At 41.4% G+C, this 101,153-nt stretch overlaps 2 protein-coding genes across 2 annotated transcripts; both read left to right on the top strand.

The window, feature by feature from the left end:
* Nucleotides 1-12,632: 12,632 nt before the first annotated feature.
* Nucleotides 12,633-94,757, top strand: CAPN5 (calpain 5). Its single transcript, XM_063431587.1, has 13 exons — nt 12,633-12,760; nt 46,785-46,961; nt 61,738-61,869; nt 76,238-76,446; nt 76,882-77,074; nt 78,601-78,794; nt 79,580-79,657; nt 79,821-80,016; nt 80,723-80,845; nt 84,751-84,947; nt 91,473-91,594; nt 92,043-92,179; nt 92,696-94,757. Exons 2-13 carry the CDS (start codon nt 46,800-46,802, stop codon nt 92,876-92,878), a joined length of 1,926 nt encoding a protein of 641 aa, XP_063287657.1. The 5' UTR covers nt 12,633-12,760; nt 46,785-46,799; the 3' UTR covers nt 92,879-94,757.
* On the top strand, nt 67,893-69,832 carry OMP (olfactory marker protein). The gene has a single exon (XM_063444967.1). The coding sequence runs from the start codon at nt 68,130-68,132 to the stop codon at nt 68,592-68,594; it is 465 nt and encodes a 154-aa protein (XP_063301037.1). The 5' UTR covers nt 67,893-68,129; the 3' UTR covers nt 68,595-69,832.
* Nucleotides 94,758-101,153: the final 6,396 nt, after the last annotated feature.

Raw genomic sequence — 101,153 nt, 5'->3', positions numbered from 1 at the left:
GAGGGGCTAGAGTTGTTCAGTGCTTTATAGGTATGGGTTAGCACTTTAAATTGACTCCTATAGGATACAGGAAGCCAATGTAAGGACTGACAGAGGGGTGAAGTGTGAGAGGACTGACTAGAGAGGAAAATCAGTCTGGCGGCGGCGGCATTCATTACAGACTGTAGCGGGGCAATACTGCTTTTGGGGAGACCAATCCTTACAATAATCCATGCGGGAAATTACTAGAGCATGGACAAGCTCCTTGGTAGCATCTTTTGTAAGAAAGGGGCGGATGCGGGCTATGTTTTTAAGGTGGAATCTTGCAAGGATGGACTTATGTGGCTAACACTGACTTGAAGGGAAAGCGAATATGTTTAATTCTGTGTGCAAAAAAACAAATCGCTATAATGTAGATATCATCAGCAATAAAACATTGTAAGAAAACAACCAAATTGAAACATGAAAACAACCCTGCTCGGTTCTAAACATCCGACTAAACAGGGGATCAAGGACCTGATAGGTGTAGGAGAAACTGCTACAAATGTGCAGCTTCTCGACGGTCCTGTGTGGTCTGGGAAATATCGGTAGGGGGGAGTCCTTCGCTGTAGGCATTGTTCGTGTTGCACTCTGAAATATGGTGCAGCCCTTTGTGTTGTTCCATCGGCAGGGCACCCTCCACTTTGGGAACTGGCTGTCAGCAAATCGGTAGTCTTTTGCTCCTACGCGTTTCGGAAGTATGTACTCACTTCCTCAGGGAGCACGAAAGAAAAACTAGCAGTGTTCTATTATATACCCTAAGGGTAATAGTGATTAATTGTCTTAAAGAAATATTTGTCTTTTTGAATATAGACAACCTAAAACCTTTGCATATTTTAAGATAAGGCTAAACCTCCTATACTCCATAAGGAAATAGTATTTTAGTAGATATAAAGATTCCAAATAATAAATATTATTAATAGACGTAGTGATTCCTACACAGAGAAACAAAACATACAGTGGATAATACAATATACACACTAGAACATTGTGATCCATTGTATACTATTACTGAATATGAACATGCAACATTGTATCAAAACTCTATTATCTTAGCTGAAATAACATGAACTGCAAAACCACCAGTACATATCAATAGACTAAGGAATACGTTCCTAAAACAAGCTGCCCAATGAGATCTGAGTAAGTGGGAGGAAAATCGAATAAGGGGGAGCGTGAGAATAAAAAAATAAATTTAAAAAAAAAAGATATATAAATAACATTTTTTAAAATCTTACAAATCACTCTCACTTATCACTTACAAATCACCCTTTCTTTAAAAAAAATATATTAATATATATAGTTAAAAAGCTGCTAGGTCACGATCTTTATTAAAACCACCATTATAGAGGGTACCTAACTTAATCCAATATGATTCACTTTGAATTCTCACATTCGTAAATAAACATGTTTGTTCAACATTTAACCATTAGAGGGAGCCAGAGTTGTTCTAATGTCAAGTAGCGTGTGACTATTGGTTATTTAAAGGATCAATTTAGCGTTATGTTAGGAATATAAATCTGTACTCCGAACACTAAAGGGGTTATAAAACGTTCCTCTGCCCCTCCACTCTCTCGCTTCACCCCCTCCACCCCCCCCCCTCCACAGCACTCAAAGGGTTAACTAAATTTTAAAAAGTTGGAAATCCATTACTGTCAGGGCAGTTTAGAGTATAAACCTCTTGGCTATTTTGAGCTAAATGTTGTGCTTTGATGAGCACAATACACCGTATATATAGATAAACTCCAAAATATTAAAAGGGAACTTTTCTGTTATTTACCCCATTGAATAAAAACATGAAAATCACTTAGAACTTGTGTAAACTTTTTTATGAAATGCTCAAATTTCTTTTAAAATTTTATTAAAGATTTAGCAAATGGCATTATGGTCCCTCAGTCAAGGCACAGCCAGGGCATACAATGCAAATGAAGAGGAGAACTAGAAACATTGTTTCATTTCTCCTCTTCTCTGTATTATTATTACTATTATTATTGGTATTTATATAGCGCCAACTTACTCCACAGCAAATTAACAATATTATAAAGGGCGGAATTTAGCAATAAATGAGACAATTACAACATTTTACAGGAACAATACATTGAAGACCCTGCTCAAACAAGCTTACAGTCTAGTGGGCTCTCTTGATGCTGACAGCCAGGTGCAGAGGACAGAGCTTGTAACAATGACTGACGATGGATGCGTCCATTCGCAGGATATATAAAAAAAAAAAATGTGGATTACTACATGTGATTTTATTTTTCACACCTCGTCAATACATATATGTTAAATATAAATAAGTAGAGAATAATAAACATCCTGGGAAAAGACAGTTCTCCTTTCAGTTGTGAGGGAGCTGAGAATTGAATTAGTAAAATATTGCCCACATGACAGAATAGTTTGAAAATTGAACTGTTCCAAATTCACTAATAAACGGTGAATTGGAAATTGATTTGTAGAACGGAATGTGAACTTAGCGGAGCCAAAAATAATTTCTCAAGCTTCTCTATTTTATCCTCTGCTTTTCAATTCAGGTTTCATTTTATTATGCAATGTTTAGTTAATAAAACAAAAAGCAATAAACAGTGCGCACAAACGAATGGAGAGAGGAGACCGCAAATCTTACCATTTCAGGCACACCGCCTACAAGGGAGAGGCTCATTACATCTGTCGCCAGTGTAATTCTTGCATAAACTAATATTAGGCAGTCCGGTACACGTGTTCTATATGTGCATTTGAAGCAGAAAAACTGCCCATAGAGACTCCTACCACCATGACCACTTTAAATCGCTGATGGTCAAGGTGGTTGGAGTAAACCTTGTCCTCCCCCCAACAAAAGGTAAGAAGAAGTGGGGGAGAACATATAACAGGTTGTTGTTTTTTTTAAATAAAATAAAAAAATTTTCCCTTATCACCATTTACAAACGCAAACTGCACCCCTCACAGCCTCTATGTGTGTGTATTCAACACTTTGTATGTATTTAGCAGTCTGTCTGTGTGTGTATTCAGCAGTCTGTGCGTATTAATGTATGTATTGTATGCATGTATTTTATTTGTTGCAGGTACTAATAAATATAATCTTAATTTTATCGATAATTGAAATTTGTATTCCTGTGAGTGGTATCTCAGTATGTTACCATGTTTTTTGCGATACTTCTACCTGTATGCCAGGTCGCTTTGTACCCATAACTGACGTATTTGATAATCTGTCTATTTCAATATTTCATACAATGGCTTAGTTGTATACCTTGTATAGAAACTCCAATAAAAACAGAAATTGGAAAAAAAACTTAACTCAGGTAATGGTGATCATCCGCTAACCTAGTTTCAATCATATGTATCGGATCGATCACAATATCTCACCTTATCAGATCTCTCTCCCCCTGTCTTGTGCCTTCCTTAACACACATCTTCAACTGCTCTCTCTTCTGGCGTTATCCCTGCTGACATTAAACATGCCACTGTAGTACCTGTCCTATAAAAAACATCCCTCGACCTGTCCTCCCCCTCTAACTATCATCCTATATCCCTGCTCCCTTTTTCCTCAAAGCTTCTGGAAAGACTTCATTTACCCATATGTCTCACTTCCTCAATTCCAACTCTCTCCTTGACCCTCTTCAATCTGGCTTCCGCCCCCTCCACTCTACTGAGACTGCGCTTATCAAAGTCACTAATGACCTAATCACAGCTATATCCAAATACTCCATACTAATTCTTCTTGACCTCTCTGCTGCCTTTGACACTGTCGATCATGCTCTCCTTCAAACTCTTCAATCCCTCGGTCTCTGTGACTCTGTCCTCTTGTGGTTTTCCTCAGGGGTCAAGTCCTGGGGAATAAAGTGTGGGAACTCACTCGAGTTCCACCCTCACCCCACCACCAGAAAAAAACAAAACTTGCATGCATATATAAACACGTACACACACACTCAGGTGCACACACACACACACAGACTCACAGACACACACACAGGCACACACACACACATACATACATACACTCAGACACACACACACACACACTCACAGACACACACGCACTCACAGACACACACGCACTCACAGACACACACACACACACTCCCAGACACATACACACACACACTCCCAGACACATACACACACACCCTCCCAGACACACACACACACTCTCCCAGACACATACACACACACACACACACTCCCAGACACATACACACACACACTCCCAGACACATACACACACACACTCCCAGACACACACACACACACTCCCAGACACATACACTCCCAGACACACACACACATACACTCACAGACACATACACACACCCACAGACACACTCACATACACACACACACACACACACACACACATCCACTCACAGACACACACACACCCTCACAGACACACACACATACACATACACACAGACATACACACATACACTCACAGACACACACACACAGACAAACACACATACAGTCACAGACACATACACACTCACAGACACATACACACACATACATACACTCACAGACACACACACACATACACACAGACACACTCCCGGACACATACACACACATACACTCACAGACACATACACACACTCCCACACACACACACACATACACTCACAGACACACACACACATACACATACATACACAAAAATTATTTGTATTTTTTTTTTTTTTATTTAAAAATGTCCACCCAGCCTCCCTACCTGGAGAGCTGGCGTGGACCTGTCCCTGGGGTCCAGTGGGGCTTCAGTGCGGCCGGCTCTTGTCTCTCTCTGTCAGACGCGGCGAGGGAGCTGTGTTCTCTCTGCTCCCTCTCGCCGCGCGGGCTGTCTGCTGATGCCGGGAGCCGGAAATGACGTCATATTCCGGCTCCCAGCATCAGCAAACAGCGCGCAGCGAGAGGGAGCAGAGAGGACACAGCTCCCTCGCCGCGTCTGACAGAGAGAGACAAGAGCCGGCCGGGGGGGTCCATCAGGTGGCCATTAGGCCACCTCTTGGGGCCCCCATGAGAGGGGGAACAAAGGGGCATTTGGGGGCGGCATTTTTTGCCGCCCCCTGAGTGCCTGCAGGACCATAAACGGGAACGGCGTTCCTGCTCTAAAAAAAGTACAGGAACGCCGTTCCCACGCGTTCCTGCAGGACTCGAGCCCTGGTTTTCCTCTTATCTCTCCCAACGCTCATTCAGTGTCTCCTTTTCTAATGATACCTCCTCTTGTCCTGTCTCAGTTGGAGTCCCCCAAGACTCTGTCGTTGGTCCGCTTCTATTTTCTTTGTATACTGCCTCTCTTGGCAAACTTATTACCTCTTTTGGATTCCACTACCACCTGTACGCTGATGACACTCAGATATACCTCTCCTCCCTGGACCTCTCCCCTGCCGTCCTGCAACGTGTCACTGCTTGCCTTTCTTCAATCTCTGACTGGTTTTAACAAACAACATTGATCTTTTGACCAACATTCAAGTAGGTGAGCACTTGGGAAATAGTGATCACAATATAGTGTCCTTTGAAATAAACTCAAAAAAACAAAAGCACATGGGGTATACTAAAACATATAATTTTAAAAAGGCCAATTTCAATAAGTTAAGGGAAGCTTTACAATATATTGACTGGCATAAACTCTTTAGTGAAAAGAACACTGAGGATAAATGGATCATCTTCCAACAAATATTAGAAAGGTACATTTCTCAGTATGTACCATTGGGAAATAAATATAAAATAAACAAATTAAAACCAATGAGGCTTACTAGAAAAGTAAAACAAGAGATTAAAAATAAGAAAAGGGCATTTAAAGCATTTAAATCGGACAAATCAGATGCATCTTATAAAAGATATAAGGAAGCAAATAATGCGTGCAAAAAGGCAATTAGACTTGCTAAACTTCAAAATGAAAAAATTATAGCTAAAGAGAGCAAATCAACCCTAAAGCATTTTTTAAGTACATAAATTCTAAAAAACCCAAAAATGAAAGTGTAGCTACACTAAAAACTGAAACAGGGGTGTTAGTCAATGAAGACCAGGAAAAGGCAGGAATTTTAAATAACTATTTCTCCTCTGTATATATTAAGGAAGAACCCATGGCAATAGATGTGCAAATGATTGCTACTAAAAACTTGCAGAATAATTGTAATTGGTTAACTCAAGACAAGGTGCTGCAGCAACTAAAGAAAGTTAATATAAACAAAGCTCCAGGGCCTGACGGTATCCATCCACGTGTACTTAAGGAACTAAGTGTAGAAATAAGTGAACCTCTGTTTTTAATCTTTCAAGATTCTTTTCTTTCAGGAATTGTTCCGGAGGATTGGAGGAAGGCAGATGTGGTTCCTATATTCAAAAAGGGTTCAAAATCCTTGCCTGGAAATTATAGACCTGTGAGCTTAACTTCTGTGGCTGGTAAAATATTTGAAAGGTTATTAAGGGATTATATTCAAGAATTCCTTGAGAAGAACATGGTTATCAGCAAAAATCAGCACGGTTTTATGAAGCACAGGTCGTGTCAAACTAACTTGATTGCATTCTACGAAGAAGTAAGTAGAAGTATAGATCAGGGTGTTGCAGTGGATGTGATCTATTTGGACTTTGCCAAGGCATTTGATACAGTTCCACACAGAAGATTAGTGTTCAAATTCAAGGAAATCGGTCTAGATGAAAATGCTTGTTCTTGGGTAGAACATTGGCTTAAAAACAGAGTACAAAGAGTTGTCGTTAATGGTAAATTTTCAAGCTGGACAGAGGTGGCAAGTGGTGTCCCTCAGGGGTCTGTTCTGGGACCCCTTCTATTTAACATGTTTATAAATGATCTTGAAGACAGCATTGAAAGTCATGTTTCAGTGTTTGCAGATAATAACTGTTTAGTAGACAAGTGAGTGCGCTGGATTTTCATTTTTACTGTACTTATTGGCCCCCAGCAGCACCCCATTTAAGCATGTTTAGGTGAGTGCAGCCAAACCCCTTTTTCTCATATATGTATATATTTAGGAGTCTAGCCAGCTCCTTGGTTTTGCACCCCTCCCTGTTACAGGTGCCTCATCTCAGGACCCTATTTAAGTCTTGTACTGCAGAGAACTCGAGATGGAAGGATTTCCCCAAGTGAGTAGCTCATTTAGCAGACAGAGTAGGACCTGCCAAAGATGGGGTACATTGACGTTTGTGGCAGGCTTATGCAATGTATGATCATATAATGTAACTAAACCCCCATTATTTTTTGCCTAGATTAGGTGTTTTTAATAAAACTAAGAAAATTGTTCAGTACTATAATAACTGTTTAGTAGACAAGTGAGTGCGCTGGATTTTCATTTTTCAGTGTTTGCAGATGACACAAAACTTTGTAAAATAATACAATGTGAGCAAGATATTACTTTGCTGCAGAGGGATTTAGATAGACTGGAGGACTGGGCACTCAAATGGCAGATGAAATTTAATGTTGAAAAATGCAAAGTTATGCACTTCGGCGTAAAGAATACACAAGCAACGTATACCCTTAATGGAAGCGAATTAGGGATAACAACACACGAAAAGGACTTGGGAATTGTTTTAGACAACAAACTATGCAACAATGTGCAATGTCAATCAGCAGTGGCCAAGGCCAGTAAGGTATTGTCATGCATGAAAAAGGGCATTCATTCTCGGGACGAGAATATCATTTTGCCTCTTTATAAATCACTGGTAAGACCACACATTGAATATGCTGTGCAATTTTGGGCACCTGTTCTAAAGAAGGATATTATGGCACTAGAAAAAGTGCAGAGGCGTGCTACAAAATTAATAAAAGGAATGGAACATATCAGCTATGAAGAAAGGTTAACAAATTTAAACCTATTTAGTTTAGAAAAACGTCGCCTGAGAGGGGATATGATAACATTATACAAATACATTCGAGGCCAATACAAACCATTGTGTGGAAATCTATTCACAAACCGGACTTTACATAGGACACGAGGTCATGCGTTTAGACTAGAAGAAAGAAGATTTCGTCTAAGGCAAAGGAAAGGTTTTTTTACTGTAAGAACAATCAGGATGTGGAATTCTCTGCCTGAAGAAGTGGTTTTATCAGAGTCCATACAGATGTTCAAACAGCTACTAGATGCATACTTGCAAAAACAGAATATTCAAGGATATAATCTTTCAATGTAGGGTAATAACTGCTTGATCCAAGGATAAATCTGACTGCCATTCTGGGGTCAAGAAGGAATTTTTTTCCTAGCTTGTTGCAAAATTGGAAGTGCTTCAAACTGGGTTTTTTTTTTGCCTTCTTTTGGATCAACAGCAAAAAACATATGTGAGGAAGGCTGAACTTGATGGACACAAATCTCTTTTCAGCTATGTAACTATGTAACTATGTAACTATGACTGTGTGTCCTTCCACTTTCTGAAACTCAATCTCTCTAAAACTGAGCTCCTTGTCGTTCCTCCTCCTAATACTGATCCTCCTCTTTTGCTCTCCCTTCAAGTTTGTGGTACCCACATCAGTCCATCCTTGCAAGCACGCTGTCTTGGCGTCATACTTGATTCTGGCCTCATCTTTGAGCCTCACATCCAGTATGTTGCCAAATCCTGTAGATTCCATCTTAAAAACATATCCCGCATCCGCCCCTTTCTTACACAAAATGCTACCAAGGATGCTGTAGTAATTTCCCGCATGGATTATTGTAACCCTCTCCTACCTAATTTGTCTTCCCAAAAGCCGTATTGCACCACTACAGTCTGTAATGAATGCTGCCGCCAGACTGATTTTCCTCTCTAGTCAGTCCTCTCACACCTCTCCCCTCTGCCAGTCCTTACATTGGCTTCCTGTATCCTATAGGAGTCAATTCAAAGTACTAACCCATACCTATAAAGCATGGAACAATTCTAGCCCCTCTTATATCTCTTCACAGATCCATAGGTATGCCCCTTCTCAGTCTCTCCGCTCTGCCCGTGACCTTCTCCTGTCTGCTGCTCGCACCCGTACGGCCAACTGGCATTTGCAGGACTTTTCGCGGGCGGCTCCCTTCCTATGGAATAGCCTGCTTACCGCCATGAGACTCTCCCCTAGTGTTTAATCATTTAGGAAGTGCCTTAAAACCCATCTCTTTAGGAAAGCTTACGGCCTCCCAGAGTAATCTCTACCTCACATACCTGTCTCTTGCTCTCTCCTTAAGGGCAGCACTTTACTCTCTCCTCCAGCTCTGTTTATTCCCACCTTATTTGATTGATATTTCCTGTCCTAACGTGTCTTATACCCCACCTCCTATAGACTGTAAGCTCGTTTGAGCAGGGTCCTCTTCAACCTATTGTTCCTGTAAGTTTTCTTGTAATTGTCCTATTCATAGTTAAATCCCCCCTCTCATAACATTGTAAAGCGCTACGGAATCTGTTGGCGCTATATAAATGGCAATAATAATAATAATAATAATAATAATATAATATGTGTCCATTTCTGTCCATGCCTCCCTCTCTCGGTCACATTCATAAATAATGTGTCTAATGTCTGCAAAGCCTCAAAAGTAAACATGTTCGCAGACCACACTGTAATCAATGCAAGCAAACTCAATCTACCGCAGCTTGAGGCTGTGCTCCAAGACCAGTTCACAGAGGTAGAAAAGTGGATCGCAAAAAACAAACTCTTCCTAAACACTGACAAAACTGTCACAATGATCTTTGGAACTGTACCTAAATTACACAAATTACACAATTCCCTTCTATGCATCAGAACAAAAACAAATAGCACACTGACCGCAGTATGGTTTTTTAAAATACTTAGGTATGTTGCTAGACCCCAATTAATCTTTTGGCCTCCACATTGAAAAACCTTATCCAAAACTAGGTGCCCTGTACAGAAACAAATCCTGCCTAAGCCCTATAATAAAGAAATACGATTGTACAGCAAATGCTGATGCCAGTCATTGATGATGGGGTTTTAGTGTATGCTGCACCGCAAACCCACTTCATAGACTTACTACATTGTATAACGCATTCTGACGCTTTGTTCTACAATGTAATTACATGACCCACCAGGGCTGTTTTTCCGCATTGGGCACGCTGGGCAGTTGCCTAGGGGCCCCAGCATGATGCCCAAGGGCTGAGGCCAACAGCGGAGATCCTTTCACCTCCCCTGCCGGCTATTGCAGAGCTAGCCTCACTGTGTGCCTCTTTTGGGACGGTGGGAGATCAAAGATCTTCCTCACCGGTCCACTTGCACTTCGTTAGGAGAGAAGGAGGGAAGGACCCAGGTGGCTCTGTATTCCACCCACGAGCAGGCTGCTTGGAGCATTCTCCCTTATCACTCCCTGTAGCGGAGCGGCAGGGGTTAATCCAAGGGCTCTCCGCTGGTAATCAGGATTCAGCATACAGAAGGCAGGACACACAGCATAATTCCCATTCCCAAGGACCAGACGACACATAGCCTGGGAGTCAACTGACAATTTGTATTCACGGCTCCAGGAGTTAACTGACAATTTTATTCACGGCTGTTAGCCTATGCATGCTCTCTATTCTAAAACCCATGAATACATTTTTACACCAGGTTAACACAGCTATTTCAGACAACCTTTAAATGTTCTGCAATATGACCTAAAGTGGCTAGGTTTGCCACTCTCCCCACACACAAACACTGCACCACTAACACACACAGCATCCCTCGAACACGCACTGCAACCCTCACACATATACTGTGTGTATTTAGCAGTCTAAGTATACGTTCAGCAATCTGTGTGTATTCAGCAGTATGTGTGTGTGTATTCAGCACTTTGTATGTATTCAGGTGTCTGTGTGTGTAATCAGCAGTCTGTGTGTATTCAGTAGTCTATATGTGTGTGTACTTAGCAGTCCATGTGTATGTATTCAGCAGTGAGTCTGTGTGTGTATTCAGCAGTCTGAGTGTATGTATTGTATGTATTGCAATTGTTGGAGGTACCATTAAATATAATCTTCATTTTATCTATTATTTCAATTTTTATTCCTGTGAGTGGTTGTGTGGGCAGGGCTCCAGTGCACTGCTTTGCCCCCTATAATGTTGTTAAGATGGACCTGTTCCCACCTACCGGGGTCGGTGAATGGATTTTTGGCTATACCGGTGAAGATGCATTTTTCCATCCTCCCCTTTTTCTCTTACACTCACCTTTGGCATATCTTATCCTCCATTGTTCCCTTTGTGGCTCTTTCACAATACCCTTTGTGTGTTGCTTATTTCCCTCCAGCCCCTTTGTGTGTCTCTTTCTAACCCCACCCCTTTGTGTGGCTTTTTCTCACCCCAGTCCCTATGTGTCCCTTTCTTCCTCCAGTCAGGGTAAGCAGGTGCCTGCTCTGCCATACCGTAAAACAGACAGCTTCGGGGTAACCCTGTGGTGCCAAATGCCAAGTTTGCCTAACGGTGGCGCCAGGCCAGCCCTGCTTCCTGTCAGACCGGGGAGAGGGAAGCAAACTTCTCTCCTGCGGTCCGCACTCGGCCACGTTACATGCTGATACTGGAAGGAGGGAATCGCTGTGCAGTGCGCTCTCCTCCTGTCATTTACCCGAATCCTTCGTCCCCCCTGGCCGGGGATCTCTAAGGCGCCCGCCTGTGTTATGTCATGATAGATCTGGACCTGGCAACTCCTATAACTTCCGATCCAGTACCAGCACTTTATTTAGTCTACCTCAATACAAAAGGAAAACGTCTCTAATTTTCCTACAAGGCAACACAGTTATGGAATAACTGCCCAAACCCTTCAAATCTAACCCTAACCTAAGATCCTTTAAGATATTACTCTGTACATATCTCAAAACAGAATGCTCCTGTAATCATGGTTGGTTACATTTATTACCTGTTCTTTGTTAAATTATATATGTGTTGTGTATTAATATTATCTTGTACCTTCCTGGTAAAATATTTTATATATAAATGAATAATGCTTAAATTGGATAGTACGCCTTAGTTGCAATAATGTTTCCTGATTCATGCACCATAAAACAATCATTAGCTAAATTCCCACCAAACAATTGTTTGTTTGTTTGTTTTTTTAATTTAAACAATACCCTACAAATATTACATTTCAAAATTAACCAAATAGGATATATATTTTTTAATTCTCGTTAGTGGTCGGCATTGGGGAATGAGATATAATAGTGGATAATAGGAATGAAGAAATAAAAGCAAGATAGCTTCAAAACCAATGACAAGTAACACTGGCTAAATAGTGTTGTAATATCTCAAGGCCAGGTCCTGCAATTTCCATAACAAATATATCTTTACATTTGTATTTAAATGCCACAAAACTGCTGAGCCTGAATCTCAGATGTGCCAAGTCACATGCTTTAAAAGTGCCTTGGGCCTTTTTTTTTTTTTTTAAATAAATAGTTTCAACAGGAAGAAAGAAAATCTATTTGTTTTAATCTTTTCCAGACTTTTTTTTTTTTGTCTTTTTAGGCAAAATAGAGAGTTGTATTGCATCAAATGCAACAGAGAAACCATAGATAAAAATACTTTAATTTTTTTTTTACATTTTTATCCCTCCAAAGGCAGACTCTCATCGAGAAAATGAAACAAATAAACCTTTCAGCAAACTGTTTTCCCCAAACAACAATTAGCATGCAATGACTGTGTGTCAAAGACTACATGTCCCGTGATGCTTTGCGGCAGCCACTGCCTCTCCTAGCTAGGGGCTGGTCTCCCTAATAGCCTTAGTGTGGCTGCAGCATTGGTGCTGTTACCTGTGATTGCTATTGAGCCAAAGCTGCCAGCAGCACAGCCAGTCTCTGGATACCTGCATACCCAGGGGAGAGGCAGGTAAGTGTCACTGTGGGCTGGACCTACCTGGGATCTGTGGCATGGAAACCTAAATTAAGGTCTGTGGGGATTGTGCTCAGTGTGTTTCATGTTTGTTTTGATATTATGTTTATTTGGCTAATTCACAACTACATGGAGTAGGTGTACTGGGATTTATTGCACAACCATATGCAGATCCAGCAGGAAATGCACAATTTACCAAGGTTTAATTCAATCAATAAGCAATAAACAGCCAGATATCCAATGCTTCGCCTTAAATATTTCTCATTGCAATGCATACATTGCTGGTGGTGTTATTCTTGCTTTTGTTGGGGGGTGTTTTTATTAATTTTATAGTGGGCAGGGGCGCCAACATGTGCAGTAGCGCAGTACATTCTGTGCCCAGTTGCCTGTTGCCACCCATTACATGTTGGAGTGCTGTGTGTACAGCGCAGGTTACTCTCACTCAGGCTGGGTGCCCAGTTGGTTTAGGCACTTGCTTGTATTTTTGTGTTTATTGGTAAAGCCCAAAGTGTTACTATGGTGATATTATTATACTATATATTAAAATAGGGGAGCTGTTTATTGAGCTCGGTCCTGGGTCTGTCTTAGGTTTTTTATATAAAATTAATTCCTGGTGTAATACCTGATATTGGAGATAGGGGGAGTTAAATTGGTGAGGACTCTCCAGGGTTAGGTTAACAAGTAACAACTTCCAATCCTATATTATTATTATTGTTATTATTATTATTGTTATTATTATTATTATTTATTTATATAGTGCCAGCAAAATTCCGTAGCGCTTTACAGTGGGATCTTTGGACCCCTGTTCTTGCACAAAGCATGTACTATTCAAGGGGATTATTTACTAAACAGCAATTTAATTGAAAACCAAATGCGAAGTTCAGGTTAAAATAGCCAGGCTGTAACTATAGCCAGTGGAGCGTTTTCAGAATCAATTATTTTGGCCTGAATGGCGATTATTTAATCAATGAATATATATTTTACTTTGTTTAAAAAGCTGTCTGATCTAGATGTTATCATTTTAATCTTTTTAGTCACACCTGTATGTATATTATTATTATTATTATTATTTTTTATATAGCGCCAGCAAATTCCATAGCGCTGTACAATATATATGCATGTGTGTCTGTGTAAATAAGATTCTTAAACCACAAACCTGTATTTTATGCAGTGAAACAATGGCTGGCTTAGGGTAATTAGAAAAGTAGCCCGTGTCATTGGGTGAACTCGATGCTGACTGATATGGAGAATTCACATGTTATGTCACAACTTGAGAATGGGGCTATTACAACGTTTGATACAGAAAATGCTGAGATTTGTATAGTTCAGTTTCGATTGGTGGGAGTTGACCCCAGGGGGGAGAGGGGGGGTCATACCTTGTACATGAAACAAGGTGAGGTGAATTAAGCAGGCGTTATGGTATTTACAGATCACACCTCAGGCCATAATATCAGCTTCTTCCTGCCTAACATGAAAATCCTCAGAGGTTAAAGCTGCATTGTCACTTTATTTAAACCGTAATCCCAAAACATTACAGGGACTTTTGTGGTGGATTTACCATCCTTATTAAATCCAAGAATTTAAAAAAGGAAAAATAATTCATACAGATTTTATTTTTACAGATTTTTCCAGAAATTTGATCTGTCTACTAGGTCTCTTAATGTCACGGAGGAACTAATTGGGCAATCCTGGCCAGTTACAGACATTAGACTGTGAGCCTGTTTGGGCAGGTCCCTCTCCACCTACTGCTCCTGTATGTCAATGTCATACACGTTTTGTTAAAACTAAATGTCTGTCTTGTTTACCTATTGTACAGCGCTACATAATATGTTGCCGCAATATAACTAATTGTAAAAATATGAATTTGCCGGTAATAATTTGCATGGCAGCATTAGTGGGATAGGTGTGTACATATCTGGCAACATTTCAAATGGACAAAGAGGGACACTTTTTTAATTTTTGGGTGTGAGTGGGATTGTGGACAGGGCGGGGCCGAGCTGAGACATTTTGGGTGACTTACTAATAATTCATGCAGCTGTAATGTTATTTTTACAGAAGTCCAGCGAGGCCATGTATATTTTAAATATATTTTTCTAACATATTATTTACAACAATAACAATGTATCTTATTTACACAGACTGTAAGCACTGCTTTTCCTGTGAAAAGGCATAGTTTCCATTAAAAAGCCTGCCGGGACAGACTATAGATACCAGAACAACTATGTTAAGCTGTAGTGGTTCTGGTGGCTATAGTGTCCCTTTAAGACTATGATTTTGCCCCTCAGAATGTTTTTGCAAATTCCCTTGACCCCGTTCATCTTTTTACATGGACACTGTGCATCAGCAGTGTCTGTCTGCAGTCATTTTATCCAGTGCAGCCATGATTTGTATGCGCCTGGATACGTGTACGATGTGGTGACCCTAATGGCTCTAAACTTCGTGTTGTCACATTCGATCAGTCTCAACTTTTATGAGACAGTTGGAGGCATTGGGACCTTCTTATTTTGTAGAGACCTTGCTTGCATACCAAGTAATAGTGGATGTGTTCCAGACAACCGCCATGCATTTAAATGAAATAAATGCTAAGAAAATGTGCTTCTTGAATTCAGTATGGACTGGACAGGTTTGGAAGAGGCATTGGAGTGACCTGGATGGGGTTAGAATTCCTGTATGTCACATGATGCACAGAAAGAGTAGTAGGTACCTGGAATATCCTTCCAGTGGAAGTAGCAATATTAATTGAATATTCAGGATGCAAATAATGTTCTTTTTAAGCAAACATTAACAAAAACATTATGTTTAGAAATGCAACAATATCAAGTATTTCAGTTCAAAGAAATCCTTTTATTGTACCACACCAGGTAGACAACATTTCAGACTTGAGAAATATCTCTTTGAAATGTTGCCGGTCTTGTTTTGTGAATGAATAGAATTGTTGTGGAATGTTCGGAGTGCTGGATTTTGCGTTTCCGGTTATTCATTACATATATCTCCATCTCCTGTGCCCTCCATACATCATTCAGTTTGGTGAATACCTGTTCCATATTATCCATGGAGCTTGATGGACCAACTGACTCTTAGTTTCTACTATACTGGAACCGTTTTTAACTTCTCTGTACACATGATCTCAAAACCTTCTTATCTTCGACTGTTAATATTTAATTCCAAAAATGTCTTAATGAGCCTTCAGACAGTGAGCCAAGCCTCCGTGCTGTACTCCGGGATCTCCCAGTACTTTATCGGTTTCGCGACAACCTACCCCACCCCATAAGACTAAGATAGTTTCTAGAAAAATAGTCACTTAACATGCCCTCCCCCTAAAAAGTGTGTTTTAAAAAAAACATATTAACAGTCCCCCTGACACACGGTGGACAACACCTATCTCCAGATCTTGTCATCCGAACAACTTCTACAAACCTATACCATCGTCTGAATCTACAGGGATTATATCTGACAATATGTCATAATAATCACTGTGTACCTAGGAACCTGTCCCCATTCTGGATAAACATAAATGTATTTATTAGTACAATGAAGACATTAGCGTGCCTTTCTCATACATAAAGATTTTGCATTCACTGAAACCATATTCAGACAGTGTTTTGGGAGACACAGCCAAAAAACAAGCTGTATCCCTCAAACAATATGGTTTGTTTAATGAGAAGGCCCCTCCTGAAGAGCAAACACCAGTCTCCTACCTCAGTGGTAAACTGTTTGTTCTTATATTATTTTCTCCTCCTTCACCCTTAATCTGCTCATTGTTTAATGACCAGGTCAGCTAACAACCTTCACCATCCTCCCTCTGAGTCAGAACTTGCCAAGTTCCATGTGCCACAGGCATGGTTTGGTTTGGTTTCAAAGTAATATAAAACTATTAATACTAGGCTTCCTGCAATGACAAGAGCCTTTTGTAGCAGTGACAAAGATAAAAGAAAACATTTTAGTATTGTTGTAAATTGCAAAGTAACTTGGAATTCCGAAGGTTAGATTTTAAGTTTTAGGGCGATCTCTCACATTGGGGGAGTAAAACCGAAACAGGATAGAGAGTATCTCTCCAAATTTGGGGCCGTTGGGACGTATTGAGTGTTTAGGCCCTTTTTGAGGGGAATGGACTGGGTTTTTGGGGATAATTGACCTTGCCATATCCTGTACTGATTGGGTCATAGTTCCTGTAAATCCATAGGCAAATGTACCGGATTGAATTGGTAATCATTTAGTTTCATTTATATTGCAATCCCTATACAAAAAGAGAAATCCTGCGCTCACTCCCATCACTACTGGGCCGGCAGCAATGACTACAGTACACATCAGCCCCAATATATAGTAAAAACCAAAGAAAAGAAAGTTACCTGCACTCTCTCCTTAATCCCTATGTATATTTAGACAAATGGAGGTAATTTAGTTACTCCAATGGCCATTGGAGGGAATGCCCGCCTGCCAACGTCAAGGCAGACCCCCCTATTGGGGCTGATGTGTTCTGTAGTCATTGCTGCTGGCCCAGTAGTGATGGGAGTGAGCGCAGGACTTCTCTTTTTGTATTTGTATTTACTTTGTATCACACAGCCTGGTTACAATGCTTCCGCCCATCCCATGTGATCCCTATTAAGGGTTAATAAGTATAGGGGTGTATATATAAAAAAAAGCTCAAGGTAGGGTTAGTGAAGGGTTAGTGTAGGACCCGCTTAGGGGGGTCTGCCTTGACGTTGGCAGGCGGGCATTCCCTCCAATGGCCATTGGAGTAACTAAATGACCTCCATTTGTCTAAATATACATAGGGATTAAGGAAAAAGCGCAAGTAACATTTTCTTTTATATTGCAATCCCTACTTCAAAGAGAAATTGGGGACTTTTTTCCCTGTATCAGACTGTGGTCTTTCTTTAAAATGAAGGAAACTTATTGAATGCATTCTAAGCACATTCCACAGTTTATTTCTCTATATGTTTAAACTTATTCCGGTGCAACGTTTCCTTTATTTTTTTTTTATTTTTTTTTATTCCAATATTTTTTCATTTTTATGGTGCATGAAAGATCACAACATTTCTTGTATGGCCACAACAGCCTTAACAAGCGCATTGGTTACAAGTGTACGAGCATATTTGTGGTAGGAAAGAAACTTGTACATAGTTTAGTGAGTTGCTTGGTTCATAGAAACATTGATGAGTTTAGCTTGGGAGTAGCGAGGATAAGGATAAGGACCAGAAGCTTATTATCTAGTGAGCTTGTAGCAATTACGTATAATGAGGAGCGCTGCCTGTTTTTGCGTAAGTTGTATATACATTAATGAAGGCTTTCATGTGCCTCCCAAGTAGCAGTAGACTTTGCAATTGCATGTTACAGTGAGTCATACAGAGGGTATTACTATGTCTGTGACATTCGGGGCTGACGCTCGTTTGAGGTTTTACAATAGTATGTCACCTCGCAGTGTATGTATAGGGTCCGACGTCTGTTTGCCACTGACTGCTTGTGGTGAGGATGTCATCTGCGTAGGAGTGGGTATTGGTGTGGTATGGTGTGTGATAGAGGTTTGTTGCGGTGGGTGATGCCCCATAAGGTGGGGTATGTGGTGTTCTGATGTTCCATGTTTGGAACACAGGGTCTGCCCTGGAGGAGGGAGGGCGGCCTGTGGACAGCAGGGAGATGTGGGTCGAGGTATCCCTTCAGTTACAGTCGCCTGTAGCGTGGGGTCATGGGTATTGGGGACCTCAGGTAGCAGGTTGGTCCGTGGTGTGTGGTAAGGGGTCTGTCGCCGGGGTTCTGTAGTGTGTGTTTGCTTTGCTTCCCTGACAGGACCCCCTTTCGTTACCTGGCGTGTGGCTTGTGTCGGCCTCAGTCAGGTGTGTGAGGGAGGAGTCTTGTGTGTCAGGTGTCACAAGTGGTTCTCGTGCTCAGCGTTGTCACTCTGGCAGGGGGTGACGTGCGGTCAGGGGTAGTAGGGGGGGAGTGAAGGGGAGGTAGTGATGGCGGGGGGTGACCAGGAATTAGTTTGGGTGTGCCTGGGTGTGAGAGGTGGGGTGTGGGCTTCGGGCTCCCGGGCCTGTGTCCGCGTCCCAGCTCCCCTGTCCCTGGGTCCGGCATCGGCGTGCTCATTTCGGATCCGTCTTTCCGTCGGGACTGCCTCCGATGTTCCGTCGCTCCTGTCTGGGCCCTCCGGCAGGGGGGGCCTCGTATTTGATCCCGGGGGTTGCGTGTCTCCTCCGGTCCCGGAGGGGGAGGCGAGCCATCTTAGCCAGTGGTACCAGGTGTCGTGGTAGCGCTGTATACGTCCGGCAGCTGAGAGGATCAGCTCCTCGATCTGTCTGATGTCCTCCACTCTGGCTAGCCACTCTCTCAGCGTCGGGGCCGTGGGTTGTTTCCAGTGTGTCGGGATAAGACTACGCGCCGCGTTTAGGAGATGTGGTATCACTGATCTCTTGAATTTAGGTGTGGGGATTGAGGTTAGTTGGAGTAGGTAGGTTTCCGGTGTGAGTTGTATGTTTGCGTCCGTTATGGTCACCATGACAGCGTGAATCGCCGACCAATAGGGTTTGATGTGTGGGCAGGTCCACCAAATATGGAAGAGGGATCCCAGTTCCCTCCCGCACCTCCAGCATTCGGGTTCGCAGGCATCTGTTATTATGGATAGTTTCTCGGGTGTCCTGTACCAGTGCGAGAGCATTTTATATCCTGTTTCCTGGAATTTGGTGGCTATGGATGCTTTATGTATGAGTGTGAACACTGTGGTCCATTGTTCCGCAGGGAGTGTGTGTCCTAGATCCCTTTCCCAGTATTTAGTGAAATAAGGGAGAGGTGCATCGGTGGATGGTGTAATCTGTGTGCGGTATAGTAACGATATTGCGTGCGGTGGGCTCGGGGGGTTCGTGCACATCATCTCAAAGGCGGTGAGTGCTCGGGTCGCTGAGTCCAGTCCCGGCGTAGTCTGCAGGAACCTCTTCAGTTGATGGTATTTGAAGAGGAGCGACCAGGTGTGCGGGTTGTTCGGGACCAGTTCTCTCAGGGTTGTGATTGCGCCCTGTTTGTACACGTCCTTCAACCTGCAGGGGGTTGGTAGTCCCAGCGCTGTAATGTAGCGGGGATCCTCCGCCGGAGGGAGTCGTGGGTTGTGCGATACAGGGCAGAGAGGTGAGAGCTCCGGAGCCATGTCCTTTTGTAGAGCCAGTCTCCTCCAGATGGTCATTGTGACGTTCAGCGTTGGATGTTGTTTTGGCAATTCGCCTTGCGTCGCTTTCGGTAGCCACGGGAGGAGAGGGAGGGGAGTTTGCGAGAGGCTCGCCTCTATCGGGATCCACAGTTTGTCTTTTGGGTTGTGTGTCCATTCAATCAGTCGTTGGAGGTGTATCGCCTGTCGGTATTTTGTCAGGTCTGGTAAGCCTAGGCCCCCATGCAGTTTGGGTTTGGTGAGAGTGGCAAAGTTCAGTCTCGCTTTTTTACGGTGCCACACGTATTCTGTCATTGTTTTTCGGACTTGTGCAAAAAAGGATTTGGGGATATGGACTGGTAGGGTCTGTAGGAGGTACAGGAGACGTGGGAGAATATTCATCTTGAGTACACTGATCCTGCCCAGCCATGTGATATGGGGGAGGTGCCAGGCATTCAGGTCTTTTGTGATTCGTTCCAGGAGGGGGGGGAAGTTGATGCGGAAGGTGTCTGTAGGGTCCGCCGATAGCCATGTCCCCAGGTATTTGATCGCCTCTGTGCACCAGCGGAAGGGGAAGTCGTTCTGCAAGCTGGTAACCAGCGCTTGGGGGCATCCCACATTGAGAATCTCAGATTTAGTGTAGTTGATTTTTAGGTTTGACAAGGTGCCATACGTGTCGAATTGCTGCAGCAGTTCTCTGAGAGAGTGCCGTGGGTTGGTGATTGTAAACAGGAGGTCATCCGCATATGCGGAGACTTTGCTGACTCCCCATCTGCCTCCAATTCCGGAGATGCCAGGTTGAGCTCTAATGGCGTTGAGGAACGGCTCCAGACTGAGGACAAAGAGCAACGGTGATAATGGACAGCCTTGTCTCGTGCCGTTTTTTATCTCAAACGGGTCTGAGAGGAGTCCGTTCACCTGTACTCTGGCTGTTGGGTTGGTGTACAGGGCCGATATCCAGGCCATCATGTGCTGTCCTAATCCGAGGTGTGCCAGTGTGGACCACAGGAAGGACCAATCGACCCTGTCGAAGGCCTTCTCCGCGTCCGTTGAGATCAGTAGGGCGGGCAAGGGACCCTGCTTTGCTGCGTGGATCAGGTTGAGTGCCTTGGTGGTGTTGTCTCTGGCCTCTCTGCCCTCCACGAATCCCACCTGGTCAGGGTGGATTAGGTCTGGCAGTAGCGGTTGGAGGCGAAGAGCCAGAATCTTGGCGAACAATTTGAGGTCGGTGTTCAGCAAAGAGATCGGGCGGTAACTGGCACAGGAGGACGGGTCCTTCCCTTCTTTTGGTATTACCACTACGTGGGCTCGGAGCGAGGCGGGGTCTAATGAGCCTCCGTTTTGAATGGAGTTGAAGAGGTTGAGCAAGTGTGGGGTAAGAACGTCCGCGAACATCTTGTAATATTTTGCCGTATAACCGTCCGGGCCAGGACTCTTTCCCTGCTTGGCTTTTTTGATGGCCAAGCATACTTCTGCGCTCGTGATGTCTTCCTCCAGGGCAGCGACGGTTTCGGGCGGGAGTTTAGTTGTCATGTGTTGTGTGATATATGCCTTCTGGCAAACCTCGAAGGTCTTCGCCGTTTCGGTCTGGCGTGAGGGGTTTGCGGGCAGGTTGTATAGTGAGGAGTAATATTGTCTGAACCCCTCCGCGATGGTTTTCGGCGTGAGCAGTGATTGTCCCCTCAGTGCGATCTGTTGGACATGGCTCTTTTGCCTCCTTGCTCTCAGCGCTCTGGCTAGCAGTTTGCCGCTCTTGTTCCCATATTCATAGAATGTTTTCTTCGTGAGCTGAAACTGGAATGTAATCTTAGATGTGAGGCGCGTGTTTAGATCTGCTTTGGCGTCCAGGAGTTGTTTGTAGGTAGCGTCGTCAAGGGAGCGTTTGTGTCGTGTTTTAAGTTGGGTCACTCGGTCGATGAGGTGTGAAATTTCTTGTGCGCGTTGTCGCTTCAGGCGGGTGCCGTGCTTGATGAGAATGCCTCTGATGACGCATTTATGCGCTTCCCAGATGATGGGTAGTGTACAGTCAGGTGGTTTGTTGGTGAGGAAGTAGTGTTCCAAAGCGGTGCGTATTTCCGTTTGGATGATTGGGTCTTCCAGGAGGGATTCGTTTAGCTTCCACGTCCATTGCGGTTTGTAGGGTCTGGGGTCATCGATGGCGAGGATTAGTGGTGCGTGATCGGACCAGGTTATGGGTGCAATGCGGGCAGATCAGCGTGTCTAGGTTCCTGTGTTGTATGAAGAAGTAGTCTAATCTCGAATAGGAGCTGTGTGGTGCTGAGTAGTATGTGTAGTCCCTTTCCGTATTGTGGAGAATGCGCCAGCAGTCCGCTAGTAGATGCTCGGAGAGAAGGGATCTCATGCCTCGGAGGACATGGTCCAGGATCGTGGAGACGCCTTTCGACGTGTCGACTCTGGGGTCCAGGGGGGCGTTGAAGTCCCCTCCAATTATGACGGTGCCCTCTCCAAATGTTTCCAGGGTTCGTAGGGCGGAGGACAGGAATTGTTTCTGGCCCTTGTTCGGGAGGTATAAATTTGCCAGAGTGATTTTGGAGTTGCCTACATTCCCTTTAATGAAAAGGTACCTGCCTTCCGCGTCCTGTATCTCCGCTTCGAATTTGAATTGGATGTCTGCTGAGAGCAGAATGGCCACTCCCTTGGATTTGTTCAGGGGGTTGTGGGCGAAGTATCCCGTGGGATAGTATCTGTTGGAGAATCTAGGGGCCTGGGGAGCGTGGAAGTGGGTTTCCTGGAAGAAAGCCAACGATATCCCCAGTGCCCTAATCTCTCGCAGGGCTCTGGCTCGTTTGTGAGGTGAGTTGAGGCCCCTTGCGTTTATCGTGTAGAGGTTGATGGAGTTGCCATCGCTTCTGCCAGGAGCGGGGGGGAGCGAACCCATGCCACCGGGTCACCGCAACGTTTCCTTTAAAATGTACTTTAAATTCGGACCTGAGTGATATTTAATGATTGCGTTACCCACGGTTTATATCAAATGGATCTCTTTCCTGTATGAATGTGGGTCTGTGTAAAAAGTATTCCCAAAATAGGGACCGGTCTCGCCAAGCCCATTCACAGTAGCCCTTTAAAGCTCTCCTGTATGCCCCGAGTTCACTTTAACAGCGCAAGTGCTGCTAGTGATGTACTCATTGCTATACTACATCTCAAGAGTTCCGCAAGTGTAGCACCAGAGCAAACCTCCAGTAACTCAAAATAAAGACTGGAGGTATGCATCACGGTCATTGGTTTTTCTAAGTGTAATTGTGTTTTTATTATACTCTCTGTATGGTTTGTTACCTTTCAAATTGTTTCCCAAACATTCTTTTAACCCTTAAAGTTAACAGTGCAGACATTTTTTGTTGTTTCCATGGAAGACCAGTTGGGATTTGAAGATGTGATTCTTCCTGGGATTTGAAGGTGTAATTTTCACATTAACAAACGGAGCTATCCCCCTGTCTCCGTTGTTGACTGTACCAGCTGTGTGAGTTTTTTGTGGATGTCCCGTTACCGCTTCCCATCTGTTCATTAGGAATAGCTGGCTGGACTCTTGGCATCACAGTCTGTCTCTACTCCAGGCCAAACACTGTAAGAGTTAATGGATCTGTTTCCCATTAGTACACCCCGCTCCCCTGTTCAGGGTTGTTAAACCACATTCCGAAAGGACAGAGACCAACATCTGATCTGCACAGGGGATGTTTTATTTTGGTTTTTCAATCTTGGCGATTGTGAAATGTGTGCAGGAGCCCAAGCGGCCTCAGGCTTTCCAATGCTATAAGGGGGACGGGCTATATTAGAAAGCAAAGCGTTTATGGTGAAACTAGACTTAATGGCACCTCCAGCAAGCTCCGTCCTGTGACCTCCATGTCACAAGGTTTTGGATTGCCTAGTCACACTGCATTTTAAATGGTCTGACCGTCTCCATGGTAATCAGATTGGTGGCCACAATGTGCAATAAGTCAGTCTGACTAGCCAGTTAGTGATCATTACACAGTTATAGGACGCTGGCTCTTTAACCCCTTAAGGACCAAACTTCTGGAATAAAAGGGAATCATGACATGTCACACATGTCGTGTCCTTAAGGGGTTAAAGAAAGTGCCTCTGATCAGTCCATTGTATAGCTTGTGCAAAACTGTCCTAGAATGCATTGCTCAGTCAAAACTTGACTTTTCAATACATTTTACATGCCTGTTCTGTGGGCGGGGGACCGGCGGTACGTCCCAGCATTAACATGCCTTAACCCGGCCTTCTATTTTATTCTCCCGGTGCTCGCTCGCCCATTACCCTCTTTGTACACAGTGATCGCTATAGATTCTGTCACTCGGTTGCTGAAAATGTTCTGAGAAAATGACTAATACTGGGTCTGTACTCCGCTCTGTATAGCTGTTGGGTATAGAGTTGTCAGATAAGTGTCACAATGGGAAGACAGAAGCAGGAAGTCTCTCGTGACATTTCATTATTTATAGTTTATTTAGAACAATTTAAACCACACACATAACTTCCTTTACTGCGTGGTTTGGTCGCTGTTATTGCTACTGCAATGAATTGTCTGTCAACAGTAAAATCAATTTCTAGTGTCGGACGTTATACAATGCTGTGCCCAAAAAACCTCTGATAGGATGTGTATTTTTATTTTTTATTTTAAAGGGGATATTGGCCAATAACCGCACATACGTGCAAATATTTTTAACATCTAGCTTTCAGTATATCTTTATTCAGTGGGTTAGTGGTTATTAACCCTTTCAAGTCCAAACACACTTCAATGAGAATAAAAAAAAACAAAAAAAAAAAACAACAAACAACCTTCCAATAAAGTGTTCATTTTACCTTGATCAGTGGCTAATAAATCTCACATTTACTTGAAGTCTTACTAGAGAGATGTGTACACGCCAGCTAAACTGACTTATTAGTTTTCATTAATTACCAGATAAAAAAAATAGATAAATAACAATTTTAATGCTGACACCTAACCAATAACACAATTTAAGCTCACATGCTAATGCTGTGTTTAGGCTGCAGGTGCCACTCCGTTTTTGAGCACTTTGATCAATATCAGGGTTTCCTTCATCCCCCTGGTCCTTATAATTGCTAATGTGGATGCGCCATATGATGTTGTGTAGTGGTTATGGTGCCTAAATTACTCTTCAAGGCATGGCTTCCCAAAAATTATATCCTCAGATGTTGTAGAACTAAAACTTCCTTGATGCTTTGCATGCCTTTAGAATGACAAAGCATCATGTAATTTGTAGTTTTGCAACATTTGCGGATACCTTTTTGACCATCCCTGTTTTAAGGCCTATTCATAGCACACTCTGAGGTGGTTTGAGGCACCCTGGTTGAAAACCTCCAGTAAGTCAAAGTTCTAAAAATATGAATTATCACCATGGAGACAAGTGTAATGGTTTAGACCAGCATTTCCAAGTTGGTGTTGCGCAAAACCCTAGGGTTCTGCAAGAACAAATTTGAGGTTCCGCTGCGATTTGTCCATTGGTTGGCCCAACCCCTTAGGGCCGCCCGATAGGTATTGCTAAACAGGAGCCCAGTCAGGCGAGCCGGCGGTTTAAGACAGCGACCGGGCCCCTACAGTATGAGATGCCGGGAGGAAGTGACAGCCTGTCACTTCCTCACACACTTGGAGCACGTCAGCTGGAGAGAGCAGCGGGGACTGAGCAGCTGGTGACCTGGCACACCAGCCTCCGCCAGCAGCCTGCAGCACTAAAGGAAGTCACCCGCCTGCAGAAGAAAGGTAAGCGAACAGGAGGATGACTGCAAATATAATCTGTGTCCAGGTCTGTATGTGTCAGTGTGTGTACATGTCACTGTGTGTATCTGTGTGTATGCCAGTGTGTATTTGTGTGTGTGTGCCAATGTGTGTATCATTGTGCCAGTGTGTGTGTCTGTGTCAGTATGTATATGTGTGCGTGTGTGTATATATATATATATTAATTTATTTATTAGTGTTGGGTTTTAAATGCGGATGTACATTTGTGTGTAGTATTGGTGTTTGTATAGAGTTATAGTTCAGAGGGGTGTGTGTGTGTGTGTGTGTGTGTGTGTGTATATGTGTATATATATGTGTGTGTGTGTATATATATATATGTGTGTGTGTGTGTGTGTGTGTGTGTGTGTGTGTGTGTGTGTGTGTGTGTGTGTGTATATACCGTATGTGTATATGTGTGTGTGTATAGATCTCAGTGCAGACATCCCAGCAATCAAACACACACTCCTGCAAACTCAAACATGACATACAAAGACACCTCTGAACTATAACTCTATACAAACACCAATACTACACACAAATGTACATCCGCATTTAAAATCCAACACTACATCCAAACACATCTCTGCATACAAACACATCCCTGCATGCAAACATTACATACAAACACATCCCTGTGTTAAAATGCTAAAATATATATAAACACCAACTCTACACACAGAAACACACCTGCTCCTAAGGGCTACAGTCTGTTTACTATCTGTAGAAATTTGTGTGTGTGTGTGTGTGGCAACATTTGCCAAAAAAGAGCACATTACGCTCTGCTAATTAATAGGTTTATGCTATGTCGTAATATTGTTTTTTGGGGGAGGAGGGGACTTGCGAAAAATGAATTGGGAACCCCTGGGTTAGACTATAAAATTTGTTTCTATATGACTGCTCAGCCGTAACTATTTATTTAACATTTTTATGGTACGGACAATCAAAACAATAGCTGCTAATGTTTTCTCCTCTAATTTCTTTGAAGCATTGAAATGGTTAAACTGATTAAAAAACATTGACTGCTTTAGCCTGGCCACAAATTGTTTTCATCCTGAATGAAGTTGCGTGCGGTAATAGGCCATTCATATACAGGGGAAAATCATTGGTGCTAAGAGGTAGAAATAGCATTAGTGGTTTTGGTGCGCAGTCTGTGTACATGCTAGTTGAAGAGCGCAGGGTTTATAGTATGCATTAATATGTGCATCATGTAGCGCGAAGACTGGACGCTTCTTAAAATTATTGTTATTCTAATCTTTTATTTATAGAGAGACCAGAGATTCTGCTGCTACGAGCAGAGCGTGTAAAAACAAAATCCAGCCAGAACAAGAACAACACAGCGGGGTTTGGGTGCCCTGTGTGCCAGTTTACAATCTAAAAGGGCCCTTTACTGGATCACAAGTAGTATATCTTATTAAATATAAAATGAAGAACATGCGGCAGGTATAAGTGGTAGTGAATTCTTGAACAATTATAAGATGAATAATCTCTTCCCCTTGTTTTCATTCTAAAATCTTATCAGATTTTGGCCTCATAAGTATATTTTGTGGTTGACTGTGGTTCCTAGTAAATATTGTGTGATGGCTTGCATTGTCACCGCCATTTTGTGAGCTTGATTTCCTGTGAAGCTCGGACAGCCTTATCATTCGTGAAATAGTCCCATAATGCATTTGTGTATCACACCATATTTTGTGGGGCACCCAAGGCAGGCATAAACACTAGTGATATAGGAAATGTCTTTAGACCACCCATCACGGTTATAAAGAGGCAGTGGGACTGATGTGATGTCATTTCATCTTGGCAGCCATATTGTTCAGCAAGTTGTTGCCGATGAGGGCGCATGGATAGGGTCTCAGTGTCAGGTCTGCTTTCTGTGCACTGGACAAACGTGTCCCAACCTTTCTAATTGCGAGAAGACTGGAGGGGGTATAATATTATATGTATATCATAATTTACAGTGTTATGTGTTTCAGGGTAATTAGGGGCATCAGGATTCAGACTAGGGGCTGGCATTATTGGATGCTTGGAGTTAAGGGCATTTTAATGTTAGGGGTAGATTGTGTGGGTGCTTTGGGGGTTTGTCTTAAGATAAGGGGGCTAGGTCACATTTGTGGATGTTTAAGGCTAAGGGGGATTTAGGATTACGAAAAGGAGTTAGGATTAGAGTTTGTACATGTTTTACGGTAAAGGGATTACGATAACGGGGTAACGTTATTAAGTTACAATTAGGGTGTTTGTTTAGGATTAGGGGGCATTATGGTTAGAGTTCCTAAACTTTGGGGATAGAGCTTGTGATTGTTTAGGATTATGGGAATTTAGGGTTAGGGAGTCAGTGTTCGGATCAGAGTTAGTACTTTTTAAAGACATCTATGATTAAAGTTAGTTATTTAAGAATAGATCAGGGAGCTCAAAATTCTGGGCCAATATACGAAAGTGAAAAGAAATGGTAAAATTGGTTATTTTGGACAAAAATTTGTTGTTTTTTTGGGGGTTACCAACCATATCCTGGTATGGACTCTTATTATTATTATTATTATTATTATTATTATTATTATTATTATTATTTATATAGCGCCAACAGATTCCGTAGCGCTTTACAATATTATGAGAGGGGGGATTTAACTATAAATAGGACAATTACAAGAAAACTTAATTTTCACCAAATCTTAGAAATTGATCAAAGTTAAATACCAACAAATAGCGTGTGCATCAGTATTGTCACGTTTGTGTGAGCTCTGCTGGTATAGTTCACTTTTAATATAGTGTGTTTGAGTACACACATATAATGTGGGATGGATCTAAGCGCTTTTTCCACTGTTTAGTCACATATTTGGAAATTCACAAAAGTCTCCAAGAAAGTATCCAAACTTTGCTACTTTGTCCTTAATAAGGGCTTCGGGGGTTTGGATTAAGATAAGTCCCAGTTTAGTGAATCGTTTCCATGGGTGAGTTAGAATTATGAAGGGATGTCTAAATGGGTGATTGCCTTTTTGGCAAAACTGCGTGCCCCAGCACAGGAGGTGCAATAGGAGGCAAGTGGGTATGTATGTCTTAGTGGGTCCCCTTCAATTTCAAAACCAAGGCTGCTATTCCTGTACCTGTAGTTTGTTAAATTATAACATTCAGCACACACCCCACTCACAAAGTTTGTTGTTTGTGGCAGTGGGGGGGGGGGCTGAGTTTTCCTGCAATAGGATTCACGATGTGTGAATTCATCTACTAAAATACAGGGGAGTTTTAAATATGTTTCCACTTTGGCCTTTTTTGTTGTAACTTTCCCTCGTCACCCCAATTCCCGGTTTAAAGGACCACTATAGTGCCAGGAAAACATACTCGTTTTCCTGGCACTAGAGTGCCCTCAGGGTGCCCCCACCCTCAAGGTCCCCCTCCCGCCCGGCTCTGGAAAGGGGAAAAGGGTTAAAACGTACCTTTTTCCAGCACTGGGCGGGGAGCTCTCTGCCTCCGATCCGCCTCCGTTCCGCCCCGTCGGCTGAATGCGCACGCGCGGCAAGAGCTGCGCGCGCATTCAGCCGGTCGCATAGGAAAGCATTTACAATGCTTTCCTATGGACGCTTGCGTGCTCTCACTGTGATTTTCACAGTGAGAATCACGCAAGCGCCTCTAGCGGCTGTCAGTGAGACAGCCACTAGAGCAGGGGTAGGCAACCTTTTAGCAGCACTGTGCCGATATAGGATTGTGATGTCCCGTAGCGTGCCGGTCCTATTTTTTTTTTATTTTTATTTGTATTTTTTATTAAGGTGTGTATGCTGCCGTATTTTTTATTAGTAGTGTGTGGGGGCTGTTTGGGGTATTGCATGTGAGAGGCTGCATGTGGGGTTGTGTGCATGTATGTGGATTGTTAGCAGGTTGCGTTTGTGCGGATTGTGTGTATGTTTGTGTGTGGGCTGTTTGTATTATTTGTATGAGGGGAGGGTTATTGTGCATTTCTGTGTATATCTAGCAGTGTGGGTGGCTTCCCTGGGTTCCAGTGTGGTCCAGGCTGGCCAGATACAGGTCAAGGACAGGAGCTGCAACAGCAGCTACGGGCTGCTTTACTACAGTGTGGATTCCCATTCACAAGTGCTGGGAGGAAGTGATCTCCATGTGCTACAATGCTTAAATTGAGGATTGTCCTTCACAACCTCTTCGTATTACCAGATATCTGAAGTTTTACTGGGACTCCTGATAGACCAGAGCCTGTTTGGCTCTAGCAGCCTTGAGTGCCGTGCAAAGACACCTCGAGTACCGTGCATGGCACTAGTGCCGTAGGTTGCCTACCCCTGCACTAGTGGCTTTGGGGGAAGGCTTAACCCTAACCCATTTATAAACATAGCAGTTTCTCTGAAACTGCTATGTTTATAAAAAAAAATGGGTTAACCCTAGCTGGACATGGCACCCAGACCACTTCATTAAGTGGAAGTGGTCTGGGTGCCTAGAGTGGTCCTTTTAATAATGAAACCCAATTTTTTATTTTTTTCCTTTTGCCATCAGAATAAAAAATAAAATAAAATCTATATTCAGCAGACATTCATGAATGTTTCAGGAAAGCGCCCAATGTATGCAGCATTTACATTAAGCTTATGTATTCCATGACCACAGTGCGTGACTCTGTAATGTTATATTGATTGATCTGTTAAAAGGCCGGCGTTGCAAATGCAATATAACATCTGTTAGCTCTCTTTCACAGTGCAACATAGTGACTATTTGTCAAATCACGCTGCGATAGAAATGGTAATATTTACCTGTGCCTGCTATTTTATTCTCCATTATATTTTACGTTAGGGTAAATATATATATATATATATATATACCTTTTATTTCATTGCTGCGCTGTTGATAACTGGACCGCAAAATTTGAATATTAATATATATTAATAAGTCATTCTTAATATGTTCACTTAATTTGTCTTTATTTTAACACCTAGGCAAATATTATATTTACTGGTTATCCTCCATTTTGTAAATGAGATGCAATGAAACTACTCTGAACTATTTAGTATTCTGTATATATTAAGTGTTCGTTAGAGAGATAGTGGTTTGCGTGTGTGCATGTGTTATGGTGATAACGGACTGTCTGTTTAGTAGATTCTTTTAGTCTTGTGATCCCATATTAGTTTGTTTTCAGAGTCTGTGAGATAGCAGAGTGGTAGAATGTTGTCTTGTAGAGAAGGCGAAAGGCTTAGATCCTGCAAATTATCACCAAAAAGTGGGATAAACCAAGTTAAATGCTGTTTGTGTAGTGGTTATAGTGCCAGGGAGAACGGAAAACTAAACTTTGTTTGCATTAAACAGAGGATATTTGGTGACTGGGCTTTAGTTGCAGCTGTGTGTTTTTGGTTTGACTGCCTTAAAAGGGGAACTGTCGCTTCCCAGGTCTCTGCGCAGACTGAGTTGTGATGGATGGGAAAGCCCTTATGAAAGGTTTCCGCACTAGGTCGGCTATTACATGACGTGGTAAATTCTCTCAAGTTACGCAGTATGAGTAGGAGCGCTCTGATTGGTTGGCTAGTAAGTCTGGAGTAGAATCCGAGCACTCTTACTGATATGATTAGAAGACAGAAGACTTCAGATGGGGTAGATAGGGTTATTTTCTTTTTTATCCCCCCCTTTTTTTTTTTTTTAGGGTGGGGTTGGACATAACCGTTTTTGGGGCGTGGACAATTGCATGTTCACACCCCCTGTTTAGTTAGTGCCCCCACCCATAAGAATGTGCCCCCCTGTTTAGTTTATTACACAGGTGGGGACAGATGGGTAGACGGTAATCTTCCTGCCCCCCCATCCCTGTGACTATCTTCAGTGAATAGCCCTGAATATTTCTATGTATTATTCTGATTAGCAATATATGCTCCCACTGAGCCTGTATCGAGCTTGGATTATCAAGTAATTCGCTTCAAATGGCACTTGTTTTTTTGTTTTGTGTTTTTTTTTTTTTTGTTTTTTTTTTAATGCTTTGGGTGCAGTTTTTAGTTTTGTGCTTTTTTTTTTTTTCTTTACATTGTTCCCTATTGGTTTGAAAAATAAAATTGAATAGATTTAATTTACCTAATGCCCAACCCTATCGTCCTAATTACCTGGATTGAGTACGCACACTCAGGCAATTCTGGAAAAAAAAAATGTTTCTGTTTGGAAAAGAGAAAATCAAACATGTTCGTTCTTTTTTTTTTTTTTTTTTAAATTGAAAACAGATGGCATTTTTTTCCCCCTTCTGTTTTTAACATTATTGCAAAACACAGAAATGTTACTCGGTTATTCCTTGTTAAAGGGGCATTAAAGTCAACCAGACAGCTTCATCTCAGTGGGATGGTCTTGTTACAGTTCTCCTATAGTTTCATTGCTGTTTTGTAGAAAAGGCAAAATTTACCTTGGAGGTTTAAAGAGACCTTTAGTCACACTGACAGCCCTTAGAGAAGCTACCTATGAGTTGTGTGACATGAACGTTCTCAAATGCAGCTCACAGGAAAGCAGTGATCGGCGCGCATGCGCATCACTTGCAGGAGCGCCTCCGCGATGACATAATCACTTGCAGGAGTGCCTCCGCGATGACATCATCACTTGCAGGAGCGCCTCCGCGATGACATCATCACTTGCAGGAGCACCTCCACGATGACCTCATGGGAGGCGTAGAGACCAGCTGCACAAGGAGTCTCTGCGCTGGAGGAAAGAGGAGTAAAACCTAATTTTAACAATATTTGCTGAAAACTAAGGGACCCACTAATCTAAATAGGGACAGGTATGTATTACAAATACTATCATATCCCCTTAAAGATGCCATAAACACTGTATTTTTTATTTATCAATGAAGTCAATTAATTTGCTGCACTGCTCTAATCTTCCTCAAATCTACCCCTCACCCCAGAGTCCTCACTATTCCCCTCCTGATTGCAGTACTAGGCTGCTTATGCCCCGTGGGGCCAGGCTTGCCAAGTGAAACATCTGGGCTTTGCGACCAGGATAACCCTGTTTCTTGCTAAACTACTTGAAAATGGTTTGATTTAAAAATAAATTTAATTCATTGATGGGATTGTGTCAAAATACCTGATACAATAAGAGAACAATTATAACTGTCTTATCACTGGGCCCAGATATTTTAACAGGAAACCTGGGTTAAGTGGTTCCGTATTGTGATGGACAAGGCTAATTTTCTTATTGTCAGGGAACCAAATATATATTGTTCCAAGACAGCTATATTTAGAAAGATTAGTATATTTAGTATTGTCTTGGAGGCCTATTCTACAGCTGTACGGGTAGCTCAGTGACTAATTGGAGAAGTTCAAGAATCGGTTTAATCATACCTCCCAACTGCCCCTACTTAGGAAGGACACTCCCTATTTTCCTTCTGTTCCTCTTTTTCTAACCAAATGTCCATTTTTCAAGGAGGTCCACGTTGTTGGCGTGTCTGAGTGTGTAACAGAGCTCCCTTTGAAATGTTGAGAGGTATGTGTGCTAAAATAAAAACTGAAAATGCATTCACAAGGCTCTTCTATTGTGACTTTCTAATCAGATTGAGATGTTACAAAGTGACTGTTATTTCCGGTGCACCTCTAGGCTTTTAAACTGTAGCGACTTGTAGCCAAAAATGTCAGCTAAACCGGTCTGGCAATAATATGTCCCTGAAGCTTTTAGAATTTGAGTCTTGAGTCATTGCTCTAAACTTTCATTATAACTCAAACTATTTTATCATAACTCATTGAAGGAAGTGTCTTGCAAGTGGCGTTACGGTTACCCAACTACGTGTGAGTCTGACTTTGGTAGAATAGAAGTTTGAGATGGCTCTACTGGGGGAAAAGGTCTGTGTCCTGAAGTTTGAATAGTTTCTATAGCTGTTTAATTAGCTTAATAATAGACATTTTCAGTTCTGTCATATACTACCTTTTAAAGCACATTCACCGCCTGTGGACTTTGCTGAATGTGCAAAGATCCCGACGGTAATTTCGCCGATGGTGGTGCGAGGGTGGTGGTGCAGGTAAAAGTAAGATTTACTTACCAGAACCTATCCCTCTGGGCCCTGCCATCTTCCTCCTGCGTGTCCTCTACAGCTGAAGCTCCAGGAGCCGACGGTACTGCATGCGCAAGAGTACAGCATCAAGGTCTATGGAGGATCCGTAGACGGAGCCAATCACTAGTGATACTGTAGCTCCGTCCAGAGTCTAAAAAAAGTCAGTTGGAGGAAACATACAGAGACAAAGTAATCCCTACTTAGTGTCCGTGTATCTCTTGACTTGGAGGTAATTTCAGTGAATTTCCAACACAGTCAAACTGAGTATTGCATAAAGACTCTTAAAGGGAAACTCCAGTGCCAGGAAAACGATCCGTTTTCCTGGCACTGGAGGGTCCCTCTCCCTCCCACCCCCCAATCCCCAGTTGCTGAAGGGGTGAAAACCCCTTCAGTGACTTACCAGAGGCAGCGACAGGTCCCACGTCGCTGCTTCCTCCTCCCCCGCCGCTCCTCCTTCAGCTTACGTCGGCCGGTGGGTGAGACTGATCTCGCCCGCCGGCCGAGGAGACCTAATGCGCATCCTGCTATAGAGCAGGAAGTGTCCTCTAGTGGCTGTCTAATAGACAGCCACTAGGGGAGGACTTAACCCTGCAAGGTAATTATTGCAGTTTAAAAAAAAAACTGAAATAATTACACTTGCAGGGTTAAGGGTAGTGGGAGTTGGCACCCAGACCACTCCAATGGGCAGAAGTGGTCTGGGTGCCTGGAGTGTCCCTTTAATGGGGTGACCATGCTTCTTTAATTGGCGTAATTTAGTGTGAAAGGATAAACTCATGGTATGTAGGTAGACTAGGTGGGGGTGAGCACTACGGGAAAGCAAATTCACAAGTATCCGGAGTAGACGTTACATAAAGAGTAACAGACTGTAACTATATTGATTATATTGGGGTTTATTGATGAGAAATGCAGTTTGGATTGAAATATGTATAAATAATCAAGCTGTGACTGTAGCAGTTCGTGATTTTTTTATTTTAATTTAATTTTTTTTAGAAATCGGCAATTTTTGACAGGATTTTACAATTCTTTTTTTTGAGTTCACTACTGTTGTGTTCAGTGTATACAGAGAAACCATCGTTTATGGTGAAATAAAAAGGGAACTGCAAATTTTAGGCCACAGTTGCCAAGCTGTTTTTTCCAGTGGTTTTGGCCTATAATTGGCAATATCCTAGTAAGGTTAAAATGATTTGTTTTATTACTGTATTTATTACAATAATCGCTTGCTTTGTGAAGTTGTTCTGTGTCAGGTTACTATAGAATCTTCCTATTTACAGAATAAAATAAATTCTGTTATCGGCATTGGATTAATTATCTAGAGTGTTCCCCCTCCCCGCAGCTGCAGGAAATGTAATTATCCTGTAAAATGGATTCCCCTAATACCAGAGGTAGTATTTGGAAATCACTATCCCCTGGGAGATCTATTTCTGGTTTCCCATATTAGTCACTAGTTCATCCCTGGATAGAATGTCATGGAAGTATTTTTGACCTGGATCTGCTTTCATCCTATACGTTTACATTTTATTTCAAAGAAACTTACCAATGTGATTTTTATTTTAATGCTTAGATAATGCATTGAACAAATTATTAAAGTGCATTGTTTTAGTCAATGCTGCTGAAGGTTGCAGCTTTTCTAGACCCAACAGATCTAAAACCCTTTTCCCGATGTACGGGGTATTTCTCTTTGGTGACCCTCTTGTGTGGACACCACAGAAAAGGCCACAAAATCTCAGAACACGTGATACCGGAGAAACTGACGGAAGCCAAGCACAGAGAGATGGACACAGGTTTCTTCAGGAAGGAAGAGATTCTTTATTCGGTTCACCGATCGGGACTCAGAGGGACTAAAGTCACCAAAATACAGCAAGTTCTGAGCCCCGGACAATAGTGCAGGCTCCTTATATAGGCATATAACTCCTCCCATATTAAGCTCCACCCGCACATTCTCTTGACCAATCAATACAAATAAGAATTAACTTCCTGCTTGACCGCATGGCCTGTCCAGCACAATGGAGGAGGGGAATACTACATCCTGTATTCTTGCACATGCTCCGTACACTACTGATCGTATCTTGCCACGTGCAACCAACTGATCGATACGTCAGCATATGCACGTACACATGCCACGTGGTAATCTCGGCCTACTAAATTTATTTTTACAGAGATTCCACCACACACGCACATTCAAACTGCAATGCCTGGGAATAACCACCCATGCCGCAGCATTTTAGCAGCTCTTTGTGCTCGGTATTAATGATTGGATGGGGCTAATTGTCAACTTTACTCCAGTCCTAATGCCCTCTAATCCACAATTCATATTTCTAAGAGAAGATATTGAGGCAGGTCTGGCAACGCTACCGTTATATAATTCTACAGTTTCACTAGGAGCCAGCTGTTAGAATTCTTGTGCTTCAGGTGACAATTTGCTGTTAATGACTACAATGGCCTGTGACATTATCTTACAATTGTTTACCTTTCCTCCAGGTACTTAAGGGATATACTGCAATCTGTGACGATTAGTCAGAAAGGGCTTGGTTCTTCTGTAGGAGAAATCGGAATTACTGATACTCGTAGCAAGTCTGCATTCCTTGTTCGTACCTGTGCTGCCTATTTAATGTATGCATTTCTGTAGCAGGTACTCTGCTCGCTTATTATTGGTTTCAAAGTATAAAGGGGATTCCACTGTAATTAATCAAAGTGTGCATTGCCAAGAGTGAAATTCCAGGTTTTGGCTCTAGTCAAAGTGCTGTCAGCATACCTGGTGATAATTTCCTAGTTCTGGGCAGCCGTTTTGTGAGCTGTCTGAATTTGGAAGAAGTAACTTTGTAGAATGTCATGACCGGCGCACAGTCGATTTGCCGGCATATGCGCTAACCTTACCCAAACCCCCATTAAAACATGGACACAGGTTATACTGTTGGAAATAATTAGTCCACAGCTTTATTAAATTATTAATAAAATAATTAAGGAATAACAAATGGGGTCATTGCCAACAAATCTTATTAAAGTTAACATCCCCCCATATACATAACATGCCCCTAGCAACGACCCCACAATAATAACAATAGATAACAATCTAAATAACATGTTAATACAGAAACTGGCCGCCCAATATGACCACATTTCCACCAGGTTAAATTGTAGGGGTGTACCGAGACACCGCTACCCACCATATCCATTGTAGGGGGTGTACCAAGACACCACTACCCACCATATCCATTGTAGGGGTGTACCAAGACACCGCTACCCACCAGTTCCAGTGTAGGGTGTACCGAGACACCGCTACCCACCATATCCATTGTAGGGGTGTACCGAGACACCGCTACCCACCATATCCATTGTAGGGGTGTACCGAGACACCGCTACCCACCATATCCATTGTAGGGGTGTACCGAGACACCGCTACCCACCATATCCATTGTAGGGGTGTACCGAGACACCGCTACCCACCATATCCATTGTAGGGGTGTACCGAGACACCGCTACCCACCATATCCATTGTAGGGGTGTACCGAGACACCGCTACCCACCATATCCATTGTAGGGGTGTACCGAGACACCGCTACCCACCATATCCATTGTAGGGGTGTACCAAGACACCGCTACCCACCATATCCATTGTAGGGGTGTACCAAGACACCGCTACCCACCAGTTCCAGTGTAGGGGTGTACCAAGACATCACCACACCCCCAGGTTCGGAGCCACCGACTGGCTTGAACCTACCAACCACTTGCAATACTGCCCAATCCACACTAAACCTCAGGATGCCCACTTTCTCCTCCATCTACCCTCCGATTTAACCAGGCCATTCCCCGTCGCTGTGAAAAAACGGGAAATCCACTAACCTAACCAAATACACGGAGGGTGGGAGGGCCAACTGACAGGCAAGCTTAGGTTCAGTTAAAATGGCCACTTCATATAATGGCTGGTGTAAATACTCCCCTTATGGCCTTGCCCTACCCAGCATGCTAGCTGTCACTAACTTCCTGTGGCTGCTATGCCTACCTCCTGGCTCTGTCAAGGCCTATTCCTCTTAGCTGCGCTGATCGATGGGCTACAGACCATGTATCGGAGAACACCTTAAAACAAATGGCACACTGAGCCTATTAAAAATGAAGCGCCTTTATTCAGTCAAGCCAGTCTGATGTGTTTCATGTTCAAGCCCTTTGAGGAATGTGTCTGACTTAATAGTGTCTCCCATGATGTCCACCAATTTCTTTTTAAATTTAATAACGGTGCGGTGTGCTTCACGACGTTCCCTGATACGAGGTCCAACATTTTCCTGTCTTTAATATAGTAAAGGCTAGAACTGGGACACTTCTAGACAGGTTTACTTAAAAGTGAGACTTTAAAGTGAATTTCAGATTTAAGGCCAACGTAGCTAAAACTGAAATCATGACTGACGTAGAGAATGTTTCTATTTTGGCTACTTTGACCGTAAATCTGAGATTTACTTTGATTTCTTAATTTAGTGAACAACCTGCTAGTCTTCAAGCTATGTCCTATTTTCACAAGCACAGCAAGATGCCTGAGAGATACACTAAACCCAGATATGTCGTATTTTAAACCAGAAATTCTCCTTGGCACACTACCCTGATGGGGTGTGATTGTGTGTGTGTGTACCAGCCCTGCCAACTGTAGCACGTCTGTGATTGTGGAGTGTTGCTGAGTGCATCCATGACACAGTCAGTGTTACTGATAATGTTCCTGTCCATAAAAGGTTTGTGCCATCTGAGCATGCATACAAGCCAAAATTATGACTGCCCAGTAGGATACCCTAGCAAAGCTGCGTATATGCTGAGCCCTGCAGAAGAGCTTACATACAGGTCAAATGCCCTGTAATTCATTACAAATGTAGCGCATGTGCATCACAATGTATTTTGCTCCGGCCATCCCAACACTGTAAAATATCCATTTGGCAGGACTCCTGTTTTGTTGTGTCACGCAAGAAAATTGTAACTTGACAAAACGGGTGTGTAGATACCAAGTGTACCTTATTCATCATATGGCTTGCTTTTCCACGGGTTTAGTGTGTGAATGCATGTGTTTCACTTGTTTTTTTTTATGGATACTCGTCTTCTCCAAATGGAAAAACGTCCACTCCGCGAAACTAAAAAAATAAATATCCCTCTTCTCAAACAAAAAAAACAAACAAAATAAAAAGTGATCATTGAGTTCAATCATTTTTTACAAGCAATCGTATTATAAAACCTGCGCACCATGGTAAAAAGTAAAATCGAAACGTGTGCGTCCTATAGCGTGCTCTCTTTTATAATTCTCCTATAGAACAGAGATAGGCAGAAGTTGGGAGCTGTAGTCCACAGCAGCAGGCGTACTAATGTATTCTATTTAGAGATGGAGCTTCACACTCACCGTGGTTATAGGAAGGTCATGTTTGGTGTGTTGTGAGTGGGTACAAACCAATTGTTCTTACTGTACTCATGAAATTGTATTACCGCCCTGCAAAGACTTTATAAACAAAGCGATTATTGTTTATTCCCTGTCTGATAAACCACTTGTACAGTGGGGTTGCCAAAAGTTCAAAGGACGTCTGGAGGTAAATAGATTCTTGTTGGCGTCCTATTTTAATATAATACATGATGTGTCTGCAACGGTCATCAGAAACCGGACAGACTATCTTAAAGAAAGTCTCTCACATTGAACTTTACTGGGATATATGTAATTTGTGTCCTTGTTTACACCTATATGGCACTGAGTAAATTAAAATATTTATTTTTATGGTTTGCGTTAAAGGGACACTACAGGTACCCAGACTACTTCATCTCATTGCACTGTCCCCGTCATTGTAGCCTTGCAGCTGCGCCTGCAAACATTGCATTTTCAGAGAAACGGCCTTGTTTACAATGCAGGTTTAAGCCTGCCTCTAGTAGTTGTTTAAAAGACAGCCTCTTTAGTCTCCTGTTGGCATTTCACTGACTGTGACCGTGGGAAACGATGCTGGACGTACTCACGCCTTGCATGAGGACACCCAGCGTCTTCAAATCTTCAAATTCCCCCAGGAAAGCAATGATTCAGTCCTTTTCTATATGGAATTCTTATTGTTACTTTGGTTAACCCCATTAGCTGTTATTGCAAAGAGGGGCTTTTAACTATTTACCACTGGGTGAAGGGGGGGGGGGGGGGGGAGTGCGTGTTCCTTTAATAACCTGATTAGCATTAGCATCTTTATGTTGATAAAGAATTAATAAATGTCTCTGTAGCTTAGCCATGTGAAGTAGGGAAGCCATGCCATTGTGTAATGTTATACAGGTGTATACGTACAGTAATTAGAAAATGGCAATCATTCTTGGAAATTCAGCTGAACGCCCCGAGCCATGAAGACGTGATCTAAATTTACAACATTTTCCCTGTGATTCATCTCGTTGGGTTTCCCAACCTTTTTATTGCCTTATTTTTTCCCTGTAGACAATCTCAGAGAGTCTTCATTACTACTGTGTTTGTACCCAGAATCCTTTGCACTTGAAAAACAGGTTCTTTTACTATTCCGAATGTAAGTGTGTTTGTGTTTCGGTGTATGCGTGTGGCACTGTAATATCTATGTTTTGCAGTGTTTACCCACACATCTGGCATTTAGAGGGCGAAAGTAAATTCTACTCATTTCTCATTATGGTATTTTTTTTTAGCAAAGCTCATTGCAGAAGCCACAAAGCATGGGTTTTTGCTGCAAATGCAGGAAATTCAAACACTTTAATATTGTTTTCATAGTTTTGGTTTTGGTTTTTTTTTTATTTAATATGTTTTAGGAACACTTTAGCTCTATATTTATATTTACCATTAATTCTTCCTTTCTCAGAAACAGCAATGTTTTATATTGCCAGAGAAAACGGATCTCTGGACCAAAATCACTTAGTGTTCCTTAAAATAAATGAATTTTCCATCAGTTGGCATTGCTAGGTTCCAAAAACACAAGTGGCTTTAGCCCAAGGTATAAACAATGACCCCTATATTAACAGAAAGTTAGGCATGTGTCATGACATATCCCTTAATTACTATATGTACCTTCACTAGGATATTTAAAAAGTCGCTGCCAGTTGAAAAAAAATAAAATTAAATTAAAAGAAAACTAATATTCTTGTGCCCCCTCCACTAACTATATTGATCTGGGTCTAAGGAGACCCACCTCTGGGGCTTCAGTAACGACTTTGATATTCATTAAGAAGGTTTGTCAATGTTAATATGGTTGGTTCCCGACTCCACATTTTAGCCAACAACTGCAAAAAAGACAAAGGAAAAAATAAACCGAGGGATCGGAGAAAGGGCACAGTGTCTCACATTAGTTCGTCATGAACCAGAAAGGCTGTGCTATACATTTCCTGGCTTAAATATGACTTTGTTTAAGGAATGGAAAAGTGTATCACATGAATAATAATAACTAGCACACATTGTAGAGAACCATTTCTTTCCAGAGAGTCCTTAAAGATGAACTGTTGAATTTTTCAGGATTTTGAATGTGTGGATTCACCCCTTAAAGACCAATGACAGTCTATGCCACCATAACAGTCTGTTATCTAAGAATCCTGTCCCATAACTGAATGATCAATTTAGTTATTACAGGGCTGTATATAGCGCTACCAAATTGGGTTATTTAGATTATTCAAACTGCAACTCCCAACTTCGGTGCCCCCTACCAAATGACAAGCCTGTTTGACCACCAAACGCTTCCAGGACCATGCAGGGAGGGGTCATGATGTTCTAATGATGCTCTGACCACCAAACGCGTCCAGCACCATGCAGGGAGGGGTCATGATGTTCTAATGATGCTCTGACCACCAAACGCGTCCAGCACCATGCAGGGAGGGGTCATGATGTTCTAATGATGCTCTGACCACCAAACGCGTCCAGCACCATGCAGGGAGGGGTCATGATGTTCTAATAATGCTCTGACCACCAAGCGCGTCCAGCACCATGCAGGGAGGGGTCATGATGTTCTAATAATGCTCTGACCACCAAACGCGTCCAGCACCATGCAGGGAGGGGTCATGATGTTCTAATAATGCTCTGACCACCAAGCACGTCCAGCACCATGCAGGGAGGGGGTCATGATGTTCTAATGATGCTCTGACCACCAAACGCGTCCAGGACCATGCAGGGAGGGGTCATGATGTTCTAATGATGCTCTGACCACCAAACGCGTCCAGGACCATGCAGGGAGGGGTCATGATGTTTTAATGATGCTCTTGGAAAGTTCCCCAGTTGCAGGACGCCAGGGAATCCAAACATGATAGTACCCCAAAATTCTACAAGTGTAGCATTTGGTCCTCAATGAGTTAAATGTAGACTTCTACACCCACTATCGTCCAACTGAGTGTCTCCGTTCAATATGATTTCTGCATCTCCTCCATTGCAGTGTGAGCCACGGCTGGGCCAGGGTTGAGCTGAATTATGTAAATTGCTAAATCTCTATACATTTAAATGAACATGGGACATCACATAAAAAAGGTTAACACACGTCCCAGGGGATTCTCAATGTTTAAAAATACTTTCTACAAAAACTATTTTGGTCTCAGTTTTCCATTTGGATTTAATTTGTGCACATTCAGTGTTTAGCTAATATCCCTGCCTGCGGTTTCCCTCCCAGGGAGGGGATTTTTGTTATGTTCCTGGTAACTATGTGCTAGGGATTCCCTGTTCTCTCATGCGCGATGTATTTTGGACCTGCCCTCTCTGTAAATGCCATATCAATCCGTGCTCGAATAGCAAGGTGTGCCTTTATATACAGATTAGTTTATTTGAATTTCTCTTGGCTCTTTCTTTATAATGCTCCCTAGCTTCAAATCTGATTCACTAGGTTTCAATTAATTCTTCGGTCACAGTGTGAGAATGTTATACAAAGCAAGGGTTTTGATTTTCTGCCCTTTTACCAGGGATAGCAAACGGAAAGCTCCCCAGCAGTTGTTTGGATTAAAATTCTCATGGTCCTCCACTAACTGAGGTTTATAAAATGTAGCTTTGCAATTCTTTAAAGGGTTTTTCCAATCAGCATAGCTACTACAGTGGAGGACCCCGACTCGTTTCCCTGGTAGCGAGGAAAACCATTTAGCAATGATTTGCCCCTTACCAGAATTCCGAGCAGGCTCCTTGGGGGTCCTTTGACATGCTTCAGACGTCTGCGGAGCCACAGAAGCCAAAAGCCGTTCACTGCTTTGAACATCAGCTGACTGCTCTCAGACAATGACTGGCATTTTGTGCAACACATGACGGACTTGACATTCGCCAGACCAGAACTCCACCTAAGGCGTCACTGGGGTGTTAGCGTAAAGATAAAACTCTGGCAGCAGAGGGGTTAGTCTCTGCATGTGCAGCAATTCATAGAAAAACTCTGATTTATAGACACCATAACCACTTCAAATCACTGAAATATTCATGGTGCTTTGCTTGGAGTACTCTTTAAAGTGTAGATTGTTTGTTTGTTTGAAATAATAAAAACTGTGAATTACAGACCATTAACATTTGACTAAATATTTTATTAGAGCTCCCCTGGGAATGAACCAAAATCACTGTCCAGGACAGCAGCTAAATTTCTAGTTGGTGAAAGCATACCGACCATTACTTTTATTTTGTGTTAAAAGCAGATTTCTAAAGAAGAAAATGACCACAGTTTTCCTTTAAGTCGCTCCCTGGGCAATCGGATTCAGAGCATATCATTGATTTTTAAATGGAAACTCTCTATCCAGTCCACGCCGCCATAATCCTGGGGGATTATGGGAAATGGTAACCTTTTTCTAAGCAACATTCATCGTGTTTCCTGATTGACCAACAAATCTGTAACCCCCCTCAGGCAAAATCCCATATACATTATTAAATAAAAATAAGTAATTTGTAAGATTGCATTAGGCCGTAGTATTAATAAAGCGATTGCTATAGGGTACATTTTATTGAAGGAAAAAGTAATTAATTGAACTTTATATAGTACATGGAGGAAAATAAATAAATGGTGCGGGAGATTTATCAACGTGTTCTGTTCTAAAAAGTAGTCTTAATCAACCAGTGAAACCAACATGCCCATTGCTTTGGTGACCCCCCCCTTGTACACTTTGATAAATCTCCCCTTTGTATTTCTGTTTCCCTTATTTTTTTTAATGCAGTGTGTGCCCTGCTTGTGCCAGGACTGAACTGGATTGTGATGTTAATTAGACTAACTTTATATATATATATATATATATATATATATATTTGAAAGAACATCACACTCCAAAAGGTTAAATTTAAATCCACCCAGCCTGCCTACTTTTGGAAGAGCTGGGTTGATGATTTACCTGGGGTCCAGTGGGGCTGCTTGGCAGGCTTATGGGTAGGCAGGCGGGTGGCCAAAGTAGGCGGCGAGGGAGCTGTGATTTCCCTGCTCAGCTCCCTCACGACACCGCTAAGTGATGCCGGGAGCCGGACTGACTTCATATTCTGGCTCCCGGCATCACTGTGCATTGCGCGAGGAAGCTGAGCAGGGAGAGCAAAGGGGAAAGTGCTCCCTCAACGCCCGTCTAGAACACAAATTACTGCCTGTCCTGTGGGGGGCAGTGTTTACTCTTGGGCCCCCATAAAACGAGGCTAGCAAAGCATTAGCATGGGCATTTGGGGGCGGTGTTTTTTGTCGCCCCTTGAAAAGTGCCGGCCTTTTTAGCCTCGCGGTACATACAGCCCTGGTGCTAGGTTAACTCAAAGGTCTTTCATTCAGTGCCCTTTGGTTCTTTCCACCAACATCCACCACAGTACTTATTTTTCTAAAGCCGTTATTTGAATGGAGATCAAACAGCTGGCGTGTCAGCTATCAGTAGCGTTCCTTTATAAAGCTTCCAGTTTCCAGCCTCAGAATACAGTGGGTGTTGGTGGAAAGAGTAAAGAGGCAGCAAATTAAAGGCCTTATGGTCAAACCATTCGTTAACATTTTAACCCCTTGAGGCAAGTCAACAGTCTGGGACCTATTACACTATAACAACTTAATTCCGTTGATATGGTTATGGTGTCCAGAGTATTCCTTTAAAATCTTATCAGACCTTGAAAGCATTCAAAGTGGCTGTGTTGATATAGCTGGGATAGGTACGGATGTTTATGTGAAGCGATGATTTGTCCTTTTTGTGTTTACATTTTATAGTTCCCCTATCCGTTATAAAAGATACATAGTATGTCGCAAAAGATTTAAAAAAACATTTTTGCATCAAAAGATGTTCAACAGACCTATACAAGCAGAGCATGCTGGGAAACGTGCCAATATCAGCTGTTTGTTTCACAATTAACAATTAATTTGTTATATGCTTCTGAGAGCGTGATAATACTATTGGAATGTGTCAACATTTTCTACAGCACCCTACAATGAGTTAACAAAATGTTAAAATATATACAAAATGTTATATTTCAATTTCTGAAATTTCATCTGTACATTTTGCTGGCAGTATAGCTAGCAAATATATAGGTTTTATAATGAAGCTAGGTAAAAACATGTACGTAGTTGCTGGGATTGTTCCTCTGTCAGTGTAGATGCTGTTGGCTTCGGCAGTAGTTTCATTCATCTTATCTGATTAATGGAATTTTTGGTCAGTGTCGAACAATTTGTCCTTTAAAGAAATACCTTTTAACGTTGGGAAAACAAACCTCCTAAATTTAAATTTAGAGCCCCTCCTAAATCTGAATTACAAATTGGGGGGGGGGGAAAGGTTTTACTTTCCTCTTTTTCCATCTGAGATTGAGTCCCTGCAGCTGCCCTGACATCATGCCAGTGTTTCTAAAAGTCCAATACAACGATTCTCAGCTGCGACGCACTGTGGACTAAAAACCTCACGCACGGCTATTGGAGGTTGGCTGTGATAACAGAGTTTGACTGAGTTCTAACAGTGGAAGCACCTCTAGTATTTAACCCTGCAATGTATCAACAAGGGCCAAAATGGCCGGAACCCTTCATCCACACCAAGTCATTCAGATGAAGTGGTCTGGGTGCCTTTAAACATCTGCTGGGCAAGGGTATAACTAATATAAGAACTTACTTCTAGTTTACAAATAGGACTCCATTGTAATAAGGCTGGATACAGTGTTTCAAATATCAGATTTAAAGGACCACTATAGTGCCCTGAGGGTTCCCCCACCCTCAGGGACCCCCTCCCGCCAGGCTCTGGGATGAGGAAAGGGTTAAAACTTACCTTTATTCCAGCGCCGGGCGGGTAGCTCTCCTCTCCGCCTCCTCTCCTCCCTTTCGGCTGAATGCGCATGCGTGGCAAGAGCTGCGCGCGCATTCAGCCGGTCGCATAGAAAAGCATTTCCTATGGACGCTTGCGTGCTCTCACTGTGATTTTCACAGTGAGAATCACGCAAGCGCCCCTAGCGGCTGTCAGTGAGACAGCCACTAGAGGATTTGGAGGCTGGATTAACCCTAATATAAACATAGCAGTTTCTCTGAAACTGCTATGTTTATAAAAAAAAAAAAAGGGGTTAGTCCTAGAGGGACCTGGCACCCAGACCACTTCATTAAGCTGAAGTGCTCTGGGTGCCTAGAGTGGTCCTTTAACACAAAAGGTTCAGACATTCTCCATTGTTTTAGTCACGCAATATGAGCAGTGTGTGTATTAATGCCACACTACACTATATTATATATAACAAATACACACATACATACCCACTAAGCACCCCACATAAAAAACACAATTAAAATTATATAAAAATAAAATAATAATTTTTTTTTTTTTTTTGTATTTAGCATCTGCATCCGATCACTATGGATGTTTTTCATGGCATCTGTCGCTGGTAATTTAAGGGTAACCTTTCTGCTATTCAGTAGGAGCCAAAATATTTCGTTATTTCTTGCGTCACATTATTTTGTAATTTTATGTCAATGAGTTATGTTACATTTGTAAAAACATGGCCGTGCTGGCTTTTTCCCAGTGTCCTCTATACATCCTGTTTGTATCATACTGGCATCTTTGCCATCAGCCAAAGACTGGCTTAATCACTGGCTAAAAGCAATCTAACTGCTCAGGAGCTCACAAAGCGAGCATGCTGTCAGACGCAAAGTGTCCAACGCTGTCTGAAATGATGATAAATTAAATCCCCTGCCTTTTATTTCACCTGTACTCTAAGTGACAGACATACATTTTATTCCATGTCATTAGATTAAACAAAGGCTCTATTTATTTTCAGACTCTCTTGTGAAGAATGGTTTCGGCAAGGACGTTTGGGCAACAGCAATACTATGATCTGAAGAGAGAATGTCAGAAGAAGAAAGTGCTGTTTGAAGATTCTTTATTTCCTGCCAGCGATGAATCTCTCTACTACAAGGCCCAGCGACTCCATGGCGTACAGTGGAAACGTCCAAAGGCAAGTAATCCTGCGCGTGTGTGTGCTTTCATGTATGTGCGCATATAAAACATATATAAACTCAGAGACCACCAAAAACCTCTAATAGATTTAATAAAATCAGATCCAACAATGCCCACAGACCATTTAATAAGCTCTGATGATCATTGTACCTACATGGTACCTACAATGAATGTCTTGGAGCCTACAAATCCACAGAATGATATCACGCTGCAGTTATTTAAGAAGTACGAAAGCAAGCACGGGTGTCGTGATTAATTAGCTGTCCTGCAGAGAATGGGAATAAAGTACAAAAACCAGACCTGTACTACCCCACTGTATACTGTCATCAATGGACCTCTTCTGTTTAAAATGTAGACTAGAAGGAATATCCACACAAACAAACTGTTCCCCACCAAGTAGCTCGTATTTTGAAACAAAAAAACAGCATGTCTACTCTCTCCATTAACAAAATGTGATCTGAACTCTGCGGGTTTAGAGACGGAACTTTCTTTTGTATTCTGTTTCATCGTCTTGCAGCTCTTTGGAAAAAGTATTTCCACGGATCCTTTTGCCACATGGCAGTCACATCGGAGAACGTGATTAAGCCATAGTTCTTCTGTAGAATGGAGCCAGCAATGAATCCCGCAGAGGTGGTTTCGTGGCTGGACTTGTATAGGATTCATTATAACTAGTCAACGATTGCTACATTTTTACTTTCCTTTATAATATGAGATGTATATTTTTTTTTTTTTTTTTTTTTATTTGCATTTTATTGAGTTTTCTCACACAAAACACACTTGAATCACAGTATAAGAGGAATATGGTGTCATAGACAACGATTTAACCATTGCTTAATTCAGTCTATTCATATAGTATTACATCTATGTAGTACATCTGTGGGGGTTATGTCAGTAAGGGTCTTTGTGGGGACCAGTGTCAAAGATTGATATATGTATGAGTCGCTGTCGGTTAGGGGTCACGCCTCCTTACTGGGTCTGTTACATGGTGAAAGCGGGGTTTTAACATCAACTATATACATGGTATCTTGTCTGCGTTGCTCTTAAGCTTAGGGTACTTATTTCAATCATGTGGCTATTGGCCCTTTACGGTCTTACCCTCCCCCATCGAGCGAGGTTTGTATCCTGCATCGCATATAATGCCTGCCTGGAACCTGTGTGGATGCCGGGCAGGTCGTGTACCGGTCGTGTGGTGTACCCCACTCGTCGGGTGGAGAGTGTTAGCGTTTTGTGCTGGTCTTGGCCTTTTGGGCCGGCGCTGGGTTATTACTGGACCTTTGCAGGCTATGGAGGAATGCCACTTGGTCTCCGTGGGGGGTTAATGTGATTATTTCTCCGTCCTTTTGGGTGTTTAAGTAACCCTCTGCTCCCCATCTATATTTAATGCCCGCCTCTCTTAGTTGTTGTGCCACAGGTGCTAGTTGCCGTTTGGCCGCCAGCACTGCGAACGGGAGATCCCCATATATAGCTACAGTCGATCCCTGAAATCTGACACTTTTGAGCTCTCTAGAGCGTGACATTATAATGGACCTGGCTGCAGTGTCCTTAGTGACAGCTATAATGTCTCTAGGGGCTTCCTCTGGGGCGGTTGCGGCTTTTCTGATCCGGAACGCTGCAGTCACCAGCTCCGGGTTAGTGTCTCTTTTAGCTCCCATGTGGTGCAGCAGGCGGTGTAGGTAGGGCAGGAGTTCCTCGCCTGAGATCTGTTCTGGCACTCCTCGAAGTCTGATGTTCTTCCGTCTGTGCCTTGTTTCTAGCACTGTCACACTTCTGGTGAGTGTCTGGACTTGGTGGGTGAGCGCTTGGATCTCCTTCTGTGCGGTCTGCAACTCTTGGTCTCTGGCTCTCTCTCTAGTTTCCCCGTCCGCAACTCGTGTGCGCAGGGTCCCTAGTTCCGCCTGTGTTGCTTTTAAATCAGCCTTCCAGACCTGCCTCATTTCCAAGAGGAGGTCCCTTATGTCCCTCTTGGTCACCGGTGAGGAGTCATCGTCGGAGCTCAGCTCACGGTTAGTGCAGCTTGCAGAGTTAGTGCCGGTGGTTTGTTCCGTCTCTTGTGATGCCTCCGAGGCCTCGCTGTCACTCAGCTCCGCAGGCGCCATCTTGGGAGCGACTCGTGGAGTAGGTCTCTCGAAGGAGAGCCTTATGTCGGGCATATTGCGGGATGTTTGCGTGAACGATTTTTTATTTTTTCGCCCCATCATATCAGCTGGGTGGGGGGTCGTTGCTTGCTGCTTTTGGAGCTTTTTTAAGGGGTTTTGTTTTCTATTATTCGGTTTCTTCGGCGGAGCTCCGTCTAAGCACGTCTTGCTTGCTGCTCAGTCAGCCACGCCCCCCATGAGATGTATATTTTGATGCAGAAATATTTGTTGCAGAATTTAATTTTTTTTTTTAAATGTTGAGCTTTTGCTGCAATAACCACCTAGTCCTAAATGAGACAAACCCAATACTTCAACCAAGCCCACAGCTCTGTGTACACATTCCCAGTACTCCTTCGTGTATATTGAATTTAATTTGGCTGTGGTTTAAAGAACCATTCATGTACAATTTATGTGTATCACTGGCAGCAAACAAATCCCCCTACAAAGGAAATAGTATCGCCCATTTTGATGACCTCATCTCGTCACTGGATGACATCACAACAGTAATTTATCTAAAATGCTACATATTTCAAACTTTTGTGACACACTTTTTTTAAGAGATTCATGCAGTTTATATTCCCAAAAACGTACTAAGTAAAATGTAAGATGTGTTCTTCCCTATAAATATGCCATGTTGATTTTTACAAAAAATATATATTTTATATAACTCCCCGAAGCTAAGATTGTGATGTAGATTTTTACACCAAAATACAGTTTTTTTCTAAATCCCTTGCTTGCGGATCCTTAGTGGATGAGCTCAGACTCTGTATACAATACTGGCAGACGTTCCAGTAAAACCATAACCGTCGGTATCATTTTTCATGCATACAGTGTCATTAATCCAATCCTGCTAATGGGGAAAGGGACACTTAGTTTTTTGGCAATTTCTCAGAACAGAACTAATACTTTTCAGAACAAGGGGCTGTGAACCTGCTCAATAGGAGACTGCTAATATTACTTACATTAACACAGCAATCCATCTGCTAGAACATGGACCCTTCATCCCCTCCCTTGTCTCGCAGGGTGTGGACAATTAAAGGAGCTCCTCCAATTTTAAATGAGGCCCCTAAAGGATGAATATCTGGAAATATGAGGTTACATTATGAATTTTATTCTGAGTCTTGAGGGAATTGGAGAGAAGCCAAACACCATTTTAGAGATAAACAGTCCAGCTTGATAATTGTACAAAACACTCACAAAACACTCAGGGATTATTTAGAACAGTGAGAATTCAAAGTGAATTTCAAATTTAAGACCAAAGTTGCCAAATTCCAAACATAGCTGACTTACAGAACATTTGAAGTTTGGCTGCGGAGGAGCGTGACCCAGTGCCAAGGGAACTCAGCGCTAACAGATGTAAGTGAATAAAAGGGTTTTTTAACCCTTTCATGGATTTTACAGGGGGGCAGAGTGACACTTTAGTGTTAGGAATACATCTTTGTATTATAAACACTCAAGTGTTGATGCAAATCTGCAATGTAAACCACTGCAGTTTCAGAGAAACTGCTTTGTTTACATTGCAAGGTTAAGTTCTCCTCTAGTAGCTGTCTTCTTGACAGCCACAAGAGGCGACTCCTGCTTCCTGACAGAGTTTTACTCTGTGATACTACTTTGAATGTCCTCACGCATTGCACAAGGATGTCTGTCTTCAAATTCAGTTGATGCAATGCTTTCCTGGGGGGAAACATTTAATGTGCGCAGCAGGTCAGACCAGCTCCTTGACACTGTGGGAGGAGGAGACCGAGCCGGCACCGAAGGAGCCTCAGCACTGGAATTGAGGTAAATACAATGTTTTTTAACCCTTCACATGTCAGATAATGACAAGTTATGGAATGGGACACTATGGCGTTAGTCGTACAGGTTTGTATTGGTAAAGCTATAGTGTTCCTTTAAGTGTTCTTATCCTAAAAGATTCCCTTTGTCTTCATTTATTTTTTCTGTTAGCGACTCTTCGCAGAATTTAACTCTAAACTGAAACTGTTATGGGAATCTGCAACAAAAAACAGAGAATATGACAACTCTGAGAATGGACAAAAGCTTAGAGGAACTCAGTAGCTTGCCCCTTCAGTTAGTCCCCTCTCAGGTCTCAAAATAGTTTTTGCCCACTTGTTCCATTACAGAGAGAACATATTCGAAGCATATCAGACTGATCCCCCTCATAATGGCAATCCAGAACCGGCAGTCCGAGATAAAAGGGTAATCCAGAGAGAACACATATAAACAACTGAATGGTTCTGTCCAGTAGTTGTGAGGATCCCCATGACTCAGTGTTTTGAGGAGTACCTGGGTCGGAGCAATCTTCCTCCTAATAGTGAAATTAGCCATTACTTCTAGAGGTTAGAAAGCCCCAGAACTAGAATCCTGTTAGAATTTGCCAGTCACCGCAGTTGGATTGATAAACTTTCTCTTGGCACCTAGTCCATTAACCCACACCAATTCATTTTACCAGTAACTTACACCCTGCGGCAGCCCTCGCCTACAAAATAGCTCTCTCCATGAGAAGTCACACACAGGGGATCTTAAAATCCACTGAGTATTAGTCTTTTAAAAAGCAGAGTTGGACCACTGAGCTGATTCTGAGTATACGTAGGAACGATCAAGAACCGTAAGCAAGGAAGACAATCATTAAACAAGACAGAAACCCAATTATGCAAAAGTGACCTTTTTCCATCTGGTAACAGTCTGCAAAGAGGTCGTTCAGTGAGTTATTACATGTTTGCTCTGAATCCGACATTGTAGCAGTGTTTCTCCAAGAGATTCTTCAACCCTGGTTATGTCTGCTGGCTCATCAAGTAAACGACATCTGGAGAATGTCACTTGTGATGAGTAACTTGCTGGAGAATTGGATAAAAAAAGACTTGTAAATGAAGATTTAAATATATAACATACCAAAAAAGTATCTTCTTTTTCCGTTCAATATATTCAGTACGTTTTTGTATATATGAGGATATTGCAGAGATTCCCATTTATAAATCCAGGCATATTCCCCACAGTCCTGGCATCAGCAGTTTAATGCTATATACACAGAACTAGGGGCAACTTTTTTTAGTCACTTGTCCATAGGACAATTCTCAGTACATGTGTAGTAAAACATACAGAACAACAAGGATGTGATACAATTTAACATGAAACAATATTCTCACGGACATCAGCAGAGCCCGACACAGCCTTAAACAGGCTTCCCCAAACTCCGACCCTCCAGATGTTGCTGAACTACAACTCCCATGATTCTATGAAGGAAATAGGCTGAGAATCATGGGAGTTGTAGTTCAGTGACATTTGGAGGGCCGGAGTTTGGGGAATCCAGCCCTAAATTTTTTTTATTCACAATATCAACTGTAACTGATTCACAAAAGGAAAAAAAAAATCTAATACTTTTAAAAAATGGCCCTTCTCATCCACTATGTGCCCTTATCGATGGGTGCGCAGGGTCGAATAATATAAAATCCGATCCCATTTTGAGATAATCAGAACCTCCTAATAATTCACTTGCTTGCTCACTCAGCCCCCCTCCTCCTTCCCTCTCCCATTCCTTTTTCATTTGCCAAGATCTCTGACGTTATCACATAAAACATGCTTCTGAATTTCTGTGTCTTCAGAAAACCCTGTCTTGTATTTATAACAACTGGTTTGAGCTGGAAGTTATGTCGAAGTCACTGAGAGGACAGAGTTTGTGCACATTCCTTAATGGGACTGTGTTTTGGTTCTGTACAATTGATGTTCTGTTTGTGAGACCCACAGCGGTCTGGCCAAGCTCCCTCGTTTACAGCTGTGACGAGCAGATGTTTAAATCTTGCTCGAAAGTCCAATAGCCATAAATCCATCAATTCCCATAAACCTCCGAGTCACAAAAAATAATCTTATACTTTGGGGTTTATTTACTTAATAACAAAAGTAATTGAACTCCAAATGCAAAATTGAAGCTGAAGCCAAACGGGACTATAGCTGAATTAAAGAATTCTGAACGAATCGGCAATTTAGCCTATACTATGTCATTTGTATCGTTTTTTGTTTTTTTTTGTTATTACAATTGTTGTTGGTGTTTATTTGTGTATATTTGGCATTTCACGGTAACAAACAATTTAGCATTCTTTGATTTCCTCCTTTCCAAACTCTTGAAATGACATGGTTTGTGGTGAATTACATGTTTGTAGCTGGGAGAGAGCTGGCTTGCAAAAATTACTAGTGTAAAATGATAGTCCTTCTAGCCAAGAAATTCTACAGGGTAAACGTAGTGTTCTCGATTTCAGGATTGTTATGTAATGTCTTTCCCCATAAAGCCCATCGATACACACCCATTGCAGATGAAGTGCATTAAGTTCGAGAAGCCAAGGACGAAGAAGGGAGAGAGGGAGGGTACTATAACAAGGTCCAGAGCTGCTGTAATGATTAAAACATCAGCTTGCGCTAGGTTTGGAAAATCCTCATGTGCATCATTTATTCACCACACCCACCATTTTAAAATGTTTTTATATTCTCCTTTGTCCCCTTCCCATTTCTTTCCTCGTTGGTGGTTTTATTTGGCGATAGCATAATGATTATGGAAAACCTGTGCTTGGACCTCTAGACTGTATACCATAGATGCAAATGGAAGCTTGAATTTTTATTTAAAAAAAAAAAAAATCTGTTTTACAAATAAAGTTATTTAAAAAAAAAAAAAAAAATCATCTTGTGCTTGAATCTGCTCCAGGGATTCCCTATGTTTTTAGACAGGATCTGTATTGCTGTGCACGGCTTTGTAGCGACATAACAGAGATACTTCTAGAGTTTATGCAGACACTTTGGGAATGTTGCCACAGATGACCTGGAATGTTAATGTTTTTGGTAATTATTCCGACACATTCTGAAGGATTATAAAGGATTATAAACCAGTAGTTTTATTTTATGTCCCCGATATTTCTGTAATGGAGGATTAAATCTGTAAATGTATGTGACGGAGATATTTATATATCTCTCAGTACACTGTACATAAAATTGTAGAGTCATTTTTTATTTCAACTGACCGTTGAATATATTGTTTTAAAATCAATGTTTATATATTCAAAATGACACCTACGGTAGATTTTTTTAAAAAAAATTTCTAGTTTAATCTATGAACCTTTCTTAATGTAGTCCTTAGTGCTTACTGCTTTTCATTGCTATTCTAAATAGTGCAGAAAATAAGGAAAGATAACTTTAAATTAGTTAAATTAGCATATTCTAAATGGACAGGCTTTGCATGCTGGGAAATCCAGATTTGTTTTCAAACCCCTCCAGCTGTTTGACGGATTCAGGGAATACGGCAGTCAAAGACCCCTTACATCAGTACGGGGTGTGATTATTCGCGTAAGTCTTAAAGGAGTAAAAACTCGTACTGCTAAGGCTATGGTGTTCTATTGGCTATTTAGATTTTTGGTCCCATTAAATTAGTCTCCGCACTGGAAACAAGGTTAATAAAACTAAGTCCTCGCAGCCTGTATAGTCTTCCTGCAAGCCTCACTCTTCCTCAGCATAATGTTTGTCAGCAAATAGCACCATTTAGTGGCTTTTGGGAAGACACACTCGAGAGGTGTTTAGCTCTGCAGTCTAAACCGTACCCGTATTTACTGCATCCAGACCACTTCATTGGAATTAATGCTCTCAATTTAATGCTCCCACCTTTTAGGCTCATATCTTGTTCTCCTCTGAATACCTAGCAAGCAGTCCAAGTCTTTTTTGCAACAAGTCTAAACATCAGGAGGAATCATATTATACACATCATATTGCAGGTGCTGTAACTGAGAAAGTGCCTGACCAGAGCTGATAGCGTCTGTGGATGGCCTCACTTTCTAAAATCCTATAAGCTCCTTTGAGCAAGGCTCTTCTTTAATACAGGTTAAACAAGCGCCTGGCTGTATTTCTTTCTTTCTTTACTTGTTTATTAAAATATTTTGCCAGGAAAGATACATTGAGATTTCTCTCGTTTTCAAGTATGTCCTGGGTCCACAAATCATTGCATTGTTACATTATGGTACAATAAAATACAAAAACAATATTTAAAGGACCACTCTAGGCACCCAGACCACTTCAGCTTAATGAAGTGGTCTGGGTGCCAGGTCCAGCTAGGGTTAACCCATTTTTTTTATAAACATAGCAGTTTCAGAGAAACTGCTATGTTTATTAATGGGTTAAGCCTTCCCCCCTAATCCTCTAGTGGCTGTCTCATTGACAGCCGCTAGAGGCGCTTGCGTGATTCTCACTGTGAAAATCACAGTGAGAGCACGCAAGCGTCCATAGGAAAGCATTGTAAATGCTTTCCTATGTGACCGGCTGAATGCGCGCGCAGCTCTTGCCGCGCGTGCGCATTCAGCCAACGGGGCGGAGATGAGGAGGAGAGCTCCCCGCCCAGCGCTGGAAAAAGGTAAGTTTTACCCCTTTTCCCCTTTCCAGAGCCGGGCCCTTTAATACACAATATATACAAAATTTACCATAGAACAGGTAGGAAATATATAATCAAGCATGACACATGCATTCTGTTTTGAGGTATGTAGAGAGGGATCTCTTAAAGGACTTTAGGCTTGGGGAAGATTTGAAAGTGTGCGGGATGTTGTTCCATAATTGCGGCGCTCTGTAGGAAAATGAGGATTAAGCCACTTTATTTTTGTATTGCGGTATGCTAAATATCGTGCTAGTACTGGATCGGAGGTTATAGGAGGTGGGAACAGCCGGGGAGAGCAGTCTAGTCAGGTAGGGTGGGAGCTAGCCAGAAATGCTCTTATGCACAAGGCTGGAAAGATCTAGGGTATGTCTGGATTCCAGCGCCAGCCAGTTTAGCTCTTTTAACATGTCACAATGATGGGTCCTGTAATTACATTTCATTACAACTGTTTGGCAGGGGATGTTCATGTCTATCCATTTGCCAGTGAAACCATGAAGAAACTTTTTTTTTTTTTTTTTTTTTTTTTTTTTAAGAATATGGATGATTCATTTTTGTTATGAGTCAGTGAAATTACAGGTGCAATCCTTGAGGCCAGCCAAGAAATGCAAGCCCTTTGTGTATACATGCATTGTTTATCTAGCTAATCTTTTATAGTTTTCCTTTGCGTTCTTTAAAGACACAGCATAACGCCAGTTATATTTATTGGAACATTCATTTTTCAGATAAAGGATCAGAATGTGAATACGGCAGTTTTGTTTGAGATCTGTATCATCATTGTCTTAGCGATGAGAATAAGTCTTAAACTGATTTATTTTAATACATGTAAATTTTCTTTCATGCATTTTTAAATCACGATGATTGGAAACATGTCTTATACGGAGGACCTTCCTGGTCGAACGGATTAGCTCCCAACATTCCACTGCATTTAGAGGAGCACACAATAGATATTTTATTATCAGATAATAAAAAAATATATTCTCTGGACAGTTAAATGGTTTTATGAATTAAAAAATAATGCACAAGTACAAAAGCTGCTGGGTGGATTTGAGAATGATGAATACAGCACAATATATTGCCAATCTGTAAAGTGTTCTATAATGTTATACGAGTAGACCTTTATGATAGCTGTGTCACTATAAAGTTGTGGTTTGTCTCCAGTGACAAGAACGTGACTTTGCATTGTGTGTGTTCCCGGAGGGCGGTGATATCTCTTGCTCTTTGCTTCTTATTGCGTGTCTCAGTTATGTTTGATGAGGGTGTGAGGAGGACTAGATTCACAAAATGCTGCAGGTGCCTGTGTTACTCTAAAAGTGACAATGAAAAAGTCCATGTTTACTGTGCACGTGGGATTTTCTGTATAAAACACGGGTTTGTTTTTTGGTTTAATGACAAGCCACAGGAATTACAGTTGCACTGTATTAGGAATATGATGCATCTAATTCCATAGTTATTGTTGGCAGATCACAATGCTGTTGCTATACATCTCGTTGTGTGGGAATAAACACATTTACAGTTGAACCATCACATCCAACGTTGGCAAAAAGCTAGGCATTCCTTTTTTTTTTTTTTATTCTTTATTGCTTCTCCGAAAACACAGGAGACCTATCAGAGGATATACATCGTGGCATTTACAACAAAGATAGGGTTGCGTATAAAAAGAAACAAATTGCAAGGCATCAGATATCTGAGAGGGTTATACATATATCACATTTGGTTCAAGCGTTTCAGTAGCTAGACTGCATTCAGCTTGCCCCGGGTAGAGGAGCTGCATATGATCTAGGTTGCTAGTGATGTTATTACAGAAGCACATCTCCGAATAGAAGAGATAGACCCTACTATGTTTATAGTCATGCCAAGCGTGGATGTGAAAAATAATCTGTCCCAGTTTTCGAGGATTTTAGGAGTAATAAGATAATCCCAAGAGATGAGATGTGAGAAAGAATTGAGGGGGAGATACGAAAGGAAGGAAGGGAGCATAGAAAAGAAACGAGGTAGGGGGTCTCTGGTCGGCGCCAACAAAGGAAATCTCCATGGGTCATCTAGGCAGTTGGGGGGGGGGGGGGGGGGGGGGAGGAAGCTGGGCGTGGCTGTGAGTGCAGGGGATGTTTTCCATCAGGTGTTCACATAGGTTTCCCAGGGTTGCCACACTATGGTGAAGGTCTCGATAGACCCTCGGACTTGGGCCATTAGATTCTCCATGATATATTGTTCTTTACGTTTAAGAATAACTGTGTGCATGGGAGGTGTAGTGAATTTCAAACAGTCTTGAGCTAGGGCGCCCTAGCAGCTAGTGTAATTTTGTTAAAGAGTTGTTATTCAGCCCTAGTCCAGTTGCCAAGTGGCTTAGCGAGTAGGAAAACCCATGGGTTCAGGTTGATATGTTTAGGAAAAATTTGGGATATGAGTGATGACCTTCAGCCAAAATTTTGAAACATTCGGGCAGCTCCACCACATATGTGTGTATGTTCCCCTAGACCCGCAGTCTCTCCAACATAGATCCATGGGGGTCTTTTTCATGTGATATAATTTCACTGGTGTGTACCATCGAAACATTATTTAATAATTCTGCCGATTATTCTGATATTCTGAGATATTTTTCCAGTCTACTCCTTCTTAGGTCTCACCTAGCTCGGATTCCCATTTGTCTATGTAGTGAAGGTCTCCCCAGTCTTTAGCATTGGAACAGAGGTGGGAGTAGAGTTGAGTGATCATGCCTTTTTGGTAGGTTTCAGCATTACATATGCGTTCACAAAAAGTTGGTTGGGTGTGTGCTGTCGTTCTAACGGCAGGTTGGCCTGCAAAGTCACGAATTTGGAGGTATCTAAAGAAATCTGATGGAGTCCGGGTAGTTCTACTTTGCAGTTCTGAAAAAAGGACTATGGCTCCACCGTTGTATATGTGATTTTCTGCAGCCCTGCATTCTCCATGCCTCTAAAGTCTCTGGCCCTCATGCCCGGGGTAAAGGCCATGTTGCAGTATATAGGGGTAAGTGGTGAGGGGGAGGAGCTCAGCCTGAATGTATGTGCTGTTTTATCCCATATCTGGATAGTTGGTCACAGATGGACAAGCCGTTCGCAGGAGTGCTCTTTCGTTTCCTGGCGTCTTAATGTACAATTGTGGAAGGTCTGATCCCATCAATAGGGATTCTAGGTCTACCCATCGTCTGCTGTCAGCGGGAGGGGAGTGCGAGAGGGCTATTTGCGTTAGTTGGGCCTCTAGGTAGTAGAAGTGAATGTGGAGTAATACCAATCCTCCTCTGGTTTTCGGTCTATAGAGTGTGTTACGAGAGACTGTGACTTTTGTCATGCCATATGAAGTGGCCTATTGCTTTCTGAAGTGGGGCTAGGTGATGTTTTGATATAGGGAGAGGTAGGGCTTGGAAAAGGAATAGTATTCGAGGGAGAATGTTGATCTTTATGGAGTGAATTCTGCCCATCCAGGATAGAGGTTTGTCAGCCCAGTTCTCCATGTCGGAGATCAACGTGTTTATCATGGGTGTGTAGTTCAATCAATGCAGTTGAGTGGGATCGTCCGGGAGGTTGATACCGAGATACTTAATAGAATTTTATGAAGTTTGAATATGATAGGAGCCTTCGATTTGTGCTATGTCTGTCGCTGATATTTATGGGGAGAGCGCTGGATTTACTCATGTTTACTTTGTAGCCTGAGATGGCACCAAAATAGGTGAGGAGGGGGATTAGGGCCTGCATGGATGCTAGTGGGTTGGTTAATGTGAGGAGTACTTCATCCACGTATCCCGATACCAGGAACTATTGGTTCCCTATGATTTCTCCATGTATATGGGGATGTTCAGGTATCGCCTGGAGTAGGGGTTCGAGTGTCAAGACGAACAGCAAGGGGGTTAGGGGGCTGCCATGTCGGGTTTCCAGATGACGCCTATGTTGTGGCGAGTGTTTTTGAAAAGCTGCCTCCCCGGTATAAATCCTACCTGATCCGCGTGGTCTGGGGACGTTCGTAATGTACCGTCTGGCGCTTTGATGGACGTAATAGGAGTATGTCTAGGCCTCTGGCTCAGGGTGCGGGCCAGCATTGTGTCTATTTTGTTGGATTTCTCATAGTAGGTCCCTTTGGACCACAGTAAGGAGCGGGCCATATCATCTATCAGGAGTTCCTGGATGGAGTGTCGCAATGCCTGGAGCTGTTAGAATTTGGGGGATCGGGGTGGTTTTGTGCCTTTGTTCCGTTTTCCGTAATGAGTCTAGGAGATTAGTGAGCTTTAGGGTTTTTTTGCTTCTTTTTGTGGGTTGCTATCTTAATAAGGGTGCCCCGTATCAGCGCTTTATGTGCGGCCCAGACAGTGGCTAAGGGGATAGCAGGTGCCAGGTTCTCCAGGAATTATGTGGAGATTTGTTGGCGAATGGTTTCTATTCCGGTTGGGTCTTTGAGTAGTGAGGTGTTTTAGTTTCCATGTCCACGGAGAGGACGTGTGTAATCCGCTAAGGTATATGACAACGTCCGCATGATCGGACAATGCGATTAAGCCTATTTCCGTCTTCGTGACCTTCGAGAAACCCATGTGATTGGTGAGAAAGAGATCGATTTGTGAACAGCGGTCATGGGGAGAAGAGTAGAAAAGTACAGAGTCAATACATTATACAACAATTATAACCGTTTGGTATTTCGCCCTAAACTGGGTCAAACTGTGGAAAGCATAATCCATAGCCATCTAAGACATAAACCCTCTGCAGAAATAAAGCTGTCATCGCAGTTCTACTAGATGTGAATTGGGATATTGAATGGCTACCTCTGCCTTAACGCATTGTCTGGTTACTCACGCTCTATAAACTCTGCACAGTATGTTAGTAGCAATTAATTCATGCCTCATATGACGTATATCTGATCAAAGTCCAAGAGGTAAAATGGAATGGCAAATGTGTTAATTAGCTTTGTTTGTGCCCACATCTAATGAGATAATTCTGATCTGCTCAGGTGTGTCAGCAGCCCCAGAGGATGTACTGACCTTATCTATCTCCACAAGGTGAATGTTGTCCTTTATATCCCCTTAGTAACATCGGATTTATAACATAATCATTGTGTTGGATCATCTGTCATGAAGGGATCAAATAAATGGAGTGCAATTAAATACAGATTTACAGAGCAACAACCTTAAAATTTAACGGCAAATGTAGGCAATAATTGCAGAACAGTTTTAGATGTTGTGGGAACTAGCTGTGCGGTGTTGAGTAGTATTTTTTTTTTTTATATATATTTTACAGTTACATGTCTGTCTTACTTTTAACAGGGAATTTTGAAGCAGGGCTAAATCTCTAATTGTTTAATTTATATCCGGTTTAAGTGGCGCTAAATCTCTGTGGCACGTTTTTTTTTATACTTTCATAATTTTATAGGACAAGATAGGGATTTTCTAAGACATGTAATTTGTACATGTCAATAATGTTTCCCCGTCCTGGAATGGGGATACGTTAATATCAAGAATGTTTACCTTCCTCCTGTACAGAGAGTGATTCATTGTCAAATCCGAAAGAATGAATGACGATTCCCCGTCTACATATTTAATACATTACAGTAGCAGTGAAAGTATGCTCTGCTAATTACTGGCAGTCACTAATAAGCTGTGATTAATTATAAACCGAATACAGATTGATTATCGCAGCTGATCGTGTTTATAATACAGATACAGGCAGTTTCATTTGGGCCTTCCAGGAAATGTCTCATTTTGTGTATAAACTTGTTCCAATGTACCACAATAAGTGATCAATAAAAGGATTAAAATGTAACATACCATATGGGGCGTACATCTAGCCGATGGGTGGGTGTGTGGGTGTGTGTGTGTTTTAGAGGGAATTAACATCTCCAAGAATCCAGGTGAAACGACCATGCATTGTATGTTATTACTGTATCAAATTGTAAATAAAATGCAATAAGAATAGCAGGTAAAACGCAATCTGTTTAGCTCAGAGACTGAATATCATAGATCTCATAGGCTTGATATATATTTGGTAAGTTTACAAATCTTACCCCCTGTTAGACTTGCAGCGCACTCATCTCATCTGTACAAACGTCAACATTTTGCAGAATAGTATAAAAAGATCTGTGTAATTATTTAAAACTGAGGCTGTCCATCCTTGGCCCTTTATCATTTTTTTTTTTTTTTTACTTGTTAAAATAATTTTCTTAGCTTTTTAACATTGTGGCAATATACCAATATACGTCTACTTATTTGTTGTGTTCTTTTTTTTTTGTTTTTTTTTTGCTTACAGGACATTTGTGACAATCCACGTCTCTTTGTTGATGGCATCAGTTCCCACGACTTGCACCAGGGGCAGGTGGGGAATTGTTGGTTCATTGCGGCATGCTCCTCCCTAGCATCACGCGAGGCGCTGTGGCAGAAGGTAAGACGTCCTCCATCCATGATCAGTTTCCTTTGTAATGCCGTGGTGAACGTCTTGATTGGTTCATTTCAGAATTCAATTCCAATCACTGCCTGTTTTATTGTTTAACAATTATTTTTATAGTGGCAAAATGTTTATTGTTACCAGAACGTTGCAAAACCCATGTCAAGGACTTCATTCTGGAAACTGATTACCTTTTCTTCCTGGGCCCCAAATTAAGTTTTAAGAACTTAAAGGAACACTGTATTGGATCCAAACCTGAATTCCCTACACCATGATGCTGGAGTAGCTGTTTAGCTACTGGCCCCCTTCAGATTGCAGTGAAATCTTCATCACCGTGCTGATCTCTGCGACATAACTGAGCCTTATTGTATTGTGCCCCAATTTCTCTTTGTCGACTCGGCAGTTTTGAGCCAGGTTCTTTGGGTTGGGAATTGGATTTGTCTCTCTGTGCCATTTTATGAGATCCCTATTTGTTTACAGATCCTCAGAACGTTCATAAAGGCACATGCAGCTAGTGTAGCGATCCTTAATACGATGGTGACACCTTTGACAATGGAAAACACCTAAGTTTAGGTGTTCCGTAAACATGTTCTCTTGGTAAATGGTATAACTCAATTGAAGAAAGGGTTGCTAAGCAAAGTTTAGAGTGAAGAATGTCATGTACGTAATTGGGGGTACTCCTCAAAAACGTTTTAAGAAGTTGAACCACTGGTTTAAAGAGTCACTTTAAGCACCATAAACACTACAGCATATTGAGTGGTTGGTGCATGGAGGGCTTTGGCTATACTGGAGGTGCAGTTTTCATTCCCCCCCCACCCCCCCCCCCCCCCCCACCCCGCCATAAAAAAAAAAAAATAATCCTAGAGGTTTTTAAGAAGTCCAGTAATTCTGGCTATATACCAGAAAGAACTCCTGTAATAAAATAATACAATTTTTGTGTGGTCGAATCCTCTCTAACTTAGCGCTCACAGTCTTTCTTTACATGGCATGATTAAAAGTCCTCATTGTGCATCGTATGAAGAGGGCACTGGTGCTGCTTGAAAATGCTTTGACAAATAAAAAACAAAAACAGAGGGACTTGGACTTTATCCACAGCCTCATTGTACCATAACCACTACAATATGTATGGCGGTTATGAGAGTATCGTTTAACTCTGGTAACGGAAGAGCAATTCTTCCACTAAATTCTGTGGAATTAACTATTCAGTTACAGACATTTCTCTTGTGACTGACTGCGACTCTGCCACATGTCAGAAAGAACGGGCGAAGTACTTGCGCTGGGTTTGGGATGAGACACACGGCATTCCAACCCATAAACATTATGTGCTGAACATCCTGTCATTTTGGAGTGTATGAGTGCTAGGGCGACATGTCCTTTGCAGGCGGGCACCTTGCCACTGATTGTGACTACCTCCCGCCTGCCCTGCTCCTGCCATCCTCATCACAGCAGATATGCCAAATGTAGCGGGTCTGCAGTTATTTCTCATACAGACGGTGGAGGCTAAATTACAAGCAAATGCATGGCCCGAAATACTTTTTTCACTATTGTCTTTTAAAAATAATTTTGTGCTATAGAATTCAATAACCGATATAGTAACGCACATGTGCATGATGCGAGGAATTGATATCTGTTCTGAAACGTTCTGCAATGCTATGTTTCTCTTAGTGAGTTAAGCTGGGGAGTGTGGGCATGATACTGTGTTTTTGTGTCACATTTATCTGTAGCTTTCTGTCTCTAGAGGTACAAAACACTCATGGATTAGGGCCTACAGAGATCTCATTAGCCTGACTTTCCTGCCTAGTTACATAATGAAGTGTTTGTTCTATTTATTACGTGCTGTCGGCATCCCCGGGCATGGTCGGCGGTGAGTGGGTTACTTTTTGCCCTAACTATGCACAGTATGTAAAAATTGAGACTTGCTTTTTCCAAGTAACAATGTGTTTATAGAATTACTTTGCTATAGACATTCATTTTTAATTATTAAATATTATATGAAGTCCACAAATCTCTGCAGTGCCTGGATTAGCCATCACGGTCTATGTTACGATGTTCCAATTTCATTCTGAGATAACCAGTATTCCTGGTCTCTGGTCTGGAGGTTTAGCCATGTCATCACCTCTTGTATCTGATAGCATTATTTTGTCTGTCAATTACTTGGTATTGAATATACTCACTATATAACTGTAAAGCGCTACTGAATATGTTGGCGCTATTGAAATACTGATGATGACAATCATCATGCAGAAATGTAGATTTCACATTGTGGGAATTGGTGCAACGGAACGTGAGAGATCTGATGGCAATCTCCAGTTCTAGCCATTATTATAAACATCTCGTTATTAAAACTCCCATATCTCATTGGGCATTTGCCCAATGTGCTAGCACTCTTCCCATCTGAGAATACGGCGTTAGGAGGAGCACGCAGCGCTGCAATGCATTACGGAGCTCTTTGGCTTTGGAATCGATTTCTCATTTATTAAGAACACGGCACTCTTACATTACTGCTGCATCTTTCTGTACGCTGCCCATTCATAGACCTTCAAAGTAATCACCACTAATTTACTTAAAGCAGGTCCTGCGCTTGCTATCTTTTATTAGCGAGATTAAAGGCGCATCGCTCTAATGGCTGCAGCGTAGCCCCAGGGGATGGATTAAAGTTATTTCAAAACCTTTGTTCACTCCTAGAGTCTGGTAATTACATTTTCAGAAATACAGTCACAATGTTCTTAATGCTATGAAATCATCTGGATCAGAGCCTCATTAACATGGTTTAAGTGTATCCAATGCATAACCCATTGCTTCCTCGTAGGATGGGCAGCCACAGTGCAGAGTTCTAGAATGAGCCTCCTTTGTCAATAAGGGTTAACCATTCTGGCTATTTAACCTCTTCAGGGCCAGGGTTAAACAAAACATTTGTTTTAACATAGTGTGAGCTTGATCTGTAAAGGGTTAAAAGCCTAGTTACGATACTAGTAAACCCTCCAGATGTGCAGATATGTAAATTATTCCTATGGCGTCTCATTTTTCCTGGAGCAATACAATTAGGTGGAAAGTGCAGAAATGCGCATGTATGACCATGTAATAGGACGCTGTGATGTGGTTTAGCCTTCAGCGTGCAGTTTGCAGCAGTATGTACAGAGCTCGACGGCTGAGGCTAGTGATCTACCATTGTACTCATTAGACTTATCCCTTTAACAAGCCATGCATCGCGGTTCCCGGATTGCAAGTTTATAGGGTTGGGAAATAAAACGTCCTTCTATTGCCGGTAAGTTTTAAAACCGAGCTAAAAATAAAATTCTTCTTCTTCTAGTCTCTTGATTTGTGTCAAATAAAAAATGTTGTTGATCTAAGTCTACATGCCTAGCATTTGATTTAAGATCGCCCTCGTTTCACATGTATAGTGAAATCTAATCCGTAAACACATCTGATCGGTCACGGGTTGTAGCCTGATGGTAACACTGTTCCTCTGTTATGAACCTCATGCTAAGCCATATTTATAAATGTTTTTTGTTTGTTTTTTATCTTATTGACCGTCAAAGGGTAACTGTCAATTCACAATTTTTATAATGGTATGTCTACTTATACTCTATATCTAATAAATATATTGGTTCTCCCTGCAGCCTGATCCGCCTTACTTGGAAGTCGGGCTGTGTCGCCTGTCACCGTTATACTGAGGACAGACACATTTTCTGACTTACATCTCCAGCAGCAATGTGCTCTATACCTGTATGTGGTGCATTACATAGCAAAACACTGCACATGGAGACTCCTATGTGAGCACTTCAAAACACTGAGGTGGTCGTGGTCCTTGGAGTAGGCCTTTATGAAGAAGATTAGCTTCTAAATTGCTGGTAATGGCTTTCACCGCTGTGACATCAGTCACATATTCATTGCGTCCATCAATGCTGAAACTTAAACAAAAAAAGTTGGAGAACATTGGTTAATGGAGTACCTGGATGATTGACACTCATGGAAGACCTGGTTAATGCAGCAGTGGGTTTTTAAAAAAACAAAACTTTTTTAATACTTTTATTCTTTGGTAGAAGAATGTTTTGTTTTTCTATGTGAGATGAATGTATATAAATCCTCATTATAGCAGTTTAATGAATGTCCTATTGCTATACATTTGGAAGGAGTCTGACTCGCATGACATATATATGCACCACAACCACTGCAAGTTAATATGGCGTCTCTGATGTACAGAAACTGTCCCTGCAGCCTCGCCAGTGTCAACGCTGCTGTCCAACACCATCTCTAAGTTATTCTGTGTTATAGAGTTAGCCCTTTAATTTGAGGAGGTTGGATTGTTCTTCTGAGTGTTCACTCAATGCACCCAGCGGTAGGCTGACTGTGTTGCATCGTTGACATTATATACAAATACACAAGATTTATTCTCTGAACAATAAAATAGTAATGTATTACAATCTGAATTGCAAAATGTAGGTTCAAATAGCCAAACCGTGCTTGGGCTTAATCTCTCTTCCTATACTATTCCTTTATCAACTGTCCTCCTTTATTAACCCCCATCTGTCTTTTATTCTTTTTATTTTTTTCTATCAACCCACATCTTTTCCTTTCCTCCTGTCCAAACCCCCAGCGGTGTATCTACTCTTGTTCAAACCCCCAGTGGTGTCTCTCCTCCTGTCCGGGGTGTCTCTCCTCCTGTCCGGGGTGTCTCTCCTCCTGTCCGGGGTGTCTCTCCTCCTGTCCGGGGTGTCTCTCCTCCTGTCCGGGGTGTCTCTCCTCCTGTCCATTCCCTCATCTGTCTCTCTCCACCTCTCCGAGCCCCCATCTGAGTCTTTCCATGTGCGCACTCTGAGCCCCACTGATAAGAGGGAGGGACATTTTTAAATACAACGTCCCCCCCATTAAGTAGCAGAGGGAGAGGTTACTGAGAACATTTTTACGTCTGTTTCCAGTGCTCTGTGTGTGTTGATGACAGACGTAAAATATGCACAGAATTGACATTAGGAAGCCCGATCACAGTTCCAGACTGCCTAAGCCACATGTGCTAGGGGTGCAACTAGCCCCGACACACCATTAAAAATAACTCTGAATGTGCAGTGTTTCTGGCAAAAACACTACACATTCAGACGCCAACCACCATGACCACTTAAAATCGCTTGGAGTAACCCTTTAATGTCATTAGCCCCATCTCTCTCTATTATTGCTGGGAGAGGATCGAAGAGAGAAATGCTCACTGTCTGTCTTATATCTTGTCTTCGTATACAGTATCTGTGTTTGGAGAGGTACTGAAATAATAGATTCAGCAGAAAATAATAGCTGCAGCTTTTGGAGAGTAAGTCCCATTAATCTCAGGCAGGCTTGGACATGTATGTCACAGAACTGCACAGAGATTAGTGTCTACTGTACTGCAAAGGGTCAGTCAAACCATACATTATGGTGTGAAATCATATACCACACACCTTGAAAACATATCTTTATATATCTAAATTTAATATATAGTATCTTGAACTCTTTTATATTTTTCATACAACCATCCTTTTTTATCTTTCATTCATGATTTTAGAAAATTGCAGAATGTGTCATCATTTCCACCTGATCTATAAGTAGACACTCTCATGGGGTAATATTTCCGCTCTTCCGAAGTGGTGTGCAGTCTCTGGGGATAATGGGATTAGTTACATTGAGATGCTTGCACCGACTGCTCTTGGGTAGTGAAAAGTGACTTATTAATGATTTGTTCTATTCAAATATCACAGAGCCGTAAGGTGCCAGCAACGCAAATATTTATCAGTGAATTCCCAGGATTCACTATTAAATTTAACCGAGCAATGTAGTATGGTACAGAAGAATCTCCATAATCCTGACAGCAGCTTCTGGGTGGTGGGGACCAGCCATAAAGGTATTAGAATGGTCAATTTCTAAAGGACCTTAATAGCATTATATTTTGAGTTGTCATACAGTATGGTCATGCTAGTTAAAAAGTCATTACAGTTTCATATTTTTTTTTCCACTTGGTGTTTCTAAGGCAACTTACTTTATAAACAATCTCCCTTAAGATTTGTTTACATAAGCACTTGCGTAATGATGAGCAGTGAATTAGCCAAGAGAGCATCCACTGGAATCCTCCAGAGATGTGTTACCTCAATGATTTGACGTTGCTTAGCACTGTTGAGCAAGAGGCAGGTAAAGAGAAGCCAAGACTGTGTTGAGGATTTCATTACTGCTTCGTGTTTTGTATGACGAGGAGATTTCTCGAAGAGTTCTTGCCCAGGCCACCGTAACAGTTGGAAATGGAAACACTAGAACTTCCTTTTGTTGAAGATGTCCACCTCACAAAATGCCTGCATATGAGGGCCCATAGCCTGCAGCAGAAGAATTCCAAGGCACAGGATGGTGAGAAACTTCTAAGACCCAATGAGTGTATCTACCGCTTGGACTTCAGCAAACAGAAGCTGAAATTTCTCTATTGGAAGGTCCATTTAAAAACACCCGGTAAATTGGTTGTCACAGGGACCTCCCAACATTGGACTCCTGATCTCACCAACCTAATGACCCGGCAGCTCCTGGATCCATCGGCCATCTTCTGGAAAGCAGAGGGACATGATGAGGTGCAGTGCAATGAGGCAGATGCTCAAGAATTTGGGGAAAGACTCTGTGACCTTGCCAAAATCCGCAAAGTCATGTACTTTGTCTTTTCCTTCCAAGATGGCATTGACCCTTCCACAATCCAATGCTCCGTGACCTTCAAGGCCTGAAGAGATCCCAGGCGCTGGACAGAATTACTTGTATTTTGTGTATTATATTGTATTGATACTGAACAGCTACACGTTAATTACAGATCTCCAATGTAATAATCTAGCAATAATGCCAATTAATGTCAGAGTGAATGCATTTTACAGAGTATTTTATTCGGTTTGTTTCCCTACTGTTCTATGTCATGATTACTGCTAATCTGATTTAAATTGTTTGTTATTGTATATCGTATTGTATTAGAAATCCCCCAATTAGCTAAAAAAATAAATATGGCACATATTTATATACAGAAATCATCTACCCATTAAAACACATTATCAGGTCGATAGGTTATTATTAGGACATAGTTAAAAAGAGAACGAAGAGACTTTGAAATTATATTTTATGAATAATTGTACTGTCGTCAAGATCATAGAGATAAAAATCTTACTTGTACATTTGTTAATGGTGTTTTAATTGACGTCTGCATGCTTCACTCAAATCTATGATGGCATAACTAGAAAGAGCTGCGTTAATAGACCCTTTTACTGTGAGATTTTTAAACCTTCCCCTAGGTATAACGTTATTCTTGTATGAGAACAGGTTATCCTAAATAAAAGAACTGCTTAGTCTTTGATCTTCACAAATATATATGTATATGTGTGTGTGTGTGTGTTGCCATTTTTAATTCAGTCAGAATATTGATCTCGGGAGCTGAAGAGACAGAATTGTAGCTATGTCTTCCCAGGTTCTATGTGGCCATATCCTGATCAGGAGACTGGTCGAATTAATGCAATCAGCTGCAAAAATTAGCCATTGCTCTGGAGTATAACTCTCACTAATCTCTGGCAGACTAGGATATAGATGTCCTGGTATTGCCCTGCAATCAAAAGAAACCTAACACAACTTCTAAGCAATGTAAAACAAAACATACTTAACCATAAATCATGTATTAGGAGAACCTGATGCCACCTGTGGAATCTGGAGACCTACAGTCTTATAGTTTATTATCAGTTAATCATGTTTCTAGACCATTTCATTGGGATTATGTTCCCATAATGCACAGTCCGTGTGATACGTATATGTGTATTTTGGTTGCTTATAATATAATTACAGTGAAATCTATCTTCATGTGAAGTTGAAGGCAACATTTAACTTACAAACCATTCTATTAAATGATGAAGTTAATTATTGGAAGACATACAGAGATACCAATCTCGTATCTAAATCTATATCCAAATGCACATTTTTTGCTACTGTTCCTAAAGAAAAATGTTTTTGTCTTATGATAAATAAAATAAATGTTTGCAAATACTGGTGTATTCAGTTGTAATGAATTTACACCTTTTTGCGTGGGATATTTCATTTATTTTTCTTGGTGTCACAGTGTGTGTGAAAGGTTTTAAAAGAATACTTTGTTTGGATTCTAAGCTACAACATAATAAAGGCACCTTGTTTTGCAGTGTGATGTACTAAATGTTTCCTCAATCAATGTCCTGCATTCCTTTTAAAAAAAAACATACCTCCTAAGTGTTCCTCGTTAGGAGAGACCGTCCTTATTTTGGGCCCAAATCTTCCTTTTTTTCTAGGAGCTTCATATTGTTTTTAAACTACAATAAATGTGTTTAGAAGTCAGTCTGTGTAAATAAGATACATTGCTCTTGTTCTAAATAGTATTTTAATTATTGGTAAGTCACCTAACATTTCCTTAGAACAGCCTCACCCCCACACATACCCCTAAAATTAACATATCCTATTTGAAATGTTGGAAGATCTGAAAAGGTTTGCATGGGATTCGGCAACTACCTCCGAACTCTCCATTTAACAGGTCAGGTCGGCAACTACCTCCGAACTCTCCATTTACAGGTTATCCATCTGCTTTAATGCTGCTCTGTGGGGTAGATAGAGAGTGAATTAATGGTCTGAACGAAGCCGTATATATGAGCTCTCATCTCCATTTTACTACGTATGACCTACTTGGTCATTAATCACAGAAAACGTATTCCAGCTATTCACATTTCGAGATGGATTTTATTGTCCATCCCCAGCAGATACAGGAGAGAAGACATAAGAATGGTACCAATGTGTAGCACTGTAATCATCTTTTTTGTTTATTTTTACATTTTACAACTCGTATTCCATAATATTTCTCTGTCATAGCTATCTTTATAGTTTATCAAATAGTGCCGGGATCAACTCACGTAATGAAGGGCTGAATCTTTGTCTCTCTGTTCCCATGTGCCACAATCCTAAAAATGATTTCATTTATGATGAACGTATGAGTTGACGATGCTACATTCGTTGTCAGTGCAATCTCGTCCTTATAGACTCTATTTCTAAAATGGAATGCCCTACTTGTTTAATGTTACTATGTCTATTTGGAATTATAGGCCTTACTAATTTTACTTTAACTTGTTTCTTTTTAGAATTTTATGTCTCATTCATTTAGTGCTAGCAGACCTCTTTGGAATTCAATGACCTACTCATTTAGCATTACACAGACTCCAGAGAAGCATTTTCCTATTTATTAACCACACTCTAGAATGGAATGTCCTTCTTAATTCGCTGTTGTAGAATATTACTAAAGGTTTTTTCCAACCCTTATAGTTTTTTTTTTTTTTTTTTATGAATAATGCCCATTTGGGCTAAGCTCCTGCTGGTGATGTTCACGCCTCCTGACCTCACTCCTTGACTGAGTGGGTCATTTAGCCAGCTCAGAGCGTCCTGAACCAGGAAGGGGAAGGGGAAGGGGAGAGGAGAGGGAGTGGGAAGGGAGGAATCCTTTAAAAAAATCTGAGCTGGCAGGTCTGTAGGGAGGATGGGGAGACATAAGACAAAGCCTACAAGGGGAGAATCAAATTACTTCTGTTGCCTGTATGCACTGATGACCGATGTAAAATATGCACAGAATTGATATTAGGCAGTCTGGAGCAGAGTTCTTGGCTACTGAAATCATGTGTGCTAAGAGTGCATCTAGCCCCTGACACACAAGTGCAAATAACTCCTAGTTTTGCAGAGTTTTAAGCTGAAACCTTGTACAGTCAGATTTCCTCCTCCATGACCACTTCAAAAACAGATTTGGTCATGGACGTTGGACTAACCCTTTGTATTTAACCAGGGACATTACTTTAGAGATGCTACAGAGTGGACTACACTCCTCATGTTGCAAGTGACGGAACTACTGCTGATGCAGCCAGTGTGGCTGCAACGGGTCACGAACAATAAGGGGGCCCATAATGGACATGTCAGCTGCACTGTGACCCTTTAACAGTGCGTCCTGGCCCCTTTAATATCTGCATCATGGGAGTGTCAGGAATACTAAGAGACCCAACACGCAGGGTGTAAATGATAATTAGAAATAAATGTATACTGGATCCTAGAGTGGCCGGGCTTTACGTTGGAGAGACAGCTAACCGTCGAGGACAAGCCAGAGTCAGGGGAACCAGAAATCTGAGAAGCAACGTAATATACTCGGGTCAAAGGAGTACAGAAAGGAGTCCGGATAGCCGGGATTAATAAACCAGAAATACACAGAGAACTAGAACGCGCTATTGGGAACAATGAACCACAACAATGGCCTATGCCCTAGGAACCCTTTTTATAGTGTGTCTGTTTTGGCGGGCCTTGACATCATTCGCATTATGAAAGAGGGCGGGGCTACAGCAGCCGGCAGCAGTACTGCTGACTAGAGGAGAGGGACTATTGGAAAGATTCCTCTGCACATGCAGGTGGTCCACAGCCTGGGCATCACAAGGTACTGTGACAGGGAGGGAGTGGGAGCCTGTCTCTCCCTCCCAGCTAACAGAGATGTGGAACCGCGTGAGGGTGAGTACGGGTAGGCAGTGAGGAGGGCGTGCGGATTGGTAGTACCAGCCCCTAGCTCCCAACAGCTTCAGCCTTCACACTGGACACCAGCGAAGCCACTCTCCTGCTAGAAACTGGAGGGTACTATAAAAGTGTAAAATTTGACTAGCATGTATGACTGTTTGTCAGTGTGTATCTGTTTGTGTGTCAGTGTGTGCGTGTGTTTGAGTCTGTAGCTACAGAAACAAATCTCTTATTATACGGTGTAGTGGTCTGTGACATTGTGGCTTGTTTGCAGGCTATGAATCTTACTTAATAAATAAAATATTTTATGTTACATGTACGGTACGTGGTATTATATAATTTGCAGTGGTTTTACATTTTCCTGCAACGTATTTAATTTTTATTTATTTTTTGCCAAGTAAGCTCCTGTTGATGAATGAATGAGCTGATGATGTGTGACTGACACAAGTGATGCTTTGGACGTTTCTGCTGAACGTCCCTCTATAGATTTCTGAATTGTTTGAGATGTAATGGGCTGTCATCATGCATCAGGGGTGGAAGACATATTAGTAGTGTGAATGAACATAAATTTAATTTTCATGGCTTGTAAGTTACTCGTCCAGAACTGGTCATTTTCCATTAAGCAGAGATGGATTTGGTATTGCTATACGGTGATAGATGCAGAAAGCCTTAATAAACAGATGGAGCAATTGCCATGAAACCTTCTCTCCTTTCTGTACAGCTAATAATATGGTAACCCATATGCCGTATTTAGTAAGGCTTTCTCCATATAATGGTGCAATCATTGATCTGTATGGGATCCCCAAGCTAAACCGGTCCAGAATCACAAGCTAATGGGGAACATTGTCTTGTTCTCCCCCTTACTATTTACCACTTATCTTTGTAGAGTGAGAACCCTTACTATATAGAATATATACTTTTTTTATTTATTAATTTTTTTTGAAGGACCACTATAGTGCCAGAAAATCATACTGAAAATCACGATGAGAAGCGCCTCTAGCAGCTGTCAATGAGACAGCCACTAGAGGCTGGATTAACCCATTTGTAAACATAGCAGTTTCTCTGAAACTGCTATGTTCACAGCAGGCAGGGTTAATCCTAGATGGACCTGGCAACCAGGCCACTTCATTAAGCTGAAGTGGTCTGGGTGCCTATTAAATGGTGTGTGTGTGTGTATAGTGTATATGTATGTATATATATATATATATATATAATATTTATATATATATATATTTTTTTTTAGTATAGGAGAGTTGAGTCCCAGGTCCTGGACATCCCAACAACTAAAATGCATTGATTCCCCAAATGCAGTCTGGTGGCCCTAAATTGCACTCTTCAGTAGTCACTATTAAGTATTTAATCGCAGCTGCCCTGACTGTAACACCTACAAATCTTAAGCAGCACTGGGCATGTATATCCTTATGCAGCCCTAACAGTAAGCACATTGCTTTAATGCCTACACTATCCTAATACTACCCCAGTACACTCTATCTAATCTTGCTATCCTAGTCTGTGTGCCTACCTATCCGTCTGCCTGCCTAGCGATCTATTCAGTTATCTTTGTCTCTGTTGTGTATGTAATTACCTGATTACTGAGCACTGAGACTGCAGTGGCATTATCTTTTATCTATACACCAAAACTGCTTCATTAAGCTAAAGTTGTTTTGGTGTCTGTAGTTTCCTTTTAAATTATAGATATTCACATTGTATTGCATTGTGCTAGAACTGGTAGCATATGTTTAGATTTCTCTAAAATCAGGACAGCTAGCTGCTTTCTCAGCATTGGAAATGTCATATTTCCCAATCCCTGTCAACATGTTCTAAAGTAGGAGGTAAAATGCACTTTCTGGGGGCGGAAGCCTAGCAGCCATGCCGAGCGGCCGCATTTCATGAGAGCTCTGTGCTAAAATACTTTTAATCAGCCACAATCAAAAGTAAAAGCCCCAACTCTTGCCTGCGTACCAGACCCGAAGACGGGGGTTTCTAATTGCGACAACAAGTGAAAGGTTACTCAACCATAATCGGCGGCTTCTTCAGGGGGATAAACCTGAGGCCTACAGGAAGCCTATTCAGACGGCGCGTGGGAGACGGCTGATCCCTTCGCTGACTGCAGCTCACTCACCTGGAGGTCTCCCCGACACGCTCTTTCCTCCCCCCTTCCCCCCCTGCCAGTGAGGGATATCCCGGCAACCAAAGCCTGCGACCCAGCAACGAAGCCCCAACAGTGACATACCTGCACTGCCGGACCAGCAAAGAACATCATGGAGGACGCCACGTGTGACCCCTTGACCGGCTCACCGCTACCCTCTCTTGAGGAGAGGCTAAACAAATCTCTTATACGGTGTTGTGGTCTGTGACATTGTGGCTCGTTTGCAGGCCACACTATTTTACGTTACATGTACGGTATGTTCTGGGCCAAACTCTACCCTCATGGGGGCACAGTTGGGGGGGGGGGGGGTTCCACTGGCAACATGCTCATGTGTTACCGTACAACAACCCGTGGCTTGGATGGCAGGGAGGAGAAGGAGGGCGAACCGACGAAAGTCTCTACGCCACAGACCTAGACCAACGGTGCGCCACACTATTTCCAAGCAGGGACTACTCCATCAAAGCTACGCCCCCCACTGGGAGAACACCACACCGCAGGTGAGAAGACAACGTGCCGGGGGACCCCTGGCTTAAGCAGAAATATGCCATGGGTCGGCTATCTCAAGTGCTCAGAAGTGCACTGAGAGCTGGAGCTGGCAGGGTGACAACATAAGAGACTCATGCCACAACTATCAAACCAACAGCACTCTCCCTGCCGTGGGTGTAGGCTGAGAAACCTGAACTCAATGTATATGTCATGATAGTTCCATATAGTTAATGCGAACCCAACGTTTAGCATCATATTGCTATTTCTCTCTCTACTTCTCTACCACTCAGAGTTTTACCATGGTACACCATATGCCAGTCTCTCGGTCCTTCCACCACCCATGTGCAGCCTTATGATGTTCAGTCCCGGCGTAGCTCCACTTGTTGGACTTTGTTTTGTCATATGACATCTCTATATACCCACATGCCAGGCTCTCTCATTTCTTAGCAACCTACCTTTAAAGATAAGTGTGCCTAGCTTATTCACTCAATAAGTTTCCAAGTCTTTCAATTTAACCTCTTTTAAACTTAAAAATGTGCACATAACTGCTGAATGCCCTACCACATGTAAACTATGTACTATGAATCGCTTGTCAAATGCTGTTGGGGCATGGCATGATTGAATGTATTACCTTGCACAGCAAAAATAAAAAAATAAAACCAGAAAGTGCATTTAAAAAAATATTTTTTTTTGGCATTGAACCAAGACAACAATGACATTTCAGAAATGGTATTGCTATCCTGCACATTGCGGGTAATTTAGCAATGCGGTTTACAGATTATATTTATTAGTGTGCAGGAATCTGCTTTGTGTCCATCTGTAACAGTCTCCATACAGTATAAGCATGGGTCCTTAATTTAAAGTTTAGTGACACTAAACGCATATTTGCAGGTGTATGACTTCCTGATTTCTAGTAGTAGATTTCTGGAATGAGTTCTCCTGGTTTGTGGTCCATGCCGTGGATAACTAAACTTGGGCTCTTTTAGTTTGTCGGATTATGTTTCGCATAATTGCGAAAGTGTTGGAGCCTTGGAGTTGGAGCCTCAGTGTTCTACTCTAGTGCATTACAAGTCTTTGGATTGCAAAGTATTTAAAGAGTTTGATGCACAAAACCTTTAATGTGATTAAATAGTGTTCATTCTTCTGTTCTTTGTTGCTAAATTATTCTCCTAAATGATGTCTTCTCTCCTTCATCGAATACAGGTCATTCCTAACTGGAAGGAGCAGGAATGGAATCCAGAGAAGCCAGAGAACTATGCTGGGATTTTTCACTTCCAGTTCTGGAGGTTCGGTGTATGGGTGGACATAGTCATCGATGACCGTCTCCCAACCATCAATAACCAGCTCATATATTGCCATTCTAACGAGAAAAATGAGATGTGGTGCGCTCTGGTGGAAAAAGCTTATGCCAAGTACGTCTATGTGGAAAATATGGTCAATGTCTTAATAACATTTTAGTGTTTAGGGAATGTGAATACAATAGAGCCACTACGGTAAACATTTAAAAAAAAAAAAAAAAACACGTGACCTCTTTGTAAAATAACCTGTTTTATGTCTCTTGTCACTTTGATCTCTGTCTATATGCGTTGCACCCAACATGTAATGTTTGCTATTGGCACAGAGCATATATGTACTCATTAAGCACCAGTCATACAGATATTGATATGCTTTTTTACACTTTCTCTACTTGTGTTCTAACGTCACTATATCTGGAAATGTGAGAGAGATGCCACAGAGTACATGATTTGATATATTGCTAAATAAAGTTAAGCCAGAAAGAGGATTTTGTTCATGGTTTTCTGTTTGCTGTTTATTGAAGCTAATTCAGTTTGTGTTTCACTCTACAGATTGTCAGGATGTTACGAAGCACTGGATGGGGGGAATACGGCAGATGCTCTTGTGGATTTCACAGGCGGGGTATCGGAACCCATCGAGCTGTCAGAAGAAGACTATGTAACTGATGAAAACAAACGCAATGATCTTTTCGAGAGAGTCCTGAAGGTCTTTAATCGAGGGGGCCTCATCAGCTGTTCCATCAAGGTTAGATTTGTGCATCATCAATAGCGGTTCACGAACGAAATTATATTAGTAGATAAGGACCAATGAGCATTCACCGATGTACCATAAGTAGCTAAACATTGCCCTTTTTATTCCTTATTTCACATTCCTTCAACACCACTTCACAGAGCGAGTAATAGGACTAAAACAAATATTTTTTCTTTTCTTCTTTTATTAAAAGTTAGTAGTAGAAGTGGTCCAAATGACAAACCTCATAAACACAAATATAAGAGGGGGGGGGGGGGGGGAGGCAGGAGGGGACAAATATGGGGGTAGAAAGCATAAACCGGGGATAAAAATGGGGAATGTGGCAAAAAAAATAAAGCCAACAATGAGAATGGTGGGTCAGTGAGGGTTGTCGAGGGTGAGAGATGGTGGGAGACAAGTAAATATGCCAAGTCACAGAGGTGGTTTTTATAAATGGTTTTTTTTTTTTTTTTTTTTAGAGCTAGTATTTTAGATGGGTATCTGAAAGATACAAGTATCCAGTGTAAGGATTGGTAAAGTGCTGAAATGTTCAAAAATCTGTTAATTTAGGAAAATGAATACAGACACTAGAAATAAGAGGTGAAGGTCCCTGCAGAAAGTGGTTTGTAGCATTGAAATGTGGAGATAACGATTACGTAAACCAAAGATGAGCTAAACATATCTAGTGTAGCAGGTACAAGTTAGAGCCTTATAAACATTCCGTCACCACTGCAGCTATTGCTAATTGATGTACAGCTCTTCTGTCCTTTGTCTTTAATCGCAGTTAGCAGGACCACATAGGCCTTTTCCTGACTCAATTCTATTATTGAGTCCGTCTGTAGGGACAGGATGAGACTAACAGTGCTCGCCCTCTTTTGTTAGCTGACGCAAGCCTCCGCAGGAATTTATCAAATCCAGAAAAATGATGAAAATTACAATAATTTATCTCTGCTGCTTGCCGCTACTCCTGTGAATTACTAATTGTCAAATGGATATTGGTGTTCTTGTGTGTATTTATTTCTCAGTATATAATGATTTTAATTGCTTATATGTGCTATTCTGGGCTGGGTACATTGTCTAGTTTATTAGATTGTTTTGTACAGTGTCTCTCTTTTACGTAAAACATTAATATATTCTGCAGTGCTGGAACATCAACAAACTATGACTTTATTTTACTACCTGTTTGTGTTACTTTAATGCTCGACTGGGTAGGACAAACTTATACTGCATGTTTTTTTCATCCTTCCTCAACCTTTATGATAACCATTACCATCTGGAGTGCATTAGTTGTTTTATATATCGGCCCAATAGCACTGGTAAGAGCCACCTACAGTCTGGTAATCACTGATCTGGCTGTTATGGTAACATCAAACTCCGTAGTTAATAAACCTTTTCAATGTGCTAAAAGTCTTGCACTGTGGACCAGAGCTGTGAATGAATCCCATTTTCAGTATAGTAATACTTTTTGTAGAAACTTAGAGAAACCTGTTTTGTGCCATTTACTCATTCTGTTCTCTCTAATTATGTAAAACAAATATTAGGCAAATTCAGCTGCCGATATGGAAGCCCGTCTAGACTGTGGTCTTGTGAAGGGTCATGCCTATGCCGTGACGGATGTGCGTAAAGTTCGCTTGGGTCATGGTTTGCTGGCTTTTTTCAAGTCCGAGAAGCTGGATATGATCCGAATGCGGAACCCTTGGGGTGAGCGAGAATGGAACGGTCCGTGGAGCGACAGGTACACAAGGGATTAGGGCTTAGCCACTTTCTGCTCTGTAAAAATACATACAATACAGAGTCTTCTCGAATCTGAAAAGCTGCCAAGAATATCCGTGAAGTGCAAGATCTCCAGGATGTACATCACGGATTTAGTGGATGTAAATAAGGAACTCCCTATCAGAACTGTGTGTGTGTGTTCTAATGTAAGAATACACGTAACTAACTATGCACGGAATATTATAAAAATGAACTCCTTTCACTGTTCCATTAAGAAGATTCTCCTTCATCATCTTTGCTCATTTTAATAGCTGAAACAGATACTTTTGAAGAAAACCATACAAAAAAAATCTCTATTTCCGACATATCTCTAGCTTGATGTACAAAGTGTATCCTGCAGCATTCTGTAGGATCCAATCGGTGATTCTATAGGAAGGTTTGACCTGTGGCCTCATATTGGCCTTAAGTTGAGATATGCAATCAGCAGTGATAGTGTACAGATAAAAAAAAAAAAAAATGGCTGCTGAGAATGAGATGAGCTGATGGCTTATAATTTATGTCCATATTTGTGCCCTAAATATAATTCTAACCCAAACCTTAGACACAATATAACTATTTTTTTTTTTTTTTTCATTGGGGTTAGGTACAAAGCAATAATGACGTTAAATGTCAGTCTTGCTTCAAATATTTGAAATAAGAAGATTGTATTAAAACAGTGAGCATAAAAATCTGTGGTTCACTTAATGTGGATGACTGGTCGGTATAGTTTGGACGGGTTTTACAGTAAAGTTTTTATTGTGTCTACAGTTCCGAGGAATGGCAGAAAGTGAGCAAAGGGGAACGCGAGAAGTTGGGGGTCACTGTGGACGACGATGGGGAGTTCTGGTAAGCCCTATTCCTGCTGTTACGTGACGACTGCTAAATAATAAGCATTCTATATCTCTTCTCACTGCTTGTGCTGATGTTGGAAAATAATGTGTTGGGCATTCTAAAATATTTCATTTTTAAAAGCATAATAATTCATAACGGAACTTCTGGCTTATTTTAGGATGACGTTTGAAGATTTCTGCAAACACTACACGGATATCATTATGTGCAGGCTTATTAACACTTCATATCTCAGCATCCACAAGACTTGGGAGGAAGCCGTATTGACCAGTGCATGGGTCAAACATGACGACCCGCTGAAAAACCGCTGTGGTGGCTGTGTGAATTATAAGGCAACCTACCTCCAGAACCCACAGGTGAGACTGAGCCAGCCAAAGCCCACTTATCACCCTGGATAAAGCAATACTCGTTGGAGCGCATGTAGTGTCATTGTAAAGTACATATTTATTTATTGTGTGCATTGATATGCTGCAAGTGGTTTTGACTTGAAGCCAAGCGGGTTGGCATTCCATATTAGTGGGCAAATCATTGGTACTTTGTGTCACTTAAATGGAGACATGCTTAAACACGGCTTTAGATGGCGCTGTAATGGGCATCTGTGATAGTATTTACAAATAACATTGTGAATAATATGGCATAGAAGTACATTTTTGGGTCTTTACTTTGTGATTTGGCCATTTTGCGTTACGGTATATGTGCACGCGGCCATATTTTTAAAAAACAAAACAAAAAAAAGTATCAGTTCTGCGACCTGTATACCACAATGTAAAATGTGCCAGTGTTTGTAGGGGAATGATTATATCCGGGATAGTCCTCCACTGAGGAGGTTGTTCTCTCTGCTCCTGTGGTAAACAATTCTGTTTAACAGTGGGAGGGGGGGGGGGGGCGGGGGGCCTTGTGCAGGTATTTGTCTCGTACAACACCCTCTTGTGGCAGAGCATGTCTCCTACAGTGCCACCCAGTGGGGGTTAGGGTTTCTGTCTTTTTCAGTGCCCTCTGCATCTCATTTAGTGTTGCCGGGTGACTGATCTGAAGATAAATTCCTTCTATTTCTTCCCCCAGTTTGTGTTCGATGTGAAGAAACCGGAGGATGAGGTTCTCATTTGCCTTCAGCAGAAAACCAAACGGACAACTCAAAAGGACGGGAAGTTTGAAAACTTGGCTATCGGGTTTGATGTTCACCAGGTGAGGAGAAGTCTGATTGGTTATGGGCGGATTATCTGTTATTATCAAGTTTGTTGTGCAACACGGTAGCTTGCGTTAGGAGAATGAGTTATATAACCATGTTAATGAGCTACAACAGAAACGTGAACACAGCTGATCAAATTATATACATCTTTCTTTCTTTTGATCTGTACATTCGCTTGAAATCCTGCTTGTTTCATGGTTCATTTTCTGTGTTGCAGACACATGTTTATAGGTCACAGAAAAAGTTTTAAAAAGTTCATTTTAGTCATTGACCCTGTGTGTTTTATTATACCCTCCCTTCTACCCCCTACCCTCCAATGTATTTTCAGTGTTTGAAAAAAAATAGATGCAGTGATTTGGATGGAAATATAGTTTAAAAAATCTGATGTAAATGTAAAATACAAACTGAGTAAGGGAGTGACAGGATGGGTAATAACACAGGGAACATGATGTGGAGATAAAGTAACTTCTATATATATATATATTTTTTTTAATTCTTTATTTTTGGTCGTGCTTGAGAATACAATACATCCTGCGTTGCCACAACAGCAGACGCAAGGATCTGTAGAACATACAGAGATACATGTAGGATGACATTGAGAACAGTTAGAGATAATATTATGCATCTTGAGAATACAGCACGAAATTTTATATTTGGGGTAACAGTGCAACATAACACTTGGCTGGCTAGGTGAAGAATGTCTTCGTGACTAAACGGTTTCACTGCGTGCTAGGTAGATTAGTAAAAACAATTAAACCGAACCGTATTGTAGAATAAACATGAATTAGTAAGTAAAAAATAAGTTAACTCAAAAGGTTGGAGCTGTGCTTGCTAAGTATAATATCAATGCCATGAGAGGGGGGTTGGGCTGAGAGCCCAGGAACAGTGCAACTCTAGAGTAGGCTATGTGGAGATTGGACTATAACATCGGGAGTATGCTAATATTAGTAAATACAGGAGTCCACCGTTCGGTAGGTAAGCCACCTCGGATCTTCACCCAATTCCCGACCTGTGAGGGAGCAGCTGGGCGTCTGTTGAGAGATTCCCTTCAAGGAGGTGAGTGTTGCGTTGGGCCTCCATGGGGAAGCCTGATTGCAGGTGTTGCCACTTCACTCGGCTACGGTCGATGCGTCCCAGAGGGGTCTGATGGGTCAAAGTCTCGGACCTCCATGCTGGGCCCCCAGCAGCTGCAGGCTTTGTGTGAGCCCCTGTGGGTTTCGGGGGAGTTGTAGTGCTTTGCTTCCGCCGAGGGGGGAGAGAGGATCTCCGATCAGTTGAGCTCTGCGATTTGGTAATGCATGAGTGTGCCGCCTTACTTGATGGCTTTTGAGGTTTAGAAGGCGCTGGTGGACTCCGGCGCTTGTCAGCCATCAGGTACTTGTGGTCGGGAGATAAGTTAGACTGCCTGTCTTCTCTCCGCTGCTCTCCTGTAGCTTTTGCCCCTCTACATAACAGCTTCCGCCAGAATTCTCTGAAGTGGGCCTCTAGTCGTTCCTCAAAGGTCTCCAGAAGGCGTGTTGCTTTTGCAGCAGGCTCAGCCGCCGCCATCTTGTCCTCGGTGTCAGAGCAGAGCGTGAGTGTCAGGGGTTGCGCTGTATTTTGCTTTGCATAAGAGTCAAGCTTGTTTGTTCGTGCCGGGATAACCCCCACCGGCAAGGGGGAGAAACGGGGGTCCCAACCACCTTAGCTGTTCCAGCAGGCCAGTCAGCAGGGAGAGCGGCCGCCTCTCCCACGCTCACGGACGCTGGTAGGCCGCAGTGTGCTGTCGAGTATAATTCGTCCTGTAGGTCCCAAAAAAACTACAGGTTGGTGCTCCGGGTAATCCCGATGCGTGCCAGCGTTAAAAATCGTTTTTTGGGGTAGGAAAAGGCAGCTTAATAGTGGTTCTCACTTGGAGCTCACGCTTGGTGCGACCAGTCAGTTCGGCGGCTAGGCCCTGCCCCCCGTAACTTCTATATATTTAAAGAACCAGACATAGGATAATATGTGTATTGTATTTGAGCACAGAGAACGGCCAGAACAAATGGTTCTTTCGTTCCGTGAAAAGAATTTGGAGAATTCAAGAGTAATACAAGCTGATCAGGTTATGAGGTTAATATGAGTGATTCTAGCTTTTTTCTAACACATTAAAATGCTGTGTGGGGGGCGGGGCCTGACCGCCAAGCTGTAGAGACGCGACTTGCATGAGCTCCTCACTACATTGGCAGAAAAGCGATTTATTCTTAGCTGAATTAAAACAGACAAAAACCTGCTACAGCCTTACCTACCTCGGAACCGAGCAGCGAGGTACTACCGACGGCAGAAGCTCGACTGGAGCCAACAAGAGGCACACTCGGAGCCATGCGGCCTGCTGACCACCGGGCGGGAGGGGCGGCCGACCTCCCAGCTCTGAGAGGCACAGGGGCTTACAAGGCAGAGCAGACACCCTGCTACCCCCCCCTCTGGACCGGTGGGGGTAATCCCGGTCCAACCCTGGGGGAACACTCTCACCCACAGCACAGGAAGGACAGAATGACTACAGTTATGGGCACAGCCTCCAACCTAGCCAACATGGCGGATGCCACGAGGCACCCTGACACTGCAGCAGTGTGGGCAGACATCGAGGCCAAGCTGGACAGAGCCTTCGCAACCTTCTGGCACAACCTGGAGGAGAGGATGCAGCTCAATGCCCAACAGCAGCCAAACGAACACTCGCCTCCACCACCGCCAATACACAAGCGACGGATGCCTGTAGTCCAAGCACGGATGAAGGGCCCAAAATGGCTGCGAGGCTGGAAGTCCCCAACGCAACGGTTGAGAGCTGCACACAAAACGCAGTCACTCAAAACCAAGCCTGGGACCCACGGAACATCCACAGTACTTGCTGTAACACCAGCAGCCACTGCGGCGACCCACTGCCCTGGTACAGAGGCGAAACGAATACTCACCCCTCCGGCCCGTAAAAAGCAACATGGCCCCCAAAACAAGACCTGGGGCTGGAGAGCGACCATGCAATGCCCCTGCCCAGCATTGCCTCAAGACTACACTCACCTGTTTCCAAGCCTGACATACTTCACTGAGCTGCCCAACACAGGGATACCCATGACGAGAGTCGGCTGATAAGAGACCAGGAGCCAGGGGTGCTGGAACTTCCTCTTAAATGTATGTGCCCCTCTCAAACACACAACACATAAGGAGGGCCCACGTCTTAATTTTGGCTCCCTGTCTCCCTGCTTCCAGGACTTTATCTGAGAGGGAGCCTCCTGGCTCATTTCAGAGACCTACCTTGAGCAAATTCAATAAGCTTATGACTGCATCACATTTTAATGCTAGTTAATGTAGCTCATTGAAGCATATACAGCAGGTTATTAACCCCATACATAATCCAATGAGCCTGATTATAACGCCTACAAATGTACACTAGCTTGGTAAATTTACACTTAGTACCTAATGACACAGCAGAGCATTAACATGTCTAGAGAGCCTAACGATGTGACTCTATACTGTAGGCAACTCTTAGCACTGTTAACCACTATCTAGCCTATAAACCTCCTAGCCTATACACTCACAGCATGACAACCATATTTTAATTAGCTACTGCTGAACTGCAAAACAGATTCAAGCATTATAACTAGGCTAGCATAGCAAATTTAGCACCGACGAGCAACCATGTTATGTTATTTTATTTTATTTCATTGTATCCCAGTTAAGCTTACTCTATCATTTTAGCTGTTTAATCGATATACCTAGAAAATATAAAATTGTGCGACTTATCATGCCACTGTCTAACTGATATGAACCTTGAAGTACGCTGTTGTGGCGTCCGTTGATGACATGTAACCACCTGCACAACAAAAATAAAGAATTAAAAAAAAAAAAAAATGCTGTGTAGTAATAAACCTGGCTTCTCTTCTCTCTGCAGGTCGAGCTGAATCGCAAGTACAGAATGCACACACCACAACAGAAAGTGGCCAGTTCGATCTACATCAACTCCCGGAGCGTTTTCTTTCGGAAGGAGATGAAGGAAGGACGATACGTAATCATTCCAACCACATTTGAACCTGGTCAGACGGGGGAGTTCCTCCTTAGAGTATTTACCGATGTGCCTTCAAATTGCTGGTAAATACGTTTTTATTGAAAAAAAAAAAACATAATTATTCTGTAAAATGTGTATTATTTTTCATATGTACATCTCACTTAAAAATGTTGATTGCTCTTGAATGCCACAATAGAAAAAGTATGCAGCTTATGTAGTGGGCACAATATCACCGTATGTAATATATATGGCTCTTTAGATAATATAATAATAGTATATTGGTAATGTCTACAGTGCTACACATATTCTAATATCCAGACATAGAATGTGGCAGCTATGTTTAGTAACAATTTTATTTTGGTGGTGTAATTCCAATATTTGGGCTGGTGTACTCAGTTTTACAGATCGTGCCCAAAGCATTAAATTCTGTGTCTGTTCAAACTGTAAACGTATTAAAAATTTTATTGTCAGCTCACCAAAGTCCAGTACACAGTGCCTTTCCAAAGAGACAGGCCCTGCTTTTAATGTACAAGTTCACACTATTTTATTGAAACCTTAACCCCTTAAGGACCAAACCTCTGGAATAAAATGGAATCATGACGTGTCAGACATGTCATGTGTCCTTAAGGGGTTAAACAGATTACACGCGCGCATATGATATGCATTCCATTGTTTAATCAGTGTCTGCTAGGAGCTTTTTTCGCATTCTGACAGTTCTATAATCACCCAGTAAGCGCTTGTAGCAAGCTTGCCCCATACGCTCACTAGAAGAGAGCCAAAATATTAAAATGAATCCTGTGATAAATGGGAGTCAAACCTTTCCTTTACACATTTCCAAGCATGCAAGGATCTTTAGAATACATTTTAAGATTGTATATGTTTGACATGCCAGATAATCACACCTTGAACTGCGTGCTTTACCGTGTGCAAGCTGGTCTGGTATATTACCAAATACGAAGTTATTGAACACTTTCTCTGTTACTTATATGGCATGGCTTCAGTCTAGTATTCATCCGACATAGACAAATTATGGCACGTTAGAATATTATGTCTGGTCATGGACTCAGAATGTTCTTGTAACTCTTGTAGGGAGGGCTGTTATGTGCAGCAGCTGAAACTGACAGCAGGAGGCACTGTGCACACTATAATGACCTGGTCCCCCTCGGTTTCATAGTGGGACATTGACTTGTAAAAAAAAAAAAAATCTGCAAATTATAACTTTGCTACCTGCCGTCCCACCTGTTATATTCTAATGAAATTAAAAACATTAGGGAAGTAGCAGTGATAGAAAGTGTCTCTGGCAGCAGTTACTGATCAGCTGGGCACGTGCTGACGATGACGATGAAATATGTCCTTTTACACCAGTCAAGCTGTAAAGCAAAAAATAGAGACAAGCGGTGCCAGCATGTCAACAGTTTATAGCAATTTAAAGAGGGGCGAAAGGGATTTATTTACATTTCAATGATCCGGCAGTTGGGTTTATTCAAAATCCTTCCACGTACAAGTGTGCTGCGAGCCGTGAGAAAGCAGAATGAATTCTGAACGCGTGGGATGTCGGCAGAAGTTATACATTACTTTGTTATTAACCGCCTGCAAATAACAAAGTAATGGTGAATATGGAGGGCACGCAAAATCTTTTAATAAGGAATCTTCCATCTCCCGTTCTTCTTCTCTGCACTTTGAGGTTACCCATGTGCTGAAATTGTTCTAAATTCGCAATATACTTTGCATAGATGACATTTTATAACAACTTACAATCTGGTTAGTAGATTGCTGCTAGGGCTAAACAGGAAAAAAAAAATCAATTTATTTTAGTTTGGTTTTTACTACTTCATAAATACACACTTCTTTAAAGGGACTCTCCATTTCCCAAATACAAAATAAAAGCACTGTTTAGTACACATGCCTCAATGAAAGCATGCATGTATTTAATTATGCATTTCTTCATTGGGGGTATATCAAAACACAGCTTGCAAAACCTTCATATCTCTTGTCTGCCCAGACTTTCAGTGTCTGTCCAATCACAGACTCTCCAACGCAGCTCAATGAGTAGTCTTTGCAAGGCAGGTGCTCTGAGCATTTACTGCATCTTAAGTTTAGTTCCACTGATCTAACCAAACCAGGAAGTAACAAGATTAGTTGTTTGACAACCAGGAGGTGGAACAAAGTTAATTTATAAAAGTGCCATTTTCCATTGAATTCTGTACTATGTGCAAACTGAAAAAATAGTGCATACTCTCCAAATATAATGTTTAGTTTTTTGTTTTGTTTTTAGCAAACTAAAGTGCTTTAGTGCTCTGGAGTGTCCCTTTAGATGTGTCATCATTGAGCCTGGGCATGACCGTTGAGTTATTTTTTTTTTTTTTTTTAATTCTTTATTTTAGTGTGCAACACAGAAATAGCATACAGGCTGGTAGCGCCACAACAGCATCCACCAGCTTAATGTGTTCAAACATTCGTATACAGTGTCATGGCATGAGAGACAGTTGCACTCTTTTCTTTTTTAAGTTAAAGAAACAGGCTTCATTATAGATAATAGTATAACACTTGAATAATAAACATAGTAATGCAGGCTCTGGTAATGGACGTAAAGTGAAATAAAAATGAGTAATTGATGCTTAACAGTTAGCTGCGTATATCAAGCTGTATCTCGATGACATAGTGCTTCTATATCTGCCTTAAGCAGTTGGTCGAGTATCCTTATGCTGCTCTAGTCTATCGTGTATGTAGTGTGGGTACAGATCGCTAGACAGTTAAAAATGCTAGCGTAATTAGATTAGGTAGTCGCTTAAGTTAAACAGTGTGCCTAGGTTGCTATCCAAGACGTGCTATGGTAACCGTTGAGTTATTTTTATGAATAGGTAGCTTTATTGAATATACAGCAATATTGGACTTGGAACTCCACTGATACACAGTGATACAAAGAACTTATAATTATGGCAGTTTACAAAGGGTGTGGATCCTCACCACATCAAATTTACTTATATGGTTAAGAATTTGAAGTTTTATTTAAAGGGACACAACTACAGCTTATTGTATTTGTTCTGGTGAGTAGAATCATTTCCTTCAGGCTTTTTGCTGTAAACACGGTCTTTTTCAGAGAAAATGGTTTGGACATATGGCCACAGCAACACTTCCTGACAAATCACTTCCTGAGTGTTTGTTCCCCCTCACCTCCCCATGGTCCCCTTCTTTACTCGCCACTAGGTCGTAATGACATCTGTCAGGAATCAGAAACCGTTCTTGAGGACAATTCAAATATAGATATCAAATTAGGTTTAATAAAACAGTTCATACCAGGATGACGTCAGAGAGATGTGTTTCGTTCACAGATGTGTTTCTCCTACTAACCTGAATTTCCTGGAGAAATTTTGGGTATTTAGAAACTCTGAAACCTTTTTCTATCCTCTTAACCCACATCACAAAAAACACATTGTGCAGCTTTTTCTTTTTCTTTTTCCCATGTATGATTGTTATTCAATGATTATACAGGGTATAAATGGTACAGGAACGTATGTTAACAGTTTCAATCAGTACAGTGTTTTGTTCAAGAGCGTAGGTTAACATAACTAACCCAGTTGTCAATCACAATCATTATAATGCAGTCATATCTTCAGTTTCAACGTGTTGCACAATCTAATACAAAAGATAACAATGAACAATTGGCATGCTTTGTACATACATTATATCCATTATTCCCAGAAGAAGGTGGACATTCTATGTGCTAAACTTCCTGAACATCCATCCCTGACTGTGTTAGTATTGGTTTTACTTTCATGTCAGTTTGATGGGAAATTTATATTATTTGAAAGCTAAAGGTTTTGTACCGGTTAGCCAGGTAATGTTGTAAACAGCGTAAATGTCTAAAAGAGACTTCAAAGTATCCCTCAACTTACAGGTGTCTTCAAACATCAGACCTCCAAACTAAAACTCCCATGAATGCTTGCTAGATACAAGCTGCTGTTTGGCTGGGTAAGATTGGAGGTTGGAGTTTGTTATTTGAACACGTGGCATACAATGTCACGGGCAGTCCTACCGAAAGTATAGCCGAAATCCCATATCATTTGTTTGGTTTTAGTTTTATGAAACTGTTTGAGTTATTAACTATTATTTAAAGAGCCGCCCACATTCTCTACATATCACATCTATATTTGTTATTAATCTACTGATTATAAAAGATTAGAGAAATGATATTAACGATCATTTTATTTACTGAATTTATTATCTTTCAGTTTGTTTATTTTTTTTAGCTTCACTGAGATTCTGAAATCTGAATGTAATGCATACACAAACAGGCATATCGAACATATGATTCATCCTAGATATCAAACACAAACCACGCCACGAACGAAATCCGTTTTTATCATTGTATCTGGTGTTTATGCAGGAAGGATTCTGTAACCTGGAGATGGCAGAGGGCATGACTGTCCCTGCTTCATATTAGCGGAAGTGATTTATCTGTTACAGGACAAAACAAGTCACTGGGTTACCCTATGACTAAGTGAGCCAGAAGTCAAATCATATTGAAACTAATAGATATAATGTGCTGTATACAGGGTTTTAAAGGGGATTTTTTTTTTTTTTTTTTATATTTTGTTTTTTTTCTTACCATTTTTCTTTCTTTTTCTTTTTACATGTGTTCTGGATATCAATATTTTATATTTTGAGCAGTTGCCTATTATCATGCCATATTTCCCTGACATTTCCTGGCTTTCTCGTCTATCTGCTCACGTTGCGGGGAGTCCAGAATGTGCGAAAGACTAAACTTACTGAACTTCTGTCTTTTTTTAAACATAAATTGCTGTGTTGCTGTGCTCATCAGCTGGCTCACATTGCTCCGTCAAATTCCCTTTCATTTTATCCCACTACCCCATGTCTATGGAGGGATAGGGTGCCACAAGGTACACCACTCCCCCATCACTTGTTTTGCTTGGTGTAGGTGGGCTGGGTGCCGGTCTATAAAATATATTTCCTGAACCCATTGAATGGCTGGACGTTGAAGACCTACCTGCTAAGGTGCAGTACTCGCTCAGCCCCCAGGAACCTTCACCTAGAGATTATATGTGCTGAACGGAGAGACAATACTAGCAAGTTGCTGGTTTGGAATGCCCTCTTGTTTCTTCCTAAGAACCTTTAGTGAGTTCAGAGAGCCCATTACCTCATTAACTAACCCTGGGGTGCCCAAATACTTTGCATGTGTCCCATGATACTTTGCATGTCTTTAGAATGATAAAGAATCATGGAAGCTGCAGTTTTAAGACATCTGGGGATCTACCTTTTGGGCACCCCAGGGTTAATTAATCAAAGTAATGGGCTCTCTGAATTTAAAGGGTAACTCCAACCCTCTAAGAATGGTAACAAAATACCGACATTAACAACCAAGCATCATTTTTATACTCTAACAGCCAACATATTATGAGTACGGTATATAAAGAAACCGGGAAAGCGATCAATTCAGTAGATAAATGATATAATCGGTATGGAAGATGATATGAGTAAGAGGTTGGGTGGGGACAGTCTAATTTTTTATTTTTTATTCTTTATTTTGGTGTGCAACATAGTATTAACATACAGGCTTGCATTGCCACGACAGCTTCTACAAGCTCAATGTAGATAAACAATTCCATACAGTGTCATGACATGGGAAAACACTTGCACTTTTTTATGTATTAAAGAGATATGCTTCAGTATATCTTGTATTATAATTTGCTTTACAGGTATACGCATACTTAATAAGATAAACTATATGCTTGAAATGATAACAGAAAGAACGAATCGGGTATAAAGCCTAAACTAGACAAGCTCTGCTGCCACGGTGGCTGTAAAGTGATTGATTGTGTAACGCAAAACTTGTGAGGATCAGGCAAAATAGGTAACACCTCGCTAGAAATAGAACTGCTTAAGCATTGAATAGTGGTCCCTACTCAGACAGGCTGTACATCGCTAGTTATAGGAACAGACTAGTGCATTTGTCAGTTAATACAATTGCGAGACAGTCTAATTTTTAATTATTATTTTTTTTTAAATCAGTTGTCTCTCCTCATCAGAGAAAGTCTGTAAAATACTCCGTTATGACTCTAGTGCTGGCCTTTCCAGCAATGCTGAAGTTCCACAGCTTACTGCACATATTTAACCCCTTAAGGACCAAACTTCTGGAATAAAAGGGAATCATGACATGTCACACATGTCATGTGTCCTTAAGGGGTTAAGGTTTGTTTATCTGGAACCCCTTCTTCTACGCATCGTCAATCATGCTTATTGCAGCACAGATATTCATACTGCCCCTCCGGTTGTTCAGGATTGGTATGTTTTTGATTTTCACTGGTGTGAACCTACTCAAAGTATAGTCAAGACTTCTTTCTCTAATGGCCACATTCAGTCAAAATGTCATTTTTGCAGACGTTCTATGTAGCATGTACATTGCAAGTAAATGGACATAGTACTGACAGGTGACCCAAGAAAAAGCCAGCCACAAGGGTATTTATAGTAAAGTTCTGTATGGGCTACATTACTATGCTAAATTATATGTTTTGTAATGTGTATATAGAATTAATTTGTCACAATGTTGGATACACTGGAACCCTATCTTTGTTTTGTGTGCTTTTTAGTGAGCTACAATTGGATGAGCCCAAGAGGACATGTTGGTCAGGAATGTGTGGATTCCCACAGGTCGTGTCGCAGGTCCATGTGGTTTCTGCTGCGGGACTCAAGAAGCAGGACTCTGATGGAGGTAAGTAAAGATAGTTGATGCTGATCGCCAGACTAATCCATGTGATGGTAGTTCGTTAGGTTAGTTGAAGGTTGGATCTCAGACAGCTCAATGGGTTTTCACCCACGTGAATTGTGACTTGATTGAAAGAAGTATTGTTTGTACATTGTGTTACTATCGGTGAAGATCTCACAATAGAGATTAGTAGCTTGTGCTTTCAAACCACTTTGTGAATCTTTCTCAACCACTTTTTAAACACTACTGTACAATTAAAATGTATAAAAATGGGGAATGGGCTGAGGACCCATGATACAGCACAATAGGTGGACAGTAGACTGGTAGCCCGTAATTTAGAAAGCCAAGTGATAAATGCTAGACAGAGGGCGAGCTGAATATCTATGCAAGCATGTAAAGTAATCTGATAGTTCTGTAAACAGTTATTTTGTTTATATATTTTCACTTTCCATAGGAGCCGATCCATACGTGATCATAAGCTGTGAAGGAAGCAAAGTGCAATCATCAGTGACCAAAGATTCTTTAGACCCAAAGTTTGATGTCAAAGGGTTGTTTTATCGGAAGAAGCCAGGCCAACCTATCATAGTCCAGGTAAAGTAAAATATGTGTGTGTATTTATGCGATAAATGGCAATGCTAAATAAGCCAGTCGCCCACCAGTACCAAGGCAATCTCAGAGTGGGTCCCTCACGTTTTCTTTTTTTGGTGATATTTTGCTTTGGCAAATTTTTGGTGCAATTTATTAAATCTGTTGTTTTTTTTTGTTTTTTTTGCACCATATCCTCGTTTTTCTTTTTTGGATGTGCACCATTTCTCTGAATGTTTTTATTTATTTTATTTTTTTTATTACATTTTCGCCACGTTTATGTTTTTTTGTTGTTGTGTTTTTTTTGTGTGTGTACTGATGCTGTGACAGTGAAAATCCAAAGTGTTGATCTGTATCATGGGACCAGCGTGAGTAGAGTGCATACATTAAATGCCGGAGCGCGCCAGTATTATTTAGCTGCAGATTTTTTTTCAGCTATTGGTAGTTACCGTGTCTAACAACTGCTTTTTATAAACCTGTGTACAAACCAATTTAACAATGTGTGTCCAATTTCGTTCCCAGGTTTGGAACCACAATGTGATCAAAGACGAGTTCATGGGTCAAGTGGTTCTGTCCGGTGACCCCAATAATCAACCAACTCAGCACAGCCTCCAGCTCCAAGATAAGAGCAACAAGGAAAATGCAGATGTCTCAGGAAGCCTTCAGCTTGTGCTTTTCACCAGCAGTAGCCTCACTGGGATCTAAGCGGCAGGGATCTCCCAGTCCATACCGAACTAACAGCAAACCGAGCTGTCTGGCAGGTGTGGTCCCAAACCGGTGCCTTTGGACATCCAAGGGCCTTTTTCTAGCCCGGTAGATGACATTTCTAAGTTTCTATATTGTAGCCAATATGGTTAATATTTCACTATGCCAACAATGTATGCAAATGAAGTGACACAAAGTTATTAGCTGCAAGTATTGAATACCTTGCATGGAATTCTAAAATTATGATTTCTTAGTATTCAACTTTATAAAGGGGAGACCACATTGTCCAGAGTTTGCGGTCAGTACGCGCAGAGGGTACGTGCTGCTTTCACCATAACTGTTCACAAACCCTGAAAAGTACCCGCGGCACGCACAGCCGTAACTTCCCTTATTGCATACCGAACAGCTTCTATGTTTTAACCTCTTGATACTCTATAGATTCAACTAATGGGGTTTATTTATTGAACTGGGAATTAAATTGCACGTTCAGGGCAAAATAGCTGAACTGACAAATTGAGTTGAAGGATTTTTTTCAATTCGGTTACTTTGGCCTGAAACGCAGAGTTCCCTTGTCGGTCCTGCACAGTTTAGTGAATAAGCCAGTTCGATACATTGTTAAAACATTTTGATGGAGTATAAAAAGTTAGAAATGTATAATATAGACAACGGCATTAATCTTACATGCATAATAACTGCAAAGCAATATTGATAGTGTTTCACAACAGCAGGCATGATCAGTCCTGAAAAAATGAACGAACCCGTGCTTGCGTTTTGTCAGACTCTGCAAAATAGTTGCGCCCTTAGAAAGGCAAACAGGATGGCTGAGTGGCTGATTGGTACATGTTGCTTTGTGGCTATTTAACGGAGTTTATCGACATATGGTTATGTTGAGATTTTTTTATACTCCTATTAAAATAGTTTTTGCAATATATCTGACCATGGTATTTCATGCTGGGAGATCCATCTAGAACCACAACTGCTATGATGCTTGGCCAGCCTTAAGAATGCAAAACATCATGAGATTTGCATTTCTGCAGCAGCTAAGGATCTGCCCGATGTTAGAGTTTGCGTGTAATTTGATGATTTGTTCCAGTGTGCTCACCCCCTCCCCACCCATCTTTCTGTTAATCTGAATGCCAAAGCATTGTGTTGCTGGGACTCTGCCGCATATTTTATTGTGTAAATAGTTGACATACATACAGGAATGCTCTTTACAATGTTAACTGCATGCCTACCAGAGCCAAACACTATCCAATATTGCAATTTAAAGCAAATCTCTATTTAAATGGCTGTGTGTAATTACCAATCTATTAGGAGTATTTTTTTATTTTCTTTCAATTATTTGCTCATTGGCATTCGAATGACTGGATGTTTTTGACATTAGGAGAGAGACGCTCTTGGTGTAGTAATCATTATAGCAACCCCTAACTATAATATCAAGTATTTACAGGGAAATATCCAGCTGCTGGACTACAATCCTCACAATCCTTTGCCAGCTTTAGATTCCTTTGATCAATTTACTATCAAAGGACTGAAGTCAGTCTGGCCAAATAATGTTTTTTGGGGATATACTTCCATAACTCTTTGGCAGGCTGAAGGTGGCAGAACATCATGAGATCAGTTGTCCTATCCTAGCAAGGTAGGTCACAACTCGAGGCCCCAATGATCATAATCACAGCGAGTTAAAATGCAGAAACTCATACAACAAATATTAAAGGCTTGTGCTTGGAACTTGATGTCCACCCACCCTGATACTGCACATTGTGAAAAGATAACTCGCCTAAAATCTGCAGTGCCAAAACTCCCTATCGTAATTACAAGAAAATTATACTGGACATCCTACGTCTTTTTAAAAAGATCTTCAATAGTGGCAATATATATATATGTGTATGTATATATATATATATTTTTTTTTTCTTTCATATTTCTGCCAATGTGCAAAAAATACTATATATATATATATATATATATATATATATATATATATATATATATATAATTTTTTTTTATTTTTGTCACCTTTTGGACTTTTTCTTAACCATATAATTAACATTAATTTGAAGTATGAAGCTTTGCCAGAAGGAAAAATCGCAGCTCGTATGGAGAACTTGATTCTATGATATGTAGGGAAACCTCACAATTGTGTATATAGAGGTAGCATAATACCACTAATAATACAGCCAGTCTGCAGCCAGTGTTCTTAAAAGTGTCAAAAGGTTTTTAATGCATTCTAACTGCCAACTACAGAAACTTGGAAAATAGATTTTGCTATCTAATTAGTAAATTACACTTTCAAGAGCATTTTAATCTTAAATCCTTAAGTTCTGAATTTTGTTTTCAAAAACATAAATTTGTGTGTACGGACACATTCAAGGACATATAGATACAAGGATCCAGAGCGGCAAATTCACAAAATCCTGATTGCCACGGAATTGAACAAAAGTCCTGATTTTGGAAATCATCAGCGTAAACTTTCCAATTCTGACCTCGATTTAATAAACTTTCCAAATAATTCAATACGGTTCGAAAATCTTTTCAGCTTTGCTTATCTACAGACGCGACGTTAAAGTCCATGGGGATTTTTGTAGATAAATAATTTGGAACGTTTTTGTATACAAATTGGTATTTATCGAACGTACCCCAATGTGAGCATATTCCGCATTATAATTAACAGTTCCGCTCGTTGTAACCGTTCGGGAGTATTATATAATATCTTTCTACAGATTTTAGGGCTCTGAGCAAAATAATTTTTATTTCGTACGTACTGACTTCTAGAATTTGTAGGGCACCGTTTTAAATGACTTATTACTAATCAATTAGACTGACAAATACTATTGATTCTATGCTAATGTGTCACAGTTTACAGGAATTCAGGAGAATTCTCTAGAGCGTAATGCACTGATCTTGTAACTTTATTAAGAACCCAGGTCAATGTGGCACAATGGGCTTATCTTCAATTCAGGTTCTATTTCTGAGTTTTATTAAGTAATGAAAGTAAGTGATTTCTTCTGGCTAAGTAGATTTTAAATGTCAATGTTTTTCGGTTGGTAAGTTCTGTTCTTTAAGCATGCTTTCTCTCCTTAAAATTAGACCTGAAGCACCTAAAATGTAGCACTCATATTCATTGCCGATCTTTCTGTGAATGTCTGAAAGTGAAGCGTTATGGACAGAGGTCAGAGAGGATTATATATGCAAGAACAGATTTGGATTTTGGAAGGATCTTGGAAGGTTTTTAATAAATGTCAGAATTTAACATTTTTAATGCTTATCCGTCAAGAGACATGTCTGGAGTGCTCATAAATGTGTTTATTGAATGGATTGCAGCCTTGTTTTTAACTTCCTACTTTACCTGATTTAGAAAGGTCAACTGCAAAGCGCAGTATGTTTGTAAAAATCCTTTGAAGCCATAAAGGTGACATACAGGTTATACACCTCCTCGAACACAGGGGCCAAAATGCCATGACTTATATTTTTGTTTTCTCAATATTCTTTCAATTTTTACATGTTTTCATACAATATTAAACTTCAATTTGTGGCTTTTTTTTTTTTTTTTTTTTAATATACTGTGATTGCATAATTCTATGTTACTTTCTTGATTCAAGGTTTTGGGTGTTTATAGTTATGTTGAAAATTGGTTACATTTTATATTTTTATGATTATTTTTCTTTTTTAATTTTTGTATATTTAATGAGCACTTTATAATCACCAAGATGTGTTATGGAGAAAACTTTGCATTAAACGTCTCTCTCCTTCGATACATTGGTTTCTTTATTATTTGTTGCCATTCGCCTTCTGATAATTTATTATACTTTATAAAGCACCAACATACGCCACAGCGATGTTCAGTAGATTAATAGAAAAATACATGTAATTGCAACAAGACCAGTTTGACATAGAGGGGTAGACTTATCAAGTAAACCTTTCAGGTTTAAAGGAGCACTAATATAGGGTCAGGAACACAAACATGTATTCCTGACCCTATAGGGTTAAAACCATCATCTAGACCCCTGGTCCCCTCATGCTTCCCTAAATATAGTAAAATCTTACTTGTATTCAAGTCTGGAGCTGCTTGCTTTGTCACGGTTTCCTTTGACCAGCCCACTGCCTGCTGATATCAATTCAAACACAGCCCTGGCCAATCAGCATCTACTCTTAGAGATGAATTGAATCAATTAATCTCTATGAGGAAAGTTCAGTGTCTGCATGCAGAGGGAGGAGATACTGAATGTTTGGATGCATTTTAGGCAGCCATGACCCAGGAAGGATCTCTAACAGCCATCTGAGGAGTGGCTAGTGAAGTTATCACTAGGCTGTAATGTAATGCAGTGTTTACAGCAAAAAGCCTGAAGGTAATTATTCTACTCACCAGAACAAATTCAAAAGCTGTAGTTGTTCTGGTGACTATAATGTCCCTTTAAGGAAAGTGATTATAATTCTCTGAAAGATATTGAGACAGAAAATAAAAATTACTAATGCAGCATAAATATGGCATTCATTTTGCATGGATACATGTTGGCACATTTTTTCTGGTTCATTAGAAGTACCCGACTGAGTACCTCCGTTAATGGATGCTCCTAGTGCTTCCTGAGGACTACAAGCACTCTGGCAGACACCACAATCACCGAATCCGAGAAACCTTTTAAATTCTCCCAAGCATATGAATGCTGTAGACCATTGAATAGGAACCATACGAATAGGCTTGTACTCCTAGCAGTCAACTGGAACAGCATGCAATAAATCCTTCCCCCCAATAATGAGACGACACATCACTTTGAGGGTAAAACAGGAACTCTGGACTGGCTCATCCAGCCTGGCTTTTATTTCCAACTCACGCATACAGGCCACACCCAGGGGGAGGCATAAAAGAACCAATGACATAGATGTTACCTCCCACACATCCCCTCCCCTTAGTGTGACACATAATCCCATTATGCATACAGTGTAAAATATACTTTTACACAACTTTCATAACTTTAAAACCATACATCACATTCACATAAAAATACATATCCACAATCAATCCAATCAGGGGAACAACATATTAAAAAATGGCATGAATCCGACCAGGGGTTCAAAAGTTACTAAAAGTATCTTTTGTTCCTTTCTGGCTGGCAGAAAAACATCCCCACAATGCACCCTGGTTTCCTCCCTTCTGCCCTGGAGTTAATTGGAGAAGTAATCCAATTACCCAGGACTAAAGGCAGACTCCATTAACCACATGGTTGCAAAACAACATAAAACACTTTAAAATACATAAAGTCACATTTACACATAACACACAGACATTTCACCTATCCCCAGATAGCTGGGATCTGCACGCACAAAACTACCGAATAGCGCGCAGATCCTACTCACACAGTACAATTGCCATGGAGCTAAAGTCTTTCCCATAGTCTTTCATTATATGAATAGGCTCCATGGTATGGCTATCTGGGGTATCACATTCCCATAAAGTCTGGTCCATAGTCCAAAGGCAAGAGGCGGGCAATCAGCCCCCTCCAAGGACACGTGGCGAGGTCGGTTTCGCCACATACAGCATTGCACCATATTATACCACAATGTTCAAAGATATCTTTAACATTAAATGGACACTACAAGCACCAAAACAACTTTATCTTAATGAAGTGTTTTTTTGTTTTTTTCGGTGAATAGATCATGCCCCTGCCGCCTTATTGCTCAATTCTCTGCCATCAGAACTAAATCACCTTGTTAGTGCAGCCCTAGCCATACCTCCCCTGCATGTGACTTGCACAGCCTCCTTACACATTTCTTGTGAAGATCGATCTGTAATGTTTCAACTTCCTTAATTACACAGTCTGTTTAATTCTGTATGTCTAATCTCTTGCTTTTAATAATCATCTAGAGTCCGCAGGACCCTCTCCTGTGTGTGACAACTTCTAAAGTAAACACACTGTGCTGTAAGATCTGATTGAAAACTCAACCACTTTTACTGTAGATTGTTGTGAGTCACAGCCAGGGGAGGTGTGGAGAGGGCTGCATAAACCGAAAATGATTTCACTCTTAATTAAGTATTTTAAATATTTTGTTATATACTTCTATGCAGTTGGCATTTTCAGCTTAGACACTCGGCAAGATGTGTGGATCCCACAGTGGTCATAATGTTTTCAGTTTAATAACCTTTTGTGAACCAGACCCACACTCCAGATAAGCAGAACATTTCAGTTGGCAGACATTTTTACTAGAGAAATGTAGATATCAGTCCAACGAATGCAGTATTTAGGGCAGGGATAAATACACACACTGCATCCACTAAACACACTTCAAACACACTCCACTACTTCAAACACATCCACTACTCAAACACACTCTGCGTTCACTATACACACTGCATCCGCTATACAAACACACACTCTGCATTCACAGCACAAACAGTATCTAATACACACAAACACTACATCCATTACACACATTATAATTACCTTCCACTATACACACCACATTCAGTCCTGCATCATTGTCAGCGGACTAGGTAGGGCGTGGGCGGGCCCGTGGGGGAGGGAAGGGGGGGCCCAGACCTTTTGCTTTGTCAGGGGCCCCAAAATTTCTGATGGCGGCCCTGATGGGAGATGTAGTCCACACCATCTAGAGTGCTGCAGGTTGCCAAGTCCAGGGTTAGAGTGTTAAACTGGAATAAAAGAGGGCATTACTCTACACTAAGAATCACTGGTGTTTGTATCATTATTCGGGTGAGGCAACATGCCTGTACAACATGGCTTAGTATATTCAGATCTGCTGTTTATGTAGATCCCTTCAGACACCGTATTAAACGATTAGTACCAGCACGAGCAAGACTTTACCGATTTGCTCCATCGCCTCGCTAAGTCCTCAGCTTGTAAAATGTATAAAACTAAAACAATTGGGAGATAAGCACTCATACAGTCGGTGTCGCTGTTGTATTAATTACAATACTTAATAAAACATTCACCAATAAAGTGCTAGTGTTTTACTCACACAAAAGTGACGTGGCATTTACTCTTTTCAATTACACAGCTTTATAGATCAAAAGGAATCCTCTAAATCTCGATATAAAACCACACAGCAAAATATCTACAAAAAACATTATACAAATGCAAAGAAATGGTGTAATACTGTTAAAACGCCCCAACAATTTGCTATTGCTTCAAGGTTCAACTCACAAATGTAGGTGAGCTTGTCATAAGTATTGGTGATAATGTTGTATTAACATTGTGTAGTATGTGAGAACTAATGAGGATGGGATGGTACTCCCCTAAAATTAGGGGGAAAGACCATCCCCACAAGGAATACCTCTAGATATAACACAAAATAGCGTAATAAACGTTTATTGAAAAAAAAAAAAGCACATACTATACAATAAAAGGTGCTCATGCAGCCGAAAAGTGTATAAGAGGTGATGATGAAATAACTGCTGAATCGCTATTCCAGATGTGCATCGTAGACTCCACAGGCTACAAATGTAGCATTTGGATAGTAGACTAGTTTGACACAAAGTAACACACTCCTTTCTAGGTGTCCTCAAGGTAAAGTGTAATGCACCCAGGATTAAGCCTGTATTATTTATATATAGACAGACAGACAAAAAGAGTACCAACCACTATATATACATATATGAGCAAACCTACTCAAAAACGTGTGCCCTCTAAAACACCAACACAACAGTGAAACCAAAATAAATAAGTAGGAATGCAAAAGGAGGCAGTAATCACTTCTAAGGTGTAAATAGAAATATACAACCTTATAATAAAGCAGTGTGGTGGGCAATATCTATAAAGAAATATATAAATCACACATAGTGTGATAAAAGTATATAGAGAGAGACACGCAGGATGTTTTGTTTAACTTACAAAATGTCAGGCCCATCCTCCTAAATCAGAAATGATCTTCAGAATATTATGGAAATGATCTTCTTTAGCGCTTGTAAATAAAAAGAAACCAGATGATGAGACTTAACACAGCAAATATTTATTACAAATGCACTTACAAAAAGTCCAGATAAAAACAGCATATATCCACTGCAAGGTGGAGAAAAGAATACAGCAGTGCAAGTCCCCAACGTAAGAATCCAACGCGTTTCGTCCACTGGACTTCCACAGGGATGTAGTATCACTCTTCCAAAAGCCTTCATATAAATATGTCGCCGGAATAGCCGAATGGAATCCACCTGTGGTGTAGATGCTATATATATATATATATATATATATATATATATATAGGGAGTAAACAGGTGGGGAGTCTATTTAGACTTGGAATTAGATTACCGATGTAATAAAGCAGG

Source organism: Pelobates fuscus, chromosome 1 (genome assembly GCF_036172605.1).
Source record: "Pelobates fuscus isolate aPelFus1 chromosome 1, aPelFus1.pri, whole genome shotgun sequence".
Classification (NCBI taxonomy): domain Eukaryota; kingdom Metazoa; phylum Chordata; class Amphibia; order Anura; family Pelobatidae; genus Pelobates; species Pelobates fuscus.
This window is presented reverse-complemented; position numbering and strand designations above follow the sequence as displayed.

Coding starts and splice junctions, on each gene's coding strand:
- OMP (XM_063444967.1), top strand. CDS start 68,130: ATGGAAACACTAGAACTTCCTTTTGTTGAAGATGTCCACCTCACAAAA.
- CAPN5 (XM_063431587.1), top strand. CDS start 46,800: ATGGTTTCGGCAAGGACGTTTGGGCAACAGCAATACTATGATCTGAAG. Junction 80,017..80,722: donor CCTACCTCCAGAACCCACAG/GTGAGACTGAGC, acceptor TTCTTCCCCCAG/TTTGTGTTCGATGTGAAGAA. Junction 91,595..92,042: donor GAAGCAGGACTCTGATGGAG/GTAAGTAAAGAT, acceptor CACTTTCCATAG/GAGCCGATCCATACGTGATC.